The following is a 144,179-nucleotide window of genomic DNA, read 5'->3' as shown; positions in this document are numbered from 1 at the left end:
ATCAATACCATGTTATGGCTTTTTCTCAAGCTATTTGGAAAGAAGTGAGATGCTGGATAAAGCCCACCCCCAGTGGACTAGCTCAGCTAGAGCCAAACACTTCCAGCAATCTAGTAAAATACCTTCAGTGTGTCAGTCGCACAAGAGAAGGGAAAAGAATCATCATATGTACCTTAAGCATGGAGTTCCTCTCATATCTATCTGCCCAGTCCCTATATCATCTTCAGAAGCCCTTGTATGTACAAGTGCCCTCAGCCCAATAAGATGAGCTTCAGAAAACGATTTCTGTTGATGACACCTTCATCCAGTAGAGTCCTCATCAACAGATTAAAAAAAAACAGATTCAGTTTTTTTTAATAAAATAAACTGAGCACTGAAGGAAGGTCCATCTCCCATGTGCTCAGGATTCCACAAATCATCTTGACATCTTTTTTGCATAACCCACAAAACAATTTTGATTCAGAAATGGCCATTGGTTCCACATCCCAAACAGTAGTAAGATGGCCAACTAAGGTCACATCCATACCATACATTTAATGCATTCTTATATCAATTAAACAGTCATAGAAAATCATAGGAACTGCAGTTTATTAAAGTAGCTTTGAATTTTGCCATATTAGAATGAGTAATTGTTGCATTATAAGGCTTCTTATATCAGCAAATCAAAGCTTTGAATGGGGTGTACTTGTTGGGTGGGAAATGCAAGCCATGATGTTATGACAACATGGCAGGAGCATTACAACAGGACTTTAAAATGCTATATCAGAGCAAATGTTGAAAACTGGGACATAATGATGTAATCCAATAAGCCCAGCAACATGAAACCCTTGTTTGTGGACCAAACATCTATTCTGTCATCACATCACTATTCTGTCATCACAGAGGGAAACCCTGCTCTCCTTCCAAGCCCTTTGCACATTGGTGCTGACCAAAGGAAACAGTTTTACACATGATAGTTGCAGATCATTCGGACACTCAAATCATTTTGCTGTTGAATAATCCTACCAAAGTCCAGTGAAGAACACTAATGTTGAGGCCAATTTACATAATCCCCTCATTTACATTTTTGTTTTGTTTAACCCAAATTCAATTTACCTTTGCATGTAATAACTGGTATTGTAAGCAGGTTCACCAAGCTACCAGTTTGCCAGCATAGACTGTGGTCATATAAAGGCTTGTGTGCATCAAATTTAGTGCCAAATCTACCTCCTACCAAGACGTGGGTAGGCAAGGTAAAATCAGTCTAATGCAACAGCCACAAGAGGAAGATGCAAGAGCATCAGCAGGCATCTCCTGATGGTTCAGACTAAATACCTCATGACACACTCACTAGGAAGATGTTGCTGGTTCCTTCATGACTCCATCCTTTGGTGTGACCTGGGTAGTGATGCGGAAGCCAAATCCCTTATGTTCCAGATCCACCATGGAGCTGGAGTCCTAAAAGAAAGCTACATAAGAATTCAAAATGTCTTAACCAGTATAAGAAAGAGGGAGAGAGACATTGGCCGAGAACCAGGATTAAATTTTTGTTTGCTAAAATCAACTAACGGGAAAAAGTCAGGAGAAACCTGTGAGGTTAGCTTTATGCCCATCTCATCTTACATAGCTTGCTAATTAAATGTTTTGGCCCCAGTTAGCTAAGACAGCTGCTCAGTGATCCTACAATCTCTCCCCTGAACCTTAGACTCATGAACACATTCGTTTTTGCACAATCTGTTCAGTTCATCCACTCACTCCATTATGTTGGGGTTATCGTTTCCAAGCCAATGATTGAGAGAGCAAGAGGTGTATCCTGGGGGTGCATCTGAAGAACTTTAAGGAATATAAAGCTGGAGAGCTACTGTTTCAGACAAAAAAAGGGGGCCATTTGGCCAGGTTTTGGAGAACGAGTTTTACAGTACAGAGAAGACACTATGCCAGCTGATCAGCTTAAAGAAATGCCAGCGCAATGGAAACTGCATTAGGCAGACGTGCTTTTAAGACAACTCTTTGTGGAGATGTTTCTTCTTCAGTTTCAGTGAGTATAATGTAAAAGAGCAGCTTGAAACTTAAAGGATGCCCAGCTATTGAAAGCATCTTATACAACTGGTGCCGTTTATGGGTCTGCTCAAAACATAGAAAACCATTACTGTTGCCTGAGTAAAATATAGTAAAACTGCCATGAGATCCTCAGGTGAAGGGCAGTATAGAACTTTAATAAATTAATTAATAACCGCTGAGGAACCCAGGGCAGAAAAATTGGGTGATTAGTCCCCGATGACTGACTAGAATTGTTCTAGCTCTGGTGAGATGATGCAGGCTGAGCCTCTCATGTAGGATTCTGATGCAAAAGTGAGACTGTTCACCAGTTCACACACACAAAACATGCTTGTGCTAAGGCATAGGCAGCCATAGGACGCCTTCCAGGAACTGCTGGACTACAACTCCCATTAACCACAGCCAGCATGGCAAATGATGGGAATTGTAAACCAGCAGCATTTGGAGGGCACCACTGTAGCTATCCGCCCCAACCCCCTTCTAAAGCTCCTAAGTTGCCCAGTCAAGACCTTTGAAATGTTTAATCATACAATGGAGTCTTTTTAGCACATTTGCTGAAGCCATTTGCATACCATGATATTGGATCAACGTGCTATTCACTTCTGTTGCGCTGTCTTGTGGTTTAACAAAGAAAGTTGCAGAGGCTTCTTTTAATCATTTGGAAGACATTGCTCATTATCTGTTAACTTTCCCCTTATGTAGAGACTCAAGAGATAACTTCCTGAAACCTTTGTTCGCAAAAGCAAGCAGGTATACGGGTGGCACTGTGGGCTAAACCACAGAGCCTAGGACTTGCCGATCAGAAGGTTGGCGGGTCGAATCCCCACGACGGGGTGAGCTCCCGTTGCTCGGTCCCTGCTCCTGCCAACCTAGCAGTTCGAAAGCATGTCAAAGTGCAAGTAGATAAATAGATACTGCTATGGCGGGAAGGTAAACGGCGTTTTCGTGTGCAGCTCTGGTTCGCCAGAAGCAGCTTAGTCATGGTAGCCACATGACCCGGAAGCTGTACACCGGCTCCCTCAGCCAATAAAGCAAGATGAGCGCTGCAACCCCAGAGTCGGTCACGACAGGACCTAATGGTCAGGGGTCCCTTTACCTTTATACCCTGGTAAAAAAATGGTCTGGTTTCTTTTGAGTGGTGATAATAGCCTTGTAATACACGGGGTGGCCTTCTTTGCACTAGTGGGTTGGGAAGTCAGGGAAAGGGAGTTAGATAAAATCACTATAAAGTGTTGTGGTGGTACTGAGGCTTAATTTGAAATCAAGCTGGGTTAGAGTTTGTTGGTGTCTCTGGTAACCTCTCTCCGACATCATGGATGTTGGCTCATATTATGGATAGATGGGTGATCTGTATTGCTTTATTAGTACTATTGCTGCAGGTTTGCCAGGCCTTTATTCTAGTTAAAACAAAAGGCAAATAACTGGTGTTATGCCAAAGAACTGCCTGTGTTTATTGTCTAGCAAAGTTAGAGTGACCAGGAAATCTTTACATGCCCCTTACATTTGACTGTTTTAAACAGTATGGAGCAGTGTCATAGAGCCAGAATTGCCCTGACAACTTTTCCACTACCCACTCACAGGCACATTCCTGTGGCTTGGGGCACCAGTTTTAATGCTCAAACCCCAAATCCAAGAGTAAATAGCTGCCACCACCCACCTCCTGTTTAAAGCCAGAAGTCTTTGGAAACTGGCTGAAGTCCTATTTGCTCTTGCTGTTGCTTAACTTGGCACCAGACCTATGATCCTTCCCCAGTCCACCCCTAAGAAATGTTTTATGTTTAATCATACAGAAGCTCAATGCCATTCATTTCACAAATGTGTACCTGCACACATACATCTCTTTATTTGTGAACATGTCAGGTGCATGGTGTTAACACAGCATCTATCCAAAGTAAAAGGAAGATTTGCCAGAACAACCAGGAGTCGCAAAGTGTCTAGGCACACGGCCGTGATGAACACACAGCATGCACCAAACAAAGAAGCTTCTGAGTTAAGGATTTGAGTAAGATGTTGATGCATAAGACAAAAGACAAAGCCACCCACCAAATCCAGCTGTTCCTTGATCACACAGAAACTGAATGAAACACAAAATTCTCCTGCATGCATAGAATACAAGGCAAATGTCATGCATTAGTTATATAAGCACATGCATTTCAAAAATGAACCCAAACGAATGGTGACATGGTAATTGCTGTTGGGAAAATAATAACGACAAGTTCTTGATCACTGCCAATCCCCAGTTAAGTACAGCATCTGTAGGCAGGATTCCACCCCACCCCACCCCACCCCAAAAAAATGAGTTCCTTGTAAATGCAAAAGGACACTGAATACCAAGGGCTCATTCATTTTATTATAATAAAATAGAGAAACTTTTTTCTCCCTCTCCCATAATACTGGAACTCGGGGCCATGCAACGAAGCCGAAAGTTGAAAGGTCCAGGAGTGTACTTATTCATACTGCCGCTCATAGGTAAACTAATGAATTTGCTGCTACACAAGGCAGTGATGGCCACCAGCTCAGGGGCAGATCTACTATGAAACTATTGAAGCTTAGGTTTCGGGGGCCCTAATCTCACAGAGGCCCCAGAAGCAGCATTATTCATGCATGTATATATTTCCCTAATTTTCATCCCCCCGTAACTTGAAAACTATAAGGCCTAGGACATATTTATTCACAGCAGCGATTTTGACATGTGAGATAATCCAGCACAGCAATTTTAATCAAAATCTGAGAGGTAGTAGTTAATGGTTTTTTAAAAAAAAAAATGTGGTGATCCATCATGGAACAACCCCATTGAAGAAGATAACAGTAGTTACCCAGACCTCATTGCTGGTTGTGAAGTGGCTCCCATAACAGCTTCAAGGCCTCCGAAATGTATGTCCACCACTGCACTAGCTTTAAAGGCGGATTAGACAAATTCACAGATAGGGCTATTGGTGGCTACTAGCCACAATGGCTGAATTCTCCCATCCCTCTTGGAAGTAGGATGTGTCTGAATACCAGTTGCCTGAAATCACAAGTGTGGAGAGCACTGTTCCACTCATGTCCCACTTGCAAGCTCCTCGTAGGCCTCTGGTTGGTCATTGAGAGAAAAGGATGTAGGACTAGATGGAGCCTTGGCTGATCCAGCAGGGCTATTCTTAAGTTCTTATTACAAGCAAAAGACTGTCAGAAGACCCAGGCTTGAGCCCACTAGTGTGTTATAATGTAGGGCAGCCTTGAATGAGATCCAGATCACACATGCACAAATTAAATCTTGATTTCATATGTCATATGCTGTACATTACAGAAATCACACCACCAATTCAACCTGCCCTTCTCAAGTGCCACCCTCAATGGAAGCACCTTTTGGTTGTGGAGCCCCAACTTTGGAGCACCCTGCTCAAAGATGATTCTGCTGAATGCTGACACACTTTTCCGAGAATCACAGCCACTGCATCGTACAAAGAAGTGGTCTGCTGGCAAATAATTTGTTCACAGTATGCCCAGGTTTCCTGATCGCACAGGAAGTGTCCTACATTGGCTACAGCAGAAGACATGTAGGATCTGTTCACAGTTAAAGTTGAATGCATGGCTGTCAGAGCAAGAATGCTGGACCAAAGTTATTAGCAGTGTTCTTTACTTCCCTCTGCCCACCAAATTTTCAGTAAAACATCCAAAAAGTGCCTAAATCACGGGACAATAGTACTAGGAAAGGAAGTAAACAAGCCTGTTAATTGCTGCTTTGGCATCCTTGTGGTCTTTGGGGAACTAGGAAGCCAGCACAACTTTGCACTAGGTCCCTTCCACAATGTATGTTTAAAGCACTATGGTACCACTCTAAAACAGCCATGCTTATGACTTCCACCATAGAATTCTTGGAGCTGCTGCTTGTTAAGAGTGCTGTGAGTTCTTGTGAGACCTCTAGGGAATTGTCACTTCATGAAGGTAATCAGAGTCTCCTAACAACTCTCTGCACCCTTAACATGCCACAGCTCCCAGAATTCTTATATGGAAGCCATGGCACCATAGTGCTTTAAATGCATGGTGCAAATGTGGCCCTAGTCTCAACTAAAAACGAAGGTGGAGGCATGAGAGAGATGTGTTGCAGGGAGGAGAAATGTCTCTATTTCCCTTCCAAAGCAGTTCTGCAGTCCAATGTAGAGTGAGTCAGGCCACAGAATTCTACCATGGGGAAATGAGCGAAGGTAAGCAGCTTTCCATTACCACTTGTGGATCCATATATAGAATGCAGGTAGAAACTACAACTCTTTGTTATTCTATGGCTCTAAAATAAGGGAGCTAAACTTTTCGTGTGTGTGTGTGTGTGTGTGTGTGTAGCAAAGAATTTCACACAACTGTAATTCTATTTAGATTGCTGTCAGTGACAGACAGAATTTACTTACAGATATTTGTGTGCTTTCCAGTGACTCATTCATGCAAAAAAAGATAGCCCTTGAAGCAGTGCCCTTGCAATCATCCACCTTGCCCTTTGTAGCTGTGGAGCGAATGCTAAATTAAAACCGGCTGCACTGGCAGAGGTGGGCTTTTTTATATAAAGCCAGAATAATTATTTAGGCATATGTTTACAGCTGCAAGGTTATACTTCTGAGGACTTTTAAAAGTGGAAAATGCAAACCCGTGGCTAATAGGTTTTCTGCGTATTTCGCTGGAGAGAATGACCATGTTCCTCGCTGCGTCCACCATCTTAGTGCCATGTCTTCCTCTAGGTCTGCTTTCATAAGAAGTTATTAAAGCTCTAGGTGCAGAGGCAACAATAGTGTCCCCCTGGTATGGTTTGAAGATACCTGAGGCCATCACCTTACTGAAGCTAAGCAGATCTGGGCCTGGTCAATTCCTGGATGGGTGACATGTATGGCATCTTAGGTTCTATGGTAGAAGAAAAGTGGGATATAAATGTAAGAAAATGAGTAAATAAAAATTACAGTGGTACCTGTACAGACACTTCAGGTTACAGACTCCACTAACCCAGAAATAGTACCTCAGGTTAAGAACTTTGCTTCTGGATGAGAACAGAAATCGTACTGTGGCAGTGTGGCAGCAACGGGAGGCCCCATTAGCTAAAGTGGTACCTCAGGTTAAGAACAGTTTAAGGTTAAGAACAGACCTCCAGAATGAATTAAGTTCTTAACCCAAGGTACCACTGTAATTGCGTAATAGTTTATTCTGCATTAGTTGTAGTTGAATGGAGAAGACTAATCTTAATTCTTTATATTACCTAGATATTATGTGATGTGTTAACATTTGTGTTTCCTGTCGTAAACCACCCTGTGGCCTTTTGATGAAGGGTGGTATATAAATTTAAATAACAACAACAACAACAACAACAACTCTTTATAATCCCATACAGGTCGGCAACCTAATGACAACAGACTGTATGTGATCTACCTAAGCGTTTCCTGCAGACAAGTTATCCAGATTTTTTTCTTGGAACGATGTTCACATGAGTCTGCACAACCATGTGGGGAAGCCTTGGTAGACTAGATACAACCCACAGTATGATGGCATCAGCAACTGCTCTCACTTCACTTAAAGGAAAATAGGCTACTGCTAAGAATAAGGTGGGGGAAATAGCTGTTAGACGACACCAGTGAAATTAAGAAAACTTCATTGGAGGCCTTCAAACTCAGATTTAAGAAGCGGAGCTTCAAGGATAACAAATGCAAATAGGACTTAAGAAATGCCTTGCAAGAATTCACAGATCTGCTTGCATAATAGGGAGGAGAACTTTAATTTCTGAAGTGTGAAGCACCTTGAAGCAATCAGAAGCGGAGAGAAAAATTACGCTGGGAAGAAAAGAAATTGTCATTTGGTATTTTGATCCTGCATGCTCCTCTCAGCGATAGGTAGCAGCACAGCATCCGGCACGGGGAAGGATTCTGCTCTCAGCATCAAACTCTTGAGCAGCGATGCATCCAGAGATATCACAATAACGAGTCGCATTGATGAGGCACTTGAAAGGTCTCCAAACATTGTCCCATTTTTCATTTAGTCACCCTTTAGCCTCCAATAAAGACTGCTCTGAAAGAGACATGTCTGTAAGTATGGGCAAATTATTCACTTCCACTCAAGCAGCCAAAAGATAAGAGCGGCAAAGAAGATCAGTACCGCGCCGGCTCTCTAAATGCAATAACTAGTAAACCTACCAAGAAAATGAATGAGATAAGGACTGTAATGCAGTTTGCCATTTTTAGTATGCAAACTGTCATAATCGATAATTTTAAAAATCAGATAGCACCAGGTGGGGGGGCGGGTTGCTGACAACCTTTTATGTTTGGTGACATGGTAGAACTAAGGCAAACTAAGCAGTAGATTTGTTTCTAAATTGAGAGCTCTCAGAGCTCAAGTCTGCCTTGAAGTCGTGCTCTCTTTTTCAGAACCCTTTCCTGAAATTGCGACTGCATCAGGACTTATGGTAGCTACACAGCGGCAAAGGAAATGCACTCTGCAAATGCTCTAGGATACTGCCTTGCATTCTTTATTAATCCCAGTTGCATCCTGCTCCTCTAAGGGAGTTCAGGGTGGAGTAAATGGGCTCTCACATTTTACCCACCCAACACCACCACCACAGCAACAACAAAGTCTTGGAGAATTGTGATTGCGCCAAGGCTGAGTTTCGTGACAGAAAGAGGATTTCAATCCAAGACTCCCCACTCCAGCTCTGTTCACTGTGTCTGCACCTCTAGAGTCCTCCCATGGCTGAGTCTTGACATTGAAACCACATGCTGATGCTGGACTCTGACTAAAATTAGGCTTGGCATACACATGAAGCAGAATGATGTGGTGAAGTTCTGGGGTGCTAAAGTAGGCTGGACCTTCTACATACATTTTTATAAAATGTGAAAATCTACCACAACAAGGAGCATGCAAAGCTAGAACTTTGTCTCTGATCACAGTTGGGGGGTTAATTGCAAGGAGGTTTTTTTTAATCAAGCAAAGCATTCTAAAATGCATCATCTTCCCTCTGAAGTTGCCATCTCTACCCCCTCTTTCTACTGCATGTGTGGGCCAGGTATTTAGCTTGACCAAAAAGCTTGACAATATCAAAGGAGGTGTCGTCCTGGGCTTCTCGATCCTGAGCACAGTCACTCAGTAACTTCTGAGAGGAGGCATCAGGCTGTGAGAAAATCTTAACAGGGATGATGGAAGGAGCTTCACAAACCCCAGAACTTCAGTCTGAAACTGATCAACAGAAAAGGCAACCTTTCTGGGACTAAAGATTTTTTAAATGCAAGTGGTGGATCATGTGACCACACAGTCAAAGATTATCTGTTTATATAAAGCAGGTGTGGGGCACTTTTGGCCCTCCAGATGTTGCTGGAATACAACTCCCATCACCCTCAGCAAGCATAGCCAATGACCAGTGATATCCACTCCAGAGATTAAGCAACCTTGACAGGAACAAAAGGCATCGTTTAGATTCCTCCCTGGCATGGTAGGCAGCCTTTGAATGCAGGAGAGAATTTGACATGCGTACTCTCACCTGTAGTCTGAAGCAGTATCATTCCCCAATAGGTTTCCATGTGATTTCTTTTAATGTGTAGGTCAGCTCTTATTTTGTTATTGTGACTCAGTAAGAAGCATGGTTCCATTGTGTCACCTATGCTCAACCCAGTTGAATCCACACATGAGGTCTATGCCAAATGCTCAGGGGGAAAAACAGCGTTCTTGCACAGATTTGCAAAATGGGACCCAAGCCATGATGCAAAATTACATAGCAATTTTTTTAAAAAAAATATGGGTTGAGCAACCTCAGCTTATGCATGGACTGAAATGCACAAACCATAAACTTTTCAACTCAGAACTCACTGTTTGTTAAATTTTAGATCACTTCATGCTGATCTCAAGAGGTAGATATAAAGATCCCCTTGGAAGGGGTAGCTCAAGTAACAGAGTTTTCATATTTGGGGCTAAGCTACGTACTATTGAAATATGGCCATATGAAGTATATTGTATATTTGCCAAAAAAAAAAATGGAACACATTTACTACTCTTTGCATCTACCTGTTGCATCTGTACTAACTTGAATCCGAACATAGCAGGCCTGGAATTTGAGAAGAGGAAGTTCTTCTGCATTAGGTGGAGATGAATAATTCCTAACAAGACAGCACAGTTATGCCTACCAGAATATTTACACACCCTGCTATGATACCTTGCACCTATCTGGCAAAGCCCAAGGAAGAAACTAGTTGCAACGCATCCCAATGAAGACTACTGGGCTTAAGTTTGTTGCTCCTAACTCCTATTCCATGGCTTTTCCAATGGAAATAAAAATTGTGAATAATATTTTTGCCAGCGTGCTTCTTTGTTCCATTTCTCCCACCTTCTCCAAAGTGGAGGGAGGACGGCTTTCTCCATCCTCTCTTTCATACATCCCAACACCATTGCTCAGGTTGCTTTCAGAATCCGAAAATCCAAGAAATATATTCACAGATGTTCCCTTGTTTATTTGTTGACTCTGTGTAATTTGTTTGCCCTAATTTGTTTTTGTCTGTCAAGGGACTTCCCTTTTTAATTTCCCTTTCTCTGTTTACCACTCTTTGTGGAGCAGCGGTCTGTTAAGCTGTGAGAGGCACATGCCAAATTAAAAAAAAAAAGGCATTGCAGATTGTTTTAAGCATAGGCTGCCCCTTTGGGCCTGCAGGCCTTGCTTGAAGCCTGCACCTGCTCCTCCTCCAGAGACCCAGGGCTCCTGATCTTTATCCCCTGCCTTTAAGCTGCCTGATTCCTATTATCCAAAGTCAAACAGCGTTCTCTACATTCACGCCTCCAGCACTTGGCATGAAATTAATAAGCCTGGCTGATATATTTCCCTGGAAGCCTGCCACTCTTTAACAGTGGTGTTAGATTAAAAATTTTGGCATGGTTAATGAACAGGGAAAAGCCGAAGCCAAAAGTTTCATGCAGCAATGCAAAGATTTGGGGGGGGGGGAGTGTTATGAAAAGAATACCAACTTTGTTCACATTTTCTGAATGCCATCCTAATTACAGAGCTAGACAACACATACAAGAGAACAGACAGAGCTGGAAGAAAGGGCATGTTCTTATCCTGCCCTCGCATTTAGATTTTTATCGCCAGTCTTTTCAATTGTGCACTATTCTGCTAGATTATCTCAAAAAGCAATAATAGCTGTTTGTGCTTTTAATAAAGGGGGGAAGGGGGCTGCCTTGCTATTAACTGCAGTTACAGAAAGACTCACGCCAGAAAGCTGAGATTCACATTTGAACGTCAAGCAGGAACCTCACAACCGTTGGGAGCATTAAGACATCAGAGCTTCTGAACCAAAGGCAGGAGTCGGGCTTCAGGGTGATGAGAAGCAGGCAGGAATAAATGTATTTAAACTGGAGACTGAGGAAAGTGACTATCAGAGGAATGCATTTAGGGCTGGAGACCAGATTTGGATACAATTGTCATAGGATGCAAGGTATTTTGAGTCCCTTTTATTCAACATTTAATTTGAGGTGTACCTTTGCTGTATTTAGGGACAGTGAATTAACTGTGCACTATTTTCTTAAGGTCAGCCTAGGCTCCAGGTGCCCACCTCCCTCTTTACCATTAGTCTAAACCACAGAGCCTAGGGCTTGCCGATCAGAAGGTCAGTGGTTCGAATCCCTGCGATGGGGTGAGCTCCTATTGCTTGGTCCCTGCTCCTGCCAACCTAGCAGTTCAAAAGCACATCAAAGTGCAAGTAGATAAATAGGTACCACTCCAGCGGGAAGGTAAACGGTGTTTCCGTGTGCTGCTCTGGTTCGCCACAAGCGGCTTAGTCATGCTGGCCACATGACCTGGAAGCTGTATGCTGGCTCCCTCGGCCAGTAAAGCAAGATGAGCGCCGCAAACCCAGAGTCATCTACAACTGGAGCTAATGGTCAGGGGTCCCTTTACCTTTACCTTTAAGCCCAAGAGAAAGTTTTCTGCAGGTCTGTATTTTAGAGTTATGCTAGAGAGCTATATATAATCTTGTCAATAAATCAGTTAAGTTACCAACTCCTGTACGAACTTCGATCCAATAATCTGAAAGATCTGACACTGCAGTCGGGACTTTCAAATCACCCTGCTGATGTCGCCTCAGACACGTTTTGCTGGAGTCGTTTGGTTGCCTGTCAAGTACAAATGATGTTCATACTTGTGCAACTTATTCCTCTGTTAAGCAGGACAGCTCCTGCTTTTTCTCAAAGCTCCTTCTCTAGGCTCAATTCTTCATTCAGTTTTTCCATTCAATTCTAATGCCCCTCCTCCACCACCCCATTTCCCTCCTTATCCTGTTCCTATTGCTCACATAACAAACAGGCATCTCTTCTCTCTCTGTTTTAGATTGTGTCACTTCTTGATATTGCGCAGCACTCACCACTACCACCAGTACTGTGCCTGGATAGAACTTGTACGTCCAACCATTTCTTAGTTTATTCAATATGCTTCTAAGGCATACCAGGAACTACTGGTGCAAATACTGTATTTAATCCTGGCCTATGACCCTGATTTGGTACATACAATGGCATACACATTTTTACAATGCCATATACCTCTGGTTTCCCCCAGTCTCACTCACTAACATACTCCACTCAAAATACATACCAAAAAATCCAGGAAAGTTATCGCACTCTGAAGTTGCCACTGATCACTAAGAACTGCCAGCATACCCTAAGGCAATTGGCAAAGCCTTCAACCATTATCGTCAGTAGGATATCTGCCATACCAGACATCTGGACCAGTTCTGTGACCCTCCTTCTATAAAAATCACCTCAGTAAAGCTGAGGAGTGCTTTGGCTTATGGGTAGTCGGAAACAAGTGCGTTCTTTTAAAGGGATTGATTGCTTTTGAGATCATGAATAAAATCATGACTCTTAGTGCCACAAAAATTAAAAGCAAAAGCATACCATGGCCCAGCAGTCTGTCCCTCCACTAGCAGAGAATGAGTTTGGTGACACAGATTATGGGGAATGCTGGGCGCATGGAGTCAAAAGAGTGTCAGAAACCACTGCTTCACCAGATGAACCCCCCACCCTGGAGGGGAGCCTCTGGTGCCAGTGATGCCTTCATCTGACTGTATGAAGAAGTAGGTCTGGCTCCTCCTCTTCAGAACCCTCAACAGTACAGGAGTACACTCTTCAGATGCCACACCACACGCAGTGGCAGTAGGAGTCTCTCCACCTCAACTGAGGCAAGCCTCTGAGGAGTAGGGCCTGGGCTCCTTTAAGCCCCAACAGATGTAACCTTGAAACAACAGTCTGATGTGAGGCCTCCATAACCTCTCATTTGACTCCAGACCACTATTAGGAGGTTGCATCTCTTGAGAGACTTGTATCCAATTTCAATATGTACTTGGTTCCACAGTGAGCTGACCATGGTCCTGATCTCCTGCAAACTAGTTCTAGACTTCTGCTGGGCTTTGACCTCCCACTAGGCCCCAGACTGGAACAGGATATACAGTCAATAATCATTTCTACATAACTGAATCTCTATAATGAATCTACATGAAACTGCTAGTGGAATGTGGTTGCATGATGCAGGCAGAAATAACTGGGCAGGTTTCGTTCAGAGTTTTCCTGGTTCAATCCCATAATGAAAACCTCATAGGTGGAGTCAGGTCTGCCTTTATGGGAAAGTATTATCAACCAGCAAGACTTTTCCCTTTTCCCTCGAAAGATACCCCAAAGTTAAAACTAAAGGTTCTTAGCTTTTGGCACCCAATAGACAATTTTTAATCAAAATGCAAGAGTAAAGATAAATTTAAAAACATATCATAGGTTTCCTATGTAATGGAGTTCTTTGTTTTCATCCAGATAAGAAATTCTTAACTTACTTAGACAGACATCTGGGGAAATTGTGTACCTGGGCAAACAAGCATAACACTGCTCTTCCAAGAAATAATTTATCTAATGGCTATCAATACATAGAACAAGTAAGACCTGCAACAAAGTGTTGCAGCGTGAAGTGCTCCTATTCAAGGTTCAAGCCAGCTAGCTACCCAGCCATGCTTTCTTCCAAGATACTGCATTTCATTCCACCCATGGTTTTCTGGCTACTTTTCCAACCTTCAGTCAGCATTCAGTCTTCATAGATGTTCAGTCTTCATTGAATTCTTTTGGGAGCCCCCTCTTTTTCCTAATTTTTTGTATTTCTGAAACCTTTGGATTCACCCAGCCCTTCCAATATTTTCACCCTGCACATCATAATTCCATTTGTGTTGCATAAGGATCCACACTCACCCATGATCATTGGAAATATAGGGAACTAGTGAGAAGTGCCTGAAAATGTTACTGTATGGAATACTCCTCTTCAGGGTTGCTGCCAGACAGCTATTTTCTCTTTCACTCCCCTGTTTTTCTAGTTGTTTCTCCCCTACAGCAGTCAACTAAAATTCCATGACCACTGAGCATGCTGTCTTCATTGGGCTGCTTTTACACACACACACACACACACACATACATACACGCACACACACACCTCTTAAGGGTTTTTTACATAAGGATTTTTTTGTTTTGCAAACTACAGGATAACTCCAAATCTGTCAGTACCATCCTGCTGTGCATTAATGGGGCCAGTTGGGCAATATAAGGACTTGCCTTCAGGAAATGAGTTTGCTATTAGTATTTCAGATGTTAGGAATCTAAAGCCCATTCTTCCCTGAAGGCCATATTTGTATTAAAGAGAAAACAGACACCCTGATTCATTCCACCGAATAAAACTTTATCAAATGACTCAGGGGAACTGGCAGCATCCCATCTACTTTTTGGGCTGGGGGAGTGCCACCCAGGTTCACGCCACCCACGGCTTTGCTATCTTTTATTGTTGCTTTCAGGAGGCAAGCTCATTCTGGGCTCAATTGCTGAGTGTTGACCTTTTGGTAACAAAATGATTAATCTTCTCAGAGCCTAAGAGTATAATTCAACATCTATCTTCAGTTCCAAAGAAGAGAAGAGAAGAGAAGAAAAATCTATTTGCACACAGACAGAGACGCACACACGAAACACCTGATTCAAACACCCTCTCACCTTCTCACTTCCCCTTTGCTGGAAGACTAAAGGGATAGACACAGAGAGAGATGGAAGGCGCTGTGTTCTATCCCTTGGGCCTTCCTGACACCCTGCCAGGATTCCAATTGGCTTCGGCTCCCAGGGCAGACGCTTGGCTGTATCTCTCAACAGGAACCGTGAAGCTGAGTGGTGTCTGCCTATCACGGAGAGAAGGGAGGGCACAGATCACACTGTGCTGCAAACAAAAAACAAAAAATAAACCCCGCTTAGGACAGGGTGCCAAATGCTCAGCTCTTCATGAGCTCAACACGTCCATTTCCAAGTAATTTAACATCATCCGTGTCCCCTGACTTTGAATCCACCGATGGCGAGATTTCTCTGATGCTTTCGTTTTTAGACTATTTCTATGAACATTTCTTAGATAAAGGGGAAAGAAGTTTCAAAATTCCCAATGTGGGAGTAACTGCGATAGACTTGCAGCGATGAAAACAACCACAGAGTTTTGCGGCACCCTAAAGGCGAACCAATTTCTTATGGCATAAGCATCATCTCTAGAAAGCGGAAGTCAGTTCATGTGGCTTCGGTATATCAAATCAATTCTCCAAAATCCTGCTTCCCCTGGTAGCTTTCAAGATAAATGCAAATAAGCACTGAGTTGAAGTTGATTTAACCAGGGTCTGGCTTTGCAACATCTGTTCTGTAAACACCTTGGAATCTGTAATGTCTCGTTGTTTGCTGGTGTATGAGTTGTGGTGATAAGAACTAGCTCTGCTCACCTGTGGCACAAACTCGCTTAACAGCCTTAGTCAAACCATCCTCCCTCTGACTTTGTCCACTCCATACCACACAATCTGCAATACAGAGGATAATAGCACAGTGATGTTGTAATCCTTACAAATAAATAATGTAAGCAGGGTGCTTGGAACACTACATGCAAATGCTAGGTATTATTCTTATTATTTGCCATGACCTTTTAATGCCATATTTGTGGGAGAAGGGTGGCTTGCATCATACATATGTTGAAATCCTTCACTTTATTCCCATATGAATTGCAAACAGTCATGTTCTAGCTCAGAACAGGGAAGAATAAACAAGAAAAGGGTGTGCAACGCTAAATGTGAATTTGATGTGGCAATCCCCCTTTGCAAACACACACGACAATCCTGTACAAAGAATGCTGCAGAGAGCTGATCACCTCAAATAGAATTGTTTTTATTAAGAGTTCTAAACAGAAGCCTACCAGAATCTCGTTTCTCTCAGGTGACTGCAGCCAGGAAAGCCACATTTTTCAGAGCCCTGCCCAGCAGAAAACACCCCACCTTCCAGTCCTCCTGATTTTCTAGAAGTAATTGAGAAGTGAATTGCTGCATGGGGGAGAACAGGGTGAATATGTTCTCTGCTTGTATTTTGCTGGCAGTGATTGGTGCATAACTTCATAAAACTTCATAAGCAATAAATACATCATACAATAGACCGCACACAAATCTCAAAAAGTGAGTGAGCCGGTGATTGAGGGTCTGCTGATGCATGAGCAAACAAGGTTGTCTTCAGTTGTCAGCAAAAGCACATCAAAGAAGGTGCTTGCTAGAGCTTAGAGGAGAGACTGTTTGATAAAATAGGTGCCACCACAAATAAAGCCCTGGTTGCCCCTTAGCAACTGTCTAACAATAATTGGCATATGCCCTCCCAGTATGAGTCTCAGGGCACTTAAAAAAAAATCAGGTGAGATTCAGTTTCATACCAGCAAATTAAGGCTGCACTGCCACACACAAAATGGACTGTTTGCAGTAAGGAAAGTGAGGGGCACATAGGAAGTTGCCTTATACTGAGTCAGACCATTGGTCCACCTATGACAGTAATTGTTCACACTGACTGGCAAAGGTTCTCCAGGTGTTCAGGCATTGTCTGCCTCCCAGCCTTACCTGGAAACACCATAGTTTGAGCTTGGGAAAATTGATACTCTATCACTGAGCTACAGCCCTTCCCCCAAAATGTACTGGGAAAACGTTCCTGCAAGTATGGGATAGCAACTGCTTTTCATGGCATAGCATAATCTTCCCACAAAGAAATCAAAACATATGCTCGATTGCCAGCCAATATTGTATAGCCTGCCCACAAACTGCACAAACAAATAAGAATGAATGGTTATTAAATCTGGAAGCTTTGTTTGGAACATTTGCCCCACTGCTTTTAGGAAAAATAATTTGGGTGATAGGCAGTGTGGAGCTCCCTAAAGGAAGCAAAGGTGGTTGGCAGATTTTAGCTCATAATCATATGTTAAATGCATTTGCCTTCTGTCAGCTGTTATTGCTTGATGCCGAGGCAGAGGCTCCTTGCCCTCTGTGGGCCAGGTCTTTCTAGTGTTGCTGTTGCTAGCTGAAATGGATGAGCCTTCTAGCGATACCAGTGGCACAGAGGGCAGGAGGAAAAGGCGTTTTGGTGTGAGTCCACTTTGTGTTCCTAGCCCCAAGCACTGCCTCCAGCCACTTGCACTTGCTTAAGAGGATCATTTGTCACTGATGTTTGCTTCGAGCATCAGCACAAGGCAATGGTGTTGGAAAATAAACAAAGTTAATGGCCAGGCATGGAGCCAGCAGAGATTATGGGTAGTATTAATATTCTTCACTTGCTCGTATCTTTTCAAAAGTCTGACCTTAATTGCAGACATCCTTCTTATCGCCAGCAATCCTGAATCCACATAGACTATCATAAATCCTGTTGAGCTCAACAGGATCTCTTTGGGAATTGTAAGTTCACGCATAATATTAGGAACCGAGGCAGAAGCCATAACTGGCCACTGTGGCCTTTGCTCACGATACTATCAGCCAGACTTTCCACTTTTTTCCACATCCACTTTTTTTTTTTACATCTTCCAAACAACACACACATTTAAACTTATTTTAAATCATGTTTGCTTTGGGGTTCATGTAGCAGGGTGTTGTTTCATGAAGGCTTCTTGAAATGCATATGAAGGGCCAGTCCTATCATTTGCCACAGCTCAGCAACTGCCTCAGACGGCAGGTGAAGCTCCCCTCCTGAGCCCAACAACCATGCATCTCTGTTGAGTGACACAGCTGTCTGCCACCAAGTCTGTCCTGAACCCCCTAAACTAGCCTTCTTCCCTCAGGTATGAGTGGAGGATGCTATCCCATTGTCAGAGTTGAAACAAAGTTTCAAATGCCAGCCCTGTATACGGGATGCAGGGGCACCATTTTGTCCTTCCCCTCAGACAGCAAATTTCTTGGGCCAGCCCTGCTCAGATGTAAAGAAGAGAAGCCCTGCACAACCTGAGCATATAATCTGCCTTCCACTTAGTAGGAATGGATGTGTCTGTCTACATCTGCTCCATTTGGCATGGTTCCATTCCATCCTAGTTCTGCATTAGTCTGCATTTTTTAAAATCTGCATTAAAGTTCAAAGTGTGTATTTTACCACAAAACACATATTTAAATACATATTTTATCACAATGAATGCATTTCTCTCCCTCCCTCCCCCCCCTCTCTCTATATATATACAGTGATACCTTGGTTTACAACCATAATCCGTTCTGGAGGTCCAGTTGTAAACCAAAATAGGTTGTAACCCAAGGTGTGCTTTCACCAGTGGGGACTCCAAAACAAAATGGGTTGTAATCCAAAAAAATGGGTTGTAATCCAAAAAAAGGGACACACACTTCTGAATTTGACGTGGTTGTAATCCAAAACAGTTGCAATCCAGAATGGTTGCAAACCAAGGTACCACTGTACACAGATCTTGGAGTATCCTTTTCAGCTGAAAACTGTACTGCAAAATTCAGAGAACTGCAATTCTGAAGGACAATTACGTTCCAAGCCTTACAATCAGCCCAAAAGTTGCAGATCAGGAAAGTTTGCACTGGCTTTCACAGAAACTGAATTCCTCAAGCATCACTAGCCTTGAGATCGCTCCTTGGTCCATCTGGCCTGTGTTTACTGACACAAGCAGGGTCCCAGGGTGAGGTCATGCAAATTATGAGAGTTATGAGCTAGAACCCTTTCCCTTGTTCACGGCTACGCCAAATTCAGTCCACCAGCTACTTATGGTGGCCTGCTTGTGGTTTGAGAAACCTCCCTTTTTTGGCAGGATTGATGAGCTGGTGAAGCAACGGCACATGACAGGTGGGCTGTGCTCAGCTTGTTGGGTCACAAGCTGTACATTCCCAAGTTAGGGCAAAACTATATTGTGATGGTTGACAAGAGGTCACTACAGGTAATGGCAGCTTTGCAGAATGTTATCTAATTTTGATTTTGAAGCAGCTACCATTCTCTCCCCCACAGTGTCCCAGGGTGGTGCTAGGCCTAGTTTATCATGGAAGGATGCTAAAAGGGGGGGAGAGGCTGCCAAGACAGTTACTGCTACTGTCACCTTGGAGGATGGGAGAAGAAGCTGTACTGCTCTTGCACTGCTAACAGCGAAGCCCATCCCCTATGATACTATTGGGGAATTTGGGGTTGCATTGAGCTTCAGCTGCCCCTGAGTAAGTCATCTTCAAAAGAAATGAGTGTAACAGGCCACTAGAAGGAATAAATAAATAAATATAATATAGTCTCTGATTAGCGTAAAATGCTTTATAGCCATTTGTATTCCTGAGATCAAGCCTTGACCTTGGACACCCTGTAGCAATTGTTTCTATGCCCAGTTTTCTGCTTTAGCTGGTGAATAGTACGAAGGATGGAACTGGTAATGTTCATTTGCCACGCACTAGTGGTAAGCTAAGCCAACAAAAGTATGAAGAAAATGCATGAAGTACCACACAGAACTGAAAATCAAATCCCCTTTCTGCATCAGTGTCAAATTTTTACTTCCTGACATGATAAGAGTTCAGTGGGAGGGATGCCAGCTGATTAAAATACACAGATAGGGACCACTGGAATGGCATTCAGCTAAACCAAATCTTCTACTGCCCTCCTGTGGTTTTTGTCAGAGTAGCATCGAGCAGTTTCTGGCAATGAAATTCTGCATCCAGGTAATGTTATGAATTAACAGCTGAACTATATGAGGTTTTTGGGGTGTGTGTTTTTTTTATCCTAATGTTCGCTGTCTCTAGAATTCTTGAGCCAGTCCACATGGAAAGAGCAGTGGACAGTATACAGTGTGGTGGTTAAACCTAAATCATTGAATGCCATTGTGGGAAAACATGGCATAAGGTGTCAGTAAAAAAGGAAAAAAATCTAAATGGTAAAAATAAAATCTCAAAGCATTTATAACTTGCACTCTTTTGCCTAAAGCAAAGTTGGGGGACTTGTGGCCCTCCAAATGTTCTAGGACTACAGATCCTATTATCCCTGACCATCAACCATGCTGGCTGGTGCTGATGGAAGCTGGAGTTCAACAACCTCTGGAAGGACAAAGGTCCTTCATCCCACGTCTAAAGCAACATTCAAAGTTTGCCTTATGCTGAGATGCACATCTTTGGATCATCTGGGCCACTGGCCTACAACTGGTGGCTCATGATCCACAAGTGGGCGATAGCAGTTCACCAACCAAACACTACATACTAAACTTCATGTTTTTAAGGAGATAGGTTCACAAAATGCACATACAACATAGGAAAATGCATTCAGTCAGGGGGAAATTCTTGCAAAAAAAAAGTATATTAGTCAAAACTACATGCTTATTAGGAGAAATTTGCACAAAATGCTAATGAATTTTCATGACACCCTCCACATTTTCACAGCAATTTGAGAACTGAATTTCAGATTGAAAAAATGGGAGACTTAGTGGCAGATTTGGCCGCCCCTACTGTAGAATAATTTTAATAGTTTTTAAAAATAGATCTAAAGTTCCTACAGAATACTATCCTACTGCAGAGTAACACCTCAAACGATGTATTCCTTTCTGCATATTTAGGTCAAACTTGCCATGAAGAACACAAAACCACTATATAACAACTTCAGCTTAAAGGCCGCCTGCTTGACAGTTTATCACCCCCAGTGCAGCAGTCTTCATCATTATCCATTTTTAAGCTCTGCAACAGCTATAACTATGTGGCTGCTTTATAGCTACAGATTTTCTAAACTCTGTATGTGATCGTGCAATTTTAAGCTTAAAGTAATGGAGACTTCAGGGCCATTGCAGTGCTTTCAAGCTACTTGAGGACATTGGTGTACTTCTAAACTCAATGGGGTCTAAGTCTTTGGACACTGAAACTGGCTATTTTCCCACTCCGAGTAAGGTCTTTATGTCCTCATTCAATATTTGCACTACCTGCAGTCCAGATCCATGTTCTAGTTCACACGTCAGATGGGAAACAGGTTGATGAAAGAGACACAAATGCCATTAAGGAGCTAGAGTATTCCACCCCACGTCTCGGCTTGCTGTAAAAGACACCTACATTTCTGGCTTGCTCTGCATTAAGTATAGAAACCAGCAGTGGAAGAAACCTTTCTTTGGTTTTTTTTAAAAAGATATATCCCTAAATGTTCTGAGGCATAGATCATTGAGGGCTACAATTGATTAATGGTCTGTGAACTGCCTAGAGAATACAGTTGTATGAAGAGGAACATAATATAAATGTAATGTGATAAATGAATGAATGAATGAATGAATGAATGAATGAATGAATGAATGAAAAGAATAGTAGGGCTACCATCCATCAAACTAAGAAGTGGCAGTTGCCCCTGCCTGATTTTCACTGTGAGGATTCAAAGCATCTTGGCTTTGAGTCCTGGAAAACCTGCCCCCTGCCTTGCAGGCCTTTTCCCACCTGGCCTGGGAGGACAGGGCCCAGACTGACTCCAGCTACAAAAGCTGTGGCTGCTGAACAGACACTTGGACTGAGCTATAGTTTGAGGGGGTTGTTGGTGGGTTTTCTTTCTCTTTATCTTAGATCTTTTTGTGATTTATATGGAAATTATTTAATTTGGTTCTGTACTTTTTGATCTTTTATTTATTATTTGTGATTACATTTGTTATGTTTGTAATGATGTAATTTTGCCATGTTGTAAGCCACCTTGAGCATGGTTTTAATTATGGAAAGGCAGCATACAAATAAAATGATGTATGTATGTATATAAGCATGTATATAAGCAATATTTTCCATTATTGGGGCCCTGAGGCTTTTAGGGATACAGTGAAACCTCAGTTCCCAAACGAAATCCATTCCGGAAGCCCGTTCAGCTTCCAAAACATTCGAAAACATTCCCATTGGTTGCAAGAGCTTCTTGCACTCAGCGGATGCCACGTTGCACATTTGGGTTCCAAAAAAAGTTCGAAAATAGAAGCATTTACTTCCGGGTTTTTGGCGTTCGGGATCCGAAATGTACGAGAATGAAGATGTTCAGGAATTGAGGTTCCACTGTATCTGGAAGAACAGGGGAGACTTGAAACATGTCCCTTCATATTGAGGGCACTGAGCTGGTTACATAAAATTGTTTCAGGGTATTATGTAGCCTATCTTTTTTTGTCACTGGGGCCCTTAATGTTGCAAGGCTGTGCAGAAGATTGAGAGGATTTGAAACCCTTTCCATACAGAGTCAGGAGTAATGGGACAATCACATAGAAGGGTCATAACCCATGGTAAACCATGTTTAATGGTAAAGGTAAAGGTACCCCTGCCCGTACGGGCCAGTCTTGACAGACTCTAGGGTTGTGCGCCCATCTCACTTAAGAGGCCGGGGGCCAGCGCTGTCCGCAGACACTTCCGGGTCGCGTGGCCAGCGTGACACGCTGCATCTGGCAAGCCAGCGCAGCACACGGAAACGCCGTTTACCTTCCCGCCAGTAAGCAGTCCCTATTTATCTACTTTCAAACTGCTAGGTTGGCAGGCGCTGGGACCGAGCAACGGGAGCGCACCCCGCAGCGGGGATTCGAACCGCCGACCTTTCGATCGGCAAGCCCTAAGCGCTGAGGCTTTTACCCACAGCGCCACCCGCGTCCCATGTTTAATGGTAGCACCCCAAAATAGCACTTTTGTGGGAATCAAAAACAATCCTAAGGAAAGCAGAACTTACAGTGATAGGGGTGTGAACCTGCCACTTTTTAGTTTGATGTAGATCAGTCCTATTATTCTTCTATAACGAATTGCAAGATGGTGACAGGTTATGGAACTACAGGTCCTTAATTGGATCCTGCTGATTAGGCTCACAGAAACTAAACTAGCTTCTAGTTAAACATCCTCATTAAAGCAGCATGGTCATTAGCAATATAAAGATTATCTGTAGTGCCCAACTAAGCACTGGGGTTTGCGTGTGAGAAACTATTAAAAGTCCCAGGTGCTCCTACTTCTTCGTTCAAGAAAGGTCCTCTAACTTGCCTGTACGGTGGTACCTCGGGTTACAGACACTTCAGGTTACAGACTCCGCTAACCCAGAAATAGTACCTTGGGTTAAGAACTTTGCTTCAGGATGAGAACAGAAATCACGCAGTGATGGTGCAGCAGCAGTGGGAGGCCCCATTAGCTAAAGTGGTGCTTCAGGTTAAGAACAGTTTCAGGTTAAGAACAGACCTGCAGAACGAATTAAGTACTTAACCCGAGGTACCACTGTATATTTTATGTTAAATAGCACTGGAGATATTATAGTGCCCTGTTGTACTCCATAGCACAACAGCCTGGGGGGTGAGAAGCACTCGTCCAATACTACCTTCTGAGAGCTTCTGTAGGCCATCTCCCATAGTCTGTCTAGGTTACCATGGCTGATATCAAAACTTAATAAGAGATCTACTAAGGGCAACAGAGTCCCCTGTCCCTCTCCCAGCTGAGGTCATCCACCACCAGGGCAATCAAGGCAGATTCAATCCCAAACCCAGATGTGAGCCCAAATTAGAATGGATTGCCCAAAAATGTATGCCAGATAAGATTGCACAATATTGGGAGGTGGGGACATACAAAGGGAGTTCAGGTTGAAATGGGTATTCAACTGTTAATTCTCCTGTGATTTGTTTATAAATACTTTAACTATAAGAGCAAGCAATCTTGCCTTGCGAAGGAATATGAAACATTTTACTGGCCCATCCAACACTATATCTAGCCAGGTATTTTGTCCCCCAGTAATAGCCGAAAGCAGCTGCTATAGGAGATGCCTACAAAACAGAAAGGGCACCAAGAGACCAATGCAATTTCAAGTGTATAAAAGGATTCTAGAACTCAGATCATGAAAAATAAACTCATATTTTTTTATTGTACTCTTTCTGCAACCAACAGCAGCAGGAACCAGAAATTGGTTTTATATTATAGCAAGGAACCTATTGGTGATGGGCAGGGCCTGAGGAGAAAGTGGGCAGAGCAACAGAAACACCACTTACCTTTCTGGAATAGTCAACATTTCAGCCGTAACAAAGTCAGAGGATTCTACACAACTATGTTATTGCTCAGCACAGTCACCAAGGTCCTCCTCCAATGGTCTTCTGCTGGTTCCCTCATTGTGAGAAGCGAAGCTACAGGGAACCAGGCAGAGGGACTTCTCTGTAGTGATGTCCTCCCTGTGGAAGACCCTTCCTGCAGTTGTCAAGGAGATAAAGAACTACACAACTTTTAGAAGACATCTGAAGGCAGCCCTGTATTTTTAAAATGTTTTTAATGTTTTTAATGTTTGATGTTTTACTATGTGTTTATATATGCTGCAAGCCACCCAGAGTGGCTGGGAATACACAGCCAGATGGGTGGGGAAGAAGAAGAAGAAGAAGAAGAAGAAGAAGAAGAAGAAGAAGAAGAAGAAGAAGAAGAAGAAGAAGAAGAAGAAGAAGAAATTTGAGAAAGGCCTGCAGAACAAATGGTGAAGGGTGTGACTTGAGGAGAATGTGTGTGACCTGAGGTGAGGAATGATTTTGGGGGGGTGTCTACATTCAGCCCCCAGACCTGAGGTTCCACCACCTATGCTCTATATCAGACTTCCTCAACCTCGGCCCTCTAGATGTTTTGAGACTACAATTCCCATCATCCCTGACCACTGGTCCTGCTAGCTAGGGGTCATGGGAGTTCTAGGCCAAAAAATATCTGGAGGGCTGAGGTTGAGGAAGCCTGATCTATTTCCTGTAACACAGAGATAAAAAATATGGTGATGGCAAGCACTGGTATTTCTTACTATCTAAGGCAAGAAGAACAAAGATAGACTCACATTATATTTGATATCTGTTCATTGTCATTTACATTTAAACATCAACTACATATAGCATTGAGACCAAATATACAGATTTCCACATGTATATATTTACACACACACATTGATCAACATAGTGCACAGTTTAAAGGTATGTTACACTCAAGTGCACAAGTTTAAATATGGCTTTATAAACTAGTAGTAATAACAGTACTAAAAGAATGGATATCCCATTTAACTTCATAAATTAAAAATAACAAATAGAATCGTTTTCGTCTTCTAACAATGTGTTACTTATTTCTGTAAAACAATGCACAGGGAACAGTTGGGCATTAGCTTGTTGTTCCACACCAGCTACATACATTTCATTCTTTCCCCAATATTTTTGGATACCCTGGTTAGAAAGACTTTTGGAGTTATCAGTGTTTTTAAAAATTAAAATCTGCATATTGTTGTGAACAAAATATTGGAGTCATAATAAATTTGAAAGAGTGCACAGACAAGTAGACTGATCCGTATAAAAAATATATGCCACAAACCAATGAACCCTTCATCTTTTTAATAAGTGTAAAAACAATAGCAACTGAACAGCAACAGCAGCCCAAATCCTGCTAATTACCACAAAGTCTTGACTTACCAGTGAACATATACAGAACAGATAACATGGTACTACTCCATCAGGGATCCACTCATTTGTAATATACATATGCTGGACCAGATATAAGATGCAATTTGTGTAGCAAGATGTCTGGAGACAGAATGTGCATATGCAGTACCATGTTAATTTCTTGTGTTTATTTCATGCCATCTATGCAATTCCATTGCATAGCCTGCAGTGAAGTTTCCCTTAACCATACATATTATGCAACATGAATGGCAACAACAGTTTCAAGGTCAGATGATACAATGATCATTTGCAAACTGAGAAAACTACATGGTAACAAACTCCAGTCATTCTGTTGCAACTAAGCTTCTTTGTGCCTTCATTTGTAGTGTTTTCTATGCCTGCTAAAAACTTGTGTTCAGGCAAACCTACACAAACATATGATTTGATTATGTATACGTGTCATCAAATGCAGTTGATCTTAATCTATATTATGATAATTTTATGATGGCTACTTGCTTTTAAGGTCTGTTGAACTTATTGGTATTTTCTTATACTGTATTTTATACTATCGAAGGGTATTAAGAGGTCTATAAATTGTTAAATAAATGTGCTGCCATTTGCTAAAATATATATTTAACTATGTCCAGGGGCCAGTGTACACACTCTCTCTCTAGGCCAGGGATGGCTAAGCTGTAGCACTCCAGATGTTGCTGGCTACGACTTCCATCAGTCCCAATCCACATAGCCAATGGTCAGGGAGGATGAGACTCATAGCCCAGAAATATCTGAAGGTTAGTGACCCATGCTTTATACCAGAATGAGGAAGCTCTGGCTTCTGAGCCAAATCTGGCTTGTCAAGACATTCCCATTTGGCCCACCAGTTTGTATCAGGCAAGTCACATCTACCTATAGCCAACAGCAACCACCCATAGACCACATCACATGTGACCTTTTTCTCTTCTGAGCTTGAAGAACAGGGCTAATTTATTAATTTACTTCCCCCTCCCTTGCCAAAACAACTTCTGCAGGTAGCACCATATAAGCTGAGCAGTAAGTAACACATAAAACACACTGCATTTCATATCTCCTGCTCAATACACAATCACAGCACTCATCTTCTAGATGCCAAAATCAAAGAATAGCAAGAGAGGCATATTGTATCACTGACAAAATATCAGCAACAAAAAAACACAAAGGGAAACCCTCCGGCACAAACCTTCAAACCTGTCAAGCCAGAGGTCTGTGCACATTTCCACCACCAAGGCAAAAACAAAACAAACAAAAAAACATTTAAAATCCTGCTTCCTTCCTATCCAAGTCATGTCAACTCTTTTCATCAAAGCCTGGCACCATAAATATTCTGTCTTCTCCTGAAGGTTATGATTGGGGGGCATAGCAGACTAGCTGGTGCGCACACCCCCAACACACACACACTAGAGCAGACATTTTTAGGGAAACAAAAGAAAGCATGGCACCTGTTATATACTATCCATTTCAATGTATCAAAACTGAAACATTGACTCATCAGTGAAAGATCTAGCCAGGCCAGCACAACTGGTACTCCACCCAGGCTGAACATGGAGCATGTATTGTGGCCTGCCAATTAGTTGACGACCCCATGCTCTGTAATCCCAGGTACTCCTTAAAGGTCCATGTTCACTTTGGTGAATAATATGTTATGCCTGTATGATCTACTGATTCATTCACCAGCAGAAGATAAGTATTCACTTGTAGTGACCCGACGGCCACCTCTTAAATGCTGCACATCTTTCCCTTTTGTCTCTGTGGAGTACAAACAAATCTACAAACTGGTTGTCAACTAGAGATACAAGTAAGGTATACATTGAGACCTCCTGCTTGCATGCCTGGTCTTGCTTTTGTCTGGTACAGCATGTTCCCCCACAATCTGCTACATCTAAGGAAATGAGGACACATGAAATACATGCTGTTGCTCAATCACATTAGTTAACTTTGGGTAAACACCTTCTGCTGAAATTGGCAATATGCTCTTGCTTAGGTCCAAACGCATATCTGCTTCTTGAGATTGTTTCCTATTTGTGGCAGAGGGAAGGGCGAGGAAGTGAATGTTAAGGTTGTCATATACCCACTTGATACAGGTGTCAAGAGTGCAATGCTCAAATTGGCAGTCTTGGTGGCCCATGAAGAGAAAAGGGAGCCACTTGACAACCACAATGTTCATTCTGTGCTAACAAAAAAAGCAGAAAAATTAAGAGAGGAAGAAGTCATCGGGTGCAATGTAACTTGTACAATTTGACAAACCTAGCTGTCAAATTTCCTGATGCATTTGAATACTCACATTTTTCAAAGAAAACTGTACATCTATACAGCAAGCTAATTGATATTTTGCCAAGTAGTCTCTCCAGATTTGGCTTACCAGATTATTGGATTGCACCCATTACTGTCTCTCAGAGAAACAGCTTTTTAAAAAACTGGCTATTTGTATAAGTGTGGAACACATTTTCCCTTGGGAAAAACAGGGATATCTGAAACCTTATCTTGCATGTATCCCATTTCTGTGTGGTACAGCCTCATCTAACCAAAAAGTAATGTCAAATCAATCTCCTAGCACCACAACTTACAATATGATCTAGTTCTTTAATTTCAATACTTTTTATAGGGTCACAGTCATTGCCAGACATCTTTTGCAAAGGGAGTAACTATATTTCTTCAATAGAAGCAAGATCTTCAACTATATATCTTAGAAATCAATATACTTATGGTATCCAAAAGGTTTGTGTGTCCATGCATAGTTGCCTTATCCAGTTTAAACTCAAGCAACTCAATTGACCTCACCAAGGGGGGAACACAGGCTACTTAGCTTATTCCAAATAACCTGAGTTGTTCCTAAGAAAGAAAAGGCATACAATGTGATAAATACATTCACACATTTGGGGGGGGGGGGACAGAAAACCCTGCAGCTAAAAAATATCATGGGTTCCAGACATAACACCATGTCCTTTGTAGCTTCCTTGCAAGGTTTCCAAAGGCTGCGTCTTTGGATAGACAGAAAGAAGGAAAAGAAACTGCTTAAAAGGTTCAAGTAATTTTTTCACAGGCAAACAAATAAAGCCATCTTAGAGTTGTACCCAACAGGTGATGGTAAGGCTTGCAGAACGGAGAAACAATTCAGCCCCCTTTTTATTACACCCCTCGTGCACTCATCCAAAACTGTGCTAGAAGCTCACCAACCCTATGAAGAAGATATATTACTATCATTATCATCATCGATATTCCAATTAATTTGTTAATCAGCTTCTAAACCAGCATCTCAAGGCGATTTACACAAAAGATCCTTAAAACCAGTTAAAAACACCAGATACATTAAACAAGACTAAAACCCAAACAATGGACACTTGTGGTAAAGACCCATTTATCCAGCTTTGAAACCCTGTTGGGACAAAAATGTCCTCAGCTGTTTCCAGAAAGTGCAGGTAGTAACTTGACAGGAATGCTATTCCACAGAACAGGGGCAGGCACACAAAAAGCCTTGCTTTGAGATACTGCAGAGCAGGCTTCTGCAATCTTGGGAGCTTGCTGAAGAACCTCTCCAGCAGACCACAATGATCTACTGGAAGTGTCGGCTCATGAGGCCAACTGAAGCAGCTGCTTTGGGTGGTGGAATCCTGCCTGGCGCTGTCCCCATAGGCGCCCTTGCCCACTTCTGCCACCAGGGTTTCTAGTGAGATCTTGCAAAAGTTGTGCAAGTTCTGGTCGGAAGCCACCCTGGCAGGTGTGTGACCCCAGTAAGCAGAAGAATGGGATGGGATGTCCCTGTCTATTGGGTGTATAAGAGATAAAGCAGTCTCCCAACTAACCTGGTCCTGAGCTGTATAGGGACTTATACGTTAGCACCAATACCTCAAATACATTTACGCAATATTAGGAGGGGGTGCAGTGGGAGGCAGAATGACCCCAAATTGCTTCCCTCTCCATTCCACTGATGGGAGTCTTACCATCAACTGAGAAACACAACTGGACACAACCCAAACACAGGTCCAATTATTTTCAAACACATTTGCACTAGTGCAGTGATTTCTCATTCAAGCCATTAAAGAGAAGAATGTACAATCTTTGTATGACCCTATATTCAAAAGAGGAGACAATCATAATGAATATTCTTTCTAAGGGTGTGCCCAAAGTGCTATGATTTTGGAGACTATAAACTATGTGGTTGTTTGAGATGTTTTTGTTGCAGGGGTGGAAACCACTGTTATTTCTGTGAAGCACTTCTGTGATTCCCTGTGGTCTGCTGTGGAAAGCACAACAGTGGAGTAGGGACCTGAAAGCACTCCCCAATTAAAGATTACTTACAGAGCTTGGTTTTATGGATGTTGTGCATTTTATTGTTGCTGCAAGTTGTTGCTTCGTTTTTTAATTGTTAACATATCTAGCCATCTATATTTTTCCAAGTATAGGTTTCAATAATTTTACATTATCTATATGTCATAGTGTTAAGTTGTTTGAGTGTGTTTTGACACAGAAAAGCAACCAACCTATTAATAAATATGAACAAACAGAGCAAATGGAGCTTAAAAGCAGAGTGATCACATTCACCGTCTAGAAAATCCTGCCCCATCTACATTCAGACACTTCCAAGCCCCCTGACAAGCCACTAAAAACTTGGCAGAGACAACTCCAGCCCCAGCTGTTCCAGAAGGGGCTCAAAGCACCTTTCAATACCATCAACCATCATGGTATTCTTCTGCTTATCTGGGGATTTATTAAGTGGTTTTCAGCACCAGCCACCATGGTACACTTGGGGAGTGATTTGTACTGATGAGGATTTTAAGTTGGACCATTTGTATATGGACTGGAAGCCACACTGGGAGCAGTTAAAATGAAGAAGAAGAGCAGGTTATGGGAATAAATAAATACAAATAAAGACATTCAACCCTGTGTTTAGTTGGGTGTCTGGTCCTTTGGAAAGCCACAGAAGTTCAGAGGAAGCCAAGAGGCCAACAAGATTTCCCTAGCTCACAAGACTTAAGGCCTCGGTTGGCATCCATCACCAAATATCTTCGTTACAGACAAGGCACAATGAATTTTTGCTGCTGCTACCAACTTCTCTGTCTTTTCAGGCATATTTGGAACCAGCAAAAGTAAAGCAGAGGCCTTGTTAACCTCCCATCAAACATTCCATAGTGTTTTTGTTTCTCTTTGTAGAAAGGCATCAGCTAAGTGTTGGGACCTTAAAGAGGATAGCCTACAAACTTTTTTTATGGATAATGAGAGTAGCTACTGTTCTCATAAACTACATTTCAAAGAAGGAATGGACCACATAGCAACTAGGAAAATTCCAGAAACCAGAAAATTAGAAGATCTATTATAAGTAAACTAGAAGCACATATTCATTAGGAGACCAGGCACGCTGGTTCAGTGTATCCCAGTTTATCTCTGAAGGTTTCAGATCTTGCTTCCTGTTGCAAAGACACTTGTGTCCTGGCTGAGCAGCTCACTATGAAGATGGATATAATTACATCTGGATATGCATTTGGAGCTGAATTGTATAGTTCAGGTTATCTGGTCAATAGGAACCCCAAAGCACCCAGAAAATGTTAAAAATTAGTCTGCAAACTCCAATATACCATCCCTACAGTAGCCCAGTCTGTGTAAGGTTGCATTTTCTTTGGATGGGGAGAAAAAGAGAGTAACCATTTTTTCCCATCTCCATTAGTTTGCTTATACACTGACAATTGTTTAACATCGAGACCCAAACACTGATGGAGCCACAAGAAGTGGGAGGTGGTTAATAATGGGCAAAAGAGTGGCTTCAAATACATCTTGCTGACAGACAGACTGCTCCAAGCGCAGGGCTCAGCTGGAGTCAGAGCCCTGGAAATTCATTTAGGGTTGAACAGGGGAGTATAAATACTTATATATAAAATCCCAGAAGCTGGTGCCCCAAGTGCCTTTCATTTCAGAATCCTGTCCTGTAATAAAATCAGTTGCCTTTGCAAACATCTGCAGCACACCACCATGTTCTGGATGTTAGATGTTTGTGGCATGCTCCACCTAAGAGCTGCTAAAAGCTCCTTGGGAAGATATTAAGTACTAGCAGAAAGCCTATTGTTGTGTGTGTGAGGAAGACTTGTATGCTAGGAGGACATCAGTGAAAGCTGCAGCACACTGTAGGATCCTAGCTAGTGAGAAACAGACCTCTCACTTTCAGAGATGGAGAGGAGAGAAAAGCAAGTCGTTTATGTACAGTGGTACCTCGCAAGACGAAATTTTTTGAGTTTTTTCATCTTGCGAATTTTTCGTCTTGCGAAGCACGGATTCCCATAGGAATGCATTGAAAATCAAACTTGCAAGACATTTTCGTCTTGCGAAGCAAGCCCATAGGGAAATTTGACTTGCAAAGCAACTCAAAAAACAAAAAACTCTTTTGTCTTGCGAGTTTTTCATCTTACGAGGCATTCGTCTTGCGAGGTACCACTGTAGTAGAGAAAGGGTGTGTGTTTTTTAAGTGTAAAGGAAGGTATTTGGGTGAAGACTAAACCTCTTCTTTTGACCTCCCACAATTCAAGTCCTCAAAAATCAGTTCTGCTTCTCTGTGCATAGCTAACCTCTCCATCTGCATAACCTGAACTTGGCTTCTGCTTCTCAGTCACACAAAAGTGTGATGAAATGTTGGCAGTGGGCTTTATCCATAGGGCTGAAGAGCAAAATTGGTGCACTGGCCCCTTAAAAAAAAAGTTACAATATAAACAAATAAATTGCCAAGCTGATGTGTCAGATGGGAAACAATTGGTGGGATTTTGAATGCAAAACAACTACCCCTCATTCTTATTGTCTCTGTTGGCTGTTTCTCTGTGAAACTGGGGACCAGATGAACCTTCCCCATATGGGTGCACAGAGGAAATGCAGTCACTTGGCACACCCAAACTTATGGAAGACACAGAGGGGCAGGGTGGAGATAATGTTATAATCCCTCACTGTGTTTACTCCATTCAACCATTTCCACAATCTATGTAGAGATGAGAAATGAAGTCCTAATGATCCCTCTTTCCTCCCTCCACCAAGCCTGTCTCTGGGAAGATATCAGCTCAAACATCAGCCTTTCTCAATACTTCCTTTTGGCCTATGGATGGTTTCTGCATATCATTCTGGAATGTTCTTCTTTAAAAAGGGGGGGTCCTCGTCCCCACACATTACCTTCCTCGTCAACTATACCACCTTGTTAAACAGAATTAAAAATGGTTTCTCTAGAATCCAGTGGAATGTTCTAAAAAAAATAAAAATAAAAATGCTGAAAAGATCCACATGAATGGCATAAAGCAACATTGTCTCACGTCCCAACCAATTTGGGTCTCTTTAGAACCTGGGCCAATTGGCAGGATTCCCAGGAGGTGGTGGAATTTCTGATAAAAGATGGAGAAGCGTTTTGTAGACACATCACTTGCATTGTTCATGATCTGTGTAGTCATCCATGTCCACATCAGAATCAAAGAGGGAATGTCCTGTGTAATCGGTGTCAGGTGTTCGCGAAAAACTATTCTCGGTTCCCTCATCATCAAATGTTTCTGTCCTTGAGTAAAAACTGAAGTCCTGCAATGGTTGAGTCTTACTTGCTTCACTGCTTTCTTCTGACTCATACAGAGTGTTGTCATCATCATGGTGCCATTCTGGCCAAAATTTCCTCCTTATTCTCTCACAGTACATAGCAAGGTTAATCAGTTCTCCTAAGAAAACACAGGGAGGGAAGGAAATAGCATGATATGATTACCCAATTACAAAGCCTATATACGTAGTAATAATATTATTATTTTTCATTGAGAAAATACAATTCATTTTATTTTTATAATGCATAACTCACTTTTCACTACCTCCTGAAATAAAACTAGGTTTAACTCAGTGTCTGAAATTCAGCAGGGATGGGGCTTATGGGAGGGAGTTCCACAGAGCTGAACCTGCAACACTGAAGGGAAGACTTCTCATCATGCATCTGGTCCATAGGGAACCACTATTAGTGGTCCTCCAGTTAATATCAGTGAGCAAAATGGGATGTACAGCCTTAAGGCAGTCCTAAAGGTATTCCAGGCCTAAGTTATTCATGTGAACTAGTACAAGAACTTCGAATCTGGCCTGGTAGCAGATGGGAAGCCAGTGCAGATTTTTTAATACTTGTGTCTAGCCCTGGCATTCTGCATTACCTGAAGTCTCCAGACCACACCCAATGGCAGACCCACATGGAGTATGTTGCAGTAATCAAGTCTTGAGGTTACCAATGCATGTACAAGAGTGGTCATGTGGTTGTTGTTATATATTTAATAATGCCTCATGTTGTTGTTGTTATATATTTATTTATACCTCATGTTGTTGTCCTGACAGGACTCAAGGGAGCTTACAATTAAAAATAAGGACCACTAAAAATAGAAAAATATATATTTTTAAATATTGTTTAATTTAAAAAGGGACCCTTGTGGTCCTTTCCATCTCTATGATTCTATAACTTGCTGTTTTCTTTTGGAAGAAGGGTATTTTTCATATACAACCGATATGCTTCACAATCTTGTGGCTACATCTCAAAGTACCATTCCTATTTGTTCATACTTTAAAACACATTTTATTGACTTGTTCACTGTTATATATAACAGCAGCCATTATCTCTAATAGAAAAATGATATATGTCCCGAGGACAACATGGGACAAAATGAAGCCTAACAAACTGCAGTGGATGAATGCTTTCCCCTATAGCCTGTTTTTAGAACTCTAATAGACATAGGTAATGTGCAACCTTGTACCACCAGGTGGCAGGGTTGTCTGAGAGAAACTCGCCTTTCTTCATCAGGATTCTACAGGAAAATATTCTGTAGAACAATATTACTTTCACATACTGTACATAAACATAATGTATCTTCTGGTGGTTCCCTCACTGAGAGAAGCGAAGTTACAGGGAACCAGGCAGAGGGCCTTCTCGGTTGTGGCGCCTGCCCTGTAGAATGCCCTCCCATAAGATGTCAAAGAAATAAACAACTGCAGTGGTACCTCGGGTTAAGAACTTAATTTGATCTGGAGGTCCGTTCTTAACCTGAAACTGTTCTTAACCTGAGGTACCACTTTAGCTAATGGGGCCTCCCACTGCTGCCACCCGATTTCTGTTCTCATCCTGAAGCAAAGTTCTTAACCCGAGGTACTATTTCTGGATTAGCGGAGTCTGTAACCTGAAGCATCTGTAACCCGAGGTACCACTGTATCTGACTTTTAGAAGACACCGGAAGGCAGACCTGTTTAGGGAAGTCTTTAATGACTGATGTTTTAATGTACCATATTTTTCGCCCCATAGGACGCACCTAGGTTTTTTTGGGGGGGGGAATAAAGAAAAAAAATATTTTCCCCCCAGGCATGGGGCTGGCGCGGGGGAAGCCCGAGCTTCCCCCAATCCCAGCCCCGAGAACAGCCTGCTATCCACAAGCCTAGGGAGGCCAGCGGTAAGTCGCTCCGGTCTCCCCAGGCTTCGGAATGCAGGCAGCTCTGCGCAGCCGTCGGGAGGCAGGCGTGAAGTGGTGCCGATCTCCCGAGGCTTCAGCGAAAGCCTGCATTCACCCCATAGGACACACACACGTTTCCCCTTCATTTTTGGAGGGGGAAAAGTGTGTCCTATAGGGCGAAAAATATGGTATTTTTAATCTTTTGTTGGAAGCTGCCCAGAGTGGCTACGGAAACCGAGCCAGATGGGCGGGGTATAAATTGTTTGTTTGTTTGTTTGTTTGTTTGTTTATTATTATTGTTGTTATTATTGCTGCTTTGGGACAGTTCAGCTGCAAATGCTCTTCGACAAAACTGATTATCTTGGCCCATTCTAGTCTGGGTGCAGATCCAGTCAGGTACCAAAAGCAGCCTCGGTCACCCTGAGAGATGAGAAATTGAGAGGGGCAATGAGACCCTGTTGATTCTCCTTGATCTTTCAGCCATTGATCACCATAACCTCCTGGAATGCTTCAGAGAGTTGGGGGTACCATTTTACAGTGGCTTCTTTTCTACTTCTGGAGTCAGTTCCAGATAGCAGCATTAGGTAATATTTGGGAGACTATACCTCAGCCCTCTGGCAGCTAATCTGCAGGGTACGAAAGGGTACAATTTGTCCACAATACTATTTAATATCTATATGAAGCCACTGGGGGCAGTGATGGGGAGATCTAGAGCAAGTGTCACCAGCACATGGATGCCCAGGTTTATTTCACTGTAGCATCTGAATCAGTCGAGGTTGTGCATGGCTAAACCTGTGCCTGCCTGGATGCAGTCATGGACTGGATGAGAGCTAATGAACTGCAACATAAATCAAGATGCTAGGGTCGAGCAACAGAGGCTCAGCTGGCCTCGATGAGAAGTCAGGCATTTAATATCTCTTCCACCAGAGTTTTGGCAGGCCTGCTTGCTTTTTACTTTCAGACATCACTTGAAGACCATTTTATGCCTACAGGCCTATGCAGTTGTTTACTCAAGGAAATTTTAGCTTGACATTTACGGATTGTTCTCTATTGTTTTTATAGTTCGTTTGCTTTTTATGTTGCCATTCATCATCCGGATGTTTTTTGAGAGGGTGATATATGTTAGTTTGACATTTAAAACTCCAATCTTAGACCATAGGTTTTGCCTGAAGTCAGAAGTCCCATGCACACTTAGCCCCTTCAGCAAAGAACTATGCCTCCTGGCTCCTCCTTCCTGACAGTGTTCACCATCCCAGCTCTACCTTATGACTTCCCTGTCTTGGTCAAAAATCTGAAGGGTGAGCTAACTGCACTCACTTAGCTTGGATAGCTCAGTTGGCTAGAGCATGTTGCTAATGGCAAGGTTGAAAGTTTGGTCCTCATATGAGACAGTTGCAAATTCCTGCATTGCATGAATAGGCCTTGGGTCAGATTGCAAACAGGTCCTTTCCCTTCACCATCAAATAATATCTTAAAATCTATAACGCAATTAAAGTAACCCCTACCTTTAATTAGTCTCTCTGGCCTAGTTCCTGGCAGCGTCCACATTGCCTGTGCTAGATGTCCAAAGACTGTAGCATCTAAAGTGGAAAGTTTGGGCCCCATGATGTACTTCTTATCACCTACAAAACAAAGCCAAAAGCATTTCTTTCTTTTTTTAAAGCCTGTGGGTATTTATTTATTTCTCCCCTCCCAACTCACATACTCAGTTGCCTGGTGACATCCTGCTATTATCTTCAAAGCATTAAGCTCAGCAGTCAAGCTTTTAAATCGCAAATCACCGGGCACAAATTTCAGTGATTGCAGAATGGCATTGCCATGTCACTGCAGGGGTATTTCAGCCAATTAATGCATCAAAAGGAAGAGTGTGTTAAAGTTCATATATGAACCTGCATTTGAGGACTACTGCAATACGACCAAGGAGTTTTGTGCGTTAGCAGTGATAAACAATTCCCCCCAAAGAATAAGATAATCCCACAGTGCTTATTTAGCACAGGGGTGGGGAGCTTCAGCTACTACACAAGCAGCCTATTATACAAAGGCAAGAGTCTCACCCATTGCTCTCTCCACTTCTTGCCTCTGGCCCCAGGGGTGTAGGGCTGCTCGCCAGTGCCCAGGGCAGATGCGGAGTGTGCTTGTTCAGCCCTCACCTTGGACCCCACCAGGCAGGCACCCCCCAGCCCCTACCACCAACTGGCAAGCGCTTGGGTGCTGGATGAGACACATGGAGGGTTATCTGCACCCTTCGTGCTCTCCAGGCCCTCCTGGTTTGTGCCCCCCTATTGTGCTCCCGGGGCACCAGCCCCCCCCCCCCTACACTACACCACTGCCTGGCCTTGCATGCCATAGGCATCTGGCATTCAAAAGGTTGCCCCCAGAGAATTGTGATGTTGGGGCCGACAAAGGTTCCATATCCCCTGAATCAGGGTTACCATTGCAGAGGCAAATGAGAATGCTCATTCACAAGGGAACTCTATGTGTGCATTATTGTGGAGTGGAAATGTGTACGGTAATTTTAGGTGATCCATAGTGCCGGTATTTTTAATTATTGTAGAGAATTTGAATGAATCATGGTGCATTCCCGAAAACATGTCTGCTTCCTAGAATGCTGAGCCAAGTCTTCAATGACACCAGCTCTGCAGGTTTCCTTTCAACACAAAATTACACTTACGCAGAATCAGAGTTGAATAGCCAAGACTGTGCATAATGAGAAATTAATCTCTAAAATCAACGCAACTAAATAAAATGTAAGTTGGCATATGAAAGCATCTCACACGGAGCTGAATTTCTGAAGCATGTGCAATTTGGATTGTGGGGGAGATAATTTAACACATTCATGAGGCATATACCTAAACTATGCATAAGATGAAAGTGGTTGGAGTAGTCTATCAAAACAAGTGATAATGCATTTTCAATATAATGTAATGAAAGGCACTGTACATTACCCAGAAGACCCGCCAGAGAGCGCATGTCTTTCTCCATCAGCTTGTAGATCTCTTCCTCAGAGAAGCGGCCAATGCCATGGCCGTACATTTCCCGCCTCACTATTCCTTTCGTTATATGGCAGAGAATCCACTTCAGCAGGTCACTAAAAGGACCAGTAAAGGAAAGCATCTTCTGAGTCTCATGGAGATTGTCCACCCACTGGCAATATGCTAAGGTCCTAGAAAGTGGTGAGGGGAAAAAACAACATTTATAGCTGTGAAGGAACACAAACACACTTCTCTCAACCAACCCAAAACGGAAGATGATAAACACGTATAATAGGAAGAACAGGCTTCACTGAGGCAGTAGATTCCCCAAACTTCTTTTGTGCTACACTGAAACAGAGAAAAGCTGCTTCGGGGTGGGGGAGAGCACAATTTCACCACCAGCTAGATCTACTATGAAGAGAAGGATGACAGTATAATTATCAAACGTCTTTCAAACTCTTATTTTTAAAATTTTTACTACTAATAATAATCTACTACTTTTAAAAAGTAGTAGATTATTAGTAGTAATAATCACACACACACACACACACACATGGGCTCCCACTTCAGTAATACTGTATTTAAAACATTTTTACACCTTCCTTTCCACAAATTGCCCTTAATTATCTTGAAAGATAATTAATTATCTTGAAAGATAATTGGGACGCAGGTGGCGCTGTGGGTTAAAGCCTCAGCGCCTAGGACTTGCTGATCGAAAGGTCGGCGGTTCGAATCCCTGCTGCGGGGTGCGCTCCCGCTGCTCGGTCCCAGCGCCTGCCAACCTAGCAGTTCGAAAGCACCTCCGGGTGCAAGTAGATAAATAGGGACCGCTTTCTAGCGGGAAGGTAAATGGCGTTTCCGTGTGCAGCTCTGGCTCGCCAGAGCAGTGATGTCACGCTGGCCATGTGACCCGGAAGTGTCTCCGGACAGCGCTGGCCCCTGGCCTCTTGAGTGAGATGGGCACACAACCCCAGAGTCTGTCAAGACTGGCCCGTATGGGTAGGGGTACCTTTACCTTTACCTTTAACCCTTCAACCTAGGCAATGATGATGCCAGTAATTACAAAGTAGTGACTGCAGACATTTTTGAAACAAAGGACTGCCTTGTGGATTAATAATAATGTTCTATAGCAATGCTTGTTTGAGTGTGAAAGCCACGTTTAATGGGACTGTTAATTACCTCTCTCAGCGACACTTGAATATTCCCCTTTCAAGAGGACTGCATGCAGCTGGAACCAGAGATGCACTTGTCAACACAGTATATTAACAGAGACTTCCAAAAGCTAAACATGCAAGGAAGCTACCAAGACAGGCTTTGCGCTTGCGTGTCCCATACCCACCCCTCGCCTCTTCCTCAGGACTATTCCGAGTAGCAGAGCAAATCACAACATTAAAAGAGCAAGAGATCAACAATGCTCTCAAAGCTAGGCGCAGTAGTTTTTCAGCAAGGTTCAGAATGAAATATTTATAAACCCAGAAATACTTTCTAAGTGGTGTCAATTCAGGTCGTTTACCCTACAGAGCCTGTCTACCGGCTCTCTTCCTTTGCCTCCTCATGCTGGCTTTTGAACAAAGTTGAGCTTCACCATTACCCTAATGCAGCTTTTACCAACCAAATGCCCTCTAGATATTCTGGACCACAAGCCCCACCAGTCTAGGAGCACAGGAAGCTGCCTTAAACTGAGCCAGAGCATTTAGCTCAGTACTGTCTTACAACGGCCATCAGCAGGTGCCCAGGATTTCAGGCAGTTGTTTCTCCCAGCCCTACCTGGAGACACTGGGGACAAAACCTGGGAACTTCTGCATGCAAAGACTACACTGACTGGGACTGATGGCAGTTGTCATCCAAAACATCTGGAAGGCACCAGATTGGTGAAGCTTTCCCTAAAATGACAGAGGGTGGCCTCAGGTGACCCCGCTGTGGGGGGGGGGAAGCTTTCCAGTTAGATCACACAAACAAACCTGGTCCCCTACCCTGAAAACATGCCAAGTATGCCAGCAAGGTGCTTTTAGCACACAGTTCTCACTTCAACCAGCTGGCTTTGGGAAGTTCCAAGTGCCTATAAAGCTCAAAGAAAACAGAACTGCCAGGGGCTCCCTAGTAACATTGACAGAAATCATTCAACACTATGCAGAAATTGATCAAGGAGAAGAAATTGCCAAGGAGATGAAGAATTACACAACTTTTAGAAGACATCCCTGTATTGAGAGGTTTTTAATATTTGAAGCTTTGTTCTTGTTTTTAGTGTTCTGTTAGGAGCCATCCAGAGTGGCTGGGGAAACCCAGCTAGATGGGTGGAGTATAAATATTATTATTTTTATTTAATGCTTTATGTTTTCATTATGTTTTTAGATATGCTGCAAGCTGCCCAGAGTGGCTGCAGAAACCCAGCCAGATGGGTTGTTGTTGTTGTCGTCATTATCCATATTCTTTTTAAAAAAACAGATACACGCAGAATGAGCAAAACGAATGCCATTTTAGGTCTTATATACAAAGGTCTTGTATGAGTACCCATCTGCAACATGTGCAAGAGAGCCATGCCTGGGCATCTTCTTCAGAGCCCCAGATAGCAGCCCTGAAATCACTGCTAGTGCTTCTCAGCTCCCACACCAGGTGTTCTGTGACCAGGAGTGCTTCCAGACTTTGGAGGGGGGGTATTCAGTCACCTAGGGGCAAATTCAGGTTGCACAATGACAGTTGCTTAGGAGGTTGTTGGTGCAACAACTAGCTTCCCCAAAAGGTTAAACTTTTTTGAAATGAGGAACGCAATAGGACGATGGGATAACACTTGCTTTGATGCGACATCTCTAACCTGCCTGCGAGCAAGATAGATTGAATGCACATTCAATAGCCAATGTTGCCTAATCTCCCTGAATGCAAATCTGAAATGTTCAGCATACATTACTGTTTTTTCATGCCTTCTATAGATTAAGATGCATTGTTCAGCGATGACATGTTTATTATATTTATTTCTCTCCCCTCCCTGATTGTTTGGGTTCTTTTGTTTAGTATTTAGTTTTGGATATACTTTTACAATATCACAAGCTATTCTGCAGTCAATGTGTATGTGTACACGCTGAAATATGAAAAACCTTCCAAAAATATTTGTTTGCTTGTTTTAAGTGTGGAATGACACATCATCATCTAACCTCCCCACAACCAAAACTGAATGCATGCTCATTCAATAGCCAACACCACCTAATCTCCCTGCAAAGAAATCAGGGTGAATTTGCATTGGGAAGCACTCTGGGTTGCCAGAGCTCAGCTGCAGAAGCTGAGTTGGGGAGAGTTGAAAAGGAGGAGGAGGAGGAGGAGGAGGAGGAGGAGGAGGAGGAGGAAAAAAGAGAGAGTCACGCCAGCACAGCAAAAGTCTTTTGTGGATCTAACCCTTAATTATTTATCAAGCTAAACTACTTGCTGAAATGGAACAAGAGAGAGATGACATCAATAGCAGTACTTTAAAGGAAATAACAAAGCAGTGGTTGAAGAGGAATGCAATGGAAGGGAGGAACCCTCCCAGCTTCATCTCCTCTGTCCTGCACCTTTATTGCTGAGAATGAAAAACCAAGAAGTAGAATTTTAATCATTTCAATCCCCCAGCATCTCCAGACAGGTCTGGGAATGTCCTCTGTCTGAAACCCTGCCAGTCGGTGTAGACAAAATTGAGCCAGATGGACCAATGATCTGATTCAGTATAAGGCTGCTTCCAATATTTCTAGTAACAGATAACAGTGGGTGACTATTTTTGAGGGAGCTCTTGGACCTTTCTTTCCCTACAGGCAACATTCCATCAGGAATTCTTCCTTGTATACAATGAGTATATGGGGTAATCAGGCATTGATGCTGATGATGACAGCGGCAACTATGAAGGAGCTCAAAGCACCTTGGACTGCAATCTATAGTGACTGCAATCCCATCCAGGCAGCTTACAGGGCCAGAACCCATTTGACTTCAGAAATGCACTGTTTGCCTTTGACACATGCTCCTTGCATCTCCAAGCACATTGCCATTGTATGGTGTCAGCTGCTTTGAAATGGCCCAAAACCATACAGAATCTTTGGGGAAATTTCTTGAAATTTGGGAGGCTTTGCAGGCATATCTAGATGGTACAATTCTAAAGTAAATGTACTGAAGTGGACAAGTTGAATAACATGAATTGAATGTAAAATATAATATGGGGTAGCATAAGTTAATTTAGGAAATGGCTTAAAACAGGCTGCTGCGTGAAGAATCCTGCCTTTGATTAGGGAGGTGAAGCAGCTGGATTTTACTGACTTATTATGGAAGCAAACATTGAATGTCTAAGAACATGAAATCTCTCTATGGCATTCTAACTGTGCTTTTTCCATTATCATAAATCCTCCAAGTCAGTGTTGTTCTCCCTGGGGTGCATGGGAGGCATTTGTTGACTTGATGAGTCAACAACAAGAAAATAAACCTAGGTGCAAGGAAATGGAAGTAGATGCGACTGTGTATTTTCAGCCACCTTTATTATCTGTATTTCAATTTTGGATAATCCCTTCATTTTGTTCCTTCCTACTTGTTGCCTTATAGCTGATTGATTAGACTGAAAGCCTTAGGAGGCCAGGAAACCACTTTGGGCAACAGCTGTAGCCCTTGGGAAAGGGCAGGTTTGCCATCAAAATTAAAGAGAGATGAACAGAGGCTGCAGCCCTATATTTTTATGCAGACATAGATATTGCCAGGCTCCTTCAAAGTTGATGAGCATTGCCATTCAAATGGTGTGTACCCCACATCTTGTGATCAATTATGTGGGGCAGGACTTACCTGACCCCCCAAATGTTTTATTCAGGTTGGCACCTCTGATGTGCAAAGTTTATGCAAATCTGTGCCCTCTTGTCTTTTGGGGTGAATGGAATCTTTTCGGGTGGTGTGAGTAAGCAGAAAGACAATGCTAATATAACTAGAAGACAGAAAAGAGAATTGGGTCTAACAAGTGTGCTATCACATCTGAAATCATCAGAGAGCGTCTAATTTCCATGGCAACTTACCAGTAAAAGTGCTCCTCCACCATTTTTGTAACAGCTCTAGAAACAGCTCTTTCATGCGGGCCAAGATGTTTGTTTAAATTGACTCCAAGCTTCTCTTCCAGAAAATCAATAATGAATTCTGTGCCGGACACTTTTTTGCAATTGTATTCAATCCATGGCATTTTCCCTTGAGGGGAAAGTTTTCCATCAAAGTAGTTCTAAGAAAAGAAGTACCAAAACAAAAACAGGGGGAGAAATCAAACACACATTTAAAAAATATTAATAATAACACAACAATCACAAATCAGTAATTCAGGCTCTATTGCTAAGTCAACAACAAACCAACAGGTCACAACCAAGCATTATGTCTGCTCCCGAATGAATGGTGAGGTGTTTTTATCTACCTTTTATGCTTTCATTCTCTGCCCGCAGGAAAATTTGCTGCAGGGGGACTCTCAAGTGTAGCTTGAGCTGAGCAACAGAGAACAACAAGAGCAGACAGGGATGGGTGACTGGGCAGGAGAAATCACAGATGCCTCATTTCTAGAGTCAGAAACATGCTTTAGAGGTAAATTTGGCACCTCTCTATTCCAAACTGCAATGCGCTCACTAGACCTGTGTAGGTATGCATGCCCATCTCCTGAACCAGCCTACATTTTTGGACATTTCTAGACCAAAACTAAGTAACAGGCAAAATTGCAAAAAGTGAGATAGCCCTCAGCTGGATTTTTCAGACTCTGGGTGTGGGTGCATGTGAGACTCTACCACCAACTTTAATCCCTTGGCAAGTCCAATAAAGACAGATGGCTAGACTGAGGGTGGGAGGATTCAATTGCAACCCATACTTAGCCCTTATTCTTTCAAGTGTTCCAATATGGGTAACCAATTCCTTCTGCATGTCAAACACCTGCCTTCCCATTCCCATTTGAATATGGCTCACTACAAGAAGGTGGCAGAGGGTTAAAGGCAGGTGAAACAGCAAAGGAAGAACAAGAAAGGCAACATACAGAGCCCATCAAGTAGTTAATAATGGTGATGACATGATAGATAGATAGATGATAGATGATAGATAGATAGATAGATGATAGATGATAGATAGATAGATATAGATAGATAGATAGATAGATAGATAGATAGATAGATAGATAGATAGATAGATAGATGATAGATAGATGATAGAGATAGATAGATGATAGAGATAGATAGATAGATAGATAGATAGATAGATAGATAGATAGATAGATAGATAGATAGATAGATAGATGATAGAGATAGAGATATAGATAGATGATAGATAGATAGATAGATAGATGATAGGCAAGCATAACACCCAGTGGTGTTGGGTAGAAAAAATGAAAAATGTTTGGTGGGAATTTTCCAAGATGGATTTTTTTTTTCAAATTATGTTTTTTAAAACAAAAAAACCCTCTGCTGCTACATTTTTATGTAAATCATTCTCTACTTTTAGAAATCCATTGCTTCACAAATTTAATTAGTAACATAATGAACCAACATAATACTATTCAAATTGAGCAATTGGAATGGAGACAAAACCAGTCAAATCTAAAATCAAAGCTGCAATTAACTTCTTCTCATGAGTCTAATCCTAGGAAGCCCATTCATGAGCACAGTTCTTTAGGCCTGCTATGTTTTGATTGCCTTTACAGTATTTCTCCCACCCCCTTAATATCTAAACAACATAAGCGAAGAGTGTGCAACTGAGTCATTATATTTATATCTCACCTTCCCTTCCAGCAACACTACAGGTTTCTCCTCTCCCTCTCCCTCTCACTATCACATATTTACAAGTACTAAAAAAAAATAATCCACCTTTACATGGGAATTATTTTTAACAAATTAACATTTAAACCATATGAAGTGTTTTATTGATCCCCTAATCAAATATAACAATTCTACTTTTAGTTACATGGGAAACAAAATCAAATAAACCTGCTAAAAGACATCAAATCTGTGGGGGGTAGCAGAAAAAATAAATAAATTTGGGGGTGGGGAATCCAGTTCAAAATGGGCTGTAAAATTCACATGGCTAATAACAGCAGTCGTTTGTTACAACCCTTTGCCAATATGCCAAAACAATATGGTTTCTATGTTCTTGTCAAGTGTAGCAGTGGGAATGACGCAAGCCTGGCCCATGTGCATGGCACCATTGGGCAGGCAGGTTCCAGCAGGCCGTGCAAGAGAGGGAACCTCTTCTGTACATGTATGGACCTCACCGAGTTAAGACAACAGTCAGCTCCCAATCTACTGAAAGTGCCACAATAATAAAAGCTTCTGCCTCAATCTGTTACTTGACAAAAATAGCGAGGGATGTGAAAAGACAAACTTTAGTATAATCAGGATATACCCAAGAAATAATTGCTTTTTAACAGCAGTTGCTTTCCCTTCCACATGGAATTGCAAATGCCAGGTACAAAATGTATTAACACTACCAGGCAGGTGTTCAGGCAGTCCCTAAGCAAATCTGAACAACTCCCTCTATTTCCAGTGTACAGAGGCAAGTGACAGTGCTTACGTAGCCAAAATCGCATCACCCGTTTACAAGGGGGAAGTAGCAGCAGGCTCAGGGGAAACACCCCCCACTTCCAGGTTTTCAGAAGGTGGGGGGGACTAAAGAATGGGGATACAGACACCCTGGAAAGAGCATTCTCAATGACCATGAAATGCTGGGTGTCTTTGACAGAAGGGAATATCTGGGGGCAGCATGGCTCATGGGCACCACAAGATTAAACAGGAGCACTCCACACAGCAAAATTATGTGGCAGATCCCACTATGATTCTGCATGTTTTAAAGCAAACTTAGGGGTAGTAGTTCAGTGGTAGAGAATATGCTGTGCATGTAAAATGTCCCAAGTTCAGTCCCCAGCTATGGCTGGGAAGAATCTCCTGGCTGAAATTCTGGAAAGCCATTGCCTGCCAGTGGCAACAATATTGGGCTAGATGAACTAATGGTCTGACTTGTTCCTATGTTCATCTGCTTCCTAAAAAGGGATATTCTACTCTAGAAATGCTCTTCTGACCTGGTCCTCCTGGGCTGTTCCACTTGTCTTCATGAAAATTCAATCCAGATGCATGCTGCTCTCTTGGACTTTGGGTTGATCACTGGATAAGGTAAGGATTGTGTGAGGTAGCTATGCAGCCTTACACTCATATGGTTGTTACTTTCTTAACAAGGGGTAGTGGAGTCTTCATCTCTGTGAATTTTGGAGGCAGCAAGAACCGTGAAGAGTCAGAAAAGCACAAAAGAGTGTGTGTGTGTGTGTGTGTGTGTGTGTGTGTGTGTGTAAATGGTAGAAATAGACTGAAATTTGGTGTTAAGCTATGGCTTTTTAAAATCAGAATTGTTATTTTTATGGACACACCTAATATATTTATCTATCTATTAAAATTAACATGTTCAATCAAGTAAATGTCACCTTAATCAGAAGGCAACCCTAAGAATAATTGATTAAAGAAGGAGGCAATCACATGGTACAGAACTCTGGCATGACTACTACGCCATTTATATACAAGGATCATTTTTTGAAAGCAGTCCCACCCAGAAACCTGTCTACTACACACATGTCAAAGCTTACATGTAAAGAGTTATGTGTTCCCATGTTTAAGCTTTCCACCAAGAGTGCAATATGGGAGAGTTTTCCAACAAGCTGCCTAAAAACTTGCATCATGAGGTGGTACTGTTCTGCAATGACTGTACCACGGGACTCTTTTCTCATTAGAACAGACCAATACACCTATCCCCTAGGCGAGGCATATGGTCCTAAAATAGGTGGCATCATGCGCCTGTAAGTAGCCAAAGTAACATAACATGCACAAGTTTACCTGGTAGGGCAAATCAGCCATCCTTAAGTAAGTCTCCATTTTCAAACAGAAAGGAGATAAACTCGGAATACCATTGTTTGGCCTTGAAAACTGATGCAGTATAATAGCATCTTTTGAATCAACCTCTTGCTCTTTCCTATAAGCAAAACAAGCGAGTAAGTTTTACAAAACAGAATCCATCATGCGTCATACAGCATCAATATGTCAAACTTGCAAAGCACAATGCAACTGCTGAGGCAAACTTTCCTTATGTCATTCAATAGGCTGCCACCATTTTGTATTCATTAAGCTTTAAGTCACTAAGAAGCACTTTGGACTGCAAGGGCAAAATAAGCCAAGTCAAGGTGATTCAATATTCAAAATATCTAAAACCTTCCACAGTTAAAATCATATACACACAAATGACCATATTCATAGTTATGATGAAAGCGTTACATGTAGGAATGCCATCTTGTCCAGAAACTGCCTTGATACCAAACATAAGCCTTGATTTATTATTAGTTCATATCTAATGCTGCTGAGTATTACTTTAAAATCATCAGGACATTATGCTATACTAAAATTAACATGGTACTTGTAGCATGTTGAAGGAGAAGATAACATATAGCCATGGACCCAAAGTACTTAGCAAAAGCCTTTGAAGTTAGAATGTTGAGAAGTCCCTTTTTTTTTCTTTTGAAGCAAGCTTATAGTCCTCATGGAGAGATAAATACTCTTTCTCTATACCCCACCATCATTATTTCAAATAAACTCAGTCAAGTCAATCCAACGATCAACTTAATTTTTTCTATGCCCGTGAGGAACCATTTCAGAATAAATATAACCAGGCTTGTGTATATTCTGAAATCCCAATGTCAGCAAGCAGGACATTTAGTATTGACCAAGGAAGTTAACATCCTGAGAAGATCAGTTTACTTCTATTTTAAAAGCAAGGATCAATCCACTAAGATTGCTGAAACAGATTTGGTTAAAAGTCCCAGAACCCTGGGGTGCAAATATTTACAAAGGTACTTCTTACATAAGGATGGCATACATGGTTCTTCCTCAGTCAATTTAACTCTCACAACACCCTATGAAACAGACTAGCAACTGAGAGATAGTGACTGGCCCAGTATCTTCTAGTAAACTTTATAGCTGAGTAAGGATTCGAACATGGGTTTCCCTGGTCCTAGTCTGACAATCTCAGCACTACACCATTCTGGCTCTTCAATGTGATCTGTTGCCTCCACCTTTGCCTTCATCCCCTATCCTAGTCCCAGGAGCATCAGCAAGAGCAGAATTCCTAGAGTGATTGCTTTAGGGTGGTGCCACCTTGTCCAATATGGCACCATTGTCCAATATGGCGCCACCTTAGAACAACCACTCTAGGAAACAGGTGTGCAATGCACACGTCCACCCACTCACACAGCCCCCAGGCTTAATGGTGCATGAGGTCCACTGCCTGAAAGTGGTGTCCAGAAAAGTAGTTCTGTCAACATAAGGATTTCCATTTGTGCAATTGATCTTCCCCTCCCTCTCACTGCCCTGCGTGCCCACACAAATCTGCTCCAAAGGGGTGGGGGAGGAACCAGAGCAAAAAGGAAGAACACAGGAAGAGGAAGTTCCATTCAGCAAACGGAAATCCTTGTGCTAATGGAACTAATTTCTTCCATGCTGCCCCAAGTCTGCCACATGGCAAGGCTACTTAAGGCACTGGCAGAGGGCAGGGGAAGTAGTGGCCAAGACAATGTGGCCCCAGTGCCTTGCACAGCTCTTTGCCTGTCCTATAAGTGAACAGAAGTTATGCAGGTATATGCAACTGTACTTAGTAAGTAAAATGCATACAGACAAAGTTCCTGTATGTGGCTATTTTGAATTTTAAAATAAATAAAACACATGGAGCCCTGAATACATTGTACAACACCCACCCACTTTGGTTGGGCATCTGCCACATGCATTAAAATGATACGAAAACCTTGTTAATTCATGAAAACTAAAACATGCAGATCAGCAAATCCTTTGTTTTCATAGATTATTTCCCTCAGTGGTGCTAATCAGATTTCCACATTCTATAATCCCATTGATTTTAATGAGATGGGATACACATAAAACTTGTGGATAAATAAAAGCTGGATAACCCAAAAGGAATTCTGTTTATAGGGGGCTTCAGTTGCTATGAGGGCACCCTGTATGAAGAGATTGATAGAATTAAACTCTTACTATGAGCCTTTGTCCCACACAACTCAAAGCTAGTCCTATGACAACTAGTCACTGTTAGACAAAGCTAGTCACAGCTAGTCCTATGACAACAACAGTATTTATTACTGTGCTTCTCCTAATCTCTTACAGGATTTCATATACTTTACCAAAGTCAACCTGACAGTAGCTCTGTGAAGAAACTTCACAGTTAAGGTAAAGTCCAAATACAATAATATTGTTGTGATATGCATACTGTTTGGATGAAAATTGTCCACTGCGTCAATTGGGGCAGGATGAGAGGAGAGGAAAGAATCTGGCCTCTAGCTCCTGTGCCTCAGCAGGCAGTCTGCTAAGAAATGGTTAGGCCAATAACAGTTTCAAAATATTGTGTTTTTTGTTACATACTTGCAAGGCTTCAATTAACAAAAGAATCATGCTGTTATATGGGTCAGGAGAATTGAAAAGGGTCAAATTGTCATAGGTTCTTTAGCAGACAATCTATTCAAAGATCATTCGTCCTCACGTTTATAGGCTAATGGGGATTCAGAAGTGCAGAGAGAACTCTGAAGATTGCTCAGAGGATTCTGGCAGGAGTGGAGGAAGGGAACAGAAGCAGGAAAAGGAAAAAGGGAAAGGAAAGACTGCCCTGTATGGAGCCAATCATGAGAGAGCAGTAGGTCAGAGTGAAAAGCCTAGAAAGAGGCAGAAGGTTAGCAGAGAATCACTAAAGGCAGACAGAGAGGGAAGGCAGTGTGTGAGGGCATTCCAGTTTCAGTTCTCCAGAATAATTACTAGTCAAAGTGACAGCAGCTGACACTCAGCTGCAGGAATACTTCAGGAGGTAACTGACATCATTGTGCATGAGCCCTGGCCATTGAGTAGCTGACCAGAAGGAAGACTTGAGATGAGAGCTGCAGGAAATCTATCGGAGCGGCAGCCGTAGTTGCAAGAGGTGGAGTCTAGTGTGAGTAACAGCTAAGAGGCTATTTTACAATCCTGTATATATTTTCAGTGAGACCCTGACCACAGAGAAGACTTGCAACTGAAGCCCCATGAGTTAACCAGGGAAGGAGAAAGGGAGAACTGGCTATTGGTTTTGCTCAGTGATGAGAACAAGGGAATATTGAGCAACAATAACAACTTTACAGCAACAATTTGTAAGGTGACTAAAAGTAACCACCTATTTAACAACACTTGTTGGCTTAAATAATCTACCTCTAGGTAGATCAATATTAAATAAGTTTTAATAAACTAATGCAAGTCTTCTGGTCTGTTCATCCCAGGCCTATACTCAGTTATTGAAGACTGTAAAAGTAGGTGAAAGGAACAGGTTGGAATTAAAGGGTTATAAAATCTAGGTACAGGGGTACCTCAGGTTAAGAACTTGCCATATTTTTCGCCCTATAGGGTGCACTTTTTCCCCTCCAAAAATGAAGGGGAAATGTGTGTGCGTCCTATGGGGCGAATGCAGGCTTTCGCTGAAGCCTGGAGAGCGAGGGGGGTCAGTGCGCACCAACCCCTCTCGCTCTCCACGGCTATCGGAGAGCTTGCCTGCACCCAGAAGCTTGGGGCGCGCAGCTCTCCCACAGCTTGCGGATAGCAGCCTGTTCTGGGGGCTGGGGTCAGGGGAAGCTCGGGCTTCCCCCGCCCCGCCCCTGCACCTGGGGGGGAAATAAATTTTTTTTCTTTATTTCCCCCCCCCCCAAAAAAAAACTAGGTGCGCCCTATGGGCCGGTGCGCCCTGTGGGGCAAAAAATATGGTACGTAATTCATTCTGGAGTCAGTTCTTAACCTGAAGCACCACTTTAGCTAATGGGGCCTCCCGCTGCTGCTGCTGCTGCCACCACACCACCACCGGACAATTTCTATTCTCATCCTGAAGCAACGTTCTTAACCCGGGGTACTATTCCTGGGTTAGCAGAGTCTGTAACCTGAAGCGTCTGTAACCCAAGGTACCACTGTACATCTTAATTAAACTGTATGATGTGGGGATCCTATTTATTTTTATTTTATTAATATTTATAAGTCACCCATCATCAAAGACAGGGAGGTGAACAAATATAACCAAAAACACCATTAAAAGAACAGTGAGGATAAAACGTAGCTACAAGGCAGTAAGGATACATAGGACTAAGTGGCAATGTCCTTCCCTTGTGTAGCACAAAGGCAGATCTTCATGAACTAGGAGACCTTATCAAAGCTACAGTAAACCTTCCACTTGCTGTCAGGCATCAGTTTGGTACCAAGTGACTTCATCATGAACTCTGGCCCCAGAGGTTCACCTGCAAATATACTTACCACTAGATGAATAACACACAACTGTTCATCACTATGTGTGTGTATCCCAAGTATCTCCCACCCAGCACTTTTAGAAAATTCCATTCCAACAGGTTGAGCTCTTAATGCAATGTCCGGATATCAAAATTCCCCATAGACAAAGTCCAGTCTAGCTTCAGCTGCAGAAAGTATCATTGTACTAATGCCAGGGAACAGATATTGGCCTTAAGGCTGTGCTGTTTATTGCAGTAAATATAGTTACAAAAAATGCTAAGTTGATTAGAGTGAAACAAGAATGCCCTCTGGCTCTTTTTTCTTCCCATTCACCCTTCTCCTGATTGATACCTGTGTCTTATCTGTGTCAAGCTCAACATCCTCTGAGATGGGGTGGGGGGTGTCTACACTGGACTCTGAAGCACTGTTTACCTCATCCTTGGAATAAGGAAGAAATCTCACTCCACTTGCCTTCCTCAGTGCTTTTGAGCTTCCACCAGCTCCTGCTACAAAAAGAATTGCTGAGTGTCTTTAACCGCAGTTGGTTAGAGACCATGGTGCTGATAACTCCAAGGTTGCAGGTTCAGTCCCCATACAGCACAGCTGCATATTCCTGCACTGTAGGGGGTTGGCCTAGATCAGGGGTGTCCAACTTCCAAGGGACTGCAATCTACTCCCACTAAAAAAATTGGCAGTGATCTACGCATTGTATTTACCAGAGTTGTTGAACTTTTTTTAGGGAGCCAAAGTTATCTCTCCCCTTGCTTAGTAACCAGAAGAAACCTAAAGGGCACAATCCTTTATCCGGTGCTTTCACTTTTGCGTAGAGTGACACTCTGCTCTCATCTCTACTGCAACAGATAGGTGATGTTGGCCTTGCTTGGTGTCAAAGACCTAAATGAGTGCATAAATTACTACAGTGCTCCATTTCCTGATTGCAACCACAGCAAAATCTCTAATGATTTTCTGGAGCACTGACTAACCAGTGTTACAAGAGTCTTCTCCTCTGATGACTCAGGCCAGCACAAACAGCAATTCAGGATAAATCCACCTAATTCATTTTACAAGCTTACTCAAAATTGTAGCATAAAGGCATGTATTTCCCTCTTTAATTGTTCTTGTTTCTCTCGTGGCAATTTGCAACAGTTCTCAGATATCACAGATATCAATCTGTTCACTCCTGTTTTGTGCAAGGATGGCTCCTTTGTCTACCACAGGGGTCTGCAACCCGCGGCTCCAGAGCCGCATGTGGCTCTTTTACACCTTTGCTGTGGCTCCGGGGCAGATACTAGCGAGGGGAGGAGGCGCATTGTGTTCCCCGACACTCCCCACTGTGGCGGGCGCTGTACTGGCTGTGACGTCGCATGGGGGCGGTGCGTGCGTTAGTCACGCACCGTCCCGACGTCACCTTCCCGCCTGCTATCAGATCGGACATTAAGGTAAGAAACAATATATGCAGTGTTATATTTGTTTTAAATGTCGCAATGGTTTTGCGGCTCCCAGTTTTTCCCCCTTCGGAAACGGGTCCAAGTGGCTCTTTTTGTCTTAAAGGTTGCAGACCCCTGGTCTACCAGAATAAATCTGTCCCAATAATCTCTGGATGTTGCCTCCATCACCACCACTCCATACTTATCATCTAGATCTATAGGAGAAATAGTTTACCAGGTGCTGTCCCAAGACAGCCAGGACTCGCAGCTGCAGTTATTTAATATAGTTTACAAGAATAATAAAGACCAACTACGGCACCAGATGTTAACTTCAGGTTCTGGCCTATGACAATCACAGATGCATAATTTATCTAAACATTGCTGGTCTCTCATTTTAAGCTGCTTGTGGCATTTACAGAAAGCTACACTACAGTGAAAGAAGACCATTGTAAATAGATGGAGATGGTATCATTTTGAAGTAGTAGGCACATCTATATTGACTTTTATGTCAACAAACCCTCGTGTCTGAAGGTAAGGGAACATAAGAAAGGGGCTTCACAGATCTGGGACGGTTTTGGAGGGTTTGGGGTGCAATTCAGCAACTGTGGGAGAATGTAAACATGTCTCAGATGAGATACACTAAGTGATTCTCCAGTTGCAAAAGAGAGAGGGGTGTGTGGAGGATGTGGTGATTTATTTATGGCAGTGGGACTAGCAGGAAGTTTTTTGGGTCTGGGTTCATCCCACCATTACCACCTCCTAATACCTTCGCCAAAGAAGTAGCATTCCCAGAAAGTTAGAGGCTGACCAGATATTTAGTGGAACTGCTATGTTTGGGTGGAACTTGAAGACTTAGTGCAGGTATAAGAAACTGCAGGCCTGGGAGCCAAATGCAGCCTCTCAGGCTTCCCTGTCTGGCCCTTGGGCCTTTCCCCAGTCCTACTTCATATCTCTCTTGAGTGTCTTTTCCTGGCTGAAATGTTTTGTGGAACTCCCATAATGCCCCTTGGTTGCCTGGAAACTAGCCTAGTGTATCAATGTGAAATTTACATTTGCTCCTTCAGTCGCTTTTGCCTCTGGCCCCTCTGACAACACACTGATCTTTTAGAGTTTAAAATGTGAAACACTAGTGGAGGGCAGGGAATGAACAGCTGTGTGCCATGGAAAAATCCCATAGTAAGCAGTTTTGTAAGGGTGACGTATTATGACTCAAAATGATAACAGAAGCAGAGATAACAGAAGGTGCATCCCAACTGAATGGAGTTGCTATCCAATACATGAAAATGAGTTAACGGAAGTTTCCGCTCTGATTCTCCGCCTCTCCCTGTTTTCTACACCCATTTCTATCATATTTGGTGCTCATATCATATCCTTTGCAGCATAAACACATACCTATAATAGGGTAGAGAGGGCCATATAAACCAATGGCACAACCCACCAGGAAGTCTCCAGAGCAAGCCCTTTTTGTCAGGAGGCTGCCCATGGGGACTACTATTCTGTATGCCCAACCAGTATTATTTGGCTGTGTGTCAAGTACTCCATAATAACCACATTGCAAGAAACCCAAAACAAACCACACCCCTGTGAAGCAGTCCACATCAACTGCTAGCATTTAAGAGCTGTGTATATATTATTATTGGGATATTATTTTTCCTTAGCCCTTAACCTTAAGACATAGTTGGCATGGCCTGATCAGCTTGAAGCATATTATAAAACTCACCTTTATTCATGGGGGTGCATGAAAACCTGTCTGCAAATCGCACCTGGAAGCCCCCCACCCTTCAGCTGCAGGCTGCACTTACTCAGTGCCATAAAAACACTCTATATATGCTCAGAGGACCATGGCAAGCGTTTCACAGGAGCATTGGCACTGAAAACAGGTTCCGGGGTTGATGGACCTTGGGCTCAGACTAAGGCCTGCAGTTGTGATGGTCCACATTGAAACAAAGGAGGCGCAGCTTCTCTTTCTGCGGGTATCCTGGAACCCATTTGATCGCTGCATGATGGCTGATCACAGCCCGTCCCTTCCCCCACCCAGCAAGGAATCCCCCCACCCCACCCTAGGAAAACAACCCTCCTCCCTAGGGGTGCCCTTGCTGCTAATTTGAACCTCTTAGCTCTCCATCTCTCTCCCCCGGAGGCGCCCCCCTCTCACCTGATGGCCAGGAGCTCGTGGAGCAGGTAGGCGGCGGCGGCGAGCAAGGCTCCCCCGGTCAGATAGAGGGTTTTCTTCCACCACGAATCGGACCCCAGCCCGGCCATGACCCCGCCGTAATCCTGCAGAGGGAAAGCGATGATCTCCCCATAAAAGGAGAAGCGCTCGTCGGAGCCCGCGCACCAGAGGCTCTGGTTCCGGCTGAGATCCACCACGCACGACCTGGACGAGGCGAAGCCAACCCCCCAGGGCATGCTGCGCGGCGAGGGCGGCGCTGGATCCCGGTTCCCCCAACGAGCACGGGCGCAGCCAGGGCCGGCGTCTGCATCGGGGGGAGAAGCAGGCGGCGAGCCGGAGGCTTAGTTAGAGGCGGAGGAGGAAGAGGAAAGGGAAAGCGAGAGCAGCGTGAGCAGCAGCAGCAGCAGCCGCGCCGGGTCTCCTTGGCGAGCTCTGCAACATCCTCATCCCCGTCCTCCTGCAGCTGCTTCTCGCCTTTGTGCCTTTGCATGCAGGAGGGGTGATGTCATGGCTCTCCTGCCTTGGGGAAAACAAACAAATAAATAAATAAACCTCAGGATCGATTCATCTACCCTGAAACACCCCCCCCCTCCCCGCGATCCAGGCGCACCCACCCAAGCCTGCCTCCCACTGTCGCGTCGGCTGGAGGGAGGACGAGGAAGGTCGCGGCGGCAATAGGGCAGGTCTGCCCAGAGCTCTGGGACAAACAGGGCGGGGATCGATGCGGGATTGATGGCTGGTTTGGAGGGAGAAAGCGCGCCCCGGTCTGCTTCATTGGCTCATCATCATGGTGCTGTCCTTCCTTCCCTGCAGCTTTCACAACATTAGACCGGACCATGTCACGTGGGTGGCGTTCAGGTGTGTGTGCGGGGGGAGGGGGGGCTGGACGCAGCATCCTAGCAAATAAAAGCATGCGTTCTCGTTGGTAAACAAAACCCCTGCTTTTTAGAAGATGCGGGTTTTTATTTATTTTAATTATTAGTTTTCTTCCATGTTTGGCCATGAGGGCGAAGTAGTGTCATCCTATCCATGTTTACTTAGAAGCAAGTCTCACTCTAGATTCAATAGGGCTGACTCTCAAATAAGCGTCCTGACAAAAGATTTGACGCCTAGGTCCTCTTGGCCCCCAGAACTATGGTTGCTTCATTCATCACCATATCCCTGGCCCAGAAGTCAGCAACCAGTTTGGGCAAAGGACCGTTGTTGCTTTTTTGCAGAGAATGGGGTGGGTCTCTGATGGAGCCAGTGGCGTAGCGTGGGTTGTCAGCACCCGGGGCAAGGCAAGTAATTTGCACCCCCTAACCCGTGGATTTGCACCCCCTAACCCATGGATTTGCGCCCCCTAACCCTAACCCCCAGATGTTGCGCCCGGTGTGGCCGGCCCCCCCTGCACCCCCCACGCTATGCCACTGGATGGAGCCCATTGCCACTTACTCAAATGGCATTGATGCAAAGGCCTACTGGCATGGACTATTCTCCCAAACCGCTCTTGGGAGGGGAAGAGTGACAGCAGAGCTTACTAGCTGCTGAATACTATCATAGGGAACAGCTAATTTTCCCACCCATGTTACCCGAGATGCCTCTGCAGTTGGGGGGGAAACTGTTCACAATGCAGCTGATATTCTTCCTCCCAATTTTTCGGGTGGCAAGTATGAGGTTATCCTTACAAGACTAAGAAACAGTCTAGAGCAGATCTAAATGCCAAGGCCATTTAGCAAACTTCCATTATGGTTTTCATCAGTGTCCCTTGAAATCTACTTCTTCCTGTATTTATAAAAGTAATTTTTCTTTTGTTAGACATTTTCTTTCTTTCTGCAGAGATTCTACTGACCGAGGACAACTTGTCCTTTTTCTGTTATGAAGTGCATCTTCCTTTCCAATTAGCTTCCTGCTTACCGCTTTAAAGATGACTTCCATCATACATATTTAAGAATCCATCAGTAGAGTAATTTTGATGTCAATAATTGGAAAGGGGAAGCCTTGTGGTTATGGGAATGTTGTTGCGCAACCAGGCAAACAAACATTAACAAATCAATGAACATTTCAAAAATTGTGCATTTACTTGTATCTAACAGGACATGAATGATTATTACTTCACAACTGTACACTGTGGGAATGGGAGTGAAATGCTTCCTCTCTCCCCCCCCCCCAATTAGCCCACAATTGGGAAGCCAGAACAGAGACCTGAGTTCAGAACCACATTCTGCATCAAGTTTGCTAGGTGACCTTGAAATAATGATTATCTAAGACTGTAGGCAGTGGTGAAGCTGCATGCTCCGCTACCAGGGGTGGAGAGGAGGTGGGGGGGGTGGCTGGCACCCCCCCAGTGGGGCATGACGTGCACCTGTGGGGGCATGGCGCATGTCTGGGGGGGCACCACGATGGCACCCTACTGGAATAATGGTATCGGAGGCGATCTGCTCCCTCCACACTCTGGTTCCTCTGCCAGTGAGTGTAGGTTACGAGGAAGATGGGAGTATAGAGTCAGTTATGCCACCGGATCTCCTTAAAAGGGAAAGGAGGGGAATATGGAATACAGTGGTACCTCTGGATGCGTACAGGATCCATTCTGGAGCCCTGTTCGCATCCTGAAGCGAACGCAACCCGCGTCCCTGCGTCTGCGGGTTGCAATTCGCCGCTTCCACGCATAACGTCATCTTGAGAGTCTTCGCATGTGCAAACGGCAAAACCCGGAAGTAACGCATTCTGTTACTTCTTGGTTGCCGTTGAGCACAACGCGAAAATGCTCAAGCCGAAGCTACTTCAACCTGAGGTATGACTGTACAGTGGTGCCCCGCTAGACGAATGCCTCGCAAGACGAAAAACCCGCAAGACGAAAGGGTTTTTCGGTTTTTGCGACGCTTCGCTAGACGATTTTCCCTATGGGCTTGCATCGCAAGACGAAAGCCCATAGGGAAATCTCGGGGACCTTTTTTTAAATGCTGGCGGTGGGGAGCAAAGCCTTCCCCCCCCTCCGGACTTCAGAAGAGGTCCAGGAAGGCCGGCGGGGGCGAAAGGCTTTGCTCCCCACCGCCAGCATTTTAAAAGCGGTCCGGGATAGCAGGGAAGCGCTTCCCGCTATCCCGGACGGCTTTTGAAGGCAGGCAGGGGGGGCAAAGACTTTTGCCCCCCCTGCCTGCCTAACCGGGGGCTTTTAAATCGCCCCGGGACTGTCCGGGGCGATTTAAAAGCCCCCGGACGGCTTTTGAAGCCTCCCCCCCGCCCGGCTTCGGGGCATCATCCCGATGCCGGGCGGTGGGGCAGGAACGCCTCCCCCAGCCGCCCGGCATCGGGGCATCGTCCCGATGCCGGGCGGTGGGGCAGGAAAGCCTCCCCTAGCCGCCCGGCATCGGAACGATGTCCCGAAGCCGGGCGGCCGGGCGGGAAAGCCTTTGTCCCCCCTGCCTGCCTTCCCAGGGGCTTTTAAATCGCCCCGGACAGCGGAGAAGTCCTCCGCTGTCCCGGGCGATTTTAAAATGCCGCCAGCCAGAAGAGGTCGGGGGAAGGCTTTTTCCATAGGAACGCATTAATTGATTTTCAATGCATTCCTATGGAAAACCGTGCATCGCAAGACGAAAAACTCGCAAGACGAAGAGACTTGCGGAACGAATTAATTTCGTCTTGCGAGGCACCACTGTACAACTATTTCTATTGCATGTACTTTGGCTTAGTTAAGATACTGGGGATAGCTCCAAAGGTTTTCCAGAAAAGGTGGATCATATACAGTGGTACCTGGGTTAAGAACTTAATTCGTTTTGGCTGTCCGTTCTTAAGATGAAACTGTTCCTAACCTGAGGTACCACTTTAGCTAATGGGGTCTCCTGCTGCTGCTGCACCGCCGCCTGATTTCTGTTCTTATCTTGAAGCAAAGTTCTTAACCCAAGGTACTATTTCTGGGTTAGTGGAGTCTGTAACCTGAAGCGTCTGTAACCCGAGGTACCACTGTAGTTTAGCTCAGAAAACTGGGATCTAGTTTCAATCACTTTGTGTACTAAATCTATGGAAAATATACGAAGTATACTTAATATAGACACTATACCTTTGGTGATACCCAGAGAATCTGCCATTCACATTTCAGATGAGTTGATATATTAATTTGGTGCTAATTAGTAGTAATAAAGCTCACTGGCTTTTTGTCATGGAATACCATAGTAGATTATCGTTTGTTAACAGGGTGCAACAGATGGAGCTGAACATTTCCTGAATTTGGTAGCTATATGGCCACTATATAGATATTCCAGCAGAAGATTGGACTTAATGGGGCAGTGGTTTTTACACCTTATAATCTCCTACCATAGAAGTCAAGACTTCAAACCTCTAGCTACTTAATGGGAAGCAAACCCCATTAAACTGAATGGTACCTGCTTCGGAATCGTCATATAGAGTCAGGGCTAGATTTCTCTCAGTAGGAATGTGGCAATTTTGTGCAATCCAAAATATCTTGCTAGAATTCTTGTTTTCCCACAATCCTTACTGTCACAGTAGTGACTGAAAGGCACAGAGTTCCTCAAATAAAAAAGCCCTCATGAATGGTTTCAACTTCTACAAGTGTTAAAATCTGTGTTCTTTCCATAGTTCTATTTTTATTTACGTTTCCTTAAGACTTCTTTTCCCATTTATCTGATAAAAAGCAAGAGCTATACAAGATTGTATCTGCCCCTATTCAACCCACTGCTGACAGCACAGCCCTTTGCTATCAACAGTGAGCGAGTAGTGGCAGATATCCTCTGCTGTAATTCTTGCCTTAATTGTTTCTAGGGTGCAAGACTATAAGGTAGGAACAGCTTTGTTCTCCTGAAGCCAGGATCAAAGAGATATAAAAGGCTGCTAAAATACAGAAACAGGAAGTTAATAAAGCATTGCTACACAAATAGCATAAAGCCATGGTTCCATGTTAAAGGTAAAGGTACCCCTGCCCGTACGGGCCAGTCGTGTCCGACTCTAGGGTTGTGCGCTCATCTCACTTAAGAGGCCGGGGGCTAGCGCTGTCCGGAGACACTTCCAGGTCACATGGCCAGCGTGACAAAGCTGCTCTGGCGAGCCGGCACCAGCTCAGCACACGGAAACGCCATTTACCTTCCCGCTATAACGCGGTACCTATTTGCACTTAGGGGTGCTTTCGAACTGCTAGGTGGGCAGGAGTGGTTCCATGTTACTACCAACAAAAACAGCTGCTGGTGAGGAACAACATTCTTTAAGTACCCAACCTCAGCTATTTCTCCATGGACAACAAATAATGCTGCAAGAGTCTCCATTCATTGCAAAGCAAAGCAGTAATTTGGGGAAGTTTCATAGAATTATCCCCTTTTACTTTTACAAAAATAAACCTGCACCACAATTTTGCCTTGCAAGATTCTATTGAGAAGTGCCTACATTTTTATTGCTAGAGATGGAATGTGTCTGTTCCTCTGATTAGGCACCAGTGGTGCTATTGCAACCAACCTCACATGAAATATTGATTGTAATATTTAATGGAATTATTCTTCATTGTTTCTAAGGGTGGTAAAAGCTATTTTAGCAAAAAGCTTTTGTGGCTTGGTCCTGACAATCTTGCTGGTGCGGTTCAGATTTTAGAATTTAGCATAAAATGGAATAAGTCTTAGCTACTGCCATTTTTTGGTTGGACAGTGTTCTCAAAGCTACTGTACTAACATGAGTTTGACCAAACTGCAGGAGGCAGTGGAAGACAGGAGTGCCTGGCGTGCTCTGGTCCATGACTTCACGAAGAGTCCGACACGACTAAGCAACAGCAACAACAAATTGCCATTTTTTAAGACCAGTTTATTTCTAGGCATTACCTTCATGAAGGAAGAGACCAGATTTACACTACCCTCCCCCCAGTTTGTGATATGTTTTCTAAGAACAATTTCCAATCAAGCTTCTTTGAGTCAGGTGACTTCAGTATCTAGTGGAGTACAGCTTACCCTACCATTTCCTTAGATCACTGGACAAGCCTTAATTTCCATTCTGGATACCATACCAAGGTCCCATGGAGTCTAGTGATCAGAATGTGCCAAGGCACAGTTCAAGTGGCAAAAACATTCTAGCATCTGTCCCTACAGCTATGGAGAATGCATGGCTGTATTTTGCCACAAGCATACGTGTTTCCAACATGATAGTCACATGATGATGTCCCCATTTCCTAGCCCTGCATTTCCACATAGGAACAGTGCATTAAGCACCCCTCTGCTCACTCACATATTGAACCACAGCTCTTAACAAGTCAAGAAATAGTCCTTGCATTGATTTAAGTCTTGGTTCCATTGCATGTCCCCATAACAGCATACCTGAAGATTAACAGGCAAGCAAGAAATAAGTAGGGGTTTATTTCTTAGACAAGCTGCTGAACTAGGATAATAAAAGCAATTCAGCTATTTTACAAATACAAAATGTAGCATTTTAAACCAGTAACTCTAAAGTCTATGAAAATAATTATTTTCTGGAATTTTAGAGGCATGCATTTTAAGAACTCTTTCACAAAGAACTGCCCCTTTCCCAAAAACTTGCACAGCACACCTAATCTGTAGGTATACAATTGACTCATTATTTAACATAACCCATCTCTGAAATCTTTGTAGATCTGATACTGTGGAGAATGAACCATTCTTTACCACAAGACAGACTGGCAGACACATTCTAACATCCAGCACTGTGAACACAATACTGCTTGTTCCTTCCTGATTCATTACAGTCATTTATGCATATCTTCCTCCAACTTCCTACTACCTCTGGCTATAATGTCTTAGCCGGAGGTTCTGATGCCATAGTTTTTGTCTGGAGCTGCTCTTTTTCTGTCTCTAGATTTGGATCCACTTGTTCCTGTATATCTGATTTTATAGCATGGAGTGCATAGTTAATGCTAGTGCTTTCAGTCCAGCTCCAGGACCCAAACAGGGGGTTGTACAACATTCCTTTCACTGTCTTGACTAAAAAGCCATCTGTAAGAAAGGAGAGAGAGAGACAGTATAAGGAGACTATTCTTAAAAAGGACCTAACATCCACAGTAAACATGTGCAAAATTTCCTGTAATGTCATTCTGGCACAATGGTGGTGTTGTCTTGGTAAACTGCGAGCCAAAGCAGCATTAGGAAAAGGTTTTAAATCTTGATGCTATCAAAACATTCAAGAATGTCCAAGTAAAATGTATCTTGCTGAATATTCAGTACAAATTCAAATTAGCACCTGGCTGATTATTTCTTAATTGTGACTAAAACCCCAGGTTAACACATGCATTAACCCAAACCCAGAGTCAAAACAAAATACCTATCTTTAGAAAGTCGATGTTTATAATCATTTTTAAAGGACGCTGTACAGGTTTCTAAGGGGTTGCTCGTGCGTAAGCAGGCAACTATCTCCCTGGCTGGGTGCGAACACCTGGCCTGGTTGCCTAAGTAAACTTTATCTGTCCGGACGCCACTCACCGGACGCCACAGTCTCCGCCTACCCTCTCTGCGCGAAAGCCTTCTGCGCAAGGAGGGCGTGGGCAGCGGAGGACCCCTACTCTCCCCGCTGGTCCCAGCGCAAGGAGTCATGGGACCGCCTCGCCGCTTCCCCCATCTGCCCCCCTTCTCCACTGGTGCTACACTGATTCTCTTCCCCAGAAGATGAGCTGCTTCTCCCAATCCCTGGACGCTCTCTGGAATCCCTCTGGCTTTTGCTCTCTCCCTCTGGCACTGATGGCAGTTCCCTGACAGACGCCTACAATTTACACACCAACATTTTACACATCAGATGATCCAATAGTCAGTGTTTAGGTATATCTACATGTTCCCGTGTGTGTATATACCACTTTATAATTTCATTGTCAGCACCCTCCCTTCCCCAAGTGGGATAAACACTGTTACCCAAACCTGCCGCTTGTAGAACAGTGATTTGCCCATTCCCAACCCCATGATATCATACAGCAAATCTTCTCACTGATGCTTAATTAACATAAATTCCTAAAGCAGAGAAACTGTTTTATGATAGAATCCCTTCTGAAAATACACTTTAAATGCAACCTACAAAAATCAGGGTGAAAAACGGGACACCAAAAAAGGGGCTAACAGGGCAAACCTATGTTCACACGGAAGAAAGTCCTATTTAATTCAATAAAGCTCAACCCCTGGTAAGTGGGGTTAGAACTGCAGGATTCACTTCTGACCAGGATAATATGCGGCTCTCCCTGACACCTTCCCTCATTTAATTATTTACAGTCATTCTTCACCACTCTTCATCAAAGCATTCCAGGGTTGTGGGTGTAAGTGTGAACAAATTCACAAAACTGTCTTTCACTTCCTGGTGTAAGCCTGGCAGGTCTTTTGATTTAGTATTTCATACACCTTAGATTCCCCCCACCCATTGACTACATATGATTGTAAAGCATGCTTGCTTTATGCGACACCTGTATCAAGGGATAGTTAAGGTCAGCTAGCAGCCATACTTGAAGGAAGTTACTGACTGTGTCCTTTCATTGGGGTTTAAACACTTACTTGACTCTAGGAGCCTCTCTAGCTCCTCAGGTGGTATGAACTTCTCCCAATCATGGGTGCCTGTCGGAACAATGCCCAATACTCTCTCAGCTACCACAATGCCAAAGATGTAGGACAGCTGCGATTTGTTGATTGTAGTAATAAATAAGGAACCTTCCGGCTTAAACAACAACAGCACAAGTGTTAGCACATCTGTCATGAATACACAATATAACTAGCAGCATCCAGTTAGTGTGTGAAAATTAGGATTGTCACCATAGTAAATAAAAAAAAAGGTGGTTCAAGCTTAAATTGATTTTAAAAATCTTTACAGATTTTCCAGACATTGCAGCAGACACCATCTTAGAAAAAGAATTTCCTTACATATGTGCATATAATGCTTCTTCAAATCTTATTCTTGCCTCCAGTTTTCTGGAATAAAACTTTTAAAATTCTGCCATCCCTACAAATACAGGCACCTTGCATGCCAATCACCAGATTTTTAATTGGTGAAACTAGCCTATCAGCAAAGTAATGTAGCCCTAAACATGTAGGCCTAGCCAAAACATATTTGCATGGGTCAATTCAAAAACAGGTCTCATCGAAGCTGTTTGAGTTTGTACTATAAGCAATGCAATTTATACTGAAGCCAAATTCAAATTTATTCATGTTACTATGGTTCTGAGATTGGTATACAGAATATCTGTTAAGCGTTACTGCAATATTTTTGTGCAGTAATCACTGTTTGGCTTGTTTCTATAAGAAAACAATCTAGGGCCCCATCTGCATTCTATATTCAAAGCGGTATTGTATCACTTTAACAGTCATGTCTTTCCCCGCAAAATCCAGGGAACAGTAGTTTGTTAAGGGTGCTGAAAGTTGTGACAAGACTGCTATTCCTCTCACAGAGTTATAACTCCTAACAGTTTAAGAGTCAATCCCTCTTCGCAGGGAATGCTGAGAGTTGTAGCTCTGTGAGGAACAAGGTGCCACAAGCCACACGGCAGGGTTCTGTGATCGATAAACTACTATTATTTACCCTGGGCCCTTGGGATAAATAGAACTCAAAATATCTACAGTCATACCTCATGTTACGTTTGCTTGTTGCTACGTTTTTTCAGGTTGCGCCCCGTGGCGACCCAGAAAGGGTTATTTCCAGGTTTTGCCGCTCGCGCATGCACAGAAGCACTACATTGGGCTTCGCGCATGCACACAAGCGCCAAATCGCACCAGTGTAGATACAGCGCTTCAGGTTGCAGGCTTTTCATGTTGCGAACGGATTCCGTTCACAACCAGAGGTACCACTGTACTTATTTATTTTGTGTTTTATAATTTATTTCCTTCATGTTTTTAGATCTGTACCCAGAACCCATTTATTGTCTGGTTCATTACCTCAGCAGGAAAAAGTGCAATATTCTAAAGGTTGTGTTTGTTTTCAATATGGATAATTTGAATCAATAAGGGTTGCATAAAATTATACTCTTTAGCACAAAGTAAATCAAAAAAAGGAAACCAATGCAAAACATTTCTTATAATCAGCAGCTCAATTTTATAGTGCAAATGATTCAGCATTCTTTTTTTGCTTTCTTCCAACTCACTTTTAACACTTTGCTGCAGCACCTGATAAACATTTCCACATCAGCCACATGTTCTACAACTTCAGAAGCTACAATGACGTCAAATGTGTCTGATGCCTCTTCCACAATATCCTCTAGCGTACAGGATTTGTACTGTATTCTCTTAGCCAGGACTGGGTCAAATGATTTATGCAGTTCTGCTGTTCTAATGCTGTCTTCCAGAGGATCAATCCCAGTAACCGAAGCTCCCAGTCTACCTAGAGGCTAAGACCATAGACACGTTAGTCTCTTCTGCTTAAAAAAAATAGAATATGTAACCAAGTTGTTATTTGATTAGAAGGAAGTTACTGAAGAGCTTAAAGTAAACTCTGAAGCTTCCTCCCTAACATCTATCCCTTTGGTGTCTCTCCACCCCCACCCCCACAAAACCCTACTGGAATAATAGAAGGGACAGATCCAATAATATTCAATTATTCAACTTTTTCTAGGTTGATTAAGGAGTACAGATCATCATAAGCATGGTTGCAGTTTAGACTGCCAATTATAATAAATAGCTAATTATTTTGTTTTCTAGCAATTGTAGACCACAAATACACACTATGAAATGTAAATCATGCATAAGGCTTCAATCCTGTCAGCACCTACTTGGAAGTAAGGATCACTGAACACAGCGTAAAATAAAAAAAAACTTTGTGGAAGTTCCAGGAAATTAGGGAACTTCAACCCTTTCCACAAAACCAGTTGAAGTGTGTTCCGGCTCACAGTTTAGTTCTACAGCTAAATTCTGCATTTCCAGCAAGAACACAGCAACGTCTTGCCTGCACATAATAAATATGTGCATTGGCACACATGCCATACCACTTTGCTTTATTGGACTATCTTACTCTAAATAATACAATAATGAACTAACAGAGCAGATTGCAAGAGAGACTTATGGTTAAACAAGTACTTGGAAGAACTAAAGAAGCACTATTCAAAACTTCAGTGCTGTGCTACTTCAAAACAAAGGGTCAGGGATAAGAAAATTTATTATGAAAAGGAGTAAGCCCTACCTCAGTTAACAATCCACCACCACAGCCAACATCCAGGATCTTCACACCAGAGAGCGGGCTTCCAGGCTGATGATCATTTCTCATATTTAAAACAGTATCTCTTACACAAAGTACAAAACAAATGATGTTTTAATTACGACCGTCCACCAGCTTTTAGTTGATCAACTACACTTGCATATTACCAAAGCCTCAAAATATTTGCCTTGTTGAGATACGGAATGAAATCAGGGAACTTTCTGTTTACTAAACAAAGGTTTGTCATCCTTAATATTCTCTTCTTTTTCATCTCCTATTACAATACACACTCCAGAATCAACATTGGCTCAAAAATAAAGACGCATATGCTTACCTCATAGCTCCCATTATTGAAACACACCCTCACTAAGTGAAATTGGTCTCCACATATCAACTAAGTAGTAAACAACAAAAAGCCCACTTACTTGTGAATAGGACTGCTCATTCAGTCTACCACTTAAAAGTCTACAGCTCCAGTTGTAATAGCTTTGCACTCAGTAAATATTTAAGCTGAGCAATACAAATGAAGACACCTCTACTCTAAAAGGTGATGTTACGATTTTCAGATTCCCAGAAGTATGTAAAACTGACCCATTCCAAAACCTTACCTAATAAATGGCACTCTAATATCATTCATAGAATGAAGAGCTGCATAATCTCCATGCTCATCCCACCATTTATGTGCCAGGAGTTGGAATTTTTTCATCTCCTTTGGATCAACTGTTGTTTGTGACATGCTGTAGTGTCGCTCTGTGAGTAACCTAAACACCAAAGGTGTTATTACATTAGGTGGCATAAAAACAGGGATCAGCTAGCAAAAATTGATTTTAGAAGTGCAACAAAAAGTTCCCTTTATGGAAAAGGGAAATTTCACGAGTGGATAAATTCAGGTTACAGTTGGACCCCACATGATCGTTCCTTACATTGAAGGCTAATGTATTTGGGAAATAGTTTTATCAATGGCTAATAAACACAACAGTTTCATGGAATCTCCATGTTCAGGGAGTGACATTATGCCTCTGAATACCAATTGGTGGAGTACGAAAGATGATGGTTTTCATGGCCTGCTTATGAACTTCAAAAAAATCTAGCTAGCCACCCTAGGGTTAGTTGGGCCCTTGGGTTGAATCAACAGAGCACTTATTACATTCATGTTGACAAAGTCTAGCATGCACAGACCCAATTACATCTATTAGAGACTTCAAACTATCTGACCTATATAGAGACAAATAATTCACAAATCACATCCAGTAGTCCCAGAGGTGGATGTGCAGAATCCTGTTGCCCAATATATAAAAATTATGCCTTAGCAACATGTAATGACCCTTTTGTATGAATAAAACAAATGGCTGCCCATGAGCAAGGTTTGCCATGCCACTACATAAAACATTGGTTGCAGGGACACTAACATAGTGGCACAAAATGTGCTTTATGCTTACAATACAAAGGCACAAGTGCCCAGAATGCTACTAGTTTGCAGGCCATGTACCAAGAGAGTTACAGATTACACTACTGTTATTTTTTACTTATTAAGAAATGTATGAAAACCATAACTCCCTCCAAAAAACCCACAGCCTTCATTTTGAGCTGAGTCGATCATTATGAAGTAATCAGAAAACACAGAAAGTGTGGGAGGTTATTGTCGCGGCCACCCAGGATGGGTCCCAGCTCACAAGAGACCTCACTCCGTTGCAGTTTATTTACAGGAAAAGTTTATTGAAGATTTCTGCTTCTCATACAGTTCAGCATTGTGGCCGTACGTCTGTCACGTTAGACCGCTGAAGTCCCCTCTGACTCCTCCCCTCTTCCACACCAACTTAATAGCCTGGCTCTAGACCACCTCTTCCTCTCCTTTCTTTTCCGCAGGGTCTTCCTGCCCCCCTGGGTTCCCTCTCTCCGTGACTCGCCTGAGGCTGAATCCTCTGCCGCCTCTTCCCCCCTCCTTCTGGCTTTGGGGCCGGGCTCCTCCCCTGAGCTCTCTCCACTTCCGCGCGCCTCTACGTTTGAACTTGGCGCGCGTACGTTGCTCCTGACCTTTCTTTCGACCGCTACACCACCCTTTGTTCTGCTCTCCACCCTTTCCGGCTGAACACCTTGCTCCAACCCCCTTTCTCTGTTCTCTCTTAATCCTGCTCCCTCCGAGAGGCTGACGACTCCACCCCCTTTTCTCCGTTCCAGCTGAGACGCCTCTTGCTGCGTCTGTCTTCCACTGGGCTCCTCTCCGCTTCTCCCTTCTCCTCCCTTTTGCTTGATTAAGGTAACCCCCTTTTGAGAATCCTCTGACTCGCTGCTCAGACTCGTGGATTCCCTTAGAATTCCGTCATCTTCTTCCTCATCCTTCTGCCCCTCCTCCCACTCGCTCTCCGTCTCCTCTGTCATCTCCTCCTCTCTCCCAGAAACCCTGACATCCATCCCCCCCTCGAAGCCCCCCCTTCCCCCCTCCCGCTCGCCGGGTGCAGGTTGAGGAAAACGTGGTTCTTCCGGGGTCGGTTCAGGATACAGGTTGTCCACTTCAACGTTCTCCTCTGGCAGCTCCGTATATGTGTGTTCGAACTCGGGTTCCCCACCCAAAGACATCACAGTCTCTTCCTCCATCACTGTTTCTCCTGGCGCTGCCTGCCAAGGACCTACCATCCATCTCTGACTCCATGCCTCCCTTGGCTGATCCACCCACCAACAAGGGCCTGTCTCCTCCCCCCCCAGTCTCGGATCCCTGGTCGGGCTTGTTTCGGGCGTATGGCCCTCGGGCGAGGAGAAACCCTCGAACGTGCTGTCCGACAAAGTGGGCGTGAAAAGCCAATCATCAAAATACTCCTCGGGCATGGGCTTGTGCGGAAAAAGTGCATGGAACTCCTCCTTCAACAGGGGTTCGTCCAACGCGTAACCCGGCACCCAGCTATTGGCAGAGGCCGGAGTGCCTTCCCTGGCGAGAAAATATTCAACTCCCTCCTCCCCCCATCTCGAGTCCAGTATCTCTGTGACCTCGTTAAGAGGTTCTGGTCTTGGCGATTCCCCCCTCTCAGGCGCCCTCCTACGTGGCTCTGGGGGTGCTCCTGACTCTTGAAACCTGTGTGGGGTTTTGTAGGGAGTGAGCACCGACCTATGAAAGACCGGGTGCACCCTGGAACCCTCCGGAAGGGCTAGACGAAAAGCCACCGGATTGATCTTAGCCTCAACTTGATATGGCCCTAGCTGCCTGTGTCCTAACTTCTTCTTGGCCAATGACCTGGCCGGCATCGCGTGGGCTGCTAACCACACCCAGTCCCCAACCTGGATGTCCTCTCCCGCCCTCCTGTGCTTATCGGCCTGCACCTTATACGCCTGTTTTGCCAGCTCCAAATGTCTCCGCAGCTCCTCGTGCACCTCTTGCAACTCCGCTGCAAACTGGTCGGCATCTTGAGGCCCCCCCCCTCCTGGTGCCGCAAATCTCGGGAAGGTCCTGGGATGACGGCCATTGTTCGCGAAGAAAGGCGTCACCCCGGTGGATGCGTGTTTCGTGTTGTTGTAGGCGAATTCAGCCATCGGCAGATAGTCCACCCACGCCGCAGGTCGCTGGTTGGCGTAGCACCGCAGGTACTGCTGCATGATCGCGTTGACCCTCTCCGCTTGACCGTTGGTTTGTGGATGCCTCGCCGATGTCAGGTTGATTTTGACGTGCAAGATGCCCAGAAGCTTTCGCCAGAAAGTGGAAACAAACTGGCGCCCCCTGTCGGACAAGACGGACTGCGGAAGTCCATGCACTCTGAAGACGTGATCGATGAAGAGCTTTGCGGTCTGTTCTGCCGTCGCCACCTTGGCACAAGGGATGAAGTGCGCCATCTTGGTGAACAAGTCCACCACCACTAACACCGCCGTCTTACCTCTGGAGCTGGGCAGGTCTGTAACAAAGTCCAACGCTACCCTCTCCCACGGTTGCTGCGGTGTCTCCAGCGGTTCTAGCAATCCCGCCTGCTTCTGGTGCACTGGTTTGGACCTCTGGCAGATATCACACCTGGCGACGTAGTCCGCCACCTCTCCTCTCATCTGGGGCCACCAAAAGTCTCTAGCCACCAACTCCATCGTCTTCTCTTTGCCGAAATGGCCTGCACTAGGGGCGTCATGCAATTGTTGCAGAACCTTGGCTCGAAGCTCGTCGGTGGGCACGTAAAGGGCACCCTTACGAGTCAAAAGTCCATCTTGCAATTGAAACTCATCGTTGTCTCGCGACCCTCCGCGTAGCTCCTCCATCTTAGACTGTGCAAACTGATCCCTTTGCAACGCGCGTCGCACCGCGTCCAGGTCGACTGCGATGGTAGCGCACGTCCACGCCTGCGGTGCGAAAATGTGCTTTGCTGCGATTGGAGCTGCTTCCTCCAAGTATTGCGGCTTTCGGGATAGCGCGTCTGCAATAACATTGGAGTCTCCTGGGATGTATTCTATTTTGAAGTCGAAGTCCGCGAAGAACTCCGCCCAGCGCATGTGTCGCTGGGTCTGCAACTTAGCCGTCCGCCAATACTCTAAGTTCTTGTGATCCGTGCGGACCTGCACCGTGTGCTTGGCTCCTATCAAGAAGTGTCGCCACGCTTTGAAAGCTGCATGAATGGCCAACAACTCCCTGTCCCATATGGTATAATTGCGCTCCGTCTTGCTGAGCTTCCGGGAGTAGAACGCACCCGGTCTCCAGTTGCCTTGTGAATCCTCTTGCAAAAGAACGGCCCCAACCGCTCTGTCTGACGCATCGGTCTCTACCCGCATGGGTCTGCCGGGATTCACGTGGAGCAGCTGCTCTTCGGAGGCGAAAAGACCCTTAAGCGTCCGGAAGGACCGCTCCGCTTGTTCGGTCCAGACGAACTTCTTCTTCTTGGAACTGAGGGTGTCAGTGATAGCCGCCGTCGCGTTCGCAAAGCCTTTAATAAACTTGCGGTAAAAATTGGCAAAGCCGATGAACCTCTGGACCTCTTTCCGATTTCGAGGGCTTTTCCAGTCCAACAGCGCTTGAACCTTAGCCCTGTCCATGGCCAGTCCCTCGTCGGACAACTTGTAGCCAAGGAAATCAACCTCTCTGACATCAAACTGGCATTTTTCCAACTTGGCGTACAGCCTGTGTTCCTTCAGCCTCTGCAGGACCTCCCTCACGTCCTTATCGTGATCCTCTGACGATTCCGAGAAAACCAGGATATCGTCGAGAAAGCAGACACACTTTTTGTAGAGGAGACCTGCTAGCACGTGGTGCATAAATGCTTGAAAAACGTGGCTGCCATTTTGGAGGCCGAAAGGCATGACTCTGTATTCGTATGTGCCCAGAGGGGTGAACATGGCGGTCTTCCACTCATCTCCTTTCCGGATGCGGATGAGATTGTAAGCTCCACGTAGGTCCAGCTTGGTGAAAATCTTGCCCCTCCTGACGGTCGCTAAAAGGTCGTCAATCTTGGGCATGGGGAAAGCTTTGGGCTTAGTCAAGCTGTTTATGAACCTGTAATCCACTATAAGCCTCTTTTGGGGCGTGTCTTTCTTCTTCACAAAGAAAACAGGGCTGCCTCCCGCTGCTTTAGATTCCTGGATGAAACCGCGCTTGAGGTTATGGTCTATGAACTCCCGAAGCTCTTGCATTTCGTCCTCCGACATGGAGTACAGCTTGGCAGCAGGCAGTTGCGCCCCTGGCACTAAATCAATCGCGCAGTCGTAAGGTCTGTGAGGCGGCAACTTGTCAGCTTCCTTCTCACAGAAAACCTCCAAGAAGTCCTGGTACTTGTGAGGCACTGTTTGCACCATACCCAGATGCAACTGCTGCTCGGCTTCTCCTCCCTGATCGGTCTGAAAGCAATGCTGAGCACAATACGATGAACAAAAGGTGATCTGCCGCTGATACCACGCAACCGCGGGACTGTGCCTCTCCAGCCAACTCATGCCTAACACGATGGGCGTGTCCGATAAGTGGGTGACATTGAAACTAATAAGTTCTCGATGGTTGCCAATCTGCATCAGCATGGGAGGGGTTTGCTGCACCACTTGCCCCCCCAGCAACTTCCTGCCGTCTACCGTGACCACGTTCAGAGGCGTCGTTGCAGGCAGGAGCGCCATGTTGTGCTGCTTAACGAACTGCAGTCCCACGAAGTCGGCGTTGCTTCCCGAATCGATCGTTATTGGAACCTCGAGGAGTCTCCCATCAGGCAGCTGGAGTGTTGCTGTGAGCAGAACTGCCGGTTTGGGAGGCAAAGGGTCCACGCTCTGCGGCGATGCTGGGGGCTTGTCTACAGATCCGCCTGGCTGAGCCCCAGGAGCTCTGCTTCCAGCCAGGCACTGTCGTTTCCCTGAAGTCGCTCCCCTGGTTGCACCTCTGCTGTCACAGTTGCCAGTGCCGCAGTGTGCTTCTGGAGCCTCTGGGGGCACTCTTTCGCCATATGGTGCGCACTGTCACAGATGTAACACTTCCTGGTTCCTCTAGGAGGCTTCGCTTTGGCTGCACCAGGGACAGGGCTCTGGGATGGCTTCTGAGCCCTAGCACCACCAATCTCCATTGGCTCCTCGCTGTCCTTCCCCATTGGCGAGGGGTGCGCACGGCTGAAATCCCTGTGCACAAAAGGGAGAGTCCTCGCTTGCGCACGCGCTTGGGGCCCGTCCTCCTCGTGCCACGGACGTCCCTCATGTCGAATTCCAATAGCTAAAGCCCGTTGCACCACGTCTTCTAGGGTCTGGGGTCTGTCCCCCCTAGCGATCTCATCCTTGATGGGGGGGCTCAATCCCTCCCAAAAAAGATCTCTGACCGGTTTACTGTCCTTTGGCCAATCTAAGGCGGTGAGCAATGCAAAAAATTTAGAGTGGTATTGGCGCACAGTCGCTTTCCCCTGCCTCAGCCCGTGCATTTGACGGCGCGCAATGTCCACATCCACAGAGGATTGAAAACAAGAATCCATCGCTTTGATGAACGCAGTTGAATTGCGACGGGCCGGTCCATCTTCGCGCCACAGATTGCGTAGCCAAGCCCTGGCCTCCCCATGCAGGTGCGAAACAATGAACCCCACTTTCTCCTCCTCATCTTTAAAATCGTGACGGAGTAAATGCAGTGCATACACGACGTCCGCTCTGAAATTGGGATAGTCTTGCAAGTTGCCATTAAAATGCGGAACCAGGGCACCCCCCCGCCGTCCAAGCGCAATGCCCTCCGCTCTGGATCCTGGGGCCCCCGCCCTGTCCGCGTGTTCCCACCTTGCCTGCAAATCCTGGCACGTCTTCTCCAAGTCGTCATTCTTCTTCTGCGAAGCAATGACTGCCGATGTGAGAGCGGTAACCTGATCCCGCAGTGCAACCAGCTGCTCCTCAGCGCTCATGGCTGCTCCCGTTCGTGAGCTTCGCAAAAAAAATTTTTGCTTTCAGAGAGGGGACTTACTGTCGCGGCCACCCAGGATGGGTCCCAGCTCACAAGAGACCTCACTCCGTTGCAGTTTATTTACAGGAAAAGTTTATTGAAGATTTCTGCTTCTCATACAGTTCAGCATTGTGGCCGTACGTCTGTCACGTTAGACCGCTGAAGTCCCCTCTGACTCCTCCCCTCTTCCACACCAACTTAATAGCCTGGCTCTAGACCACCTCTTCCTCTCCTTTCTTTTCCGCAGGGTCTTCCTGCCCCCCTGGGTTCCCTCTCTCCGTGACTCGCCTGAGGCTGAATCCTCTGCCGCCTCTTCCCCCCTCCTTCTGGCTTTGGGGCCGGGCTCCTCCCCTGAGCTCTCTCCACTTCCGCGCGCCTCTACGTTTGAACTTGGCGCGCGTACGTTGCTCCTGACCTTTCTTTCGACCGCTACACCACCCTTTGTTCTGCTCTCCACCCTTTCCGGCTGAACACCTTGCTCCAACCCCCTTTCTCTGTTCTCTCTTAATCCTGCTCCCTCCGAGAGGCTGACGACTCCACCCCCTTTTCTCCGTTCCAGCTGAGACGCCTCTTGCTGCGTCTGTCTTCCACTGGGCTCCTCTCCGCTTCTCCCTTCTCCTCCCTTTTGCTTGATTAAGGTAACCCCCTTTTGAGAATCCTCTGACTCGCTGCTCAGACTCGTGGATTCCCTTAGAATTCCGTCATCTTCTTCCTCATCCTTCTGCCCCTCCTCCCACTCGCTCTCCGTCTCCTCTGTCATCTCCTCCTCTCTCCCAGAAACCCTGACAGTTATTATTTTTGTTTATTACAATGTTATGCATTTTTGTGTTTTTATAGTGTAAACCACTCTGTGATCCTTGGATGAAGGAAGGAACAGAAATTTAATAGATAATAATAATACTCACATTGTGTTCCTCGCTTGAACCAAACTAACAAATATATGATATTTTAACTGATTTTTACACCTCTTAAGGAAGGGTATTTGGACTATTTGAGCAGGCTGTCCATAGTGATTACCTGGAGAGAGAGAAGTAAAGTAATTTTTGTTGTAAGCTTCCTGTCCCAACAATTTTTAAAACTGCTAAGAATCCCCAGTATACCTGAGTTTCTAGCTGAACAGGTTAGCACCTATTTTCTACAAACAATGGCTGCAAACAGTTGGCTCATCACTCCTTGTCTCCCTATTAGAAAGATATGTAACATTTTGGAGTTCTTTCAGCAACATATAATGTTTTGCACATTTCATAATTAGTCTCAGGAATCAGATTGTTTTAATCCAAAAGGGCAACCATGTGTTACCACAGTTATACATTAGTTATGTTTGTGACACTGCTTTTTAATGGGCTAAAACTACTATGTGCAAGAGCTCCTTTCCCCATATTGACACACCATTGTTACAAGATCAGCAGATCAGGCACTCGTCATCTAATATGGTGCAAGAGTCAAGAAAAGGCCCTTTTTGGTGATGGATACTTGCACTTTGGGATCCTTGCACATGCATCTCGCCTCATTTCTTTACAGATCCAAGTAGCTAGTAAATACAGTTTTTCAGCGGACATTTGGGGGAGATGAGACCTGATTGTTGCTGTGATGAAAAACTGTTATTCAGTGATCTGTTGTATGTTTTTAATGGATTTTATATATCCATATTTACTTGCTTTGATTTTAAACCATCATGTGGCCTGTACAAAGGTGACAAAAATCATCTAAATAAATAAATACACAAATACTGTCAGGAAAACTACCTCGATGGTGAAAGATCTACACCCTCACACTCCAGTGATAATTTCAATGCAAACTTAAGATTCAATAGAATAAGCTAGTGACAACCTGGTTGGGGCTGTGAAAATTCATCCAAAGTTAGATGGCAAAGCTATTTACCCACCTTCTACCGCATTAGCAGCAAACCCTAGCACCTTGCAAAATTGCATAAGCAGCAAATCGAGGTCCCTGTTCCCAAGGACCTGACACTCAACAGACAGCGGGGAAACACTACAATGGCAGGTGCAGGCAAATGCCACGAAACCTATCTAGAGCTTTGGCTGTAATCTGTGACAGCTGAAACAATGGGGTAAAAGGAAGAGTTAAGCTCACCAGGCATGAATGCAACAGGTGCTGTTTTCTGCTATGTCAATTGGTAGGGCTGTAATTGGTAGGGTTTTCCTAAGCAAAAAAAACTCAGTAACTTCCAGGGTGTCCTGGTTTTTACTTTTAGAAATTTGGCAGTCCTACGAGAGGAAGCCCCGCTTGCTAGGGTTGCCGCCTGCCCTGTACAATACAGGATTGTCCCCTATTCCGATCTGAAATGCTGCGTCCTGTATTGATACATTTTTGTCTTCTCTCTCTTGCTCTCTCTCGTTAGGGATCCTCTCCAAATGCATGTGAAAGGTCCTGTATTTAAGCCAAGCACAGACAGATTTACAAATCCATTTGTAGGGTGGGTGGGTGTGACCAATTCCAAAAGGATCATCCTGATAGGCTGCAGCAGATTGAAATGAAATGCTTTCAAGTCACTTCAGCACCAGATTGGGGTGGGGGAATCGGCTCCCCAAGCCTTTTACCAGAGCAAAGGTGCCAATTCCGCAGGGATAACAGGGAGCCACCCAGCCGGAGATACGTGCGGAAGAAGCCCGTCAGCATGCAAGGACACCGAAGGTAGGGCAGGACCCCAAAGCCACGGCGAAGCGCAAAGGCTTACTCACAGGAACTCAGGGCGCGCCGGCAAGCCGCCCAGCCTCCCGCCATCTCCCCGCGGAAGACCCACAGCCGCCTGGCCCGGCTGAGGCAGCCGCTCTGCCAGCCCTTCATGGCTCAAGCGGATCTCCGCGCGGTGCCACTCTCAGGCGGGGCTCCACCTCCCGGTCCCTGCACCTACCAATAGGGCTCGCCGTTCCCAGCCGCAGCCCGCGATCAACTTCCGGTTCCGGCGAGAAGAGACGCAGCTTTTAGGAATAGCGCCACGGTCATCCTGAAAGGCCGCCGGGGGGAAACAGCCCTGCAGCAAAGTCAGACTGTAGCCCTGCTCGCGGGAGGCGAGGAAGCCGCTTTTTTGAGCAGTTTATTTGTTAGTTTATTTAAAATATATATGTTTATGTACCGCTGTGTCATTAAAAAACAAACCACACACACCCAAATCGGTTAGCAGCAATAAAACATAAAACCATACAATAAAAGACAAATAGGAAAAAGTTAATAACACAGGCATCAATTTACTACTGTGGGAAGGATACATTCTTAATTGTCTGCATAGGCCTGAATAGAGAAGTTTACACCAAGGCTGACCCAGAAGGAGCTTGCTGAATAATGGCAGATCATTCCACAGGACTGGGCAGATGACACCAAAGGTTCCCTTTGTTATTGTCCAAGGAGCCGCCCCAACTTGGGGAGTGACAGACGATGCTCCTGCAGATGATCTCTGGGATATAAGGATTCAGGCAATTCCTGAGGTACCCTGGACCTAAATTGTTCTGGGCTTTGTAAATTAGTGCAAGAACCTTGAACCTGGTTCCACAGTAAGTGAACAGTCAAAGCAGCTGATTTAGCAATGGCATCACAGGTTCTTGACCAGAAGCTTTTGTCAGCTTCATTCTGCACCTGTTGGGAGTTTCCAAACCAGACCAAGGGCAGGTCCACATAGAACACATTACAGTAATCCAGCCTCGAGGTTACCAATACATGGACAACAGCAGCCAAGTTATCCCTGTACAGGAATAACTATAGTTGGTGAATCAGACAAAGCTGGTAAAAAGTTTAAAGGGGGGTGACTCTTGTTTTAGGTCTTTCTCAGCAATCATGGACGGGACACAGGTGGCGCTGTGGGTTAAAGCCTCAGCGCCTAGGACTTGCCGATCGAAAGGTCGGCGGTTCGAATCCCTGTGGCGGGGTGCGCTCCCGCTGCTCGGTCCCAGCGCCTGCCAACCTAGCAGTTCGAAAGCACCTCCGGGTGCAAGTAGATAAATAGGGACCGCTTACCAGCGGGAAGGTAAACGGCGTTTCCGTGTGCAGCTCTGGCTCGCCAGAGCAGCGATGTCACACTGGCCATGTGACCCGGAAGTGTCTCCGGACAGCGCTGACCCCTGGCCTCTTGAGTGAGATGGGCGCACAACCCCAGAGTCTGTCAAGACTGGCCCGTACGGGCAGGGGTACCTTTACCTTTACAGCAATCATGAGTCTCTGTTATAGCCTTTCCTTATTGCAATGTTTCAATACGGTATATATTTCATAAAGTGGAGAATAAAATGGCTGGAGCAACAAATGTATATTTTAATTTGTACAGTAGGCTAATTTCACCAGCCAAGCACTCGAGTGTGGCCTGGCTCGCAGACAGATGTTCCCTTCCTGCCTTTATGGCTTGCACATGAGGGGAGAAAAAACTTCTGGTTGTTTACAATCTTGTACATGGGATGGTTCTCCGTGAGACCTTCAACCTCCAATAACTCTTCAATTGTCTCTTCATTCAGCACAGAGAATAGACTCTTATCTAGGCAGCCGTTTTGATTCCACAAGCACTAGAATAATTGGCAGGGTGTGTAAGAAAGGTGATGAAATTATAAGAAGGTAGGTAACTGATTGTATGGGCTGGTGATGGCACAAGGCACTAAAACCCAAATAGGCCCAGACAGCCTCCTTCTCTCACTTCTTTGGATCCAAGGCAATATGTTTATCATATTCTGTAGAATAATTAATTATAGCTCCAGAAAGGCTCATTGTGACAACAGTTTGGTCCCACCATTCTCTCTGTGATGTGTTATATAGACCATTAAGTAAAACCTATGAACCTTTTAAATAGGAAGAGTATGCTCTCTTTATTGGCATACAGACATTACTGAACTTAGTGCACTTGTGTGAATGAAATTTCCATTGATACAGGGAGTGACAAATCCAGCTGGTGCAGTATATAAAAAGCTTCATGCACAATCTTGCTTACTTAACAAATAGAAGTCTAGTTTAAAAAGTGGATGCAGTAGATCATAGAAAGCTGTATTCCTCAGTACTTCATTTTAAAATGGGAGCACTGAAAAAAATCTTTGCCCCCACTGTTTTAATTTTTGAACCAAATCTCTCAGATTCTTAGTTATCTAAAAACCAGTTTATCCTTAGAGCTTGTTTCTCTTCTTTCGTTTAAAACTACAGTAGGTTGAATTCATGGAGAAAGGGATGGGAGGACTCTGGGCAACATAATTGTTTGGTGCAGTTCTTTTTATGCAATATTTACCTGGAAGATTTAATGGAACATTCCCAATTGCATATGCCATTGCATTCGTTAGCCATTTTTAAAGGGTATATTTAGTCAGCAGAATTATATTTAAAAACCAAAAAGCATAATACCCCTCATCAGAATGTCTTATTTGACATTTTGAAGTTCCTAAGAACTAACAATGTTTGTTGACAGTTGTTTGGGATGGGCAGGTTGTAAATTTGCAGTTTGCAAATGCCTGTTTTTACGAGTGCAGTTCTATCAGCCAAAAGACCATCTCTCTAGATGGTTAATATGTTGGAAAAAGAAGTTTAAAAACTGTCTTGTTTTTTAAAGTGAAACCATATTTCTAGTAATAAGTTGCAAGACCAGACCTAGTTATTTTTATTAACCTTTTGTATCACAGAGTTATTTAATGGTTTCTAATGCAGAAGTGATAGAGTAATAAAACAAATGAATCCAAAATAGATTCTAGCTTCTCTAACCATATGAACCATTATAGAGTGTGCTTTTTAACACAGAAGGAGGATATTGAGGAATAGAGTTTCAAAGTTACAAACTCACATCATACATGTTGTTTACTTGCACTTCGCTACTATTTGTGCTTGGCTAATATTGGTATGTCGTACAATAAGAATTATGCACATTTTAGTCACAGACAGTAGGATGATAATTCAATAAATGTTTTTTAAAAACAAAACCCTACAGTTCATTTTAACAATTCTTTTGCCCAGGGACTGACCGACCTTGAATTATCCAAGGAGGAAACTTAAAACACTGAGAAAATTTAAAACTGACAAACTGTTCAGTATTTTACAAAAGTGTATTGTAAAAAAAAAGTAATTTAAAATAAATTAAAATACAAGAATTTAAACAAAAAATGAACTAAAGAACTTTATTGACATCACAGTACATTCAATAGCAATTTTAAGAACATTACAGCTGAAAGAGAATGGCATATTTCATAGTCTTAGTAAGCACTACTAAGGAAAAATGTAAATACAAAGAAATCCTAGCAAGTACTTAACTCCGAGCAGTGTTTCCCAAAAATACAGCTATTTACAGATTATTTTTTTAAAAAGGAGGGTTCAGCTTTCACCTACACAGCCACAACTGTAGCCTCTATAATGAGCCTCTATAATGAGACAAGCCCTTAAAAACTCATGGAATTTTTAAATCGTATGACTAGTGCCATATCATTCCTCAGCGTTTACGACGTGGAGGAGTCATTGATCTGAAAAATAAAGAGAAAGGGAGGGCAATTAAAGAGGAAAAGAACTATCAAAAAACACACACGTTAGGCTTAAAAACTTAAATTTTCTTAGTTGGAAATCAATGCTATCAAAGTCGTTCGCATCCGCCGCCACCCCCACCCCACCGAGAATAATCTAAAGAAGTTAGCTTAACTTGTAAAATATATAGTTGCAGGCATGATGATGAACAAAAACAGAAATAAATACATAAATCAAACAAGATACTTAAAAGAATACTACCTTGATCGTGATTTAGACTTGTGTTTGCGGCTTGCCTTCTTACCAGACCTTTGAGATTTCTCCACGGACCGCGACCGACTATGCTTGGCTTTCTTAGACTTCTTTTCTTTGCTGCTGCCTGGGGACTCAGAACTGCTCCTTGTGCTAGATTCCGAACCTGAGTGCTTTTTGCTCTCTTTGGTAGAACTTTTCTTGCTTTCCTGCCTAGAATCATGCCTTAATGTTTTTGAGGAAACTGAATCGCTACGAGAGACCGTTCTTTCACTATCTCTTTTCCTCTTTAATCTCTCATCATGATTGCCAGCTTTACTGTCTTTTTCTTCTTTTCTCTGTTTCTCTTTGCGCTTCTCCTGGTCTCTCTCCCTCTCTCTGTTCTTTTTCTTGTCTTTTTCTAGGCTCCTGCTGCGTTCCTTTTTCCTCTCCTGAACTTTACTATCGTGGCTGTGTTTGTGCCTGTTTCCACTTTCACTTCTACGCTGGTCCTCACTTTTACGCCTATCTCGACTCCCACTATGAGCGGAAAGGCTAGCAAGTCTATCCCTTGAGTGACTATCACTTCTACGCCTCTCCCAGTTTCGGTCATGGGAAGGACTACGATTTCGCCTCCTCTCCCCCCTGTCTGCACTCCTATGTCTACTAGATCTCCGCCTTTCTCTTACCTTGCCCCTACTCCTGCTCCTCTCTCTCCTGTTTCTGTGAGAATAGCTCCTGCTTCTGCTGCGCCTAACCTTATGTGAAGGTGATCTACTGTGGCTACGCCTCTTTTTCCTTTTAGGGGAAGAAGAATGTGAAGAGCTGCGACTGCTGCCAGAGCTACTGCTATAGGATGAACTAGAGGCTGTGCTGCTGCTACTACTGCTACTACTTCTGCTGTTGGCACTCGAACTACCACTGCTTGAACTTTTTGACCTACTCCTCCCTATTCTCTCTTTTTCTTTAACCTCTTTTTTGGGTTCAGCATCTGGTGTCATTTGCTTTGGAGATTTTTTCTTTTCACTGAACACATCCGCCTCCACCTCTTCTTTTGCATCCTCTGGTGGTGAACTGCTGTTTTGCTCTTTACTGGTGAGTTCACTCATCTCTTTAGCAATTTTCTCATTCTGGAGCTTTTCTTCTGCAAAAGTAAGTGCATAAAAGAAACAAATACAAAAATCACGCCAAGCGAGATGGCAGAGATACAAGAAATCTCTCCCTATCGTCCACTAATGGCCAGTGTATCAACAAGGCAGCATAGTATAACATTACTTCTTTTATATTACTTCTTTTCTGTAGCCATTTGAAAGTCAATGGAGCTTATTTACAAGTGAACATGAATTAGATTGGGTTGTTAATCATCAACAATTCCCTTTTTAATAGGGTTTTGAAGCAAGTATATAAATGGAACCTAAACAATAATCACAATGAATATCTATGAAATATCTCTGTTGCCATGGGCAACTGTAAACTGGCAGTCTCAATGAATTCAGAGGAATCTTTGTAATATGTGCGTTCCTGGAATCTCTGTACTGGAAAGTGTGTGCCTTTCCCCAAGGATTTCTTCATGCTATAGCTAATTCTGCCACTATTCTATCCAAAGATTCTAGCAGATTCTTTACTTGTTACATTCTGGATGTGAGCCAGTCCTTGTGTATCCAACTCTTAACAGATCTTAGGAATTACAATGGGCCTCTGCTTATGAAATTTTACTATCTGTGTTACTGACAGAGGTGAGGTCACCTAAAGATAAAACTATTTGGAGTTGTGAACTAGTATCAAAGCACAGAGAAAGCCCCAAATTCCTCAGTTACCTGTAATGTACTCTATAGCTCAGGCTTGTGTACATGGTGCCTTATTCTGCGCTTGGCTCCCAGGTTGCAAGTTAGGGCACATAAGTCTGAGAGGTTGGAAACCACTGCTGCTGTCGTCAATTCTGAACCAAACACACATCCTACCTTCCAGCTGTTTCTCTAGCAATAGCTGCTGTTCTCTCTCCTTTCTCCAAAATGCTTCTTGTTTTTGCCTGATTCTGTGTCGCAGTTCCTCGTCATCAGTATCGGATGACTCAGAGCCTCTGTCGCTCCTCTCATCGTCACTGTCTCCTGATCCATAACCACCCAGTCCACCTGCGTGCATAAAGCCTAGTCTATCACGAGGGAAGATTAATCCTGGTTCTTAATATTTCTGCAGGGCAAAGAGGAGAGTATATTGCCCATCTTTCACTTCTTCACTGAAGAAGCCACTTATTCTGGAGGAAGTGCCAAAGGTGGTTGACTGGATGTTCAAGGCCCACACATTTGACCTGCTGTTCAGTATCTGGTTTTACTTCTTCCGGAATAGCTTGCCATGTTTTCCAGCAAGCAATCGCTATGGTTACATACTTTCCCGTTAAGTATATGGGTAAAAAAGCTCTTTACAGAGCCAGTACCAAATGCTTAGTGTACATCAGCAAGAGCATATACACAGGAGTGCAGTGCCTAAGACCTGTCCCTGAAGACATCTTTGCAATGATTTCAGCCAGCTTCAATATCCAGGGCTTTAAAAAGTCCCAAATGCCAATCAATTTTCTACTGTTCAGAAAAGACTGTACATTAAAGAGGTACAGGTATGGAATAGGAATGGACTTCTCTTCCCCCAAAAGATAGATCTGGAAAAACTAACAAGACTAGCAGAAAGTAATACTGAACATCTGATACAGAAGCATTCTTACTTTCTTTTTATGTTCTCTTTAGTATTAGTTGACTAATACATTTAAGCTAACGTGAAAGATTTTTTTACTAGTAGTAAAAATATTTAATATAACAAGTTACTAAAATTGTATAATGTTACACTGAGATTTCAAACATTTTAAAAAAAACTATTACATCTCAGAATGTAATTCTTAATTTCATATCCAGCATATCCCAATATTACACTAACTGCTGGCTATGAGAACTCAAAACATACATTTGTTGTGTGGATTGCTGGCAGGACAAAACTGTAGATTTTTATTGGTTTCTTTTATCAAAGCACACACTAATAGCTGAATTAAAAACAGGAGAAAAATTCCTCCAAATTCACTTTATTTAGATACTGTAGTAGCTATCTGGTGCAAAACATTTCATTTACAGGACAGGCTTACATTATGTTTACAATGGAAATAACACCACTGTACAATTTCGTGTATTTTAATAGGTTTATTTGCAAGATAAGCCCTTTCTAAGAAACACAAAAGTTATCAGATGCTTGCCTATTCATGTTGGGCAGTTTCAATACATATTTAGAAATGCAAGCCAGAGCAATCTCCCCATTAAGTCCCTCTCAAAACTGGGAACATACTTACCAAGTCCAGTAAGGGAAGCCAATGCACTGGACTGTGCCAGCTGTTTTGCAGGAGCTTTGTATCACATCAACAACAGGAACAACATGTTAACACAAATAGCCACGATTTCATAGGCATGAGAGTCTATGGTATTGTTAAATCTACTACTATTGCTGTTTTGTGGAGGAGAGAAAAAACATTAAAAACGTAATCCATTGAAAACCCAGTTATTTTCTGGCCACGAATGTTTAGAAATTTAAACTGTGAATTAATAGTGGATAGATCAGTTTCTTATAGTTATACATTTCCAAGTTAATAAATTTCATCTGCAGACAGAACTGTATATAATTATTTACTCACAACTACATGGAATAAAGCTGCCTATTTTCGTAAAAAGAAAATAGCTGGCTAACAGTGAAAGCAAATTCATTCATAATTCAAGTATGCCTTAAGTTTTACTCAGCTAAATTTGAACTAGAATTATCTAAAATATGTAAACATTTAAAATAAATAAATGACATTCTATAGGAAAGAAATGGAATAACTGAAGTTAACTCACAATACACTGCACAGAACAATACACTGCACAGGACAATAGTATATGATTATTACAACTGAATTTTTGCAACTTTTCTTCCTTAACATACAGACTGCTTTTAGGTACAGATACTATGGATTTAAATGTTCTAGGACATGCAAAAGGATATTTAATTAAAGTACTAGAAAGCCTAAGCATACCTTTTATTGCTTTACGATGGGCATCTTTAGCCACGTAATATATTTCTTCATTTGTGACATCTAGGAGAATTTCTGTCAGCAGCATTTTTGTCAGCAACATCTAAACAATTATAAATATAAAATCCCCAGTTCAAACACAATTCTCAGCAAACCCTTGCAATTCTATTCGGTTATTCAGGTTAGGAAGCATAATGGTTCCTTTACCCATGATTTCTTGGACCTACTGAAGAAAGCATTGGGCTCACACTATGCAACTTCTTACATGTTCAACCACAAGCAACGTACTTTAAAATGTACCTATTTGTTCAGTATGCACAGCAATTCACCTTTGCATTCAGTGATGTGTAGTCAAGTAATGAAAGCAGATGGAAACAGAGTTTGGGAGAGAAGAGCGCTACAATCACATTTCACACACATCTTTTCTGAGTAAGAGAATCAAGATCCTTATAGGAATCTGTTGATCCTATAAATCAAGAGCTTGAATTATCTAAAGTTTGCTCAAGCATTTATAAACCTTTGGGTATGTTATGTGTACCTAACTTGACTCTAGCCATTCTCTCCCCTTGCCATGCATCTTATATCAGCACCATATCAGTGACATCCAGTGTCGCGCTAGCCGATAACTTTACAAAAGGTCATATATGTCCACTTTTTTGCCCAAATTTGATTCTATGTCCTTTCTCAAGCTTGTCATATGTGTAGTTAAATGACAATGCTGGTTGTGTAGCTTTAAAGATGGAGTTGACTGTCATCATATTAGGCTGTGCATACAACCATTTTGTTCTTGCCTTAATAGCTACTAGTGGAAGCACTAGTGGAGGCACAGAGAACTTGCTTGCTAGCAGGCTTGCTAGCTTTCTCTAGCTTAGCCCAAGGGGAACAGCTTTTCCTAATAACAATTTTTAACTAATTAAGGACAGGTTGATTAAAGTTGTTTTTATTCAACTCAAAAAGGAATCCTTGCTTTTTTTTTAAAAAAAATGTTTTTTAAGTAAGCATAAACAGCAGGTGACAGACACCATCTTTAAAGAGGCGCCCCCTTCAATTATGTAAAGGAGAGAATGCCTCTCTAAAATTGCACTTGCTGCAAAATACATGTACACTATCTAAAAACAGAGTTTTCTGCAAACTATTATTTTAGTCAAATGAATTTTAACAAAAATTAATTAAATCAGCATTATTTGATAAACCAACTATGATTTCTTTAAATAGAATGGCAGCCCTACTAATAAGCAAGCATATACAGGCATGGCCAATGTACTGGTCGCAAACTCATCCATACCATCTGATACTCCTTTTCTTCCTCTGTCATTTCTGGTTCACTTTGCTCCTCTTGAGGAGCTGGAGAGGGACTTCTACTGACTTTTCCACTACTTGTAGCTTCTACGTTATCAAGATCTTCATCTTCTTCATCACTATCCTATAAGAAAAGGGTTATGAAATAGGTTAAAATACAGGTTAGAATTCAATGCAGCATTATTACAAGTGTTCTGTCAGTGCAATAAACTTTTTCACTTACAAATTTACTTTTCTGAGGTAACCGTGGTCCATCTTCTTCTCCTGTGTGAGCATTTTCCTTTTTTTCTTTCTTAGACAACTGAGAACGCTGCTGCTCCATTCTCTCTTTCTCTAGCTTCTTTTGCTTTTCTCGTTCCATCTTCTCTAGGCCCTCACGAATCCATGCAGGCAGAGTTCGTCGTTTAACAGCATCTAAATATTCATACAGAAAAGTAGTTTCTTAAAAAGGAACCCATTCATTTTCTTTTTAAGCTCATAAGATAATGGATGTGTTTGAGGTTTTTAGGATGTTTCACAGAGAGAAAGCCATTATAGCTTTCTAATTCTCTTCCTAGGATAAGCTAGACATTGTGGTGGCAAACACATAAATAGGAGTTGGGATGTGGCTAAGGTAAAGGACCCCTGGACAGTTAAGTTCAGTGAAAGGGACTATGGGGTTGCAGTGCTCATCTCACTTTCAGGCCAAGGAAGCCGGCGTTTGTCCACAGACAGTTTTCTGGGTCATGTGGCCAGCATGACTAAACTGCTTCTGGTGCAACAGAACACCGTGACAGAAACCAGAGTGCACGGAAACGCCTTTTATCTTCCAGCCACAGCGGTATCTATTTATCTACTTGCACTGGCATGCTTTTGAACTGCTAGGTAGGCAGGAGCTGTGACAGAGCAACAGGAGCTCACACCACCATTTGAAATCCACAGCATAGGAAGGTGCAAGGGAAATCTCCTGGCCATGCATTTTCTCAGCATTTTCTCTCCTATTGGGGCTCCAAGATCAGCTCGCTCAAGCTGTGATAGTACTGTACTGATAACAGGAGCTGATTCAGCCCAAGGCACTACATTTATTAAAATTAATATGATGAGGACATACCGATTTGAGGAGTCTCCTGTTTTGCAGGTAATGTGATAGGTGAACGCTGGCGATCTCTGAATGCTGGCCTCTCCCTTCGATTCTGAGGTGGTGCAGGAGGTGCTGGGGGACCTGGAGGGCCTGGTGGTCCAGGCTGCCAGTAAGGTGGATGAAACCCACCTTGAGGTGGACCAAAATTAGCCCCATGCTGAAAGAGTAACGAAGCTCATTTTCTTTCAGATCAATGCTACACATTTCCTAACTTTAATATTTGGTCTGTACAAAAATGCACAGTAGAAAGAACCTTACTAAAGTTGAATAGAAGCCCTTTTATTATTTTAAGGGACAGCCTATATTCTCTAAACTGTGAAATTGACAGTTTCAGAAAAGAAAATTGACTAGTCCTTCTCATTTCAGAATTCAGAAATAGGAATTTTGCATTACTGTAACACAACATAAACTGGAAAAGTTCCAAGTCCCTTCCGTATTGGATAGGTGTTGGAAGAGAAGATTTAAGTAGATATATTAATTATATTAATTTCAACTACAATTATCAGCTTGGTTTATAGTTCAAAGGAAAGCCACTGTAGCTGCAGTAAGCCAGCTGCTAGTTTGGGATATAAAGTAAAGGAACATAACATCTAAGTTTCTTTTTAAATCATACTTGCCCCCTGGTTATGAGAGTTGTAAATTAGTTTATGCTATCTCTGTTCTAAGGAATGGTGTGGGTTTTTTGGCTGCCTCTTACTGTTTAATTTCATTTTAATTGTTCTATGTCGTACTTTAATATTTTTGTAAGCTGCCTAGGGAAACTATATAAATGCGATATGTGTGAGAACAATCCGCATAGCAATGTCTGCGTCAATCTCAGTCCCAAAAATTCAATGTGTACATTTTTATTTGTGTGTAGAGCTTCAGCTGACCAATCTAACAATTACATTAAAGTCTGCAGCATTTTTTTCAGTTAAAAAAGGCCAGGGGGAAAAAACTTGTAATATCTACATCTAATAAGCATGTGGGGATTTGACACAGAAGTGAAAAAGGGAAAAGAAAGAGCACTGAAAGAGTCATTCTCCACTGATGTTTACTTAAAAAAATCATTTACAACTTCATATTTGACTGCCATATATCATACTTTATAACACTGTATAACATTGACATACTGTTTATAATGGCAATTCAGAAAAGTGCAGGCATGTTTAAGTGCCACTGAAATTAATGGAACTTGGCACTTCCTCTGAAAAGCCTAATCCAGAAAGCCCACACAGACTCAAAAGCATAAATGTGCACAGTGGTCCACACTGCTCACTTCAATCCACACACCTAAAGAAATATACACTTCCAGTAAAATGAATGGAGATGCTTTTTCAGGTAGAGGTATTCCTTGCACATACTGGGACTCTTGCCCAGGAAAAATAACAGAACTAGAGTAAATGGCTATAATTTTGGCCAGTTCTACACTTCTAAATTACTGTATTTCAGAGAAGCTTAGTTGTGTGCAGGAGCGCAGAATTCATTTGGGCATAATTCACCTTTATGAATCAAATCAAACTGGTGAGAGGTGGAAAATAAATACTAAATCATCTAGGCTATCTTTCTAAACAGGAAGTTCCTTCTCAGAATACACTTGTTCATGTATTTAAGCATTTTGTTTTCTTTCATATTTTTCTCTTTTACACAAAACTTATTGCATTGGAAAACGAGGTGTTTTAACAACCAAATTTTAAAGAGGTGTTCACAATGCAGGTGGTTTGCAGATGACAAATTGTATCTGAGCAAACAATAAAACTTGTGGATTCTGTTGAAAATCAGCACTAGAGGCACAACTCCGTGGAATGGGCTCTGCATGCTTACAATATTTAAGCAAGAAATGTTTCACCTGATAGTCAAACTGGTTCACTGGGCCCATTGCAAAGTTATCAGGTGGTGGTCCCCCAAAGTTGTGATTATTCTGACTAAATATATGCCTGTTGTCAGGGGCAAATTCCCCACTGTCCTGACTGTTGCTGTCTTCCGATGGAGGAACAATATCCATTGGGCCTGGTGCTGGAGGAATCCATGGCTGCTCTGGAGGTGGATGAGGGGGTTGGTGGGGCATGCTCCAGTCTGTTTGGATTTAAAATCAAAATGTTAACAACTCATTTTTTCCATTACTTCTCTTGAGACTTTCAAAATAAAACCTTTAATGTAAAATACACACAAATATATACCTTAATAAAGCTATCATTCATTGTTTGTGTCCAGACTATCACTGATATTCCTTCTTGATTTTTGTTTGCTGGCTGAATATACCATGAAATCAACCAAAATCAGGATGATCTTGTGTTTCATCATCCATAATGTACTAAGAGCTAGTTGTGCACTTGAAAAAGGATCATGAAACAAGCCAGTGAGGAAGAACACTGTTCTTGGCTAGTTTATCCAAGTAGCTTACCATTACCGTTAGCATATAGCTGTACTAGGCATACAGGCAGAACTAGGGACGGGGGGACGGGGACAACTTTCAACTATACATTTGCATACTGTATCCTTTAACCAGCCTAATTTGAAATACATTTAAGAGTTTGTGAAACTGAAAAATCCTTCATGTACATTAAGCAATGTACCATAAGTACATTTGTACCATTTTAACAAATAAACTTGGCTCATTTGAAGCACAGAGGAAGAACAGCAGCAACTGCTGAAAAGGCACCAGACTTACTGGTATGTAAGGCTGCGTATGAAATGCCTGTGAGGGAATAGAAAACATTTTGATCTATAGATTGCTATCTGACCAGAACCTGAATCTGACTACAGCTGGCTGATTAAGGCAGCATCTAGGTGCGTATCACAGAGCACTACAAAGGGCAGAACTATACGCTCTAATTTATATTCTGTGCATTAACAGAGAAAATAATTCAAAGCCAATGAGGTTTGGATCTTGCAGTCAACTTGCCTTTTCCAAGGATGCTCCGGGCTTAGAAGGATAGAGCATATCAGTGTTAGAATCCAAAAGCAAAGAGGAAAGTATTAAAAAACAAACCTGGCTGCCACATTCTGTTGAAGTTTGGATCACCCTGAAAGTTGCCATGGTTGTTTGGACCAGGCTCCATGCCTGTCATCTCCTGGCCATTCGGCATCATCCCTTGCTGTTCCACTACACTCTGCTGCCCTGAAGCTTCTCGCTGAGCAATCCATGCTTGAGCTAATGCTGCCCAGTCAATTTGGCCTAGAAATAAAATTAGATTTTCAACGTACAGATTTCCATGGCAGAATTAGGAAGACATATTTGTCAAGCCCATCAGAACAGCACCTTATTCACATGTCATAGGAAGTATATTAAAAGCTTCCTTTTAAAAGTGTCCTTCACATAATTTATATGCATTAATCTATTTTCTGTTTCAAATAAGGCAAATAATAATTAGATTTAGGCTGTAATCCTATATACACACACATAGAAATGAGCCCCAGTGAACACAGTGGGACTTCCTTCTTAAGACTGCACCTTAAAACTACCAAAACAGTTCATTGTCCTATCACAGTTTCTTCCAATGCGCCATTTCAAAAATATCTAATAAACAGACTTTGTCAGCTGTATTCAGAGAATGAAACCTGTACTGGTACTAATACTCCAGTTGCTATAATGTGCATACATATTTAGCATGCATACTTAAGCTTCAATGGATTTAGTGAAACTTATTCCTGAATATGTAGGAATGGGCTGCACCCCTGCAATCCTGAACCACGCCAATTTTAATGGGATTTAAAGATTTAAGCAGTCTATTTGAAGGCTTGCAGCCTAAAAGGTTCAAATCAGCATCACACTGAAGTCAAGGGGAAAACTGCCGATGGATTTAAATGGATGTGGTATGCGCCCATTTTAAATTGCAGCCTATCTTCTTTCTCCCATCTCCCAGAAGCTATTTTGGGGGGCGGGAATACTTTTCAGCCAGACAACTTAAATTTACTATCATTTTCAAGGCTGAAAGTTGCAATATTATTTTTGGGTACCCATGTTACCCAAGTAGGATTCATTGTAAGTATTCTAGTAGTATTCTTTAGTTAGTGCATTCTGATCTAATTGAGGGGTGCTGATGCTGACCATAATAGTTTTAAAAGACTATAACAAATTGTCAACCAACCTACTTCAAGTCAACATACAAGAAATCAAAAGATAGCAAATAAAATATTAACAGTTGTATTCAACCTAGTGTTATATGTACAAGGTTTTCCACTTGTGCAATGGGATTCTCACCCTCTCACCTTCCCTTGCCTCCCCAATTTATTACAGGGGTTCCCTCAATTTTCTGCAGATTTGGGGAGGCTGTGGGGTGCATGAAGTGGAAGATAGAGGGAGAAAGTTTCGTTGTGCTAATGAAAATCCTTGCACTGATGGGACATGTAAGTTGCATGCTGCCCAATGGAACACATTAGCTTGATTAATTCTGTAGCAGGTGAAAGATCATGTCCTCGTCAAATTCCTAAAATGCTAGTTGCTGTGCTAGCTTTTATCTTGAAAGCACTTTCCCAGCTATTCACTTACTTGGATCTTGCTGGTGCTGAAATGACTGCATCCATTGCTGCTGATTCAAAGGCCACTGTTGCCAAGGCTGTCCGCTTTGATCCCACATCTTTAGTTCTTTATATATTCTACATTTAATAAAAAATAACAGTTGATGTTTGAGTTGAAGCTTCATGTGTTTAGAGTCATTTAACTCTTTCAAAAGTCACAAATTATATTTTAAAATAAAATTAACTACCCAAACATTATCTCAAACAGATCAAGTAGCGTTTCCATTTTGTTCCAATTCCTGCTAGCATCCAGAAACACTTCTATACCAGACAATTGCAAATAACAGAATTGCCATTTCATATTGCAGGATTGTCATCAGTTGAGAAACAAGTAAACACTTCCAGAACTTTACACTTTCAGAAAACTGGTCAATTTAGATATTACATGAATTCCTAACAAAATTGTGAAGGAGAGGGAAAACAACAATAAACACTTTTGGGAAATAAATATATTGTGAAAAGATGTCTAGAAGAGTTGCCAAATCACAGGCATTGGCCCAGAAGTGCCTTCCAAAGAACCCCTGTCAAGAAAGATTAATTTAGTCTCTGTGACTAGACAGGTGATAACAAAAGTGTTCTCAAAGCACACTATGACTTTGAATTGCCAACAAAAGCCAATTAATTATTGAGACTATAATGTATTATCATTTGCTTAAATAAAACTGCTACTGGGCGGGGTAGGGTGGGGCACAGACCAGAAAGCTATCAATATGCTTAAGAGACATGTTCCTTAGAAATACTTCTGGATACCTACTGAAACATTCCTACTAAGTAAAGGTAAAGGTAAAGGGACCCCTGACCATTAGGTCCAGTCGTGACCGACTCTGGGGTTGCGGCGCTCATCTCGCTTTATTGGCTGAGGGAGCCGGCGTACAGCTTCCGGGTCATGTGGCCAGCATGACTAAGCCACTTCTGGCGAACCAGAGCAGCGCACGGAAACGCCGTTTCCTTCCCACCAAACTGGTACCTATTTATCTACTTGCACTTTGACATGCTTTCGAACTGCTAGGTTGGCAGGAGCAGGGACCGAGCAACGAGGGCTCACCCCGTTGCGGGGATTCGAACCACCAACCTTCTGATCGGCAAGTCCTAGGCTCTGCGGTTTAACCCACAGCGCCACCCGTGTCCCATTCCTACTAAGTAGGATTCAACAAATATTTGTAACAAGATTATTACAATGTCAAAAGTGAAATTATTATTTTGTTGTAAATATTACACAAACACAGACAAACTCATAACATGGGAAAGTGTAACTTCCTTCCTTACAATTCTATGGATACGAAGAACCATGAACAAGAGTTTTGAAAAACAGCTTGCACAAAAATTCATATAAAATAACAGGCATGGGGAGGAATACAACACCATACTGCAATGTGATTTGTCTTGCCAGATGGAATGCTCCCCTCTAACAACCCCAGCCAATTTTGGGGGGCACACAGTGGAGAGAGGGAGCCCTGTTGCACAAGCAGAAGTCCTTGCATGGGGCTTTCACTGATGAGACTCATTCATACATTGAATCCCACCCTTGGTTTATACTATAGCAGTTCAGATGCATCCACTAAGAGGCTGCAGAAGCTCTTGTGCAAGCAGGTGAATTTACTTTTACCTTCTTTGCACAACATTCCAGTGTGAGATGGAAGACAATCTTTCCATAAACAGTAGGAAGCCATCTTCAAATCCAACCACTTGGTTTTCCCTTCAGTGTTTCACAGAAGCCCTATAGCAGGAGTAGTCAATGTGGTGCCCTCCAGTTGTTGTCAGACTTTAACTCCCATCAACCCGACCATTGGCTATAATGGTTGGGGCTGATAGGAGCCGAAGTTCAACAATGTCTGAAGGGCACCAGTTTGCCTACCCCTGCGCTAGAGTATTAGGGTACTAATCTACATGCATTATTAAGACTGAATTTGTTTCCACTTGACTGAATAGGAAATCCTTTCTAGATCTAGACATATTGTCGCTTCATGACCTATCCCTGCCATCTTTTGCCTTGTTTCTGAATGCCTTGCTCTTCTGGTGCAGCTAAGAAACAATATTCCAGGCTTGAATTTTACAAGGGGGAACCCAATTCCTTCTGATGCAGTTGGATTTAGAATCTAGAAATATGCTAATGTTTAACCATTCATATAAATTAAGACATGACCTATAGTTCCTGGGATTTTTAAACTTTTTGAACAAACAGAAGTGACAACAATCCTACGATCATCTAGTACACAAGAAAAGTTATGCCATTATATATTTACACATAAAATGCCTCACAGAACTATAAAATAGGTCTCTCCTTCATAAGTATTGTTGAATTACAAATGATGTGAAATTTGAAATACTAGAACTCATTCCGCTTCGTGACCCCATGGACCAGAGGACGACAAAGAGAAATGAGGCCGGGGGGGGAGGCTGGCACTGCAGCATAAAGGCTGCTGGACACGCCCCCCCATGGCACCTGGTTGGACGGCCACCGGGGGGGGGGCGTGAGTGCCAGCCAGGTGAGCTGGAGGCAGGGGGCAACGCCCCCTGCTAGGAGCGGTGCTCGGGCTCCCGTCCACAACCACTCCCCTCTCTTTCAGGGAGGAGAGTCTCTATTGCCTAGTTTTTATTATGTTTTAATCCATTAGAGACCAATATCTTACATATATTAAGAAAAACCATTATATTTAATGGAATGTTGTTGTTTAGTCGTTTAGTCGTGTCTGACTCTTCATGACCCCATGGACTAATGGAATGTACTTCTTAATAATTTTGGAAAAACATTTTACTATGTTTTTCTGTATCAGAGCATTCCAAACATATATGAAAAAGTTGCCTTTTGATTCTTGCCTTCTCCTCTATTTGCCTCCTCTTCTTGTTGAACAGTATATAATTTCCAGGTGGGAAGTGTCAGTACAGAACCACTGAAAAGCAACACTCTATCTTGCATGCCGCCCCAGTTCTCATACATTCAGCTGAGATGGCACTGCAACAGAATAATGATGAATGAGTGGCACAAGACCACCCTCTCCTCCATGTGTAACTGGCTCATCTGCTTAAGTTTGAATGGAGACATCTTAATGTGATTTTTTCCCTTCAAAAAGCAGGGGGAGCTCACAAGTCAAATGGGCATATGCAGAGAGCCAAGTTCACACTAGAGACGGTTTATGTGTAGGTGAGGAGCAGCCAACATTGGTCCTCCACTGCTAAACTATTTTAGCATGAGCCAGACAGTAAGGTTTCATCTATAAATATTCCCAAAATATGAATCATTTTCTTCTTCTGTACTAGGTATAGGGAAGCTTTCACCCTCCAGATGTTGCTGAACTACTACTTCCATCATCCTTAGCCATTGGTCATGCTTGCAGTGTTGATGGGAGTTCTAGTTCAGTAACATCTGGAGGCCCAAAGGTTCTCCACATCTGTTCTAGATCTTCTACCATTTGTACATGCCTTATTTTTCAGTATTCTAAAATGATGCAATTGATACCTTTTTGATCTCAAATGCTTTACTTCTATTAATAAAAGTTTCAAAATTATTACTTTTGCCTTTGAACTTGCATCCCCAAGCTGGCTACCTACTCTCGGCAGATGGGAATATGTGTGTAATTTCAGTAAAGGACTGAAAACAGATGACCAGTACATACTAAACATACATGACTCCAACACAATCTAACATATGTACTCTATATAGAAGGGGCTGCAATTTCCTGTTTGTTACTAGTACCATGCTACATATGTTTCACTAAGATCTTCAATAGGTGCCCCCATCATCTGAGGTGCAGCGGGTGGCTAAGGAAAACAACCTACTTATTTTTATTACAATTGGAGTGCATAGCCCTCCAGTTGTAGAATGCTGTACCCAGGGAGCATTGCCTGAAAACGCCATGTAATTTCATGAGTAAGCAAATACCTATTTTCTGTTCAAGCCTTTTAATCCTATCTACATTACTTTTATGCTTTGGTGTTTGCTTTTATGCTGTTTGTTTATACTATGGCTTTTTAATGTTTTTAATTTTAATCTTTTATAAACTATCCTGGAAAACCGTAGAACAGATTTGGCCTGAACTAAAATCTATTTAATGAATTCTCAGACACCAGTTTGCCTACACAGGATCATATGCAACAAGATACCTTCCTCGATTTCAGGCATTTAACAGATATATTTTACTTTTAAAGCCAAACTGGTCCTTTATATTTTTTATTTATATTTCTTTAACTAATATCATATGCCTTGTATATGTCTATTTTGTCCTCTATTAAGCACAGTGAAAATTCCAACAAGCAAAATGTTGCTGAGAAGCCATTAGAGCATTCCCAGAACACCCATCACACTATAACTATGTCAGCTCCCAAAAGTAAACTGCAATTGGCAAAAATGTGGCCAAGGCTGATGTATGATTTTGCTGAAAAGTAAACTTGGGTGCAGATGTTTCACGCATTAGGTGTGTGAAGTTATTCACTGAAGTTCAAGCTTCAATGATTTCCATAAGTGCAGCAAAGCCTTCCTGTCTGGAGTTTTGACAGCCAAAGTTTTGACACCCATGTGGTAATTTTAATTTCTAAATATTTTAACTAGATAGTCTGTTTTTACTTTATTTTCTTGAGCTGCTATTATTCATCCCAAACCTTTCAAAAGAGGTGGGACTTAAAACAAAAATAATTATTTAGACAATGGCTGGTACAGAGAGACATCTGGATGTTATCAACATAGATTACCCAACAGTGAATTTTTGACTATCAGAGTATTTCAGTTTTCAGTGTATGTTGAGAAGTGTATGAAGTTGATAAGTATGTTTTAGTACCTTAGTTTCCCACCATAACCCCACTTATCTAGAAGTCTTATTGAATATAATAAGACCTACTTCTGAGCAGACTAAGTTAGAATTAAGTTATCAAAATAGCTGTATGATTTGAACACTATATGTTAGCATGGACAAGACAAGTCCTTTTGTACATATTCCTGAATACTGCATTCTACATGCATTTGCATCAATAATGTAACTGGTTCCATGCATACTGAAGCTTCTTTTCCATGAAATATTTACACTCAGGCCATCCAGAGTTGGTATACAGTGGGGACTAAGAACTGTCAACTGTGAATTCCCTGTTTAAAATCTCAAAGCCATTAACTCAGCTGGTAGCATTCAGCAAAATTGCTACTCTCTCTTCTTCCCATCTACAATGTCAAAATACTCTCCTACATTACAGAATCTTTATTAGGATTACTTAGATAGTGCATGTAAAACCACTTGAATTGCTGAAATAATCTGTATATAAAAGCTTAGTTCCTACCACAATGTTTTGTGTACACAATTACAGATTTTACTGCTGTGAAGCAAAATGAAGTAGAGTGCTTCAGTTAGCACACATACTTTCATAGCAAAGATGTAAAAGGCTGCAAATTACCGGTAATCCTAACCATGATAATCTTTTATTTATTTCATTTATAGTTCAACTTTCTTCTGTCATGGAACCCAAATCATTATACAGAAAGTTCCCAGACTGTCTCCCATCCCGGCACTGTCTCCCATCCCGGCACTGATTATTTATTGCGTTTATATCCCACGCTTACTCCCCAAGGGACCCAGGCAGGCAAATAAGATACACAACTTAAAAACAAAAAGCCAAAACATCCTGAAAACAATCAGTTAAAAAATCTCATGCATCAAAATCCAGGGTAAATAGGTGCGTTTTCAGCATTTGCCAGAAGCTGTATAATGAGGATGCTAGAATAATGAGAAGATAACACAACCTCAGGGTTGCCACAGAAAATATGTTCTGCCACCGCTCCTCTTTGAGCATCTGGGGGCTAAGGAAACACCAAGGGGGCTCCCCCTCTGCCGATCTGTGCAAGATCCGTGAGGTTAGAGCTGCCTTCCCAAGCCTCAATGCTTGCGGCTAGGCCTCACTAAACTGAACAATGCTTACTGCCATGTAAACATGTGCAGGCTCCTGTTGAAAAACATTATCACAGTTCAAATGAATAACTGCAAGAATTTGACAAACATTTTTGAGCCAGACGATTATGTAGCGAAGTATGAATTGCTTTACACGAGGGGAAAGCCCACTTAGCTTAAAAAGCATCTATACCCATTAGGGCAACTATCAGCCAGTAATCCTATATCATAAAAACGCCTATCGAGCCAATGGGCGTGACTGACTCCATCCCTTCCCTCCAGGAACCACGAGCAACAAAACCACCACCGGCCCCAAACGTCAAACCCCATATATTTCACTCCGATCAACCGGGAGCACACCGGCGCATGCGCATTATGGATTCGTAACGGGTTTTAATCTCAACCCGCCCGTTCAGTACCACAGCTAGGACAACGGCGCATGCGCAAAAGGGGGTGGGTACGTGAGGGGTGGGGGAAAGAGAACCTCGAGAAAAAGGGGTTACGTGCAGTAAATAAGCGCCCGCTGCGAGTCAACCACTGTGGGGGAATCGAGAAGGGCGAATCCCTCCACGCTTCTTCACATGGGCCCAGAGGGCAGACCCCTCCCCGCCCCCACCTTCTCAACCGCCCCGGCTGCTGGGACAACAGCGCCGAGCCCTGGCGCGCCCCCTGACGGCGAAGGGAAGGGCGCCCCAGTCCTTCGGCGGCGTCGAGCGTCTTTTCAACGGCAGCCGCCCTGTGGGCCGTTACTCACCCCCTCCCGCTCCTTCCCCGCCGACCGGCGGCACTAGCAGCTCTTGGGCTGCCTCCGTCTCTCCGGTAGGCTTTTTTCCCGAACCACACAAAATGGCGCCCGCTAGGACTCACCCGGAACAGAAACTCACGTCACTGGAACCCGCTGGAGAAAGCGGTCCGACCGCCATCTTTGGTAAGGGCAGACGCGGCTCCTGAGAGACTCCCTTAACGAGAAGTGAGGGGAGGGAGGTTAGCCATTTAGGGGCTAAAAAAGTCCCACTGTTGACGAAGAGAATACGGGTCCTCCGAAATATATGCTAGGAAGAGGAAAGAGTTCTTTCATGTCTGCTGGTTTTAATTTCAGTCTGCTCTTCCCCGCCACCGACACACACCTTTTAGGGTTCAGATTAAGTTTATTCCGCTGGCGCCATTTTTAGGAAGGGCGCAACGCCCTTTCTTCCGCTCTTGGCATTTCCGCCTCGAGGCGAGGCTTGGGAAGGGCAGCGGCGCGTGCCCGGTGGCTCTAAGGTGTGTTCCTGGGTCGCTGGCAAGAAAGCCAGTGGAGCCGCGCATGCAGAACGGAGGATCAGTGAGACCGTTTCGCACTTCGAGACTGCTGCGAATAAGGATGAGCCCAGTGGATGGTCCTTGCAAAATTAAGACATGCCTCACGCTCCTGTGCATGTCTACCCAGAAATAAATTCTACACTGAATGGTGTTATTTCTAGGTGAGTGTGCATAAGGTTGCAAGCACGACAAATGAAGTAGTCGGAGTGACCTACATCTAACGCCGCCCTAAACTGCAATTATAAACATTTTTTGTTGTTGTTTAGTCGTGTCCGACTCTTCGTGACCCCATGGACCAGAGCACGCCAGGCCCTCCTGTCTTCCACTGCCTCCCGCAGTTTGGTCAGACTCATGCTGGTAGCTTCGAGAACACTGTCCATCCATCTCGTCCTCTGTCGTCCCCTTCTCCTTGTGCCCTCCATCTTTCCCAACATCAGGGTCTTTTCCAGGGAGTCTTCTCTTCTCATGAGGTGGCCAAAGTATTGGAGCCTCAGCTTCACGATCTGTCCTTCCAGTGAGCACTCAGGGCAGATTTCCTTCAGAACGGATAGGTTTCATCTTCTTGCAGTCCATGGGACTCTCAAGAGTCTCCTCCAGCACTAGAATTCAAAAGCATCAATTTATTTAGAAATAAAAATCTGTGGCAGTGAATGTGACATGCTGCTCGTTTCCATGCAAGTTTGCTTTGCAGTTAGTCCCGCTGAATTTGAGTGCAACCTACTTCATAGTAAGTATACAGGTCATCGCAGCTTTATGTCCAAATAAATATGCCCAGAATTTGTGGGTGCACTGCAGCCACAGCCTTCTTATCTAGATAGAACCAACAGAACTCTTTAAAACTCTTATCTACATAAAACCCACAGAACATTTAACTGCAATCTTGTGCATTCTTATCTGAAATAGATTTATTAAACGCAATACTTTTAATCATTAATTTATATCCCACCGTTCCTTAAATTAGCCCAAGGTCCACATTTCATCCTTTCCACAACCCTGCAAGGAACGTTAGGCTAAGAGATGTGCCTGGTGCAAGCAAGACTGTTGAGTGATGAGTTGAAGCCTGGTTTCCCAGATCCTAATCTGACACTCTTAACTACAGTGGTACCTCTGGTTAAGAACTTAATTCGTTCTGGAGGTCTGTTCTTGACCTGAAGCACTACTTTAGCTAATGGGGCCTCCGGCTGCCGCTGCACCACCAGAGCACGATTTCTGTTCTCATCCTGAAGCAAAGTTCTTAACCCGAGGTACTATTTCAGGGTTAGTGGAGTCTGTAACCTGAAGCGCTTGTAACCCGAGGTACCACTGTACTATGCTATGCTATACTGATTCTGAGCAAATATGCATAAACTCATGCTGTATTCAAATTATGTTAATGTATTTTCACATTCTGTGATGGAAGGGATTTGCATGATGTGGGTGTGTCCCTCTGCTTAGTCCTGCCCAGCTCTGTCATGAGGGAAGCTGTAGCAATAGGCCAGCTGAAGCCACTGCCAGCAGCAAAGGGGTATCTGGTGCAGCAAGAGTATTCTTCCTACCTTCCACCTTGTCTGGTATGAGCAGCAGAGCTGTGCTGCTCCATCAATCCCTGCCATTGTTGGCCAGGGACTTGGATCGACCCCTGAGCTTATGAGTAGGAAAGGACCCTGATCCAATCTACCTCACATTCATTTGTTTCCACCTGATTATTGGAAACTTTACAACTCGCAGAACAGGCAAGTAGTAAGGGGCAAACTGCAGAGCACAGCATCATTCAAAAAGACATAACATAGCTCTAACCATCTGCAGCTGGATCTCAAGAGGTGCATGGGCCAGATTGCCTGCCTGTGTCTCTTCTCTGACTCCTCACAGTGACAGCACTTAACCAAAGCAAAGATAAGGGAGATGATGCTGGGGACAACCACATCCATCCCATGAGCTTAATAGTAAAAGAATCATTTGGCAAGTTAGGGAAGGCATGATCCCCCCACCCGACTTAGTGAAATCAAACACAATAATCTGTTTAACACCTGACATTCATTTCTGGAAATTTCCCACTATTATTTTCCAACATCTTAAATATAAAACACACCTCAGAGAAGTAAGGGAACGATAGATTCTGGGTAAGCTGTGGGTTCAAAATAAGCCCTTTCCCATCCTAAAGTGGGGTGACTTTAATGAACCCACATACTGAATAAAGTAAGCTTGGAGAAAGAATAATTTAGAAACCAGAATATGACACCAGATTTCAGTTAATAATTTATCTTACCCCTTCAAATAAATGTAAACTGAACATTTTTCGCAACTTGTGTGCTGACTTTTATGTTTTATTTTGACAATCAAAAATAAACAAGTGTTTTTGTATCCCAATGGTATATATTTAGCAGACATTTTCATATTTTGCCTCCATTCAATTAAATACATATTCCTGTTTAACATTCTCTATACATTTTATACATAAAATATGTAAAAATACAGTAATAGGTTCATTTATTGCACATACAAAGTAAATTATGCTTGCATTTCTCCTTGCTCATCATTACACAAGTATCCTCTGCAATATATTATTGGCCTGAATATTTTAATATAATCCAAGTTTACTAGTATACTGAAATATTAAGGAATAGAAAATCTGTTATTCATAGTGCATTCTAAATTTATTCCAAGTATCATCTGCCTCACAAAGTTCCCTGGTTTAATCTATCATATGTAAACCATTGAGGAAAAAGATAAAATACTTCATTTCGAAATTAAGTATTTTGAAATTCTAGACTTCTTTTCAACACACTGCTGTTCCCAACAGGCAAATCAAGTTCTCATTGTGCCTTATACATAAAACTCACAGCGACTCTCGAGTTGCTAAGCGAAACCCTTTCCTTGGGAAGTACTGGCCTGAAACTTTGTAGCCTAAATTCCAATAGATCCAGGTTTTACAGTGTGCAGTTCCAAGATTTAGCCAGAAGATGGTGCCACTTGCACTGCTCAGTTACCATACTACAATAGTATCAGATTTCCTTCTATGGTGCTTCCTTATCTAAGGAAGTGTTTTACAGTCAGAGGTCTGATTTCAGTCTGAACCACAACTACACTAACATGGGCATGCAAGTATAGAGAAAAAGAAGTCAAAGGTCAGGAGCCATTTCAAAAGGCTTAAAACTTTGAAACGTATGGGGGGAAAGCAAAGAGGGAGAGGGAGAATATGTGATGGTGGAGCGTGTCTGTTATTGGGATACTGAATTCTAATTCTAGGGCTGAATATAAATGCAAGAGGTGAAAACCTGAGGTAGTACAAGGAGATTGCAAGGGAGATTCGGGCAGAGATCCTTTTTCCAAAAATCACAGAAAACCACTCAACTATGATAGCTCCAGAAGCAGATAGCTAATTCGGCTTTTGTAGCATGAGCAGAACCCATATACTGTTCATTTGCTATCATGAGCCAGCCAAAGCGAAGCATATTTAAAGCCCACTGATTTTAATGTGAGCATTAAAAAAGTGTAGTTAACTCCCTTTTAATTTGACAGAATTTAACTTTGGATTGCGTGAATTTTAAAGGATGCTTTTTAGAAAGGTGCCACTGAATTTTTTAAATATAATGTCTTTATTTCATGTAGAAACCAAAACATAAATCACATTCCAGAGCTTGTGTATGCATTCTTCAGAACTCCCGTACCGATGAATAGGTACCATTTCCTTTCAGTGTAAGAGGTTTTAACCCCTGTTGAAACAGATAACAAATTCCTGTATGCACTTGAATCTTCATGTCTTATCCCCAAAGTGCTGGAATGCAGTATTTAAAATAAATTCTGGATATGATTGTGCATAAAAGGGTACATCTGAGTAAGCTACATTGTTCTAAATGTGCATGGGTGAGTGATGGATTTGTTGGGATAGATACGTAATCTGGAAATGATCACTCACTGAAACTGATTAATTTACTTTAAATTATCAGATTAAATGTGGATCATCATGGATTACTACAGGTCACAACAACTCTCTCTCCAGTGCTGGGATTATAGCATAATATCAATAAATTATCATTAAAATTGGAATTAGTGAGGTGGGTATGGAGACATTCTGGATGTATTCTGCAAGAAACTACTCAGAGATAGATGGATACGTATGTGCATGACACACGCACTGCTGTCCCATTATACTGCTTGTTAAATTGACTCTTTTGTTTTTAGCAGGCAGTGGGTTATATCCAACAGTGTTGCTCTGCTGGTAAGCAAAGCTGCTGTGACTGGAAAGGGAAACAATTTCCCATGATTCCTCCTCCCTCTTGCAGCCCCTTACTTCCCTTAAATATGCTCTGGAAGCCCCCCCACCCCACGCCAAACTGCTTTCCTCCCCATTCCATTGATGGAAGCCTTACCATTGGCTAAGACACATAACTGGCTGGAACCCAATGGCTACAATTTAAAGAGTATCCTAGAATATGAGGGGTTCATTGCACAGGAGAAACTTGGATTGTCCTGAAGCTGAAAAGGAGCATCCACAAAGAGATTATAATTTTTCTTTAAAATTCTCCAAGTCCTAAAAGTAGATCATGTGGTGCACAGGTAAAAAATAAGAAGTAAAAAAACTGCATTTCACATGCAGAGCTAGTCCCACTGTCCTCTGCACAACAGAAATAATATGCATAAATCCATATTATTGAGGACAGTTATAAACAGCAGCCCTGATCCTTTGTAAGAGACAGCAATATACCCCCACCCCATATTTAATAGGAAAAAAAGTTGAGTACAGTCGGTAGAGTTTATATTGTGTAAATCACAGAAACTAAGAAAATGTATAATTATAAGTTATCCAGTCACCACCCTAAAATGTTGGGTGTGCAGTAAATCAGCATGCTTGATTATATGATGCTTTGCAGATAAAAATGGCAGAGAACATAATGTACGACTAGAAAGTATATTTGGATATCTATAAGCAAATGCAAAACACTACTAAACCTTAGGCTACGTAAGTACAATCCTGGTAACAACACACACAACATAACAGCCTGTTTTTGACTATGTAACTTGTATTTCAATCACAATTCAACATATAATATCTCACAAAGTGTAATTCCATAGACCAACACATCATGCAAACAGAACATATCAAGAGAAATTAAAGTCCAATGGATGGTCAGGAGAGTTAGAATCTATACTGCCTCTCTGTTTAAAAAGGAACTTTGGCCAGTGATTGGATTTATTTTGTTCCATGTTTCCGTCATACAAGAATATGGTATGTAAACTTGTTTAATTTGTATGTTATGTTACTTAGTTTGTATAAGGATTATGTTACATGATGTTTGTTTAATTTAGAGTATGCACAGCTGACGAAGCCCGGTTGGGCAAAACAAGGTATTATCCTGGAATCCTTGTCGTGCCATACCTTCAAGTTTTCCATCTGATCTGATATCTACATACAAGGAATGTTAGAATCCTCAAAGCAGCGACACAGTCATACCTTGGGTTGAAGTAGCTTCGGGATGAATATTTTTGGGTCGCACTCCGCGGCGACCCGGAAATAACGCAGACGCTCAAAATGACGTCATGCGCGGAAGCGGCGAAACGCAACCCGCGCAGACGCGTCTTACGTTTACTTCAGGATGCGAACTGGGCTACGGAATGGATCCGTTCGTATCCAGAGGTACCACTGTACGTGGAAAATCATAAGATAAGCATATCATATTGTGGTTATTGCCAATATGCCAATTTAGGAACCGAATGGACTTGTGAGATATTATATGTTCAATTGTGCTTGAAATAGAAGTTACATAGTCAAAAACAGCCTGTTGCATTGTGTTTGTTGTTACTATATCTATAAGCAAAGTCAAATGTTCTGAAAAAGTAGCATAGTGACTATAGTCATGGTGCATAACTGAATATACTCCCATGTCAAGACTCCTTAATGTGAAAAGGGAGCACATAAGGTAGAAAGGTTCTGTTTTAATGGTTCTGTTCTAATCTACTCCCTGATGTACTCAACTTTCTGCATATAGAACTCAACATGCATTCAGAAGAGAATCAGTTCTAGAAGAACTGTGCAACATGCCTTTTTTTAAATATATGAACTGACAGAATTGTAAAGTTAGAAGGGACCCCGAGGGTCATCCAGTCCAGCCCCCTGCAATGCAGGAATCTCAACTAAAGCATACACAACAGAGTAGAACTCAATTGCTGAGCTTGCAACTTAAACTACAGCAATGTTTTAAAGGAACACGATTAGTGAATGGCACAGGCTAACTCTTAATGGTTGCACAAACAGAAAGCCTGTGCAATCTCTCTCTCTCTTCCCCACTCCCTTCTATACTCCCCCGAAAAAGCCTTCTCCAAAGGAGAGGGCTGCACAGTGAGGGTTGTGTTATACTAGCTTGCAGTGGGAGGGGGGAAATCACCAAAATTAGGTGGAATAATTTTGCTCTAGTCTCTGCTGTACAGTCCTCTGCCTCCCCTTTTTGCAAGAGAAAGGTGGAGAAAGAGACTGCTTATGTGAGCTGCAACCCTACTTCTGTATTAAGGAAAAATCAGGCACAACTCCAGTTCATTTCTCAATTCATGTTTTTTAAAATTTTGCTTATCCGAAACTGAAATTTTACTACAGTATTCAGTTTTCAAGCACATTGTTTCAAATGCATATTGGGGATTTAAATAATGAGCATGTGGGCTTATATTCAGGGAAACATGAAGTTATTTCCACTTACACATGAGGTGATTTTCTGTTCCTCCACTCTGGTGGCAGCTCAACATGCCCCTTCCAAAAGCAGCAACATAGGGTGCTGAAACTGCATCCTCTGCTCTTTGATGGGCAGCTGCCAATCAGCATAGTAAGCTACCCTACTTATGTGTGCATCTAGGTGCTTTGTGCATGCACCAGCTTCTCAGAATGCAAGGCATTGTTTTTAAAGTAAGAAATCATGGTAAATTTTGTTTTAGAGAACAGATAAAAGCACAATATTTACATGTACTGCTGCATTTAAGAAAACACAAAAATAACTTAGACTTTCAGTATTGATTACAGCTACAGTATTCTTTCATAGAAAAGCAAGTAAGCTTGTGAATTTAATACTCTTGATTCTGTAACTGCTTGTACATGGGTATCACTGACATATACCCACTGTCCTGCAGTGGCTCCTACAGAGTCTTTCAAACCTGAAATGCAAAAAAACAAAACAAAAAGAGTTATTAATTACCATCATAGTGCAAAAGAGAATACAATATGACTAAGCCAGTAACTGTAAGAATTTTGAAGGTTTGCTATTGTATAAAATTCACTGAAACTTTGTTTTCATATTCTCAGTACTGCCAGCTTTGAAAATTGTCTTAGCAAAAGAGTACAAATGAGGAAAGGCAGTGTTTTCCCAACTGCATGTTGAAGTGAGCTAGGGTGGCCTTGAAAACTGAAGCTACTTTGTTGGATACTTCCACTGCTCTGTGCTTGGGCAGGGAGACAAGGGCCAGTAACTGGGGGCAGGGGGACAGAGAAGAAATGGAAATAAAAGTGCACAGAGCACCAAAACCCCACTACATGAGCAGTGGATTTCTCCTCCTTTCTAGCCTCTTGAGATTTCACTAGGAACTTGTCCATGTTACAAATACATTTCTGCTTCTGTGCAGGCTACACACTGATATTTAAAAAAAGAGAAAACTTAGCTTCTGAAGATACCCATTTTATGGGCCTGCTTTGTAAATTCAGAATCATTGAGTCTACAGCACAAATATCCAGCGGTCCTGGATACTACACAGAGTCCTGAACAATGTTAAATGACATATTATCTCCAATGTAGAAGATACAAGATTTTAGCAGTAAATGTTAAGAAGGGCCCTGATGACCCATCAAGTCCAGCACTCTTTTGTCATGGTGGCTAACCAGATGCCTATGAGAAGCCTATGAGCAGAACCTAAGTGCAATAGTGCTCTCCCCACTGACTTCCAACAACTGGTATTCAGAGCCTTACTACTTCCAACAGAGTCATCATGACTACTAGCCATTCATGGCCTTACTGTCCATGCGCCTGCCTAATATTTTAATGCCATCCAAGTTGGTGGCCATTATTACTACCTTGTGTGGGAGAGAATTCCATTGTTTTAATTATCATGTGCTGTGTGAAGAAGTACTTCCTTCAGTATGTCCTGAATTTTCCAGCATCCAGATTCAAAAGTTACTATTTATGACCTGGAAATCTTGAATGTGCAAATTATTGCAAGCGTAAGAAACGGAATGTCTTAATTGTCCTTTTGCTGGAAAAAGGTGGGCTGGATCTAAAAGATAAATGGTTATTGTAGCCTGCAGAAGTACTGAACTGATAAAACCAACTGCGTGATACCGAGAAAAGGGCATGCATTTAATGTACTAGATGTGCATGTCCCCAAAATACATCATTTTATTTAGGTACATACCTTGAACATTTCTGTTGCTAGAAATGTGTTCCAAAATCTTTTTGGATGGTGCTCTGACTTTCACATATGCTGCATAGTGACCTCCTCGCATGGACCCACTATGCTCCACTATTCCATAAAGAGAATAGAGAACTTTCCCACCATCTGCCACATTCTTCATTGCAAAAACAAAAGAGAGACAGAAAGGGGGAAATGTGATTTCTATGCAGTGAGTTTTGAGAACATACTCAGCTTAAAAATATAACAATTAGCAAAAACAGTGACAAGCCTTCACTAATTCTACATCTTAGGCTAGCAAAAGGTGTGGTTTTTTTAAGCTATTACCAATTCAATACAGCTATCTTGACTTGGCAGAGAAATGAGGCTTTCTGTAATTTAAGGGGAAGCCTTAGGCTTCACTTGAAAACAAAGACAGCTGTAAAAACTGAAGCCTAAAATTATCTTTGAAGTACTGTATAAATTGAAATGGTGCTTCTGACATGCCATACCTTGCAAGAAGCAGAACAAAACGGAGCCAAGTCCAAAACAAGAGGGAAATCCACATGACGGTTTACTTTCCTTAGACTCATACCAGCCTGAAGAAGAAATGAAATATTTACTGTTTCTACTTGAGTGCCACCTGAATCCAGCTGTACTGCAAAAGCACAGTACTGAACTTTTTAAATTCAAGAATTCTGAATCGACTGCAATGGCAAGAACAGTATACATACACTGACAAATTTATTTATTTACTTGTTACGTTGTTAAGAAAATTGCTAAATTCAGTCATGAAGAAATGCAACATAGAAGGCTAAATTGCAGTACCACAAAGAGAAAGGCTGCATCTGTTGAAATTATGTATTGTACAGAACTAAACTGCATTTTAACAAAATCCTATAAATCTAAAGACCCACTTAACATAATGGCTTAGTTATTTCTACCTTATTTATTTATAAACCACACAGTCATAGAAAATATAACAAGGCAGTACACAACATTAAGAGCCAACAAATCCTACTCAGAGTAGACTCTTTGAAATTCATGAACCTTTGTTAGTCATGTGTGTTAACTTCAATGGGGTCTGGTCAGAGTAGGATTAGCAATGGTTACCACCCTAAAACACAATTTTCTTTGGCTGTGTATAAAAGGATCAAGTCTTTGATATTTCTTCCACAGTCAAAATGTGACATGGATGAGGATAATTTTCATCAGCAGAAGAATCACTAGTCACTCTGGAGAAAATACAGTTTTACAGAAGTTCAGTACAGTCCAAAATTATAACTCCTTTCAATAACACCTTATTTCAAGACTTTACCTGATGAAATCTTTTCAGATGGAGAACAAGAACAGCAGGAACCGAAGAAATCAACAGCTGCTTCCTGGCATTTGTATATACACCTTCTATTTTCTTTTCTGTACAGAAAAAAAAATACCAATTTAAAAAGCATGGCAGTATTTTTTATTTTCTGTAGTATTTTAAGTATGCATACAATCCCCACAAAAATCCAGAAAGATGAATGTTTAGTAATAGTCCTATATTCCTATTTTTCAGATGGCAGCTGAGGTTAAATAAGCAATGATTTCCCTAAAGTCACCAACACAGCTAAATATCTGAGCCAAAAGTCTCCAAGATCTAATTCCATTAGACTTTCTACTGAGAACACTGGCTCAGTGAACATATTGAATGTTCAAAAATGGTCAGAAGGACCTCTCTTTTTTTGCTGGATATTTTGGACATAATATTGGAGAAAAAATATTTCAGATTTGATTATTAATTTTATAGTCAAACTAAAGGAATGGCTCTGGGAAGTCCTGTTGCCTCTAGCACAGCAAATTTATGTAAGTCCTACTTCAATAGCAACTATCAGTTCTGAAAAGAAGAAAAACCTTCATGTACAGTACAGGAAGTATATGATATTACTGCTCATCAGGACTGTGTGCTTTCCCCATGTTTTATACAGGTGAACATGGATGATATTCAGTCATATGAACTTACAACAGACACGGTGTTCGATGTTATGATTTATAACTCACACATACAAATTTGTGTAAAAAATTTACAGTAAATCCACTTTTAAAACAGATAGATACAGTCATGGAAGAAACACATCAATTTTTAATTGGCCCGGACACTCAAAACAGTGTTTCCATGCACTGAAGCAATATATCTCTGATTATCGGGTACTAAGGGCAAACAACTTGTGGAAGTAGACAGACCTCAGTCTGGTCCAGCAAGTCATATTGCTAAACTCCTAAATTATGTTCTGAAGGGAGTAAGTTTCTGCCAGAGAAAATTCAGCTAGAGGCAACTATTGCCACCTAGCCACTCTCCAACTGCATTATTTCCCATGTTTACAAATCACAAGACAAATCTCCATCTCTTTCACGTTGGAGTGATTTTGCTGAGAGGAACTGGGAGACATCAATAGAAGAAGAAAAACACTGTAAATGCATTTTGGCCACAAGAGGGCATTAATATACAAATACAAACTAATGAAAGATGGTGACAAATGTCGTATTTATTTAGGTCGTCTAGAATATATAAATCACACATGCATGTATAGACAAACCTATTTATGCTACTGGAATAAATTACATATCTGGGGAATCTGCATAAATTTCATCAATCACAAGCCTTGTATTATATGCCAATTAGAGTTAAGGTTTTGTGGAGTTTCTTGTTTTTTTTAAATTTGAAGTGCTTTGAATGTATCACATCAATATGTAATTGAGTGCATTTGTAGCCAAAATGGCATTATTCACACAGAAGAGGGACGTTATTAACATGCTCTGGAGAATCTCAAGTTCTGTAGAGAGACAGCCAAAGAGGACTGAGCTTGCCTGATTGGGCATAGAATGACAACCAACTGTCCCGAATCCTGCACGGGAGCACTGCACACCACAACCTTATGTTGCAGGCCCCATTTGTGCTTGTGTCATACAAATATAATGGTTTGTATTGAGGTCAAAAAGATTTGCAAAGACATGGTGAGATGAACAGGTTGCCCTCAAAAATGCACATAAGTTCAGTCTCTTAAATGTCACTGGTTGTGTTCTGTGGTGCAATCATACAGCTTTTCAGGGTCTCTTGGTTATTCAGCCATAATCCAAAGGACTATTTTAGGCTGATCAAGGTCTTGGAAATGCCCAAAGAGAGTTCTGAACTTTATCTCTGGAGAGCGGACTTTCATGCCAGGTGACAAAAGGTCTTTGAAATTCCTCTCTGTTTCAAATGCAGTTTACCATGCAGGATGGTGGCTGCTTTTGAAGGCATATAATACATTCCCCATCCCCCCACAAGTGTGCCAGAATCATACACTCCTTTGGACCCTAGAAAGTTGTCTATGTGAAACAATATACTCAGCCACCATTTCATTACCTGTGAAATTTCCTTTCTTCTGCTGCTTCTGTTTCCGTTCCGTACACTTCTCACACAAAAGTTTGTTGTTTCCCATTAAGAGCTCCACATATGTAAACTGGTAGAGGCATGACTGGACTGAACATTCTTTAGAACTAGTTATGTAACACTGAGAAAGAGTCTGGAAAGCATTTTGAGGGTTTTGCAGTAACGTGGGGTTCTCTGCTGAAACGTCTATGTTGTTGGACAGACTTGACAGCTGATCTCTACTGAGAGTCTCTTCAGTCTCACTGACACCGCTACCCAAGCAGAGGTTTGATAAGCCAGTAGTAAGTCCCTCTGTACCGCCATCACTTGATTTGTTACACTGTGATTTAATGTTTGCAGATAAATGTTTATGCTCATCAGTGCACACACCAGGTGTGCTACAAGCTCTGCTGGAAGCAGTTTGCTTAGAATGACTTTCGCTTTCAGAGGCCTCACTGTCTGCACCAATGCTACTTTCAGAATGACTTGCTTCTTTTTCACTGCCTTCAGTCTGACTTCCATTTGCTGCAGATTCCATTACCGAACTGCTGTCTCCTGTATATGGAACAGCAGATCTGCCTTCGCCTTTAGTGTTTCTGACTTTTTTGTGCATGATAAAATGTCTTGTTTCTTCTTCAGCAGAGGAGGAATTTTTGGCAAATCTTCTTTCATGATTTTCTTGGTTCTGTCAATTTCCACATCATTAGCAAAAGGAAGGAAAAAAACCCAAACGTAAGTCTGTTGAAAATCCATAAAAGCATTGCATTAACTCTTAAAAGCATATTGAAAAGATGCGTTTTAAAAATAAAAATAAAAAACAGTATTTATGCATTTGCTTTAAAATGTCTTTGGCGATGTATTCTAACCTGAAATATCCTACCTTTCTGAGACAGAAAAACCCTTTAACCTATGTTATGGAAACCCTACAGCCCCTCCCAGGTCAGCAGAAGGGGCTTCTTGGTAGTTCCACTACCCTCAGGAGTTTGGGTGGTGGTGGTCCTGGAGAGGGCATTCTCTATGGCAGACCCCAATATCCTCGTGGATTTCCATGGTCTTTATATAAGATGACAACAAAACCAGCCACAGAAGGCACAAAGACATATGTTTTGATAATGGTTTTGAGGGGATTCCTTGCACAAATGATGATGATCCATAAGTATCTGTACATTGGATCCATGTTTTTGCATGGCAGTGCTGGAAAGCTCTGGATTGTGATGTTTACAGATCAGTGAACACAGACACAGCTGACCAGTTATTTGATAGGAGTTGCAGGGCAGTCCAGTTTCCTTTCCCCAAATAACTCACCTCCCCCCATACCCTTCTCAGTTACTCCACCTTCTGGTTAAGCTACTCAGGTACAAATAAGCTCTGAAAAGTATATAGAGCTGAAAGAGGTAGTGCCTAAAGGTGTAAAGGGACCCCTGACCATTAGGTCCAGTTGTGGCTGACTCTGGGGTTTTATTGGCCGAGGGAGCTGGTGTACAGTTTCTGGGTCATGGGGCCAGCATGACTAAGCCGCTTCTAGTGAACCAGAGCAGCGCACGGAAGCGCCGTTTACCTTCCCGCCGGAGCGGTACCTATTTATCTACTTGCACTTTGACATGCTTTCGAACTGCTAGGTTGGCAGGAGCAGGGATCGAGCAACGGGAGCTCACCCCATCGCGGGGATTTGAACCGCCGACCTTCTGATCGGCAAGTCCTAGGCTCTGTGGTTTAACCCACAGTGCCACCCGTGTCCCTAGGTAGTGCCTAGGATATCTTAAATTTAATGCATTAATTTAGTATTGCAAACAAAAATATTTAGTTACTAACCAAACTTAAAGCTTAAATTCAATTTTTGATTCCATGCAATTCAGACTTAGATTCTATCTGTAATAAAATCTCTTACGCTTTCAAAATCAATTTATCTTAAGGGCTTGTAAAACTTCTGCAATAAATAAAGAAAAAACAGTGGCAGCTCATTCCTCTCATGACTCCAATTCTACAATATTTCATGGATGGATTATTCTTAACATAAAGCTATTTTGGCTGGTTTGAGCAGTAAGTGGGATATGAAAGCATAATAAAAATGAACGTGTACAACTTAAGTAAAACTGAAAGTGTTTAAAAATCCATCTTGAGAACTATATGAACACTATTATACATTTATCAACACTACAAAGTTTAACTATGATTAATAAAAGCAGCATTAGGCTCAGCAAAAAGGATTTAAAAGCCTGCCTTCCAATGAAGTGTTGGGTTTTTTCCAAATGCCCTTGGATATTCAGATATAGCTGGGCTTTCTGTCATCCTTGGCTAAGGAAAGAGGTTCCCAACACATGGTGTTTGGAATTGGCAGTGCCCTATCTCAAAATAAATTTTCTAGTAAATATAAAGACGGTAAATATCCCTTAGGTGATAGTCCTAAATTACCTCAGCTGGAACTAAAGTCCACTGAATTCAACCGGGCACACATACAAGTTTATGTTTATATGACCAAGGGGACCAAGAAAGCTTTCAACTTGTTGTTGTTGTTGTTGTTGTTGTTGTTTAGTCGTTTAGTCGTGTCCGACTCTTCGTGACCCCATGGACCAGAGAACGCCAGGCACCTCTGTCCTCCACTGCCTCCCGCAGTTTGGTCAAACTCATGCTGGTAACCTCGAAAACACTATCCAACCATCTCGTCCTCTGCCGTCCCCTTCTCCTTGTGCCCTCCATCTTTCCCAGCATCAGGGTCTTCTCCAGGGAGTCTTCTCTTCTCATGAGGTGGCCAAAGTACTGGAGCCTCAGCTTCACAATCTGTCCTTCCAGTGAGCACTCAGGGTTGATTTCCTTCAGTATGGAGAGGTTTGATCTTCTTGCAGTCCATGGGACTCTCAAGAGTCTCCTCCAGCACCATAATTCAAAAGCATCAATTCTTCGGCGATCAGCCTTCTTTATGGTCCAGCTCTCACTTCCATACATCACTACTGGGAAAACCATAGCTTTAACTATACGAACCTTTGTTGGTAAGGTGATGTCTCTACTTCTCAAGATGCTGTCTAGGCCTGTCATTGCCCTTCTCCCAAGAAGCAGGCGTCTTTTAATTTCGTGGCTGCTGTCACCATCTGCAGTGATCATTGAGCCCAAGAAAGTAAAATCTCTCACTACCTCCATTTCTTCCCCTTCTATCTGCCAGGAGGTGATGGGACCAGTGGCCATGATCTTCGTTTTTTTGATGTTGAGCTTCAGACCATATTTTGCGCTCTCCTCTTTCACCCTCATTAAAAGGTTCTTTAATTCCTCCTCACTTTCTGCCATCAAGGTTGTGTCATCTGCATATCTGAGGTTGTTGATATTTCTTCCGGCAATCTTAATTCCAGCTAGGGATTCATCCAGCCCAGCCTTTCGCATGATGAATTCTGCATATAAGTTAAATAAGCAGGGAGACAAAATACAGCCTTGTCGTACTCCTTTCCCAATTTTGAACCAATCAGTTGTTCCATATCCAGTTCTAACTGTAGCTTCTTGTCCCACATAGAGATTTCTCAGGAGACAGATGAGGTGATCTGGCACTCCCATTTCTTTAAGAACTTGCCATAGTTTGCCGTGGTCGACACAGTCAAAGGCTTTTGCATAGTCAATGAAGCAGAAGTAGATGTCTTTCTGGAACTCTCTAGCTTTCTCCATAATCCAGCGCATGTTTGCAATTTGGTCTCTGGTTCCTCTGCCTCTTCTAAATCCAGCTTGCACTTCTGGGAGTTCTCGGTTCACATACTGCTTGAGCCTTCCTTGTAGAATTTTAAGCATAACCTTGCTAGCGTGTGAAATGAGTGCAATTGTGCGGTAGTTGGAGCATTCTTTGGCACTGCCCTTCTTTGGGATTGGGATGTAGACTGATCTTCTCCAATCTTCTGGCCACTGCTGAGTTTTCCAAACTTGCTGGCATATTGAGTGTAGCACCTTAACAGCATCATCTTTTAAAATTTTAAATAGTTCAGCTGGAATACCATCACTTCCACTGGCCTTGTTATTTGCAGTGCTTTCTAAGGCCCATTTGACTTCACTTTCCAGGATGTCTGGCTCAAGGTCAGCAACCACACTACCTGGGGTATACGAGACATCCATTTCTTTCTGGTATAATTCCTCTGTGTATTCTTGCCACCTCTTCTTGATGTCTTCTGCTTCTGTTAGGTCCTTTCCACTTTTGTCCTTTATTATGGAAATCTTTGTACGAAATGTTCCTTTCATATCTCCAATTTTCTTGAACAGATCTCTGGTTCTTCCCATTCTATTGCTTTCCTCTATTTCTTTGCATTGCTCGTTTAAGAAGGTCTTCTTGTCTCTCCTTGCTATTCTTTGGAAATCTGCATTCAATTTCCTGTATCTTTCACCATCTCCCTCGCATTTTGCTTGCCTTCTCTCCCCCGCTATTTGTAAGGCCTCATTGGACAGCCACTTTGCTTTCTTGCATTTCCTTTTCATTGGGATGGTTTTCGTTGCTGCCTCCTGTATAATGTTACGAGCCTCCATCCATAGTTCTTCAGGCATTCTGTCCACCAAATCTAAATCCTTAAACCTGTTCCTCACTTCCACTGTGTATTCATAAGGGATTTGACTTAGATTGTATCTTACCGGCCCAGTGGTTTTTCCTACTTTCTTCAGTTTAAGCTTGAATTTTGCTATAAGAAGCTGATGATCTGAGCCACAGTCAGCTCCAGGTCTTGTTTTTGCTGACTGTATAGAGCTTCTCCATCTTTGGCTGCAGATAATATAATCAATCTGATTTCGATGCTGCCCATCTGGTGATGTCCATGTGTAGAGTCGTCTCTTGTGTTGTTGGAAAAGCGTGTTTGTGATGACCAGCTTGTTCTCTTGACAGAACTCTATTAGCCTTTGCCCTGCTTCGTTTTGATCTCCAAGGCCAAACTTGCCAGTTGTTCCTTTTATCTCTTGACTCCCTACTTTAGCATTCCAATCCCCTATAATGAGAAGAACATCCTTCTTTGGTGTCACTTCTATAAGGTCTTGTAAGTCTTCATAGAATTGGTCAATTTCAGTTTCTTCAGCACAAGTAGTTGGTGCTTTCAACTAGCAACAAGAAACTTTCTAAATGAAAAGTGAACCATTTAACTATAGAGTGTAAAGATCTCTTTAGGTCATTTACACACTCCTCCTCAGATGTATTTCTCTTTATTTTAATTCAGACTTTGAATTCTAAAATTAATCAGCCTCTAGACCCTATTAGAATTTTCCCAACTTGCTGTATTATTATGGGTAAGTCACTGATCTAAAAATGGGAACGGCTTCCATTAATTTCTATGGCTCAAAGCTTATACTCTTAAAAGCCTTTCTAAACAATCAGGAGGAAGGGAATTGCACTTTGTTGCATGGGATCCAAAATACCCTTCCTTACAGTAGCACTTGTATTGGCTGCATCACATTTTCCTAGTGCTCAAATCACAGCCTATGTTGCTCATCTCCCAGCAAGCAAGGTCTTTGGACTGAAAATTCTGCCAGGAATGTGGCTGAGCAAGTTTCATGGGCCACCAACAGGCCATCAACATTTCAGGAAATGGAAGAGTCCAAGCCTGTACCCCAGAGTAGGGGACCCACTACCAATACCTCCAGGCTCCTGATCCTGATATACTCATCCTCACTGCTGCTGCTGCTGCTTGTTTATCCACCCTCTTGAAAGGAACAAGCAAGGAGAAGGAGCAGAAACCCAGAATGCATCACTGATTAGCTCAGAGGACTGGGCCAGTGGGAGAGGTAAGCAAGTGAGAAACAACAGCAAGGTGGAGGGCCATCTCATGCAGTATCTTGCCTCAAAGTACCAAAAAGCAGCACTTGGTACTATCAGTGACTTACTGATACTGCTGATGACATTCTTGATCACCCCATCCCATGTTTGAGACTGCACAAAAGAGACTTGCATGAAAGTTGAAACTGACTGCTTTCCTGCAGGCAAACTATTGGGGGGTGGGGTGAAACTCTTGGTATTTACAATTATTCAATTCCCATTGAAGGATTTCCCAAATAGCCCCTGAAATTCAGTTCCCTGTATTGCTAGCTCTGGATTCCTCCACATACAGTCTGAGCATTCCCACTTGTCTTGCCTTTTAAAAATAAGAAGGGGGGAAGGGAACGCAGCACAACTATTATTCTCCATGCATTGTACATGGCCTCAATTTCTCACTGCTACCTCTGAATCAATATGGATTTCCCCCCCAAAGATTAAAACATAGCAGGGGCAGACTGTGGCCTGATGGTCTCACCACAATTCTTTTAGTGAGCTTTGCCACTATACAAGTGGGAGAATGTTTGAAGGAAGCCTTGTGGTCCAGTTTCTGAAACTGGAAAAATAAAAAAAGCATCTCCTAATTCCAGACTCCATTAAAAAAAGGGGGGGGAGAGTTTCTACAAATTTGCATGACTGCATACAAAGAGATGCCAATTAGAAGATTTTGTGCTAAGAGCAAATGCATCAAAATCTGAAACAGACAACAAACATAAAAATCAAAGCATTTGTGTGTGTATGGTAGCTGGGGGGGGGAGAAGGGGGGGAGAGAAAGAGCACAATAATGGAAGGGAATGGAAAAATAAAAAGCATAAATAGCCATTGAAACCTTAATGCCATCCAAAAATAAATAAGTAGGTTTTAAGATTTTCAGCAATGGTATTTTTAAAGTCAGTGGATTAAAAGAACGACTAGGAGATGGGGAATCCTGCCAGACTGCCTTAGAGGCCTCACGCTCACCACTCAGCTGTTAAGCAAAATATTTTTTCATCTGTCAAATGCTGAAGGATATAGGTTAAAATTTTAAATGAAAAATGGTCTGAAGTATTCTATTTTCAATAAATGATCTAAACATAAAAGCTTTCCTTGTAAAATAATCTACAGTAGAATATTTGCAGCAAAAAATATCAGCATCTCACATTGTATTAGCACATCATATCTGCAGCATGCTGTGCCACCATCAGGAAGAACCATGTTAAGAGGCTGAACTATGGTTCATAGGCCCTTGGGCCACTGGAGGCTGAGCACATCATGGAAGCCATGTTCCAAGTCTCCTGGGAGACTGTGTTGGCTGCACTTCTCATATAGTACACCCTGCCAACTGATCCACCAAATGGCATGAAGGCTGACTTGTCTGCTCTCTTGGCCAGCCCTGCACTGCCTGCAATTGCAGCCAGAAGCAAACTTGGACAACACTAGAGGAAAGCAGGGAGGAGGGCACAGAGTGTGGAGAATGAATTTGAAAAGTAGCTTTTTATTTTATTTTATTTTATTTTAAGAAAGAAAGATAATTTTTAAACCCTTTTTTTAAAAAAAAAATCACCTACAGACACACACACATACAATATTTATAGGTGTGGGTGTGAATATATCACACACATTTAAGTTTCATAAATACAGTACTTTAAAATGTATTAACACCACATTATGAGCCCCGGAAGTATTCGGTGTACATATATCAAAAAATCTGCAATACAGTGCTGTAGAAGAGAGACCTATTCAAACCAAATTTGCAGCTACTGCAAATTTCCATAAAAATGTGATTTGTTATACAACTACTTGAACTACAGATCAGCAATGCTGTTGCATTCTTACCTTATCTTTTGTTAACAAATGTTTTCTAGACAATTTAGATTGTTGATTATTCAGAGCAGTAACAGAAGAACAGTTGTATTCAACATCTGCTTCTTGGATATGTTTACCTCTGCTTGTCCTCCCAAAAGGAACAGGTTTTGAGATCTGGAAAATACACATGGTTATTCAAGGTAAAACATACAATCTCCTATATAAAAAAATATCTTTCCCCCCCCTACCTTTTCCAAACAAGAAAGTGCTGGCTTATATCAATATGCACAGGGTAAATTAGACATTTGACACTTTAAAAAATATATATCTGGTTAGTTTACTGGTCAAGTCCTAATCATATCGTGTAAAATAATATTAATGTGTTTAAAAATTTAACTAGATTGTGTTAATAATTACAAAGACATGTATCTTCTAGAAAACTTCACAAAATTACTGCTACCAGAAACTTGAGAGAGTAGCAAAGGTCAAGGCTTTCCTTTTAAAAATCAAATACAATGGGCTAAATCAGCCTTTTCCAAGCTCAGGTCCCTAGTTGTTGTTGGTATACAGCCCACATCAACTCCAACCATCAGTCATGTTTGAAGGGAATAATGAAGGTTGCATCTGGGCACCCAAGGCTACAGAAGGCTGGGCTAGGAGGTAGTCCTAAGCCTTGAGCACTTGCAATCTATGCAGGGTTGCTCCTTCAAGAACTCCAGAAGCTGCCTTATACTCAGTCAGGCTACTGTTTCATCTTGCTCAGTAACTAGCAGTGACTTTCCAGTTTTCAAATGGGGTTTTCTCTGTAGATGTAGGGACTGAACCTGGAACCTTCTACATGCAAAGCACATGCTCTGCTAATAGAGCTGCAGCCCTTCTCCAAGAGCTATGGTCCTGCCCTCAAAATGTTCCGGCAACTGTAGCTAAGTGTCTATGAACAGCTGTAGAATTTCCAAACATAAATCAAGTAGTCCCTGAGCATTTTCAGAGCACATTCATCTATTATAAATTCATTTGGGTATTTTATACCCTGCTTTTAGGATTAAAATTTCTCAAAGCCCTTTTTTGTTAAGTTCACGGAGAACTGATGTCTGTCTCACCATTAGGCTGACTACCTAGGATGGCTGCAGTGTGAGAGGTGTAAATCAGCAGTGACTTAGGAGGCTGTCTGAAGTAGGGGAAGAAGCTCAATAAACCAGGGTTAGGGAACTTGTGATGCCCCTCCTCCAGCTGTTGTTGGACTCCTAACTCCAATCGACTTCGAGCAGCACGGCAAATGGTCAGAGAAGAGTTTGAGTCCAGCGACAGTTGGGATCTCCACCAGTTCTCCATCCCTGCAATATGTGAAATCTAAGTATTTCCTACAAAATGGTGACATCATTGCCTTATTAAGGAGTGCATGCATTTGCACATACATATTCATTACATACAAGTGGTCAAACATGTAGTAAATTGACCAGCTTTCCAACTCCAGAACAAGTATAAAAAGTATAAAATTGCTTGAAAAAGAAGACACACACACAAAGTAAACCCACAACCCACAAGTAAAAGATCCTGCAAGCTGAATGTAGAGATTTAGCCAACTCCACCTAGCTTTCTTCACTGCACCTTCCATAGTCATTACATGCTGGTTTCTCTGTTGAGAGATACAGTGCTGTTTGCTAATCTATTTTACATAGCAGGGTCCTAGGGTTTTAAAGGTCCCCTCCACCTGCTTGACTGGCCATGTACCACCTGCTTCAAGGCATATCCTTCCTTTCTTTTCTATTGGTGACTGGTTAAAGTAATACAGTACAGCTGAAAGTGTGTACTCACATATGCTTGTTTTTAATAAATTTCAATTCACAGAAAAATGTGGTAGATTTGTACATGCATATGGGCTATCTAGTCCAAATCAGTAGCACTAGCCTAAGGAGATCATATATTGCAGAAAAGCAAAAGAACTTCAACTCTACAGGTCATACTCAAACATCTGACAAGGCTGGGCCTGTACAGAATACAAACTTCATTTATTTGCTCATTTCAAAGTCGTGAGGCGGCTTAGATAACCAGCTGAGGACAGCATCCATCAGAAATAGCTCTTTTCCCACAACAGTGATCCTTACCCATCCCCAATGATGCTACTTGTTAAAAATACCTGATTGCCTGAAGAAGTTCACCCTTCATGGGTCAACACTGTATAATTTAGGTCATTTATTTTAAATATAACTTATGAGGCTGAGCAAATTCCTTCTCTCCCACCTGTCCACCCTTCAAATACCAAACACTGTGAGGGTGCTTATACTTTATGAGGAAAACACCTCTTTCCATAAGACACTTCAGTTACACTGCATGTTTTCACTGTGATAACAGATTCATAGCAGAGAAAATGCTAATAACTACTTGTAACACATCAAGTTAATGCTTATACTGCTCACCTTTTATATCTGACAAGATCAGTTGTGTGCTTCTGGTATAAAACTAGTATATCATACAGGCAAAGGGAAATGGCTAGATAATAAATGTGTTTGAATTTATTAATCTTGCATAAGAGTCCCAATTCAGGAAGAGCAATCCACACACATTAAAAAGGCTCCAGGCATGATTTATTTTTTTAAAAAAAATCTGACAGTCACCCCTTTGGTCAGTGCAGATGGTCAAGTTCAGTTTTGCAGTGCCAATATCTAAGGTTGGGTATGGAGAGACTGAATCCTGGCAATCTAATGTTTTGGCTGCTCCAACATCCAGTCAGTGATCCGCAAACACAGCAGCATGATGCTAATGTAGCAATCGTAGCTATTTATTAAAGAAGTTGTTTCTTACCCTCTCTTCTATTATAGGAAGTGAAAGATCAATGAAAGGTTCCTTTACTGTGGAAATCTTAGAAGAAAGTAAAAAAAGAAATATATCAAAGTGGAGTATGCATCATTTCTGGTTTCCATCATGCATTAGAATCTATAAACAATATCTATAAACAATAAACAAAATTATGTTGTGAACCACCCTGCGATCTTCAGATGAAGGGTGGTAAACAAATTTAATAAATAATAAAAAATTAATAATATCTGCCTAATTCAAAAATATTACACACATTAAGGTTTATTTATGTAGTGAAGAACTTCACAATACTGTTTTAGAAATGAAGTGACTGTGATTTCATTTCGGTTGTGTTGTTGTTGTTTTTTAAAAAAGCAAAACGGAAGTATGAACACTGTCAAAATCTAGAGATAGGCATAGATTTCATTTTGTCTTTTAGAACTTAATTTCAATACTATCAGAACATTATTAGAGGCTAAATTTAGGCACAGAAATCTAAACATGTTTAGTTTTTTGCTGTTCAGAAATCTAAACATGTTTAGTTTTTTGCTGTTTTACACCGACTTTAACATGCTCCCCTTTCTCTTAACCACTAGCATCACTTTAGGCTTCAGCAACACAAGAACTCTGGCAATGGGCCTATACTAATAAGCAGAGGCAGCAAAATGCCCCACTTAGAGACTCCACTGGAAACCCACACATTAACATTTAAAGGTGGGTCATGTTTCTTTCAAAGTTGAACTTTGAGAGACACTGATGAAGTCTTTCCAGATACTAGGAGAGGGAGGGGGAAAGAAATATTTTTTCAAGTCCAGCTACAACTGTATCAATGTGGTGCCTGCCAGCAGGATTCTAGCCTTGTTTCCTATGGACAGGGACTCTCCATGTCCAAAAAAGCAAGCCAACGTTTGCAGTTCAGGGCACCGGTTTCCAGCGACTAGTCCCTGCCAATGCTGGCAAGGGAATACGAGTCGGAAACTTGTTTACCAGGGCTGTAGATAGCTCATGCCTGACACCAGCATGAGCAGGATTGCAAGGATGAGGCCACAATGATACAGAACAGTTAATCTTTCTGGCACCCCAATCCTAGCCATATGCATGGATCTAGCTGCTTGCAAAGGCTTTGGCTCAATGACATGTTTTCTGACATTTTGCTTATGAAGTATTCAACATGCATCACAATCGGTAATTTCCTGCTATAGCAAGTCTTAAGGATGTATTTCCCTTGGTGGTTTTTTCCCAGGAGGTATCTTGGGAACAAATGGTTCACACAGTTGTTGCAAGATGGTAAATCCCACATTTAAGAACAATTTGCCCCCCAGGGACATTCTGATCTACATTGTGAGGAACACTGCTCTCTTTCAAGGTAGCAAATCTGGCTCCAGTATTTCCATTTATTCAACTGTTCAGCATCATCACTATGCCAGTAGATAACATCATGAGTAAACATTTCAATATGCCACTTCGATGCCACAGACTGCAGGGCTTATTCAGGAATAAATTATTATACTGCTTTTTGATGGTGCAGCATAATAATACTCTAAAACAGGTGTGGCTAACTGTTTTTTACTTGAAAGCTGACCAAATTCACTACTGACCAACCCTTCAGGGTCCACATGCCAGTGATAAGTGTGGCCATTCCACACATAGGGGCAAACAGCTCCCCCCTTCTCAGAAAATCCATGCAGATCAGCTAATTTCAAATGTTTGAGCTGAGAAGGTGGAGATTTGGATTCCCATAGGGGTGCTGGGCTCTGCTCACCTCAGAGCTATCTCTACTTTGAAGTGTGTAGAATTATATTTTTTTTGGCCAGAGCTGCAAATTCTGAGGTCTTGAAGAGCAAAGAAACTGGCTTGGGGGGTTGGATCAGGTCCCCAAACTGGGGGTTAGCCACCCCTGCTCTAGAAAGAGGAGCGTCATGGAATGATTAAAATTGTCCCTTGTTATGCTGGAGTGGAACTGGGTGGTGTGAACAAGTTTGTGGAACAGGGCTAAAGGCTATAGAAAGATTGAAGTATTTCAATGATGTACTGTATTTAGATTGATATTATAAAACAAGTCTACTGAAAGTTATAATGGAATTGCCACACTGGGGAATATCTCATATTTGCTAAAATATGAAAGCCAATATATTTTCAGTTGGTAGAACTATATAAGGCTGCTGAACAACTGTCTGTCTACCTGTCTGTCTACCTACCTATCACCCAGAGCCAGCCTCAGGGATCATCAGCATTGTTGGGCAACAACTGAGGCCCATGGCCTTGCGGGGGCCCTCTGCCAATCCCTGAAATCTCTTGGCCCTCTTGTTGCTTCCTATTTAACTGCTCTTGAATCAAAAGGAAAATTAGGGAAGCAAGGACTCACATACCTCTCCCACCCAACACACACACTCTCTTTCTTGAAATTGGTGGAAACAATCCGGAGGGAGGAATGAACAGGTAGTGGAAACAGTAGCAAGGAGGTAGGTATGCCCAGTTAGAGAAAAGGGCACATTGAAAGAATTTTGTCAAAAGACCTCACCACCAAAAAAAAACCTACCCCCATTTATAACTGGCACTACTAACAGCTTCTGGGATATTAGTATTTTCTGCAGATGGCATTTTTAGTTCCATGCTGTGCATGAGGAACTAGCTAAGGAACCCTGAAGAGCATGTATAAGCACACACAAAGACCTATAGGTCTTTGATGATAATGTGACAAACCAGCAGAAGGGCTGAGAAGAACATCTAGTTTTTCTTCAAGCAAGGAAGCAGCTACATGGCAGCTAGAGGGATATGTTATACTTAATGCATAATTAGTTTTTGATCTTACTTTCATTACAGTATTAGAATTCAGATCTCCAACCTAAAATTATCCAGGTGATCAGGGTTGTTGTTTTTTATGAAACTCTCTTCTCTATATGAAAGTGAAATTTAAAGGGTTGCACTTTGAAATAATCTGTTTTCTAATATACTATTGCAAGACATTGATAAAACAGACAGTACAGAAGTTAATAAAAAACACAGTACATTCACATCATTAAGTGATCTTTTACTTTAACAAATCAAATTCCAGAATACCTACATTTTCACATTCCTCACACATGATAGTGCTAGTCAATTCACCAACAAAGATCCTATCTATGAAGTTCATCTTCACACCCTCTCTTCCATATGCTGCAAAAACATTACCCTTTTTTAAAGGAGGAAACACATACATCCATTCTAAAAACAATTCATTCTAGGATTTTCTTCTGAAAACAATTAGTGCATTGTAAGTAAACATCTGCAATACTATCAACACAGAAACGTTTCCATTCAGCAGTACTTAATACAGTTTTTGAGAGTGATAAAACATTTAGCTTTGATTTCTGTTTCAGATAGGTAACAGCATGTATTTCAAAATGAGGGATTAAAATGCAAAATATGACTATACGTATCCATATACCAGTACTCTTACATAGTGAACATTTTATTATGCTATACAAAGCATCAACAGCACTTAGGAGTGATCCCACTATGTTTTTCCTCCTTGAGTAGTCTGCCTTAAGTATTAAAGAACTAACATTTAAGGCAGACTCCTTTGCGGGGCAGGGATAGGAACTTTTGGTTTTCGTATTCAAAACAAGACTCCATAGTAACTTGTAATAAGATATCAAAAACAAATACTTTAACATAAATCATAATGCTTGTGTTGTAAATTCATAGATAAAAATATATTCCAGCTCATGTTTTTTGTATGTGTGCTTTGATATTTTGCCTGAACTTGCTTCCCAGTAAATGTGGAATGTGGCCGTATAAGGTTACAGCCTTATATCTCTGCCTTACAGGGTAATTTATGGACAGCTTAATGCCACAGTTTCTAAGTGGTGATTTGCCTTGAACTAGACTTCACAGACTCATCCTCCAAGGGCTGAGAAAAAGGGGAGGGTGTTATCCATTCCTTACTCCTCTAGCCTTCCCCAAATTGAATCCTCAACTTAATTAGAATATGTATACTTGAGCAGAGGGCAGCGAGCAGGACTTCCTGACCCACTTAAAATTCTAACTTCTCCATATATATTTTATACAGAGGGCTAAAGATGGAAAACAACCTAGCTATGTGAATCATAGATATGTGAATCATAGCTAGATCAGAGAATCACGTTACAAGTGTAGAACAAAATGACCAATGGGAGTGTTTTGCATGTGCACTAGATGGCACCAGAATAATAGGCACAAGCCCTGAAAAAGCCACACGGAACCTCCAGTGTGAGTCATCTGAATGAAATTACATATTCATGAATACAATATTTCATAGTCAATTCATCTGCAAAAGCAAACTCAAACCAGACTCTGTGCAAGTTAACACAATGGCACATTTGCTAAATACCTTTGACTTTCCTTTTTGTCTCTTCGTCTGCAGTTTTAGTGGTTGGATTATTGAATGCTTTTAAGATTGCAGCTTGTATGCGCTGTAAGAAACATTCAGCACATATTTTATTTGTGAAAAGTTCAGACTTGCAAGTATATATAAGTGAAAAATATTAAACGGAACAAACAACAACAAATAAGAAGAACACTTGACAATACTGTCAAAAATACGTAGCCTCTTACACTTTATACATTGTCAGTAAATTTGAAACTTAAATTGTTAATATTAAAGGTTTCCTTCAGCTGCCCCACTTCAAAGATAACTATGTTTCTTCAGGCAAGTAGCAAACTGATTACAGAACTGTAGAATGATTATCTTTTACCCTCCCTAAAAAAGCTATGGGAGAAACCCTGAAATGCCAAGGAGAAGACAACAAAATTGCCACCCTAATTTAATTGTTTTAATGGAAAAATACAGCTGTATTTACTGAGCCAGCTTTCTAACATAAAGGACAATGACAAAAGTAATTAAAGTCAACCCCGTATCTTGGTGATGGCGTATTTGTTACAAGGCTCAGAACCTGTGGCTCACCAGATGTTGTTGACCTACAACTCCCATCATTCCTGACCACTGGCCATGCTGGCTGGTAGCAAAGGGAATTGTAGTTCAGCAGCAGCAGCTGGAGGGCTACCAGTTCCCTGCGCCTGACATAGAATCCATAAAAAAAACACTGGTATGGTATAATGGCTAAGAGTGTGAACCAAAGTGCCCAGTTTGCTTTTGCCTCAATGTATATGAATATATTTAACATGTTTCAGCTTTCTCTCTCTATCAACAACAGAAGCAAAGAGACAAGGCAATCAGAATTGGGCCTGTGTTGCATGCAGGACAGAGATTAGCTCTTTTCCCCACTGTGGTCCAGATTGAAATAAAATACACAGACACACACTGAACCTCCTGTAAACCCTGCCAGGAAAGATTCCATCAGAGTCAATGGAAACTTTATTGCTAGGACTTATAATGCCTTCAGGGGGATACAATTTCCACTGGGACTACTGGGGAGGGAGTAGAAAGGTTAACTCCTTCTCCCCATACATCATGGTTCCAATCCTTAGGGATGCCCCCCTAGCACAATTAACAATTGTGTTAGGGAGAGTGAGGCCACACACACAACTGAACGTCTGAAAATAGAAAATGTTAAGTATTAAATAAAGCCATAATGTTTGGGGTGGGTTATAGCTAAAACATATATGAACATGGCATTCAATGAAAATCTAATTATATAATCCACATGTAGCCAAACATTTAAGTACCTTAAGTATCTTCCAACTAAGTCATGTTTTACTATGCAATGACATTCTAGATATGGGCCTTTCTAAACTCATTCCTCACATGTGCTGATAAGATGTGTCAGTGTCAACATCAGAAAAGAAGAGGGGGAAAATACAATTGTATTTCTAACTTAGAAATGATGTACTTGCTCCACTTATACACCTTAAACAGAGAAGTACCATGATAAATGTATTTTGAAATATTAACTACATCACTAGTGCACCAAGTAACAGCTTCTACTTCACGAGTATCTGACCTGGCTAGTGTATTAACTCCCAGTGCCTCAAGCTCTTTGTTCATCTTAAATCCAACAATATACTAAAGAGGGCTAATCAATAAATAACTCAGCAAGTTGGATACCATAAATGGGTTTAAGGCCATAAGCTACTCCCTTTTTGTTGGGATGAGTGCGTTGAACCATTTATTTAGGTCAAAGAAAACATAGTCTTTGAAGGGTTTGGGTGCAGCTAACAATGGCATCAGACATTAATCAATTAGCAGCAGGGTTCAAATACTTCAAGCCCTGGTGTGAAGCATCTCCAGTGCATAATGTTGGAAAAACCAGACAACGTGCAATTTTGACTGTAGTATTGACTATTTCCATTTGCTGTGCCGTTTTCAAAAACGGCTCACTTATACATTAATGTAATTTAGAAGGATGCAAATACAAAGAACACCAAGTGTTTGGGAATAAGGAAGCATTCAGAGTCCACAAATGAGATTATCAGCATGAATGAAAATCTGAAAGCACTTTAACAGGAAATAAAATGCAGGATCGACAAGCAATAGAGACTCCCTGCACTAAAAAAAAAAAGTTGTCATAAATTTTAGTTTAAAATAGTCTTTATATTATTGTATTTTAAAGGATCAGAAGATTTTTTATTTTAAAAAATAAAGATCATATTTTTAAAAATTATATTTTAATTTATGCAGAATAGATGGTTCAGAAATAAAAGTTTATTATAGGGAAAGTGAAAAACACGGCTATTTGGCATTTTAGCAAGACTGGTCTAAACTTTTACACTCAGAATAAATACATTTAAGAGCAGCGTGAAAAACAGGAAGTTTTAAAGGATTCTGGTGGCAGACAGATTGCTCTAGGCTTCCCTTCAAATAAAAAACAAAACACATGGTAGTGACACTCTCTAACAAAAGCACGATTAACAGCTGTGGGGTTCCCATGACAGACAATGTTGCTCATGTTTTGTTTCAGACTGGCACAACTGTCACGGCTCACAAGATTGACCAGATCTACAAATCTGACATTTTCAGTTTGTCACACATCTATAAAATCGAAAAGGGGGGGAAATCCCAAGAGCTTTTACTAGTAATGTCCCTTGCTGTGATGCCTGAGGTGATAAATACCCAGTTCATACTATTCCACCATTATGGCAAAACGTGGGTTTAATTGTTATCAGGGGTGGGATCAAGCTTTGTTTGTCCGTAAGTGGAAATGGGACTAGGAAACAACTTCTACGCAGCTTTTCTTTTTCTGGTTTAAGTAAGACTAGAATGCATAATTATTGGCAAGGTAATGAAATAAACAAAAAACTTTTAAGGCCCAGCAAAGGGTGTGTGCTAATTTTGGTTTATTTATTCTAACATAGTATCGGCCAACATTCTATTATAGGCAAGTGTTTTCTTGCTATAAAAATTTGCACAAAGCGATCAAGTGTTTCAAGCTATCAGTTGTGAAAATTAATATCTAATTAATACCTAAACAGAAAAAAATTCCCCCATTTCTACTTTTGGTTCTAAACTAAAGCATCAGCATGTCTGAAGTGCTCACGCAACAATCTCAATATTTCCCCTCTATGTTTAACCTATAACTTTATTAGCTAATTAAGCATTAGGGATACTTTTATACTCCAACACCCTAATAGTGTACATGCAAAACCAAAGCATATTGTAAGCAACCTTGTCCACCATACACGAAGAGCATTTCAATAAAAGCAAAACATGTGGTGTGATGATGACACAGCTGGACTGTGTGCACCCCATTACATTGGTTTATTTTCCAGCTGAACAAGTTAGAGGGAGATCCCAGGACAAAGAAAGCAGTTTCCACATTGACTCATGCCATGTAATATTTTCTCGTCCTTATTTACACTGTACAGTGACATCTAAGACTTGTGGCTTCAAACCAAGGATTCCACAAGCTATGGCAAACAACCTGGTGAGTAGCCAGACCTTACTGAAGCTAAGGAGGTGTAAAATTACTGAGAGCCTTATGTTAAATTGCCCTCGGATTACTAAACAAAGGAAGACATGAATACAACTAAATAGGAACAAAAAGGAACAAAAACAGACACATATTTGCTACTATTGCACAGATGTGTTAACTTTGCTGGGCCTGGAGTCCAGGGGTCCTCTCCATGCAGTAATATCTTTAATATAGACTCATAGAATTACAGAGATGGAGGGGACCGCACGGATCATCTCATTCAACACCCTGCAATGCAGGAATCTTTTGCCCAACGTGGGGCTTGAACCCAGATTAAGAGTCTATTCTGCTTGTCTCAACTACCACATCAGAGCACCAAAAAATAGTTGAAATGTAAATTTAAGTCTAAGGTAAAAGGTAAAGGTACCCCTGCCCGTACGGGCCAGTCTTGACAGACTCTGGGGTTGTGCGCCCATCTCACTTAAGAGGCCAGGGGCCAGCGCTGTCCGAAGACACTTCCGGGTCACGTGGCCAGCGTGACATCGCTGCTCTGGCGAGCCAGAGCTGCACACGGAAACGCCGTTTACCTTCCCGCCAGTAAGCGGTCCCTATTTATCTACTTGCACCCGGAGGTGCTTTCGAACTGCTAGGTTGGCAGACGCTGGGACCGAGCAGCGGGAGCGCACCCCGCCGCAGGGATTCGAACCACCGACCTTTCGATCGGCAAGTCCTAGGCGCTGAGGCTTTAACCCACAGCGCCACCTTAAGTCTACTGCCTACTTATTGATTTACAAACATATCACCTTTGTCTCTTCTATTCTCATTGCATCTAGCAAATAGTGGAGAACTTCTTGGCTGTCCTGCTGTTGAAATCCCTTAAAGCGAGGAGCCCTGCAAAACGGGAGAGAAGAAATGAGTACGTCTCTAGCAGATGAGTTTTCAGATTCAATAATAAAATCATACGTTTTCTAAATAAGGTAATTTATATACAAATGTGTGTTTGCTAAGGAATCAAAAGAAAACCATGGCCAAAAAGAGAAAACCACAGCAAGAAACAGGAATATATAAAGGTGAAAGGGAGGTGGAAAGCATATAAGCTTCAATATGAGACATAGCTGAGAGGCAACAAAACTCAAAACTGTAGGGGCAACGCTTGAGAAAAGAAACAAACTTATCACAGTGGTGTCAAGTTTCTCCTATACAAGTGAATGGCTGCCATTTGCTCCTATGACAAAAAATAAATGCTGGAATCGTGGCCAAAACCACCAATCCACCACCTCTGAGATCAAATGTCTGATCTTAAATCTGCAGAGATGTTCACAAATTTATCCAGGCAGCCAATTTTCAGAAGGACAGTCCACAGGGCATTACGATTTTAGAATAAATGCTGGAAATTTACAGACCTTCACTCTGAACACACAATGACATGTTTTTTTTTAGTTCCAATAAAAAATATTTAAAGGTACTTGAGTTTTGGTATATTGAGGGTTATACAGCACCTATTATAAAGTATATGAAGGCTAATCTTAAAAGTCCTACAATATGTAGAAGAGCAGGTAGCTTGCTTCTTCGTTGAAAAGAGCAGCAGAATATTGTCACATTAGTGCAGCAAACAGGGGGCATTTCATTAGCAAAGAAAAGGAGTGCACACTACCAGCTGTCTTAGATGCACAATGCCAGGTGCTTAATGAAAATTAAGAATAAGTTTTAGCTCACCATTACCAGCATTGTTCCTATAAAAATATTCAACTTTCCATAAAAAGACTGTGGCCCTGTTCACACATAACAGTACAGTGGTGCCTCGCAAGACGAAATTAATCCGTTCCGTGAGGCTCTTCGTATAGCGGTTTTTTCGTCTTGCGAAGCAAGCCCATTGACAGCTTAGCGGATTAGCGCTATTAGCGGTTTAGCGGCTTTTAGCGATCAGCTGTTAAGTGGCTTATCAGCGGACAAGCTGATAAGTGGCTTAGCGGCTTAGGAAAAGGGGGGGAGGGGGAAAAAACCCGCAGGAACTCGCAGGAACTTCGTCTTGCGAAGCAAGCCCATAGGGAAATTCGTTTTGCAAAGCGCCTCCAAAACGGAAAACCCTTTCGTCTAGCGGGTTTTCCGTCTTGCGAGGCGTTTGTCTTGCGGGGCACCACTGTAAAATATAGTTAATGGTTTATAATAATCACACCTGCGTGGTCTCTTTCATTCTTCCCTGCTTGCGCTAAGGAGAAGCCATGCAAAGCCAGGCTTTCCTGGTAATCAAACTGGATGTACTGATCATAGTTTGCTAAAACAAACCATGATCCCTGGTTCAGACATAACACAAAGGGAGGGATCAAATTCCCCACTGCCTGCTCCCCCCTCCCCCCCCGAAATATACAGAGTAGGTGCATTCACAATAAATTGTTAACTGTGGTCTGTCCAAGCAAGACTGCAGAATGCAAATGTGATAGATACATGTACCAAGCTTATAAATAGTGATTAGCCATTGTATTGTCTCAAGGTGAAGAGGCCAGAAAGCATTACAGAAGTTTGATCTTTATTTATTTTAGACCTAAACACAGATCAGCTACAGACTTTGGTGGACTGATTTCTTAAACTGAAATATTATATTCAGGGACTGTTCAGTTTTAAAACAAACAGTAATTCTTACTGCAGAATACTATACATTCTTATCTAAGCTGCCACTGAAAGGCACTATCTCATGGGAAACTGAAACTTGTTTGTAAATACCAGTAAATGTCAAAGCCATTACTTATTTGCGTAGAGAAGTGGAATGGGACACATGCACAACGCCTGTCCACTCCTCTTGATATACAATCCAGAGTATAATTGACAGAACACAGCTTATGGTGATATTTAATAAAACTTGAAGTTATGGGGAAAGAATGAATTTCCTGCTTTGGCCTGTTCCACCTTTTAATAAAATTAGAAGAACTGATTCCAATTTTTGTTTTAGCCTAAGGAGAGATGTTCTGAACAGTAGGAGCAGCAGAAGAATTTTCAGTGTATGTCAGCAACTTGTCCTGTATACAGTAATTTCATTTGTCATTTGCCTAACCAAGGCCTTTTCCGTCAAGGTCTTATACAATTGTACCAGTTAGTGAATACAAGAAGAAAAATGTTAGAGCTAGCCCAAAATTTCTCATAAAGTATTTCTTTCTGAAATTTTCCCTTTTTCTCACCTACAGTTGAAAAAGAGGACACCTTGCAGAACATTTTCTGAAACTTCTCTGCCATTTATTGTGACACAAGCCATCAACACACTTTCTACTGGAACTACTTACATTTTCCTCTAAAAAACCTCAGTTTTACTCTCCCACCCCACCCCCGGCCATTTTATTCACAACAAGTAGTTGTGAAGTAGGCTAGGACAGGCTAAGAGATGAAGGCTGGCCCAAAGTCACACACTATAAAGGTGTAATCAACACACTTTTCAATATAAAATGACTAAAGTACAGCAGTTTAAAAATAAGACATTTCGTGGTTAAGCCAGTTGCTTAAGGCCTATGAGCAATAAATATTAATGTCTGTTAACATACAATACTGCACTAAAATTCTTAGTGAGAAATGGAAAGATTTCTACAGGAAACCTTTGTCAAAAAAGCTAAAGAAAGAAGAGTGGGGGAGAGTGTGTAGGAAAGGGGAAACAGAAAAGCTCTAATCAGCATTGATATGTTCAGATTTGACAACTAAAAGATGTGCATTCTTGTCTCCTTGAAAATATGCTCCAAGCAAGATCCTTGGCAAAAGTGGAGGACTCTAAGATGGTTGGTTGAACTGACCGTTCACAGATGTGCTAACATATGGAAGCCAGTGTCAATGCGCTACAACCTGTTGTACAGTGTCAGCAGTATAAATGACAGAACAGGTTGAATTCCTGTTAATGGCCATAAGTAGTGAAGGACAACTGTGACAGCTATGTCATGGCAACTCAAGTCTACCATCTCAATGCTCAACATGGTACAAAACAGAACTGTTTTGAATAACACCTAAATATTTAGCCAATACTTAGATATAGCATCTATTCATTTTAAATGAAGGAGAATTTATTTTAGGTAAAACTTTCATGATTCAATTGTCAGTACATTTAAACCAAATATGCACTGTTAATTATCAACTCCAAGGAAAAAATTAAATGTCAAGACTGCCACCCTGGATTCCTTCAGGGAGGAAGAGCAGGATATAAACTAAACAAACATTTCACTGCATCAACCAAGCATCATCATGGTAGGCATAGAAACAGGTAAACAGAAAAGGAACCAGAACACTCTGATCTGCGAAACAAGAAATAATGTTTTTCTTCATCAAACAAATAGCTTGAAAACTTAATGGTGTAACTTAAGAATGGGTGGGAAAGTTTTGATAAACATTTTTATGGACAATAATAAATATATTGTAGCAATATCTATATCAAAGGTTTATCACAAGAAACCAGTATGTCACAAGAAATACAGTATGTCACCAGTATGCCAGTTTCGAGTTAGTAGTGAATTTTAAACGCTTAGAATTTAAAAATATTTAAAGTCATAACAATCTTAGATTACTTTTTGACCCTCACTTGCAGAGCCCCTGTGCTCCGCGAGACAGCACTTCGAAATGGGCTTAGTGAGACCCAAAAATAAGCCCCTTCCAAAGTGCTTTGCATAGGGCAAGGAGCCTCTGGGCCTTGGACTTAATCAGGTCTGCCAGTGGTCCATGAGGCTATTTCTGACAAGCCACAACCACATGGAGAAGGTAGAAGACCAGTTCAGCCAAAAAAGGGTTTGCAAGCCCTGCCAATGAGCTGATCTGTGGTGTCTGCAAAGTGCTTTGAAAGGGACTTAGCAAGACTCCTGTTTGAAAGGTGCTGTGCAAGTGAAGGGAAAAAAGGCACCTGATATCATTGTGATATTAAGTAACTGACTTTAAAACTTGGCCCCAGGAGAGCCAAGGGAGATAACGATCCACCATACCCCCAAGATTGGACAGTAGGTAGTTCAGAAGAGCCAGCAAACTCTCTTTTGACTGAGCCAGATTTTTACCTGCCACACATGTGATGTCATATCGGTGCAGGGAAGATGAGTGTGGCTTGGATGAAGTGGCCTTGTGGACCAAACAGGGAGGCCTGGCAGATCTAATCAGACCCACGGGTCAAAGGTTTCCTATCCCAAATTTATGGGTTTTAAAAAAGGTGCATCTAACGGTGGAATTCCAGAATGTTTGCTTAAAAGTCTCATTGAATTCAGCACAGCTTGCTTCACAGATCTTAAGCCACAGATTTAAGGCTGCAATCCTAAATGTTTGTAACTAGGAAGTAAGCTCCATTTAAAACAGTGGCACCTATTTCAAAGTAAACATAGTGGAGAATCTCAGGCCCAAGAGCTAAATGAAACTCTTCAGATCTCTATTTACCTCTCAGTACTCTCCCTAAGCCACACCTCTCTCTGGCCCTGTTCCCATGCCTTTCCTGAGTGCTTTTGCCTGGCTGAAATATGTGTCCTAAAAGTGTGATAATTATTACCTTGCTTGGGGATAAGTGTGTGTATGTTTGTGTGTGCATGAACACAGATCCCTCCGTTGCTCTGCCCAGATACATAGTTCTACCCACTTGACCTGTGGAACCACCCACCACTAGAATGCAGTCCATAGAAGGTTCATTGTGAAGGAACATGGCCTTGAGGCTGAAAATTGTATATATGATTTACAGATGTATAGGATTGTGTAGCTGATGCCTTAAAAAATATCTAGAGCAAAAAGAAGTGACACATATACTAAGTGGTGGTGTTTTTCAATCTGCACCATCTGTGGTTATCCAGAAAAAGAACCAAGATGAGACAAGTTCCTCTTTTGCCTACTATGTGACCTTCTCCTTTTCTTACAAACTACTGGGTTTTCTAAGCTCCAAATTACAAGACACCATAGTTATCACTGCATTATTGCTAATAAAGAAAACGTTACCCAGCAATGCTAAAGCACAAGTTTGGATTTTTTAAAAACACCAATAACTGCATTTTTTGAGCACACCAAGCAGAAACAAAGCTCCACTTTCCAATTCAGCTGAAAATCTACTCAATAGCAAGGAGTACTGCCATAATACCTGGCTTCACAATTTCTTCCACTGATAAAATTACCCAGCCGTAACAAATAAAAGAATTATTTATGTCCTCTTAGTACATAAATGTTGTGTGAGCCACTAAGTCTCTAGATAAGTCAAAAGTCTGCATCCCTAATATTCAGAATAGTGGAAAACAAACAGAAGGGCCCTGTAGCTATGCACACAATCTGTCTTAGCAAAACGTCTGACAGCTGCAACACTAACAAAATTAACAGTGGATGAATTAGTACCAGACGCAGAACAGTTGCTATAGAAAGAATCATCAATTTCTTTCTTTTTTTCCTCAATAACCTAACAGTTAAGAGGGAAAAACTCATAAAAATCATTGCCATTTTATTTCAACATCATACACCATAATAAATTTCTACTGATCTAAATAAAAAGGATGATGTTAGGCAAAGCATTTCAAATTTAACGTGTGGATGCCATGCATGTGAAACATGCTACCAACGTGAAGTTGCTCTTACTTTTGACAGAGCTGGCTGAAAAGAACTTTGGGAGAAAGAGGCCCTTTTCCAGTTTCTTTCATGCTGTGAAGGAACAGGAACATAGCTGAAGTCAGTGGCCCAGGACTTGAAAGGTTCACTACCAAAGGTTCCTTTAGGATCAAAATAAATACCAGACGTTAATTCACAGTAATTCCTCTTAATTTATAAATGTATACTACACAGTTGATGAAACAGCTAATTAAAATTAGGAAAAGGGGGGAACCCTAAACCTCTCTAGGTTTCATGTGTAAAGAAAAACAATTTGTAGAATCCTATATTTAAAATATAGCATTTTGTTTGAGGACAGTCTACTTGGTGAGCATTTTGAACAAAGAACAAAGCAAGATTTAACATGCCTTGCCATGTATCAACATAAGGAAGTGCAATATATAGACTAAAACGCATTTTACAAGGATAATTTTTTTAAAAAGTCAAGTGTGATTTTTAATTTTGTTTTAGAGATGAGCATGAAAAAGACATATGTGGGTTGAAATGTTATTTGGAGACAAAATTGGACATCAGCTTCTCCTTAAAAGTGGTTTTCAACCAGTGTGCCGTGGCACCCTGGGATGCCCTGAAGGATGGTCAGGGGTGCCGCAGGCAACACTGGCCTCTGTCCCTCTTTCCTTTTGATGCCCTCTCGCGCCTCTGCCTCCTAAAGGCTTGCACAGCTGTCTGTTGCAGCAGTCCTGGCTACAAGTTCCCCAGGTGAATAGCGCCTCTGGGGCTGGCCAGGGGGTGCTGGTTGCCAGGGGCTGCACGGAGGAGCCCAGTCAGCCGGCCCTTGCTGTTGGGAATGGAGACGTGGGAGGCCGGGCAGGCAAGCAGGCACTCCACTGACCTTTCTTGTGCTTGCTGTGTGCAAAGCCTGCCTGGGAGCTGAGTGCCCAGTGCTGAAGTGGAGCCTTTACACCCGGCAGCACCCGCTGCTGCCTCCCAAGGTAAGGTGCTGGCCTCACATTCACCTTTGGCTAGCCTCCATTGGGCCACTAAGGCTGGAGGCGTTCTCTTCCCAAGCCACTGTGGGCAGTGTGAGGAGGCATCTCTCTTTGGGACGTGGGGGGGGGGGTAGCTCAGAGAGCAGGGTGGCAGAGGAGTGGGGAGAGGAGAGGAGGTTTGAAAAAGGTGAGAGGCTGCCAGCTATGCAGACAAGGGGTGACATAACTGGGCTCTTGAGCCCCACAGGGGCTCCACATTAAGAATGTAGTTGGTCAAGGGAGCCTTGGACTCAAAAAGGTTGAAAACCTCTGCTTTAAGAAATAAGAACACTGCTGAATTTCAAGGTCCGTCTAGTCTCACATCCTGTTCCAACAGTGACCAGATGACTACAGGAAGCTGGAAAGCGAAACTCAAGTCACACTCTCTTTTAATTTAGCAGAACATCACCCCAGTCACTAATTTTATAGAACAATATGTCTAAAAACTAAAGTAGAGGCAGATATTGTGATCACTAAATAAATATTAAATTGGTCAAGAATATAATATAATGGTCACCATTATGATTTTTCAATGTCCAGTCAATGCCATTCCCAAAGGAGGGTCCTCTGAATATTTCACAAAAAGCATTTCTCACTAAATGCTTACCAGTTGAGATGCAGGACTCTGACCAATTTTAAGCTTTGTCCCCTTTTCTTTAACTTCACACATTAGTTCATTTAACAAGTGTGTCTGTGCCATGTTCTAAAGAAAAAAGGAAGGGAAAGGTTATAGATGACATTTATTTGTTAACTGGACTACTCTAACAAATTATTACTGAAAGTAAATTTATACTGTGGCAAGCATAACTCTCCTTAATGGCAGTAATATAATCACAATCCAAAGAGCTCCTTTAGCGAGGCTTCTGTCCTTTGTTAACTGTGCAGCTGCCTATGCCACATCAAAAACTGCTTTCGAAATTCCCTCAAGTTTCAAGTTCTGCAAACTGCCATTTTAAAAATACATACTTCAAATTCTAACTGGCCACACAGCAGCAACAACACTCCCCGGACTGAGAGAAAAGCTGCTTCTACACTAGCTGCTCAGTTCAAAATTATCATAGTTTCTTCACTCAACAAATACATCAGCTAGATGACATCTTTAGATCAATGTTTCTCCTTATTCTTCCTCCATTCCATTTAGGAGCTCATTTATTTTGACTTTTTTAAAAATAAAAAAAGAGCAGCACAACTCCAGCAATAGTAGATCACCTTTGTGCTACAGTTTAATTAAAGCTGGTCCTTGCACTTCTCCTTATCTCCCACTGCACCTTGAAATGCAACTTCTACAAGAATAAAGGTACTGATATATTGCTAAGTAATATAAAATAACTGAAAATGTAGCCCAGCATCAGGTGAAAGTTCAGAAAACAGGATAGAGCTGTCCTAGGTAGCCAGTGCAGTAGAAGAAGGCTAACAAGGAAATTCATTATGCACAGTCTTACCAAATTTTTATCAGTATGTTTCGGAACCCAAGACAAAAATAAGTGCAACCTGCAGCCTTAATGAAATACATAGGTGTACCTGCAGAATGCGGTGATGCATCTTAATTCTTACCTGCATGACAGCATTAAAGAAGCATGTGTTCCCTAGGTTATTAATGCCTTTAACCGGAACTGATGCCCAACTAGAGCTGATGCCTTTGCCCTTTAATATGTCACTTGCTTCATTGTTTTCTCCATGTAACCATATAATTTTTGATGATGAACCTTTAATAGAAAAGAAATAGCAGTAACAACTATGGGTAGAAAGTCACTGTGTGCTTATGAAACTGATATAAAAGACAAAGCAGGGAAGACTTATCCACAGATGCTTGATCAATAAAACCTAATTAGAATAACACCAAGTTCCTTAAGGTATTTGAACACACTTTTTATGAGTTTGGGATCAGCTAGCACATGTACCATCACATGTGCTGAATAGTATGTTTGTACTCTTGACATAGGAAGGTTTGCTAGTCAGACTCTTATTGTCCTGTCATATTAGCAGTGTAAGCAAAGTGTTCAAACTACAGGCAATATCCAAACTTTCAATATCTGAGCATTGCAGAGAGCTGACTATATGTCCTTTGGGTTCCCTTCCAACTCATGCTTCTATGAACTACATGTTTAAGGGAATTTCTGACTCCCTTTTCTTTAACAGAAGTCTAAAATTTTCCCCAAAGGACCACATTAGAGATACACTTTAACTGTGTTTTAATCTTTGATGTAATTTTGCTGTTATATTTTGTGGTACACCCACTGGGCTTTGCTGGAGCAATGTGATTGATTGATTGATTTTTTAAATAAATAAATATCAATTTTTAAAGCAGCTTAAGGTATGGTATGGAATCATCTGTTAAAAGAAAAAAAAACAAAATTTGGTGGGGCTAGCACATACACCTTGAACAAGCCTAAAACAGGTATTTATAATGGTAAAACCGTCATGTGTGAAGTGGCTCTCAGCCTTTATCCCAAACCAGCCGCACGTTTAGGTGTTCTTTGCTATGAGGGCTATACACTTATGTAACTATATATCTAAATGAGGGTTATATATAGGTGTTGGCAGATCATATGATTAAAAAGGCTATAAAAATCTAAAGGCTATACCGGACTCATACATGTAGGGCAATTTCTGTGTCTTGCAATACTTCATATATATTTTCAAGTACATAGTAACATGCACTGTGTACATGACTCCAATGTTCAAGATGTGTAAGACACATGGTATCTATGGCCCAAAGAATTATAGATAGCAGATCATATATATATATGGCCAATGATTCAAAGGGCAGCAACAATGCTGTTCTATTAGCAAAGGCATTTGAGGCTGAAAAACTATTATCCCGCCAGGCGTGCTCCGCTAACTTGAGACTTTGGGGTGGGGAGGATGATGCATATACCCAAGCATAACCCCAGTTTTCAACCCCTTAAAGTAAGAGAACCCTTAAACATTAAAACATAAACACACAGTTCAGAGAACAGCATTACTTTCTGAAATAATCCTGGATATTCTGGGTTGGACACATGAAAAGTTAGTTATCAATGGAGCCAAACAGTCATGACTTAGTATCTTGTTGTTGGTCATCATGGTCATTTCAACCATCAATTCAAAGAAATATACATCCTATCCATACTATACAGAATGCACATAGATACATCATTAAAAGTTAACCAATTTATACATACATATATATCTTAAAATGCAAACCAAAATATATGTTTCTTTATTCCATTGACGATCAGATCACTACAGTCCATATTATCCTTGATGAACATTCTTCTCAGTTTTTAGTCATGACTTAAGTCCTATTGATTTAAATGGGAACCAAGCGCAAGTAAGAGTCTACAGTCTACAAACTTCCATTATTTCCCTTAATGTAGCCAAGAATCACACGACACTCCCCTCACAGCCTCTGTTGACTATTACACTATGTCTGATGGGCCTTTCATGGAACTTATAAAATGCAGAGTATTTGCCAAATGACAGGAAGTCTAGTTTATAAATATTCCAGTGGTGGCAGAAGTGGGAATCATGCAGCACAATTCAACACACCTCTACTCAGAAGTTAGTCCTATTAAGTTGACTCTGACTTACTTGCAGGGATGTATAGAATTGTAGCCTTAGCACCCTGCCCATCAGGAGAGCAAGAGCTCAAATTTGTTTGTAGCAGATCTTCTACAACTGGATAGATATGTTTTCCCCACAACATACTTGCACTGTTCTCTGCCCACCACAGTTCACCATGTGACACGGACTTGTTAATTTAGAACAAGATGAAGCAACTGCTTGCTATTTGCCTTAAACCTTTAAAATCCAATATATTTAAACAAACTGTAATATAATGTGCTACCAGTACGGTGTCCTTGTATTTCCCTATTTGCCTTATTGCTTAAATATATATGGGGCAGTGAAGTTAGACAGCCATTAACTTGTAGCCTAGAGGTAATAAGAATACTTGAGACACAGTATTTAGCCTAGATTTCTACTAGCAACTTTCATACTGTCATGGCTGCTGTACTAAATATGAACATTACTGACATCTGCAGCATTTCAAGTATTGATTAACAATGCATGTCAATGTGAACAAGTTATGGACTTAATGGATGCCAAGAGCTGCAGTGCTGCAATCTACATTTTGACATATGAATTCATATATTTGCCCTAATGAGTTACATATTGAGGACTCATTAAGTGTTCTTGAGAAATAACTAAACAGACCTATTTACATTAACAGAACTCTCATACTGAAAGATTTCTATATGCATTACCCTTAGATACTTACATCCTCTGTCGAAAAATAGGGAGGTGGTTGGGGAGGGTGGGGGGACTATAATTAAATAATGAAAGAAACCAAATACGATTAAATATTCCTATTATAGCTGACATAAGATGGCTGGAATGATTTCCCTGCCTTCCAGTCAAAGCACATTTTTTTTTGAAATTATGCCTGGGTTTGCAAAAGATGCAATTTCATTTTTGACACCACCCCCACTGCCTGATGCTCGTAATGAGGCAGTTCATATAGAATACACCCAAGTTCACTAATAGAGGCCAGTAAAAAGCAAACAAGACATGCCAGGAGATTCAGGAGCTGCTTTACGGAGCTAGTTCTCTTTGTATAAGTGTGTGTGTGTGTGTGTGTGTGTGTGTGTGTGAGAGAGAGAGAGAGAGAGAGAGAGAGAGAGAGAGAGAGAGATGAATCAATTGCATATTCAATATATTAGTGGAAACATACTTGTGCTGCACTTCATACAATTGTGTGTGCTGTTTTCTGCATGGATCAGCTGTGTGATCAAGTTCTCCATAAAGAACTTGGTGATGCAGCTGATCCTGCTTTGTCTCTAAGATCAGAAACCTGAGAGGTGCATTCTCCAAATGCAGCACCCATAAAAACCTCATTCACAATGCAAGTCTCTAAAATCTCCAGTGACATAAAACTTATACAACACATTTAATAATATATCTCACCTAAACAGAGCTCAACAGAGCACACATGGCTCCCCACCCCTGGCAAATGCTATCCTCACAACAATTATGTGAAAGAAAGTTAGGCTGCAAGATAAACCCACTGAGCTTTATCACTAACCAGAGATTTGAACCCTGGATGTGTTTGTCTAAACCCAGCATCTTTTTACTACCTTATACTGGCTCTTTTCTTTTAAAAGTAAATTAAGGTAGAAAGAATTTTTGCCAAAGTAAAAAAATAATACATAAACATACTGGTTACTTTTTATTTTAAAAAAGTCAAAATTGTGTACATAATCTGCATATTGGACTACCACAGTTGTTTCATTTATCCATCGGCATTCAACAACATCTGGGACAACATCTTAAAGTAAACAATGCTCACAAGGCCATCTGGACAAAACTGCAGGCAAAAATTAGAGCAGAAGCATATGGAAAAGCAGATTTTTCTCTCCCCTTCAGCAGTGCAGGATGACAAATGTCAAACCTAGATCTGTCCACGCTTCACTGTGCTATGCTTTGCAGCACCACCTGGCTCTCCTTGTACAGCCACCAAATATGGACAGCACTGCCACAGAGGACCATATCTGGAGGGCAAACTCAATAAAAGCATTTCATTTCATGGTTAAATGACAGCTTCACACAAGTAGCAAGGTTCTGTTTACTGAATCTCAAATGTGAATCATTCAGCAGTGGGGGGGGGGTGTGTGGAGAGAATAAAACAAAACCCACCACAAAAAACAATGACTATGAACAGGACAGCTTTGTTACTAAGACATGAATACCCATATAATTATAAAATGCAGGAAGCCATAATTACACATCCAAACAGCACATTAGCTTAGCAGATCAGGAAACTGGAAATATAAAGAAAATGTGTTTTGTCAGTTCTTAAAATCCAATCCATAACCCAGACTGAAATCCTAAACACACTTAACTGAATTCACTGAACACAGTGGGAATTACTTCTGAATAAACATGCATAGGCATCCACTGCAATTTAAGGTGAAGTGTGAGGATGTTCAGTGGGACTTAAACTGAAGAAAACATGAACAGGATCTGACTGTTAGTTCAACTGCCCTAAGAAATGAAAACTACATACAGTACTTTGGCTTAGCTGATCTTCACCTGAAACATTCTGCTTTTAACAGATGTGAGAAGCATTTACATGTTCATTTGTAATTTGAACTCTAGAGAATTCTTAAATCTGGCTGGTCCAGTCCTCTGACCAAAGAATTATGTTCCTTGAACCATTTTATAAACCTATTTAACATTCAGAGAGGGTTATATCCAGCACAGCATTTAGTTAAGGCCACACAGGCATAGGAAGTTCCCAACTTCCTTCTCCTCACTGCAGACCCTGATGCACTTTCTAAAGGCAATGGACCCTTAAGAAGTGTTTGGGAAGTGAGATCCCAGACTGGGGGGAATTGGAGGAAGTTAGGCATAGGCAGCCTACTTTGAAGAATGTCCCCACTAAGTTCAATGTGATTTACTCTGTCATAGGAAACTTTGTAATGAAGTTATATTCTTTTTAAACATTTCAGTCTTACAATGTAATTTTTTTTAGTTAGAAAAGCCACAGATCTAGTACAACTATCTATGTTTACAGAATACAGTATTCACTTTACTGACATACAAGACTGGCAGGACTTCTGCATCAATTTGCTTTAACCATGTTTCTTAGAAGAACTCTGTCTTCTGTACACACGTTTCCCATATTCCTCCTGAAACAATAATTTAACAGGATGGGCAGATGGTATAAAAGTAAAAAGAAAACAAATGTTCACGCTTTTTCTTTTATCAGGGGATTATTTTGTTGTTGTTGTTGTTTTCCATTAAGTAAAATAAAAAGGGGGGGGGAGAGATATCAGGGAACATGTTTCAAGGTCAATGCTTTTCTCTAATGAATATTTCTCTCGAATAAAAAGCAAGGTTAATAGCTTTCTTTCCTTTTAGCACATTCACACAATGCTGTATTATAAATATATTGCCATTATATTACAGAAAATTAAGAAAAACTGAAGCAGCAGTTCCCCCCCCCCCAATACTATGAAAAGGTTAAGATTTTCTAATTTAAATGAGAAAAAACAAGTGAATGCTCCATTCTTAAATGGTTGGTAGGACTATTGTACCATTTTTTCCATACTATACTATAACACCACTGCACCAAAGAATTAAAATGGCAATTTATTTATAGGGCAATGACAGAATAAATGGGCATTGCTCAATTTCATGAAGCAAGCACAAGCCCCATCAGAATGGAGATATTATCCGCAGCACTTAGTGATAAACTCTCTACATCTAGTTCTTTTACATGATCCCAGGCTTGAGTCACAGACTTCACCTTCCAATGTTGAGGTATTGCCTATTTCAAATTAAGCAATGAAACTTAAATAGTTTTTAATTAATCTGGTCTGTGACCGTTTAATAAAATTTGATTTGATTTGATTTGAAATAGTTTTTAACTGAGTCAGCACATCTGTAAAATTCTCCTTACTTGACTGGCGGGGTCCCAAAGGATCAAGAGGCATCCCAGTTACAGAGTGTCCTTCCCAAACCAGGTTTATTTAGTCTTCAGGAGACAAGTGAAAACCATTCCATCATATTCCATTCCATCCACCTTTATATTTTAAGTTGAAGAGTTATTTTTAATTTCTTGCCTGTGCTTCTCTTTTTAATTGTAGTGTTATGCCATGATTTTTATAGATTTTGGCCACAATCCACAGCTGAATTAAGTGTGCTTAAACCCATTGATTAAGTCTTCTTGGATTGTAGTGATTATTAGTTGTTTTGTTTTAAATCATGCACTTTGTTTTAAACTAATCCAAGATTTTTTCACTGTGGAGTGGTGTAACACATTTAAGCAATAAAAAATGAGATTTGAGATGGTTTCATCAAAATGTTTTGCAAAGAGAACATGGGGCTGAAATCCCACATGACTAAATCCCCTGATTTTAATGGATTTACTCTGATCAAATCTGCATTCAACCCTATGTTCTCACCCAAATACATCACATTCTAATAAAGCACGGGATCCACCTAACCAGTCCTGTCAGTGGAAGCCCTGCACAAGGACTTCTGCTTGCACAACAAGGCTTTCCTCCCACTCCCTGCCTACACACCTCCTACCCACCCAAAATTGGCTCTGGAAGAATTGAGAAAATACTCAAAACAGCATGGGAGTGATCTTTCCATCTGGCAAGCGGCAATGTTTGTGCAGACAGAACAACCGGAAGACTGCAATATTGAATTCCACCCACTTAGTTCAGGATTCTGTTTCCAACTCTGGCAAATTCACAAACAGAACATGATGGAAATGATAATTTATTTGCCCAGAACACCTTTAAAAGACTTAAATTACATCCGCAATAAAATAAAAATAAATAGGAGCCTCCAGAGTGCATTGCAATAGCATCATCAATATTTTATAGTGTTCTCCTTCTGCAGAATATGATCAGACCCATTCTCAAGGGAGATATTTCGAACAGTAACATGTTTCTGGATCAGTTAAGCAAAAACAATAGATAGCTATTATATCTATTTCCCATCAATTTCTTCAAGTGCCTGATTAGATA

The 144,179-nt window shown here is 42.0% G+C and overlaps 4 protein-coding genes across 8 annotated transcripts; all 4 read right to left on the bottom strand.

Annotated features, from left to right (window-relative positions):
* Nucleotides 1-32,389: 32,389 nt before the first annotated feature.
* FAXC (failed axon connections homolog, metaxin like GST domain containing) lies at nucleotides 32,390-55,971 on the bottom strand. Of its 3 annotated transcripts, none has more exons than XM_081904664.1 (7): nucleotides 55,597-55,971; nucleotides 54,965-55,502; nucleotides 46,934-47,069; nucleotides 43,115-43,311; nucleotides 38,076-38,293; nucleotides 36,636-36,752; nucleotides 32,390-33,381 (listed from the first exon to the last, which is right to left on the bottom strand). In XM_081904664.1, exons 2-7 carry the CDS (start codon nucleotides 55,216-55,218, stop codon nucleotides 33,095-33,097), a joined length of 1,209 nt encoding a protein of 402 aa, XP_081760790.1. In that variant the 5' UTR covers nucleotides 55,219-55,502; nucleotides 55,597-55,971; the 3' UTR covers nucleotides 32,390-33,094. The 3 variants fall into 3 exon arrangements, with proteins under 3 accessions (XP_081760790.1, XP_081760792.1, XP_081760791.1); XM_081904666.1 differs by having other exon boundaries at nucleotides 54,965-55,498; XM_081904665.1 differs by lacking the exon at nucleotides 55,597-55,971 and having other exon boundaries at nucleotides 54,965-55,576.
* A 4,771-nt stretch (nucleotides 55,972-60,742) lies between these two features.
* Nucleotides 60,743-76,286, bottom strand: COQ3 (coenzyme Q3, methyltransferase). 3 transcript variants are annotated; one of them, XM_081905756.1, is made up of 8 exons: nucleotides 76,124-76,210; nucleotides 75,516-75,584; nucleotides 74,327-74,438; nucleotides 66,685-66,837; nucleotides 66,062-66,161; nucleotides 65,031-65,273; nucleotides 63,454-63,613; nucleotides 60,743-61,920 (listed from the first exon to the last, which is right to left on the bottom strand). In XM_081905756.1, exons 2-8 carry the CDS (start codon nucleotides 75,520-75,522, stop codon nucleotides 61,715-61,717), a joined length of 981 nt encoding a protein of 326 aa, XP_081761882.1. In that variant the 5' UTR covers nucleotides 75,523-75,584; nucleotides 76,124-76,210; the 3' UTR covers nucleotides 60,743-61,714. The 3 variants fall into 3 exon arrangements, with proteins under 3 accessions (XP_081761882.1, XP_081761880.1, XP_081761881.1); XM_081905754.1 differs by lacking the exon at nucleotides 75,516-75,584 and having other exon boundaries at nucleotides 76,124-76,286; XM_081905755.1 differs by lacking the exons at nucleotides 75,516-75,584; nucleotides 76,124-76,210 and adding an exon at nucleotides 75,983-76,085.
* Nucleotides 76,287-79,486: 3,200 nt separating this feature from the next.
* Nucleotides 79,487-97,764, bottom strand: PNISR (PNN interacting serine and arginine rich protein). The gene is made up of 12 exons (XM_081904616.1): nucleotides 97,664-97,764; nucleotides 91,014-91,120; nucleotides 89,514-89,699; nucleotides 88,371-88,597; nucleotides 86,513-86,699; nucleotides 85,646-85,836; nucleotides 85,409-85,546; nucleotides 84,127-84,226; nucleotides 83,410-83,463; nucleotides 82,043-82,213; nucleotides 80,112-81,225; nucleotides 79,487-79,852 (listed from the first exon to the last, which is right to left on the bottom strand). Exons 2-12 carry the CDS (start codon nucleotides 91,099-91,101, stop codon nucleotides 79,822-79,824), a joined length of 2,487 nt encoding a protein of 828 aa, XP_081760742.1. The 5' UTR covers nucleotides 91,102-91,120; nucleotides 97,664-97,764; the 3' UTR covers nucleotides 79,487-79,821.
* A 2,718-nt stretch (nucleotides 97,765-100,482) lies between these two features.
* USP45 (ubiquitin specific peptidase 45) lies at nucleotides 100,483-137,346 on the bottom strand. The gene is made up of 13 exons (XM_081904631.1): nucleotides 137,212-137,346; nucleotides 136,265-136,360; nucleotides 134,660-134,790; nucleotides 128,911-128,998; nucleotides 124,630-124,711; nucleotides 123,343-123,434; nucleotides 120,285-120,341; nucleotides 117,513-117,656; nucleotides 109,934-110,624; nucleotides 107,870-107,967; nucleotides 107,064-107,150; nucleotides 106,576-106,729; nucleotides 100,483-105,327 (listed from the first exon to the last, which is right to left on the bottom strand). The coding sequence occupies exons 1-13, from the start codon at nucleotides 137,215-137,217 to the stop codon at nucleotides 105,197-105,199; spliced, it is 1,857 nt and encodes a 618-aa protein (XP_081760757.1). The 5' UTR covers nucleotides 137,218-137,346; the 3' UTR covers nucleotides 100,483-105,196.
* Between the last annotated feature and the right edge of the window lie 6,833 nt (nucleotides 137,347-144,179).

The sequence above is a fragment of the Podarcis melisellensis genome (genome assembly GCF_964234715.1).
Source record: "Podarcis melisellensis genome assembly, chromosome: 3".
Lineage (NCBI taxonomy): Eukaryota > Metazoa > Chordata > Lepidosauria > Squamata > Lacertidae > Podarcis > Podarcis melisellensis.
The sequence above is the reverse complement of the archived record's forward strand: the minus strand, read 5'-3'. Positions and strand labels throughout refer to the sequence as shown.

What these genes read in the sequence shown, in the direction of transcription:
- FAXC (XM_081904664.1), bottom strand. Translation starts at nt 55,218, where the DNA reads ATGCCCTGGGGGGTTGGCTTCGCCTCGTCCAGGTCGTGCGTGGTGGAT. An exon ending in CACGAGCTCCTGGCCATCAG is followed by an intron (nt 47,070 to 54,964) that starts GTGAGAGGGGGG and finishes TTTTGCTTATAG; the next exon opens with GAAAGAGCAAGAGGTTGATT. An exon ending in TGGCTGATTTGCCCTACCAG is followed by an intron (nt 43,312 to 46,933) that starts GTAAACTTGTGC and finishes TTCTTTTCTTAG; the next exon opens with AACTACTTTGATGGAAAACT.
- COQ3 (XM_081905754.1), bottom strand. Translation starts at nt 76,229, where the DNA reads ATGAAGGGCTGGCAGAGCGGCTGCCTCAGCCGGGCCAGGCGGCTGTGG. An exon ending in CCGGCGCGCCCTGAGTTCCT is followed by an intron (nt 74,439 to 76,123) that starts GTGAGTAAGCCT and finishes CTCTCTCTCCAG; the next exon opens with GTAATCACTATGGACAGCCT. An exon ending in ATTAGAGTGCCATTTATTAG is followed by an intron (nt 66,162 to 66,684) that starts GTAAGGTTTTGG and finishes ACTTTGTGTAAG; the next exon opens with AGATACTGTTTTAAATATGA.
- PNISR (XM_081904616.1), bottom strand. Translation starts at nt 91,101, where the DNA reads ATGTGGGATCAAAGCGGACAGCCTTGGCAACAGTGGCCTTTGAATCAG. An exon ending in TCAGCACCAGCAAGATCCAA is followed by an intron (nt 89,700 to 91,013) that starts GTAAGTGAATAG and finishes TTTTATTTCTAG; the next exon opens with GCCAAATTGACTGGGCAGCA. An exon ending in TACCTCAGAAAAGTAAATTT is followed by an intron (nt 85,547 to 85,645) that starts GTAAGTGAAAAA and finishes CTTTTCTTATAG; the next exon opens with GATAGTGATGAAGAAGATGA.
- USP45 (XM_081904631.1), bottom strand. An exon ending in ATTTGTTAACAAAAGATAAG is followed by an intron (nt 110,625 to 117,512) that starts GTAAGAATGCAA and finishes GGAAATTGACAG; the next exon opens with AACCAAGAAAATCATGAAAG. An exon ending in TAGCAACAGAAATGTTCAAG is followed by an intron (nt 105,328 to 106,575) that starts GTATGTACCTAA and finishes TTTGCATTTCAG; the next exon opens with GTTTGAAAGACTCTGTAGGA.